We start from the raw sequence: 144,179 nt of genomic DNA on the forward strand, positions 1-144,179 counted from the left end.
AGACCACCCCGCCCCTTTTCTTTCCAAACAACATCTGATGTACATGCATTTTAAAATTAAACATATACTAGAAGATTGCTTAGTCATTTTTATTTACCCTTGATATGAATCTTAATGATTTATACAATAAAACACTTCACCATACTTTTTGGGAATCAATTTAACCTTATAAACAATAACAAATAGTCAGGTTAAATATACAACTATAATTAGTGGAAAAGTAGTGTGTGTGTTGTATTGTAGGGGGATGATGGGGGGGGGGGGGGTGGAGAGGGGCAATTCCGGTCGGCACCCCAAAGCCATTTTTAATTAATTGTCCGAGTTAACTTTTAATGTCAATATTGCTATGAAGGCATGACAAATGACAACATAACTCAAGCATTATCTTTATTCATGCCTTAAGGTTGCTCTCAGTATTATCTCTGAACAATATTGAAAAAATCGATTTAAGTTAAGTTGACAGCTGCAACTTACATTCAAGAACACGCTATGAATATAAACAAATTGTTTGATATAAGGTTACAAATCACTATAAAAACAACTTTCGTTTGACTGTACTTGTCAGATTTTCACTCGGAAAAAAAATGCAGAAAATAAAATAATAACTATCATGTGATGAATAAGCATTTTACTTATAGGCAGTGGAATATTCTGTTCAAATAGACATTAAAAGCATTATCATTTTTAATTGTTACGATGAACTCTGGTATAGAACTTATCTCCTCATATAAAACATTCACTGAAAGAGAGTCCTATCGACCAAGGCCCATCCTACAGCAGATTTATTATATGAGAAGAGTAGTACATAAATCTTAAGCAATACTTATTGATGACGAAGCTTAAATCCACGTCAAAAACAGTCCTTTAAATTACTTTATTTCCTGGATAATATCTTTCTCGACGTTATATTAGCAGTCAATGGCGTCACCCGAATTTTTTGTACACTAACTTTTTTTGTAATCGATGCAAAGGTTTCTTTCATGCTTTTCGGTGAAATATTAAGTTTAATCATTAAAAAAAGTGCAAATATATTATCAAAGTAAGAAATGAACGCAATAACATAACGAACCTCATTAAAAATTAATGGTAGTTACTTCCCGTTGAATAAAACTGAATGTCTCAAAGATTATAAATATGATTAGGGAAACATCCAAAGTCATAAAATATGAAAGGTATTTTGCGTTGGCATTCGAGATCTGGATCAGTACAAAACTTGTTCATTTATAGGTCATATAATAAATATGTTTCAATGCAATTCTTTATATAATATTGGTAGTCGATTTATTGTTTGCTTTTTTTCCATTACTCATCATTGCTAGTTTAGAAAACGAATGTGTCTTCTGATTTAAACTTTAAACGAAAACCAATCAAACTGGTTGTTTCATTGAGATAAAAAATTGTCAACGAAAATATTATAAGATCATGCAAACGCATGCTCTGCCCCAATTTTCCTTTAAAACGGCTTTAAGGTTTAAACTGCTTTAAGGTTAAAACGGATTTTATTTCATACAAAAGTACAAGTGAGGACGTATATTTAAATGTAAATGAATAAGAGATATACAGAAAATAAATATTATATGAAGTTCATTTTCTTAAAAATTGCATTGTCTAAGTGGTTAATGAAACCAATTCCAATAGAGTATCATTTTTCTGTTTAAAATATAATTTTCATTTTAATAAACGTCTTTAGTTGAAACTGAGTATAAAAAGAAGGCAAATCTCAATCAGCAATTAGACTTTCATGTCCTTGATTGCATAAACAATTCAAATTCACTTGCATTCAAAACAGGCAATACAGACATCGCGATTATTGGTGACTTTAATTTGGATATTAACAAACCGCTAGCGTATCACATGATCGAAGACATATTACAAAATCTTTCGAAACTTTCAGCTTCTTCTCAGTCTCTTATTAACATATGTTTTGTCTCATCTCCTGAGTCCGTTATTGAAGTGGGGTTGGTTGACCTTTCCTAGACCAGCAAATTCGTTTCCATTGTTCGATCTACTGTGTTGTAAAATTCAATAATTCCACTAGTTGTTCTTTCAAACGTAAACTCTGGAATTTCTCGCAAGGTGACTTTGACAAATTAAAACGGCTCATTGCAGATTTTAAGTGAAAAACATGCTGTACAAATGATATACATATTTTTACACAGATCAGTTAACGAATCCATTCACGTCATCTTTGTCAAATATCTATTTCTACCACATTTGTAACTACATAGAAAACGGGTAAACGGGCAGGTGAAAAGAGTTAATGGTGATGTTCTCTGGTGCATGTACAATCAGCAAGAAAAATACATGAATTTTCATGATATAAATGAATATACGCATAAATCGATAAGTTACTACTAAAAGAATATACTTTAAACTAGTTATTACACATTTTATAGCATGAGTGACGTCGCCAGAATGATAAACGGCATATAGGATTGTTTATGGCGTGACGTTATGAAGGAAGAGCATTTAGAATATTAACTCTTTGTTGTAACTATTTTGTCAATTTTGCTATGTAAATAATCAAATTACTATGAATAACACACATTAAATATCACATTCGTCGTTCGAAGAACAGTTCACAGTTGCAAAGTTTTATGCTAGTCTGTTTACTTGAAGCAAGAAACATGAATCATAAGAGGCCATTTTTAGACACAGTTACAGAACCGATATGAAAAATATAATTTTAATAAATTATATAATAATAATAATAATCATACATTATACTTATTTGATTTAATACTTCGCTACTTCTCTTAATATACCATACGTAGAGCGACATAGGAATGGTCAATATTAGCGTTTCCCGTGTCAACTTTTATTGTACGGAATATTATTGGAAACAAGACCTTGATCATTCAGAAAGAGTGAAACCTTTAACTAGCATGCTTATACATTTATCTTACAATCTTCCCGGGCTAGCACTGGTATATAAGAAACACAACAATATTGCAAATCAACTACAGGGACATGAAACCTCGTAAAAATAAAAGCAATTTTATGTGTGTGATCAATGATTCTTTAGATTTTTATATGAGGACATTTGTATTTGGTTTAAAAACTTAAAATTTCGTTATGTTTACTCTGCTCTTTCAGGTAAAGAATGCGATCAAAAAAGATATACCGCAATGTAAACAGGGATGGGAACTTGCTGAAAAGGTAATCATGAAGGGAGATCAACGCGGAAGAAACCATAAATCCTTTCCCTGATCGTTTCTGTCTTCTTTTTAAACGATATTTATCTTTGAGGAAAATGCTGCTGTATAAATAATTGTCTAGCTAAGTGTCTCCATCTATAGACCTGTCTTTCATTTATTCAAAACGGATTTCTTTGAGAACATTAGCGAATAGTGTTTATGTTTAAATAATGCTTGTTGTTTGAGGTGTGTATGTTTTCTGAGAAAATGCTATTGTTTTATTGAGACAATCTTCCTCTGGATCTGAGTTGAGTTGAGAAGCTATCATTCAAAGTTCTGTAGTCGGAAATTCCATCGAGCGCCTCTATGTTTAGTTGTTTTGATTGAACATTGTCAAAGAAGACGAACAATGAGTCTGCATATGGGAAACGTTGGTATATATTCTGGTTATTTTGTGAGTTGGAGATTGTTCTAATTTTTCCGGAATTCTAGTTAATCATATGAAAACAGGTAAAGTGTGAGATTGACAGTCTTTAAATTTCATGTTTTCTTTCAGTGAAATGTTAGAACACTTTTAATAGGTCCATATTTGACCCATTTCAAGCTAATACACGTTTGTATAAGTTGCTGTTTTCGTGTAAAGCCTATCCTCCTGGGAAGAGCAATCGTTGTTTTATCCCATCCACCACTCTTACGAGGCATATCTTCCAGTGAAGAATGCGGATGTCACCTGGGTTTTTTTTCGTCATGGTGTATAATTCTGGGTGTTCAGCAAACTTGATTTAAAAGCACAACTGTAGAGTCTTTTTTTATTAAAATTGTTCATATAACTAGATAAAACACAGAGAAAATCAGAGCGTTGAAAAAAAACGCCATTTCTTTACGGAGAACTCAGTATAAATTGTCGAAAGTACGCATACTGCGTTCCTTGAAGTATAATTACACTCGTTGTTACAAGATAATTAAATACAAACAATCAGGCACGGTTATGTTTTAAAACAAATGTTTAAGACCGACTCAATACTTATACTATACAAGAGTGGTAAAAGATCATAACAGTTTGGTAAATATACGGTATATTAACAACTGTCAATAACGCACACGCGCACGCACGCATACACCCACACAAGTACACTAGCGTAAACGTACATACACGTACACACAAGCACACACACAGGCACACACGCACGCTCGCATGCGCATTTACGAACGCACGCACGCATTCACGCACACGCACGCACGCACGCACGCACGCAGTCACACACACACACACTTGGAATTTGGACACGTTTTATTACAAAAAGCACAATCAAATCAAAGCAGCCGACAGGAAAGCACTCTTTGTCTTATATATTAAATATTGATAGCATTATCCAACTTAATTGGCAAATTTACAGACTAACATTTTCTTCAAACTCATTAAAATCAATTATGACTAACTCGAGATAGAATATAATATATGTTAATATTTCTCATCGCATTTTGAAACGTTTTCAATACACTGTTGTATGGGTACATGTTTTTAAATAACTTAAAGAAGAACTTACAGTTCAAGTGATCTTTGAAGTATGCTTGGGGGATTGCCGTTTCCTTTTAACATACAATACATCAATGGCAATAAATATTCGTGATGGGTATATGAAATGAATTTAATGAATAGATACACAAGATAATATACGGAGTATATAAATAGTGTATAGACGGTGCACTTACCGCTGTTTCTTTTATATGGACTTGAGTCAAACCAGTCAAATACCGTTATGTTTTGCTAGTGCAATGGTTTGAGTATGAAGCACAGCCATTTCACCTAACCTTTTGATACAGATCCAGTCCTTTTTTCGTTCGTTCTAGTTCGTCCTTGACATTTTTTAATATACAGTTATTGGTGTGTGCGCAAGCATGCGTTCGGGTGTATGTTGTCAAATTTGATAGTTATAATTGATATATCAGTCAGTTTGTTTTAAGGGACAAAACCAACTGGAGGATTAGAGGAAACGATCAGCTATGATACCTCCGTTCCTATTATCAAATTTGATTACACATTCCAGGATGGCCTTCAGACGGTAATGGGGTTTGTGTAAATGTATTTTTTGTCAATGACGAATTCTAAGCTAACTGACCTTGCAAATTACCTTTATATTTAAAATTCCTAAGGCGTTCAAAATATGTGCGTTTCGGGTCACGACCTAACCCGAATTCTGCCCCATTTTTGCATGACTCGTGTAATTTCTTTTTGGTAGAGTTGTTTGCACTTTTTTATTTTATTACCATTTAAATTTACGAATTTTACCATACAACCATTAATCTTTTAATATATATATATATACAATGCTAGACAAAATCACTCAAACGCTCGGTCGATATCTCAGGGACCGGCCAAAATACTTCGAGTCTTGCGAATATCGAGCCAAGCGGAAAAGTAAATATAAATCGGTTGTTTACATCAAGTTCGCACCAACGAGTAAATCGAGCCAAGCGATATAGAGCCAACGACTGTAACTATACAATGGAAACTACAGTGACATACCAAGTATCCAAACAAGTCTTGATGATCCTGTTTAGAAGCACAACATGCACTAAAAAAGAGACACATAACGTACAAAACAACACAAACATACGAGACTAATTTAACTTAATTTTATTTAATAAATACAAGTTTGACGATCTAACGCTAAGAGAAATGTACAAATATGGCACATTTCCTTTGGAGTAAATCTTACTTCAGTTTGAAAGCTATTAATTGAAAAATAAAAATAAATTTAAAACAATAATAAACTCGTTATTGAGGTTTCGGCCTTAAGGCCTATTTTCAAAAGACTTACAAAGAAACTCTTTTTAACCTGAAACAAACACATTTTCTTCGCATAATACCATGTTGTATAGTTCCGAGATAATTTAATAGCTGCATTTTATACATCATGTAGCCACCTCATACATGAAAACACTAGCAGTTGTCATGAATCTTTCAGTTTTGGTGTGTTTTTTGCCATTTCTTTTGTTGCGCCAATTGTCCCGGAAGCAACCAATTTGGCATAAAGTGGTGTTTAGAATGTCTATAAACACATTATCCTTTTTTTGTTAAACTGAACATTTCTGTTACCTTTGTATAATTGGACCAGCAAAGCATAAATTTGACAAGTTGAGGGATTTCAGATTTCATGAGGAAAACAATGGCTCTTAAAAAAATTGCGGCTAACCATTTGATAGAAATGGCTATTTCTGCCCTTAAGAAAACACCACAGGTGCTAATACTCATTCTTTAAGTATTAAAGATATATCATTGCCAAACCTTCAGTATGTGTTCAGTAAATTGAACTATAGTGATTTTGAAGTCTGTTTAAATTGCAAAAACATTATATGCAACGACTGTTTTGAAAAGAAAAGCCAGGTTAGTGTTTATATGAAACATATACTAAAAACAATTGTGGTCTTGGGCCATATTTACATACTTTTAACAAAGGTGACTTCATTTGTTAGTGTGATAGCCTCTTCATCTGTGTCAATGTGAACAAATTGAACCTTGTGTATTACTTCAAATTGGTGTTAATCTGTTTCAGATCGGGATCCATCGCTTCAGTACCGTATTCACCAGTAACGCAGGATACCAGATATGCATCTGGGATTGATCTCTTCAGAACTGTATCCAATAGTAACATTTTATCCAGGATACCAGAGTCGCATCAGGGATTAATCACTTCAGTACTGTATTCAGCAGTAACGTTTTATCCAGGATACCAGAGTGGTATCAGGGATGGATCTCTTCAGTACCGTATTCACAAGTAACGTTTTATCCAGGATACCAGAGTCGCATCAGGGATTGATCACTTCAGTACTGTATTCAGCAGTTACGTTTTATCCAGGATACCAGAGTTGGCATATGGGACCGATCACTTCAGTACCCTAGTATAACAGAGTGTATATTGGATCTGGGATTGATGACTTCAGTCATCAAAAACATTTAAACTAAGAGACAAGAGTTGCATATGCATATCAAAGTGTTCTCAAAAGAGCATCATAAACTCTAATAAATATCTTTTTAATTTTTATTTACAAGTGAAAGTGGTTAAATTTTATGAAAATCTTCATTTAAACACTAGTGTTGTTTTTTCGAAAGTGTTTGTAGAACATCTTTATTTCCTTTACAAATCTTTCTTATCATATTATAAATTATTGAAACTGTTTTAAACATCTTGCAGAAATGTTATTTGTCAGTATTGTAGAATTACCTTTCATGTTTTTATACCATATGATGGCATATTTACTTTAGCTAAAAACCAGGTCCTGATTCCATTATATTTCCAATTTTCATAGATGTATGTTAAATGTGTATATTAGCACGATTACATAAGTTATTGGATGTTCATTATTGAGTTGTATAAAGTAATATGAAAGCGCTCCATATGATGCTGGAACTAACTTTGTTAACCCAGGCACAGATTCAGCCCTGGGCTTTAGGGCTGAAGCCCCCCCCCCCCCAGCTGGGCTCAAAGATATGCTTAGGGGGGAGGGCTGTTTTATTTCTCTTTATTTGTTGACAAATGCAGGGCTGATTTGTCCATTTACTTGCAGAGTATTCCCTTATCACTAGATCAATACATCATGGTTTATTTCAGTCATCTGGTCAGTAGGCCACTAATCCCTTGCCAGGGGAGGGGGCAATTAACTTTGTATAGAATACCGTGCGTTGTTAAAATTAAATGTGCTTGGTTTTTTTTAATGTTATAGATGTTTTGTTGTTGAATGTTTATTATTCAGTTTAAAGTCTCATACTTTAAACAATTAAATATGTTCATACTTTCTGCATACATTGTTATATTCAATGATGAAATGGTGCTAACAACGTCATTTCAAACTGCTGAGGGAGTCAAACCATTTTTTGGGTTATTTGCAGAACCTAAAACATCTAAAATATACACAATGCTGTTTTACATATTAAAATAGTAAAGTACAGGTTGATTGTCAGATAACTGTGATCATTAATTTTTAAGTTAAGGTTTGTTTACCTTGTTATGTTTAAAGTAGGAATCATTATTTTGTTATGTAACTGCTTGTATGATATTCAGTATTATGTAAATAAGAATATTTATTGTGTTTATGTAATTATGTGTTTTCTCAAACATTAAACTATTAAATTTGCTTTGCATTGCCTTAACCTTACTTGTGATGCACCTAAATGATCTAAATGGTCGTAGTCATAGCCATAGTATGTCATATAAAATCATTTTTGCAAGTAGTTGATAACATACCTAGAGCCCGTCTAAGGCAGTGCCTTATTTCATATTAAATTTTACTACTAACCATCAAAGATTATTTGTTTGAATTAGCTTAATAAATACTTGTATACAAGTCTCTCATTGTAAGCCAAATTTCTGCAAACAAATTGGAATTGTGTGAGAAAATTGCCAAAGCCTTGGCGTTTAAGATCTTCAATATCTATCGCGTGCTTAAGTGGAAAAGGCCCATTCATTCAACCTTTCAGATCATATCTCCCAAATCAACAAGCTATTCAAATTCAACCCGCACTTGAATACAGTGCATACAAATCTTCAGGTATAATTTGACAATTGGATATATCATGCTATACATTGAATATTATTATATTGATTTAGCTGCTTTGCTTTAACGCTCTTTCATTTAATATTGATTCAAACATGTGGTTCAAAGTTTACTTAATAGGGTTGTTTAATAAATTATATTAAGGAATAATCGAAATTCCGAGTTATGACACTAAACAAAAACATAATATTTTTGACAAATTTATGAATGTATGCCTAAGTTTTGATTCATACTATTGGAAATAGTATTTTTGGTAAAACAAATACACTTATTATGAATAAATTTATATGTATGCAAATAATTTGGAGGCGTCAAAATATCAACACTAAATCAACAAAATGGACGATATTGCCAGAAACAATGCACTATTACTAACATAGTTCACAGATATTTCATCCTGGTATTACCTAGGTTAAATGAGTATTGTTATAGACTTGTGTTGGATGAGGGTTGTTCTGTTCTGTTATTACCAGTCATGTGCAAAGAGAATGAAAACTCTTTATAACTTCTAATTATCCTGCTGGTTGTACATACACTTCATTTCCGATGATATTCACGAGAATCCAGGTCCAGTATCTTCTTTCTCGTCATCCATCTCTTTCGTTGCATTCAAAGTCCGTGGTACTAACTTGAATATAGTCTATTACAATGTTCTCTTAGTTTTCTTGGATTTTTTTATTTTGTATGCAGACCTTCATAATTTTGATATTCTAGCCTTTACCAAAACATGGCTCAATCACTATGAAATCGATTCAGCAGCCTTAACTTCTCCTTATTCCATATCCCGTATAGAACAAAACAGGCCTGTTGATCTGCATGGCGGCGTAATTGTTTATGTTGAATCAAACCTGTTTGTCTCGGAACGAAGCGACCTTGAACCTCATGATGTTGAATGTCTTTAGTTGAAAGTGCGTATAAAAAGAAGGCAATTTTTAATCGGCAATCAGACCTCCAAATTCTAGCTCTCATGTCCTTGATTGCATAAACAATTCAATTTCACTTGCATTCAAAAAAGACAATAAAGATATCGCGATTATTGGTGACTTGAATTTGGACATCCACACACCACTAGCGTATCACATGATCAAATTCATATTACAAATTCGTTTGTAACTGATAACTGATTCAACTCTTTTTACTGAATCTTCTAAGTCTCTCATTAACATATGCTTTGTCTCATCTCCTGAGTCCGTTATTGAAGTGGTGTTGGTGAACCGTCTTAGACCAGCAAATCCTTTTCCATTGTCCGATCTACTGTGTTGTAAAATTCAATAATTCCACTAGATGTTCTTTCAAACGTAAAATCTGGAAATTCTCGCAAAATGACTTCGACAAACTAAAACGGCTCGTTGCAGATTTTGATTGAAATACATGCTTTAAAAATGATAAACATTTTTTTACACAGATCAGTTAACGAATCCATTCACGTCATGTTTGTCAAATATATATTCCTACCACATTGGTAACGATTCCAACACAAGATCCCCCTTGGTTTCATAACGAAATAAGAAAGGCATTACGACAAGACGGGAAAAAGGCAGGCGAAAAAGGTTAATTGCGATGTTCACTGGTGCAAATAAAGTACATGAAAGTATCATGATATAAATGAATAAACGCATGAATCTATTATTAACTACTAAAAGAATATATATTAAACTAATTATAACACATTTTATAGCATAAATGACGTCCCAAGAATGACAATACGGCATATAGCACTGTTTTTGACTTGACGTCATTAAGAAAAAAAAACATTTAAACTATACACCCTGTTTAGCAACTATTTTTTCAATTTTGCGATGTCAATAATCAAATTAATTTTAATTAAACAAATAAACACATTCGTTGTTCGAAGAACAGTTCACAGCTGCAAAGAGTTATATTATTCTGTTTACTTTGTAGAGGTTTTTATAGGTAGCAAGACAAATGAATCATACGAGACCATTTTAGACACAGTTAAAGAACTTATATAAACCGCTTCGCATGCAAATGTGCACTTTCTATCGTCTCTTATCAAAACTGTTGACTGCTCTCTTAGCAACTTACGTCAGTTGTTTATATTGAAAACATTTCGTGCGCTTTCCAAAAGTAATAATTGTCGAGTTTTGATTCTGTGAATTGAATTAAGCATTATTTTTGAGTGTTTATTTTATGGGTAAATGTGTTTTCGAACGATGATGAATAAAGTGTTTGGGTCAAGACTATGGTTATGTATGATTCTACCTTTCAAAAAATCTTATTTAAACAAGGAAGTTATTTGCTTCTCAATGCAATGCAGGTTGATTGTTCCCGGTGTTAAATGATTAAATTTAAATACAGATTTATTTTGAATTTCATACTATGTATTTCATGGTAGTGAATTGAAATATACATTTTGAATTCGGATTATAAACATAACATTTAAAATGGCAAACAACCATGCTCAGTGTGAAATGTGTTGTGAGGAAGAGGCAGTTGGATGCTGCAATATATGTGGAAACATTTGTGAATCGTGTTGCGTAATTCACAAGAAAGGAAGGGCATTCCAAAACCACATTCTGAAGATGTACGGAAAAGATGGATACAATTCAAGGAGTATTATATATGATATCACAGAGGAGATATGTAAACACCATCCGACTGAAGTGGCGTTATTATTTTGTAAAATTCATGAATTAATGATCTGTGGTCGATGTTTTCGTTCGGATCATATATCATGTGGACATGAAGTTGTTGATTTGTGTCAAGAGGCAGAGCATATTGATTACGACCAAACTAATGATATGTCCGCAGCTTTAAATGAGATTAAGGATGACAGTATGCGCATGAAAGAAGAAATTGATAGACAAAAAGAAAGAAGTTATACCCATGCGGTTAAATGCAATAAAGAATTGGATGATTTGAAAAACAGACTGAAACGGAAAGTAGAACATTCGATCAGTACTTTCAAAGAGGAAGCGCAAAAACTTCACGATGAAAACATAGCCGCCTTTTCATTCATTTCATCCGTTTGTGATGATAAAGTGTCTTGGGCTATTAAAGAGGAAAGTCAACTCAATGAGTTTGTGAACAACTCGTTGACGGGTCGCCTTTATCTATTGAACCGGAATTTTGACAAAGGAATTTCAGAGGTCAAAAGGCAGATGAAAGAAGCTAAATTTCAGCATACATTTAAACAGTTTTGCTTAAAGGAAAGTACGGTGGTCTTTAAATGCTTGACTGAAGACTTGAGGGATGTTTGTGAACTTCAGGAGGAAGTGGATGGAAGCGACGAAGGAACCACATTCTCAATCAAGAGTGCAACTCAAGAAACGCAAAAGGTATTCCTTTATATTTTTCTTATATTTTACATACGCACAATGCATCGTACAATAACGTCCGGTATGACGTCAAACACTCATTGTTAACAAAAAACACATCGTTTCATTGGTCCGTTTATAATTTTCTATATTGATAATATATACATCACATAAAACAACTACTAATGAATCAACAACATCATTAACGCAATAGCCGAAGTGTAGTTAGCAAACTTTCGTCTACTGAGCTGGTTTCTCTAGTTTTTTATATAAATAGTTTGTACATGCTCTAGAGATAAACACAAACACATATCGTAAATATTGACAAATATACTCAATGTAAATAAATAGTTATCGTATTGTACTCATAATTTGTTGCGCACTGTCTATCCTTATCGACATAGCCTTAATACTAGATGGAAAATATATATCATTAACAACCTGTTAGCTGTTGGACATAGGCTTTAATTAAATAGTAGGAATTAAGAAGTTCCTTACCAAGATCAATTCGGTTATCGTATTTCTGGCCGATTGATTGTACTCGTAAATAAACTTATTTGACTCGTTCATGCTTTTTAACATGTTATTATCTTGTCCGTTGTTCATTTACGTTTTTCATTTTAACGAGTCATTGGCGATATTGTAAATTATTTAGGCCTAGTAACCTTACATAGCATTTGTATTTCGTGAAATGGTATTGCTTAATTATGAATAACTGCAAAATAAATGACTGAAAAACAATATTGATAAAAACAAAGTTGTCCTCTATTTTTTGAGATATTTTGGTATAATTTTGGCATATTCTTTCGTTAACCATAAAATACTTTCAAAAGACACCAAACTAATTTACTGTCACGAGTCATCAAAAAATCACATAATTTGACAACGAATACCTTAATAAGTTAAGTTGATATATAATTTAAAGCGTGACACATTGATAAGGATTTGTCAGCCTTTAGGCTTATTGATTCGTATTATCTGGTATACTTAATACATTACCAGGTCTTGTTTCAATCACAAATGGATGTTAGTAATATTATTTGTGTACTGCATGTTTCATTTATATGTTATCATGTTTGAAACTATGAATTTTTAATGACATATTATTATGTTTTCAGACACGGAAGGAACTCATCGAAGCATTGATTCAAGCAAAACGGGACGTAGATAAAGCAGAAACGGTAGGTCTATTTTTGGACTAGAACACTTGTTGCCTATTTCATAGCCATAACCGCGATGTCTGCATTTCCAAGCCGCATCTGGGGATTCACTGACGTAATGTATTCATACGCTGTACTTTGATTGGATTGCCGTTAGCGAATTTGAATAATCAAAGTAGTACCGGAACTGATTACAATGAAAAAATCCAATAAATACAGTTCTCCTAACAATTTAATTTTTTAAAGTCATACATAGCGAGTGAGTTAATCGGGTTAACTACATGAATGTTCTTGCATACGGTCAGATTACATGCAATAAGAGTATGAACATATTGGAAAAGTACGCATCGAAATTTTCCCGTTCAATGCTCTGTATTGATAGACTGGTACTCTCTTTCTCTTTTATCCGAAAAGAAACCAGTATCAGATAACCGCAGTGCCCATCGCCCATTCGAAATGTCTTGTGAATTCATACGTAAAGCGACTAAAGAGTGCGGTCTAAGTAGAAAAACAACCAGGAAAGTTTGTTTAAAAAGTGTTGTTAATATCCTTTGTATAGAATGTTGGTATTTATTTATAAAAACGATATCCATTGTTAATAAAAAAATCCGACGTCGGTCCCTGTTCTTTTATTTGGACATAATTTGCATGTTTCCGTGATATTTTCTTTTCGATACAAAGTTTATTTTTAACTAATCATTGCATGGCACTAAGCACTTTTTCAAACAAAACATGATTTTTGGTATTTATGTTTCAAATATACTATTAATGTTAACTAAAACCCATATGCCGCGTACCTGTATAACTTTTTATTTTTTAAGGGAAAAGTAAACCAGGGTACCAGTCTACTGTATTGACCTCATTTACTCTGATCAGAGCGGCCGAATGATTCAGACATGTATGTTATCACTACTTCCGGATGTTGATGATGTGAATTTCATACGTGTTTTATTGAAGAAATTTATCAATAAAGCCGCCATTGAATGATTACCACCATCAAACGGATTTATTTTCATCTTACCGTGGGTTGCAATTTTAATTTGATACGTACATTTTCAAGCAACACAAGTTAGTTTGATAAAATCAAGTGATTTCAATTTTGCAAAATGGAGATAAAAATATCAAATATGCGCATACTTAGTTATGAAGTTTCATTCTAAATGAAGCCAAATGTATTAATATGTGCACAGCATCAGGCTTATGAATAAGATGATTGTTTACCTATGTGCATAGAAAAGTCTTGGAGCTTCTCTCAGTGTAAGTACATTTTGTTCAATGACATTGTGATAAACCATCGCTGTAGATAAAACAATCTTGCCTGCTCAATTTTGATTTCCTCTCGTATAATGCACCAGTCAATTGTTACCACGGCCCCTTGGGGATAAACCGGGTGATGGGGAAGTGCTGTGTTTAAACCTTACAGGTGTCCTCGTAGCTAAAGAACTTCAGCAAACACATTATATATTACTTTTTTGGACTTGTTCAATGTGTTGTAAACATAAAAAAAAAATATCTAAATTAAAGTTATGGAAGCGTCCTCGCAATGCCGGGAGATTGCGGTGGTTTTGTCTTCCCACAAATTATATCAGAGAATTGTTACCTTAGATCCCCGGGGTGCGGGGTTATTCACGGGATTTTACCACCAGTTCGTTCCCGCGGGGCAGGGATTTTACCGGGGACTGGCTGGACCGAAAGTTAAAGTACCTGCAGTTCACTGTGGGGGGGGGGGGGTACAATTGACTGATGCATACTTTACATGTTCTTTTTCTGAAGACGCTTTGTGCTCACTTTTTGTTTTCTAGCCAAGAATGTAAATCAACAATCAGTCAGAGATACAGTATGGTGATATATCAATATAAATTTGTGAAATATTTGAGGGAAAGGTATTTGGTTAATATATAATTTACAATTGTAACTTTTGAGTTTTATTTAACTATGCCATGCCGAATATTGTGGAGATAAAATTGAATTAATTTGTATTAATAAGTTGACTTGTGGCGTTTAGGGAACAAAATTAAAATCAAAATATTCAATAAAGTTCCATTATCACCCAATTATGTTGTGGAATAGTGAAGTAATGAAGATTAAACCTCACAACAGTCTTTCTCAAATACTGTCCAGGCTTGTTTATGCTTAAGAATAACTAACCTGGCAATGTTAGAACAGAAGTCGTCTTGGCATGAGATTGGATCACAAGGATCATTTTGCACCAGTCAATTGAAACCACGGCTCCAACATCCGGGGGTTTACCGGGGATAGCCATGTTCTTACCTTTCAGGTGGCCCCGCAGTGCCGGGTCTTCCCGGAAAATACAGTGTGGATGGGGCTTAACCTATTAACCTAATGTCCCTTGGGTGCGGGTGCATTTGGTGGTGACTTAACCACCAGATTATCTCCGCAGGGCCGGGAATTCCCCGCTATTCCCAGACCGGGGGGGGGGGGGGGTGCATGGTTACAATTGACTGATGCATTAGATTGTGTATTCAGATTCAGGGTTTTGGTGCGCGGTTGAAAAATTAACGAATTGTCTAATTACATTGAAAGTTAAGAATATATATTTATTTATATAAGTTATACTTCATAATCCAAATCAAAGGTACATTGTACTATCCAACGCAAGAAATGTTTGTAAATAAAGCAATCCCCATACCAAGGAACTGCAGTATTGCTTAACCAGCTTAATTGACATTATGAGTTCAAATTACTGCAATTAAAGGCACATCTAGTTTTCAGAATTATTAAAACTCTGATTTAGCAACCTAAAAAAGTGGTGAAAGTATTTGCCAAATGTACTGCAACACCTGATACATGTTGCCTACGAATCCAACAAATTGTTTGCATTCCAAATGTCCAGTACTATTCAATTAAAGTGCCTGAAAAGAAAGCTTCTTGATTCTACATTCAACATCTTCTTTCTGTATGACATATTGGGCCAGGGAATCATGAACCTACAACCTTTTGCAACTATTGAGATAGGGAGCTATCAGGACATTGACAGAGGACAATATATGAATGGTCAACTGCTGCATTTATTGAGTTATCTAATGCATACAAATTAAGACGGAGAAAATAATTCTCATTTTTCCAAACTACTTCCTTACCATATTGTATGTAGTCTGACATGTAGTTGTCTTTTACAATGATTGTTTAAAGTTACAATGGCCCTGTTGGTTAAAGATGCTCTGCCCATGGGGTAACATGTTTTGTACATAATAGTGTTATAAGTACTGCTTACAAGGATTGTTCAAAGTTACAATGGCCCTGTGGGTTAAAGATGCTCTGTCCATGGGGTAACAGGTTTTGTACATAATAGGGTTATAAGTACTGCATACAATGATTGTTCAAAGTTACAATGGCCCTGTGGATTAAAGATGCTCTGTCCATGGGGTGACAGGTTTTGTACATAATAGGGTTATAAGTACTGCATACAATGATTGTTCAAAGTTACAATGGCCCTGTGGGTTAAAGATGCTCTGTCCATGGGGTAACAGGTTTTGTACATAATAGGGTTATAAGTACTGCGTTTTGATCCAGGAGGTTGTATTCGACTCAAGTAGATTTTTGCAGATTCGGTTGTCACAAGGCACAGCCGAGAAAAATCCAAATCTACAAAAAAAAAACTACCAGAATCGAATATGACATTCCGCCATATCCGGATCAAAACGCAGTACTAATAATTATACTTAATAATTCTGACCGTACTTGTGTCAAAACAATGCATGGCAAAACGCAAAAGAATGTAGGTGTGTATTCATAACTTACAATTGTGTTAATTTAGCGTTTTTGCCATTGACCTATACTTTTAAACTGCAAGAAGCAGGTCATGGAAAAATATGACATTACCATGAAATAAGACCACAATGTAGATGATTTGGAATGTAAATGATATTTTTAACTTATGAATCATTTCGAATAAACTACATCTAAATGTTTAATCTTAATCATATTCATGTATAAAATACGTTCATTTACCTTAGCTAGCGAAAACTAATTTCAAATAATGTAAAAGCAATCGTCATTCAAAAACAAGTTATGTATTTAACTATACATTAACCAATCATTCCTCGTTTTCAGGCAATGATTCCTATCGTACCGATCTACAGAGATCTTATAGAGAACTACAGAAGTCTTTGCTGAATTCAATACAATATATACTTATGTATATTTATATCATAAATGGCATCGCCATCATGAAATCAGGTCGATTTATAATTTGATGTATTACTGGTATTATATCTCTAGATGTGATGTATTGCATCAATATATTTGTAAGTTATGTGTCCACGTTTTAGAAATTTTGCGCTAGAAATCATCCGTTGGTATGTGTACTATAAATATAATGTCACATTCGAAGGTGATTATAATTAAATATAATAAACTTGTATTAGGACCTTAAACCTCTTAAATGTTTGTTTTTATTAATTTTAGAAAACACATTAAATTCCATGTATGATTACATAATTATGTGTTATCATCTTAAGTAAAATGTATTATGATCATAAGTAAATGCGTTTAAGCCTTACCCGAAATAGTTACTATAAATAAGGGAAGTAAACTTCTAGTGTGATGCGAATTTTACAAAGCAAGACATTGTCAGCAACTTGAAAAAACACCAGCGTACATTTTAAGAACGAACATTTTTTTAAAATCTCTGCCTTCTCAACTCTTTAAATGATGTTGTAAGCTGTATGGTTTTTATCAGTGTAAGTTTTGATGAATGTTCTTACGCATAGGAAGCTTTGCAGAGAATGTTTGGCATGTCATAGTGTTGTCTTCCTTGCATTGCATTGTATATCAATGATCATTGTATCACCTGCGCATACAGATCATGCGATCATATTTTGTCAATAATATTGCGGCGCCATTCTACCCCAAATAAGCTTTGTAATATGTAATTCTTGTATGTTTTCACGTGATTTTATCAAGTTATGCCCCATGAATTCAACAAATAAATGGCATTATTATTTCATTCCATGATTTATCATGTTTTTTTCCTTTTCAAAACAAATAAACTACACATTTTATAAAAGAGTATATATGCATATATATGCAACTGACAATTACGAAAGTAGTTTAAATAGTTATATTTCAAGTGATATGACGTAGTACTTAAATGGACAATTTTACCAAAACAAATCTAATCCAAAGTTAATTGTTAACTATCCCGTTGTAAGGAACAGTTATTAAACGTTGAGGTAATGTATCGCATATACACTGGCCAATATCTTGACTGTACTGCAATCATAAATTTAGAATTGGAATTGTATTGTTAATTAAAAAACGTCTATGAATAATTGACTGATATAAATAGAGCTCATGTATGATATTTATCAACAATAATAGAAACATTTATCACGTTCTTAAGATAGCCACCATAACGTTATGCACGACACAAAGAGGGGAGAGGAAAGACATTTCTTGACAAAAAACTTGAATCGTGCTTGAACATATTGTTTATCTTCAAAACGTGGGTCCTTGTTATACTTGATATTTCATAGTCTTAAATATCACAACAAATGCTTTCAAGAACTTATCTTGGACGCTTTTTTCTGTAAAAGGGGCGTGCATTTTGGGGTACAACAAAGCATTTGTGTGTGTCTTTTTTTAAACCACATTTTATCACTATTTTAATTATGAGTTATTGTCGGGATAAAAGTCAGGTTATGCACACAAACTGGTTTGAACCCTCAGTAAATTTACATTTTACTAACCGTTTCAAGGCGGTGCCTAACAATCCTTGATAAACATACCTAGTGTTTTATATAGTATATAATATGCACTGTGCTGTTTGTGGAGTTTTGTGCTGTTACTTTGTTTTTGTGTTCTGTGTCTTTGGCGTTTACCAAGTGCCATTAAACGGGGCTTATGTTTAAACCTTTGGATACTGAGCTGGTTTCTGTAATTTTGCACATAAGTATTCATTATATTCAAGTAAATGTCCACACAATTGTTCCATACTGTGACATAACGTAGGAAACGATCAAAAACCATTCTTTTTTATGAGTGTTCACGACGAATTTGGATATTAAACTATCCCTCAACAGTACGAATGCCATTTGAAATACAAAAAACATTGAAACCACTAAAACAAAACTCTTGTTTAAACTTGTGGTTCAATAATTAGCAAGCATAATACTTTTTATCCGTTGCAAAAAGGGTAGGTGTTATAAAGAGTTGAACGAATTTTACGATGGAATTGAATTATAAAAATGTTGTGTGGGTTCGTGCTGATTGCAGCTATTTCAAGAAGGATGTTTTATATAACACGGAAATAAATATATCACCAAGAAGCCACAAGACATAAATGACTGGAAAGTCTGTTGAATTTAAACCCAAAAACATATTTATACTGTCGACAGACAATATCAAAACAAATGCAAATGCTTTTTTGTCCTAAATCTGATAAAAGATTCTTTTATAAAATTTGGTCAACTCCTTATTACCACAAAACGTATCGTTTATGATCCGTGTTTTACTCCTGAAAAAGATTTTCCTCAAGCGTAATAAAACATAATTTTTCTTAACATTTTAATTTGGAACGTTCTCACCCACAGTGTAAGGCACTTTATAATTCACTTGTTGTTACTTCCCATTGAACTAACTAGTAGGGACACATGAATTATGAAATGTATTTGATATTGGCGTTCGAGCCCTAGATCATAAACAACTGTCTATGTAAAGGTCATATCATAAATATGTTAAAAATCAATAAAATCCAATAGAAAACGATTGTGGCAACGTATTATGAATTTAAATGTAAATAGAGCAAACTGGTTGTGTTTTATTTAACATAAATTTGTTACTGACATATTTAACCTGAGAAATTGAAAATAAAACGCCAACAAATCAAAATATGAGAGCATGCAAATGCTCTTTCGCAATAACAGTTAAAAAAAATAAGAATTGTTCCAAGTTTTAATATTGACGGAATATTATAAAAAACGTTTCTTGTACTGATCACATAAACAATTTATACAATGGTCTGACATTGACAACACCGGATAGCATTATTTGAGAAACACATCAATAATGCAATAAGACACCTTAAGTAGTTGCATATGTGTAATCCACAATTTTGATTGGTGTTACACTCGTATGTACGTGACTTTTAATCTGCTCTTTCAGAAAAAGAATGAGATCGAAAAAGAGCTACTGCAAGCGAAACAGGGATGGGCAAATTCTGAAAAGGTAAGGGTTAAAACATTTACACTTCCATATAGCACGGAAAATATATAGAAGGGAATAAAAAAACATTGTTGTGAAAATTTGAAATACCTAAAATTCAAAAGCAATTATTATCTGTTCTGATACGTGTAAATTTAAAAATAATGTTGAATCATATATCGTCGTTGAGAAACGGTTATAACAAAAAAATTTTTAAACTTATTCATCGTATTAGATAATATTGATGTTTTGTCAATGGTTCTTTATATTTAAAAACGAAAAAATAATTGTAAACACAAATGTGTCAAAATAATAATATTGCTTCCGAGATGATGAATAATATGTGACATTTGAATTATTCACTTTTCATCGTCGTTATACAGATTTTTTTTAGCATTCGGTTAGTTCCTGTTTTTAAATATTTAACAAAAACTTTGTAAAATGATACTAAGTCTAACCTATTAAGATGTAAAGTAGTTATGTGTTGCACAATATGTACTTTTTATTCGACAAGGAAGTAGCAATGTGAAGAGCTTATCAATGAGCAAAGTGATAATAAGTCTCATCTTAAATATAAACAGGGATATAACTTGATAAAACATGCTCAAGTCTATGCTGTATCACAAAGTTTAATATGTTTGCAATCATTGGAAGTAATCGATTTTACGCATCATCACGTTTGATTTATCATTATTTTTTCATTGTTAAAAGTTGTCGATAAACAACAAACTCCTCATTGCCAATGAACATTATTTTATATACTCCTCATTGTCAGTGGTATATTTTTACTGAAGTAAATATAATTGCCATCGGTTTATGTTAACTCAATTTATCTTTGCCATTGACCTGTTTACTTACCCTTTAATTGTCATGTGTGCGTTTACTTTTCTAGCATTGTCATTTGGCTACGTTTGATTTATTCATCATTGTTATTGGCCTATTGATACTAAACTCAGCTTAGCCCTTGATATATGTTTTCTTAACTCATTATTTCCATTGTTTGTTAAATTTATCATCACCATTGGCCTATGCTTACCAAATGCATCATTGCCATAAGTCTATGTTAACTTAACTCAGTATCATCATTGGTCTATATATACGACACTCATCATTTCCATTGATCTGTTTTCTCATTTGCCATTGCCAGCGCCAATGTTTTCTAAACTCAGCATTGCCATTGATTTATGTTCATTTAACGTCATCACCATTGGCCTATGCTTACCAAATACATTATTGCCATTAGTCTATGTTTACTTAACTCAGTTTCATCATTGGTCTATATGTACGACCCTCATCATTGCGATTGATCTGTTTTGTCATTTACCATTATCAGTGACCAATGTTTACTAAACTCAGCATTGCCATTGATAAATATTTATTTAACGTTATTATAAGTTTACTAAACACATCTTAGCCCTTGGTAACCTAGTCAACTCTTTGCTATTTGTTTATGTTAACTCCATACATAATTGGTATATGTTTACTAATACTGCTATTTGTATGCTTCTCCCCTATGCTTTCAGACGAAAGATGGATATCAGCATGAGTTACTGAATGTCATAATGGACCTAGACAAATCTGAACAGGTAAGATAATCTCTTTATGTCTAATGATGAAAATTATAAAATTATATTCTGCTATATGTTTTTCATAAAATTATCAATAATTATCAACATGTTGGGGTTGGGGTTATCCAATAATAAAAAAAATCAATATCATAATAGAATATGCTTCGCTTTATCTTCAAATTGTACAATATTCCATATCAAATAAGATATTGCATATTATGTACATGTTACATGTGGCCTTTTACAATTAACAGAGTAGAACATATCAACGTTTAAATATTTCATAGTTAAGCACTTACATATAATATTTATTGATATATGCCTGAAAGGGAAGCCCAATGATGAAACAATGAAACTAGACAGAGGAATATTGTGCATTATATGTTCGATTTAAATGATTTATGCTTTTTCCAGGTGAGAGCAAGCCGTTTTCTTTCAAAAACCTTTCCCGTTGTGATTTATTTAAAAACTGAAGGTCAGAGTGAATAGAGTCGACAGTTTAATAGAAAGACACTTTAATTTAAATTCTTCACGTGTGAATCCATTGAAATAAATAGCATTACAATTGTTATAATTATTTATTCTAACTATATATCCTTTAACTACAATGTATTTTAGGACATATACCATTACATCCTATTAATCTAAGAAATGGCACTCACTCAATCGACTTTTATAATCCACAGGATTATATAACGCAGTTTTTTTTTTTTTTTTATTATTAATATTGTTCTTTGTAAAAGGCATGACAAATGAAAACATAACTCAAGCATGATCTTTATTCATATCGTATTCTGTAAACTCTACGATGATGTCTCATGCCTTAAGGTTGCTCTCAGTATTATCTCTGAACAATATTTAAACAATCGATTTAAGTTAAGTTGACAGCTGAAACTTTCATTCAAGAACCCACTATGAACCTAAACAAATTGTTTGATATAAGGTTACAAATCAAACTAAAAACAACTTTGGTTTGACTGTACTTGTCAGATTTTCACTCCGAAAAAATGCCGAAAATAAAATAATAACTATCATGTGATGAATAAGCATTTTACTTATAGGCAGTGGAATATTCTGTTCAAATAAACATTAAAAGCATTATCATTTTTAATTGTTATGATGAACTCTGGTATAGAACTTATCTTCTCATATAAAACGTAAGTTGTCGACTAAGCAGATAATAAGTGGATACTTTTATCAATATTCACTGAAAGAGAGTCCTATCGACCAAGGCCCATCATACAGCATATTTATTATATGAGAAGAGTAGTACATAAATCTTAAGCATTACTTATTGATGACGAAGCTTAAATCCACGTCAAAAATAGTCCTTTTAAATAACTTTATTTCCTGGATAATGTCTTTCTCGACGTTATATTAGAAGTCAATGGCGTCACCCGAATTTTTTGTACACTAACATTTTTTATAACCGATGCAAAGGTTTCTTTCATGCTTTTCGGTGAAATATCAAGTTTAATCATTAAAAAAGACTGCAATTATATATTATCAAAGTAAGAAATGAACGCAATAACATAACGAACCTCATTAAAAATTAATGGTAGTTACTTCCCGTTGAATAAAACTGAATGTCTCACAGATTGTAAATATGATTAGGGAAACATCCAAAGTCATAAAATATGAAAGGTATTTTGCGTTGGCATTCGAGATCTGGATCAGTACAAAACTTGTTCATTTATAGGTCATATAATAAATATGTTTCAATGCAATTCTTTATATAATATTCGTATTGAAGTCTCGATTTATTGTTTGCTCTTTTTTGCATAACTAATCATTGCTAGTTTAGAAAACGATTGTGTCATCTGATTTAAACTTTAAACGAAAACCAATCAAACTGGTTGTTTCATTGAGATAAAAAATTGTCAACGAAAATATTATAAGATCATGCAAACGCATGCCCTGCCCCAACTTTCGTTTAAAACGGCTTTAAGGTTTAAACGGCTTTAAGGTTTAAACGACTTTAAGGTTTAAACGGCTTTAAGGTTTAAACGGCTTTAAGGTTAAAACGGCTTTAAGGTTAAACGGATTTTATTTCATACAAAAGTACAAGTGAGGACGTATATTTAAACTTAAATGAATAAGAGATATACAGGAAATTATTATCATATGAAGTTCTTTTTCTTAAAAATTGCATTGTCTAAGTAGTTAATGAAACCAATTCCAATAGAGTATCATTTTTCTGCTTAAAATACAGTCGAACCCCGTTGGCTCGAACTTCCAGGGACCGGCGAAAATACTTCGAGCGTCGGAAAATTCGAGCCAAGCGGGATCGCAAACCTTCAGTTTAAAGAAATCGGTCGTCTAAATCAAGTTCGAGCCAACGAGGAATTCGAGCCAAGCGATTTCGAGCCAACGGGTTTTGACTGTATAATTTTAATTTCAATAAATTATATAATAATAATGATACATAATACTTTTTTGATTTAATATTTCGTTACTTCTCTTAATAAACCATACGTAGAGCGACATAGAATGGTCAATATCAGCGTTTCCCGTGTCAAGTTTTATTGTACGTAATATTATTGGAAACGTGAAACAAGACATGCTTATACATTTATCTTACAGGCTTCCCGGGCTAGCACTGGTATATAAGAAACACAACAATATTGCAAATCAACTACAGGGACATGAAACCTCGTAAAAATAAAAGCAATTTTATGTGTGTGATCAATGACTCTTAAGTTTTTTCATATGAGGACATTTGTGTTTGGTTTAAAAACTTCAAATTTCATTATGTTTTATCTGCTCTTTCAGGGAAAGAATGCGATCACAAAAGATATACCGCAATGTAAACAGGGATGGGAACTTGCTGAAAAGGTAATCATCAAGGGAGATCAACGCGGAAGAAACCATATATCCTTTCTCTGATCGTTCCTTTCTTCGTTTTAAACGATATTTATCTTTGTGGAAAAAGCTGCTGTATAAATAATTTTCTAGCTAAGTGTCACCATCTATAGACTTGTCTTTCATTTAATCAAAACGGATATCTTTGAGAACATTAGCGAATAGTGTTTATGTTTAAATACTGCTTGTTGTTTGAGGTGTGTATGTTTTCTGAGAAAATGCTATTGTTTTATTGAGACAATCTTCCTCTGGATCTGGGTTGAGTTGGGAAGCTATCATTCAAAGTTCTGTAGTCGGAAATTCCATCGAGCGCCTCTATGTCTAGTTGTTTTGACTGAACATCGTCAAAGAAGACGAACAATGAGTCTGCATATGGGAAAAGTTGGTATACATTCTGGTTATTTTGTGAGTTGGAGATTGTTCTAATTTTTCCGGAATTCTAGTTAATCATATGAAAACAGGTAAAGTGTGAGATTGACAGTCTTTAAATGTCAAGTTTTCTTTCAGTGAAATGTAAGAACACTTTTAATAATTCCAAATTTGACCCATTTCGTTTTTGAGTAAACACTGAAATGTCACCACTTACCAATAAAAAGCTAATACACGTTTGTATAAGTTGCTGTTTTCGTGTAAAGCCTATCCTCCTGGGAAGAGCAATCGTTGTTTTATCCCATCCATCACTCTTACGAGGCTCATCTTCCAGTGAAGTATGCGGATGTCGCCTGTTTTTTTCGTCATGGTGTATAATTCTGGGTGTTCAGCAAACTGGATTTAAAAGCACAACTGTAGAGTCTTTTTTATTAAAAGTGTTCATATAACTAGATAAAACACAGAGAAAATCAGAGCGTTGAAAAAAACGTCATTTCTTTTCGGAGCACTCAGCATAAATTGTCGAAAATACGCATACTGCGTTCCTTGGAGTATAATTACACTTGTTGTTACAAGATAATTAAATACAAACAATCAGGCACGGTTACGTTTTAAAACAAATGTTTAAGACCGACTCAATACTTATACTATACAAGAGTGGTAAAAGATCATAACACTTTGGTAAATACACCGTATATTAAAAACTGTCGTTCTGTTTGTAGGCACGACAAAATGTCAAGGACGAACTAGAACGAACGAAAAAAGAACTGGATCTGTATCAAAAGGTACGGTGAAATGCTTGTGTTTCATACTCAAACCATTGCACTAGCAAAACATAACGGTATTTAACTGGTTTGACTAAAGTCCATATAAAAGAAGCAGCGGTAAGTGCACCGTCTATACACTATTTATATACTCCGTATATTATCTTGTGTATCTATTCATTACATTCATTTCATATACCAATCACGAATATTTATTGTCATTGATGTATTGTATGTTTAAAGGAAAGGGCAATCCTCCAAGCACACTTCAAAGATCACTTGAACTGTAAGTTTTTCTTTAAGTTATTTAAAAACATGTACCCATACAACAGTGTATTGCAAACGTTTCAAAATGCGATGAGAAATATTAACATTTATTATTTTCTTTCTCGAGTTGGTCGTAATTGATTTAAATGAATTTTAAGAAAATGTTAGTGTGTAAATTTGCCAATTAAGTTGAATAATGCTATCAATAATTAAAATATAAGACAAAGAGTGCTTTTTAATCTTTCTTGTCGGCTGCTTTGATTTGATTGTGCTTTTTGCAATAGAACGTGTCCAAATTACAAGTGTGTGTGTGTGTGTGTGCGTGCGTGCGTGCGTGCGTGCGTGTGTGTGCGTGAATGCATGCGTGCGTTCGTAAATGCGCATGCGAGCGTCCGTGTGTGCCTGTGTGTGTACTTGTGTGTACGTGTATGTACGTTTACGCTAGTGTACTTGTGTGGGTGTATGCGTGCGTGCGCGTGTGCGTTAATGGGGTGTGCGCAAGCGTACTTTCGGGTGTATGTTGTCAAACTTGATAGTTGTAATTGATTTATCAGTCAGTTTGTTTTTAGGGACACAACCAACTGGACGATTAGAGGTAACGATCAACTATGATACCTCCGTTCCTTTTATCAAATTGGATTACACATTCCAAGATGGCCTTCAGACGGTAATGGGGTTTGTGTAAATGTATTTTTTGTCAATGACGAATTCTAAGCTAACTGACCTTGCAAATTACCTTTATATTTAAAATTCCTAAGGCGTTCAAAATATGTGTGTTTCGGGTCACGACCGAATTCTGCCCCATTTTTGCATGTCTCGTGTAATTTCTTTTCGGTAAAGTTGTTGCGCTTTTCCTTTTATTTTCATTTAAATTTACGCATTTTATCAAACAACCATTAATCTTTTAATATATACATACATTGCTAGACAAAATCACTCAAACGCTCGGTCGATATCTCAGGGACGGGCCAAAATACTTCGAGTCTTGCGAATATTGAGCCAAGCGAAAAAGAGTAAATATATATCGGTTCTTTACATCAAGTTCGCGCCAACGAGGTAATCGAGCCAAGCGATATAGAGCCAACGACTGTAATTATACAATTGAAACTACAGTGACATACCAAGTAACCGAACAAGTCTCGATGAACCTGTTAAGAAGCACAACATACACTAAAAAAGAATAGTAATAGATAAAAGTTTGACGATCTAACGCAATTACGAATATGACACATTTCCTTTAGAGTAAATCTTACTTTAGTTTGAAAGCTATTAATTGAAAAATAAAAATAAATTTAAAACAATAATAAACTCGTTATTGAGGTTTCGGCCTTAAGGCCTATTTTCAAAATACTTACAAAGAAACTCTTTTTAACCTGAAACAAACACATTTTCTTCGCATAATACCATGTGGTATAGTTCCGAGACAATTTAAAGGCACTTTCATAGCTTATCATTAAATCGTTCAGTTGAACTTACGCTGAAATAAACTTACTTCCTTTTACAGACAGATTCCCCTGAAAAAATACTCTTCAAAATATTAGTGTTTATTCACAAGTTTATCAAGAAACCTTTGTTGAATAAAAGATCGAATGTATTTGTCACAAACACAACAAACAAAATATACACAAGACGATCTCAAATATGAGTGAAAAGGGCTCAGTCAAATGGATTCAGTATATGTTTTGGAAGGTCAGGCGTAAAAACATGTTTAAAGTCAATTGTTCGCTTGCAACTGGTTACTCGGGGTTAAGTTGTAGTAATCTATTGATCGGGTTGCACATTTGTTTGCTGCACGTACTTAACCTACCCAGCTAGCAACCGATGAAGATGAAGGTCGGCATATCGGTTCAACTTGCCGATGTTGTTTTGAACAAAACATATTTAGTATTCAAACATTGCAATTTTGTGTGTTTTAATTATCAGGAAAGGAAACTCAATCATATTGATAACATGTCCTCAGAAGCATGCAAGAAAGGAGTTGTTACTACTATATCTATTCGACGGCCGACCGATAACGTTCCGATATCACTCATGGGAGGGTACTGTTGAACCGCTCTTGCGGTCTACGACTTTTGTGAATTGTCGTTTGTTTTAAAACAATTACCTCTCTTATGTGAAAAGTTGTCATTGATATATATAAAATATATTTCGTAGATTTAGTTGCAAAACTTTTTCGTCTCGAGGTAAGCTGTTCATTTGCGAACGTTGTGTATATTTTATTCCATTATATACCTTTAAGTTACCATTACACAATCTTTCAAATTTCCAGAAATTTATACCTCGTATGTGTAACACATATAACATTTAAAATGTATTGATAGTATGACCTTAAATGTGCAAACACCTTGTGCCTATTTAAGTGTTTGTTTCAATGTAGAAACATCAAAGTTATTTCAACTTTTAAACATTGAAATTATTAAAATGTTTGTATTAACGTTTAAATCACAATGTCCACATAATGATATAATGAAAATAATACTATCTTATACGAAAACACGATCAGTCGGTTATGCTGCGGTCTAAAGGCGGCAAGAGGACGTACGTCGAAGGAAGTGGGCCGACACAAAAAGGTGTTGAAAATTTGGGGCGGCCCGTTGTCGGCCCGCATTAAATTCCAGGTGTCGGACCGAAATAGGTTGTAGCGGGGTAGTAACTAAAACATCCCCGGAAAGAACCTGTTTGGCTTGCATGTTCAATTATGTTTATTATGGGAATTTTGAAACCTTCTGTAGGTGTGGTTTATCCCAATTTCAACAGGATGGGAACCAATATGTATGTATACAATTTCATTCTGTAAGTTGTTCACATTTAACTATTGGATACAAAAAGTGAATTTTCTGACATAACGTTTGTCTCTCTTTTTACAAGCATTCATTAGACAAAAAAGAACAAGGCCGGTCTGCGCCAAATATCTCATCGCATCATGTTTCAGTAGTCAAAATTAACTGACGGTCTAATAAAACATAAATATTATCATATATAATACAATTATTGCACTTCAGTGAGGTCGATATGGTGATTTATCGACCTGATAAAGGGATATCGACAGAGGGCGTAGCCCGAGGTTGAAATCCCTTTATCAGATCGATAAATCACCATATCGACCGAAACTGTAGTACAACAATTGTTTTATTATTAAATATATAGTGTAGGATAAATAACATAAACCCAGATTATTATTTTTTAATTTGTCATAGATTACAAATTTTCAGTATAAACGTAGAACTTAAACATATATATCAAGATCAATTTTGCCTGATCAAAACAGTATACAATTATCACAAATGAGCAAATTCTTAAAAAATCTCGCATATCTACAATCAAACATATAATGTACATGTCACTATGTATAACTATCAGGCAAGCAAAACGCTCGCCAGACACCATGTTTGTTTATATCGGAAGTTGAGTTTCTGACGTAATAGTTTCGTACCCAGGCGATTCGCACGCGAAATGATTCGCTCAGATCAATACGTGTTTTAGGCTCCGCTTACGAGTCAACACAGCAATTTATCGTCGGTCATGTGACCACGCTTAATCCAAAACAAATCGCCAAAGTAATACGATTTAATAATAAATATTTATATATGCAGTTTAATTCTCATTTCTGTATGTTCCTTGGTCTAGTGGTTACACATTTAGCTGTCAATCCAGGGGTTGCAGGTTCGATCCCCAGCCGCACCGCTAACAAATACTAATCGTCTTCCGGGAGTGACGCTAAATGGGGGTCCAGTGTGACAATGCTATACACTCGTGCACGTTAAAGAACCAGGGAAGCTCTAACCACGGTTACATTCTGTGCACTGTGCTCCAATAACCTAAAATGACGCCGAATGGACAAAGCCCGATTGCGAGTATAAAATAAGCTTACACACCACCTTACACGCTTGAAGTATTATTGCCGGAAACGTTATCGTGAACGTTTAGTAATTACTTAGTCTTCGTCTTATATCAATGCCACTTGGAAGTTTTTCACCTATCTAAGATCACAAGGAGTTCCACTGTAGTAGACAATTTATTTAAATATACACAATATGTACACAATAATATTGTATACATGCTTATATATACATATATATGATGCTCCAAAATGCAATAGTAGAGGTGTACATGTTTTAACCTATATTAACTCCTAAGCGACATGGAATTCGTGCTAAAACTATAGTCGAAACAGATGTACGAAAGTTTTTTAAAATTCCGTCTTGAAAGATATTTACATTACCGTTACGGAGACGCTAAACTACGTATAGCCATACAATGCAATCGATTTAAGATTTACAAAGCGTGCATGTGGGTTTTTCTACGCGATAAACGGCTGTTTTTATTATAGTTTCGTTTCGACATGTAAAACTGAAGGTAAAAGCAGGCACCAAATAACGAGGTTAGTTGAACAGTATTAACATTTATGGCCACGTGTACAACTGATCTGAGCTTAGATCAGATGCTATCTGAAACTGATCCTGATGTGCAGCCGACGTGTTTGTATTCACATTTGTTTTAAGTGTGTTGTGCTTATACGTTTATGCATCTAGGTAATGGTGTTTTGGGCTCTTTCTCTTGTGCCTCTTTTAATTTTCGACTACTAGGCTAATCCCTTAAATGTACTTTTGTCGTAATAACCGTTAGAAAGAGAAATTCCGCAGGGCGGATAGAAATATCGGACACAAGAGCATCTGCGGGTACGGTAGAAAAAAGAATATATACCTACACATCGTGTTTACTGGCAATTAAAAAAACAATTATTTTTTGTGATATATGATAAACGGAGTTGCTGTATTCGTTTTTCACATATGATACAACGTTTATCTTCTCCTAACCTACTCACAGAGAAACCACCCGCGCCCTGGATATCCTTATAAAGGCGACACGTTCACTGTCCGTTTGAGAGACGACAATGAGAGTAGGCTGGCGTGTATGATGTTAAAGGCGGCGTTTAGAAAAGGATGGATGTTCATTATAGGGACTGACGGGATGGTCGTCATGGATGGACACTTCCAGTATAATGGTCCAATAGAGAACATTAATTATTTTGGGTAAAATTATTTCAGTTACTGGTTTATAAAAAGTACTGTAGTATTTTAGTCAAAACAATGTATACAGATGGTGTTTATGGTTACATTTCCAAAGATAATGGATGCGGGAAAGGAACATTGATATCATATGGTATTGAAATGTTTAAGGCCCAATCATTATGCAATAATTTCGAAGAGATATGCAAGGTGCACGTCATTAAAACTACAGAAATATTTTAAAATGTATTTATTTGGCTCATTTGATAGTGATAGAGAATACATATTTTATTCTGATAATATGAGCCGTGCATGCAAGAAGATAATCGTTGACATCCAAAGTGCTGATAGAAACATCTTTACAATAGACTACATATATGTATGCAGTAAACAGTGTCAACATTAGTAAAAGAAGAACAAGAACATTCAATTTAAAGGAGAATAACCGCTATAAAGGGTCTTTTATAGCTAATGTTGCCAAGTAACAGGTCTCATGTTATGTTAACTGCATTGATGGTGTGTGTTATTGCAGATATGTTAGTCTTTCGTATCGTAGCCAAACATTATAAGCGGAAGATGCGCTTTAGAACCTGCTGTTGTTTTACCCTCGGCGCCGGATACAGACAAAAATGCCATATTTTTATGTAAAATACATACTCATTTAGAACCAACGATTGGTGGTGGTTTCGAAAATATGAATTGCCTGAGCAATGCTGGGTTAAAAGACAATTTTGAAGTATGGGTTAAGATACGATTCTCGCTCTCATTGCATAATATAACTATACCCGAGTAGACCCTGACTTCCTCAAGCGCTTATAGAATTTCAGATGGGCTTTTTCCTGATAAAGTTTCAACCTTAATGTACGCAATTGTGCTTAGCGCGTCAGCGTGAACGTTACCTCCGCCATGACATTACCAAAAATTACGTTACATATTAATGATCATCTTACATTTGTTTTGTTCGCCCAAAAGATGTATATATATTGTCAACCATCGTGACGAATATTTTTAACGTATGGAAAAATCATGAAGAAGGGTTCAGCTATTTTTATAAACCCTCGTAGGACTGGGCTGATTTATCTTCTTTATGTATGACTTTTTAGATAATCCTGACTTAAAAGTAGTATCGTGTCGGATGTACGATTCAAAAGTCATGGATAGCATGAGTAGACAACATAATAATGTTCGGAAATTATCTGTATTCAGTAAACACGCATTGAACGTAAAAAACTCGTAAAATTTGTTTTGACAAGAACAATCAATTATAAGCATATGAATAATAATCCATTTCATAAAAAAAAGATCGGAGTAATCGTGTACAGTTGGCGATTATATAAAATGGCTAAAAGGTATAAAACGTACACGATCGCAACAAAATGTAAACAAAACAAAACATCATATCAACATTGATCTTACAGATTTGATTAATGGAATGCTCTTTAAACCCCAATCGTCAACTAACTATGTGTTGATTATCAACTTTTTACAACCCCCACATGTGCTAGTTCCGGAAATACACTTCCAAAAGACCACCACATAATGCCATACACGTTTCAATACAAAGTGTGCACTTGTCACGGAAATACATAACAACAAAACCCAAATAAATATAATTAATTAATTTATGATAATTCCGACACGTTGCAAAATGATAACAAATAAAACAGACAATATATACAATTATTGATTGACCCTCTGAATGAATTATAAAAGTTGAATCATGACAGACTGATTGCACACAATGGAACCGATGATCAAATGTCTATTTCCCACCAATTCATTGCTGGATAATGGTAGTAATCAAAGACAATTTCAGCCTAATCATCCAACTGGTTCTTCAAATCGAAGTTGTCTTTTTCACACGTAAACTGTACCTGGCTACAAATAAATTTAAAAGTTCATCCGATTTGAATTGTATGTCGTTGAATAATAGAGGTCGTCCGGATAGACCGAGCTCATCTTTAGCGTCTTAGAAAGGTACACTCGAAAGGTAGAATCGCTCAAAATTATGTTAGTGACAAAACATGCACTTATTTACACACATTGACTGCACTTGATCTCGTTGAGCAAACGAGTATCTCAGTGTATTGCTCACTTCTTCGGTTTTCACAGTTTAACGTTTAAAAATACTGTTTATCAAAAATAATGTATCTGAATAATGAGCAAGATGAAAGCTTGGCCACCAAATCCTCGATTAAGCTGACACATTGTTACTGAAGCTGATTGAATTGCATCTTATTGTTTATTATGGTGTGTCTTTAGTAAAACTGTTATTTTAGGGGAGTTCATCATTTTAGGGCGTTCAAACTTGGCCACCAAGCGAGTTAGCGGACACATTGCAACTTCAGATGATTTAATAGCATCTTATTATTCATGAATTAAAACTTCTTGAAATTCTTTTAATATAGGGGTGATCTTAATTCGGTCTACGTTAGATACATAAAGATGTTAACAGGGGAGCTGGCAGACAAAGGCATCACGGATGCTGACATTGATGAGGCGGATAACTTGGAAGAGACGTTCACTGTCGAAAGTCCGTGACTTTCATCGGTCTACTGTTATCCATACTGCTTTTACGATTTATTCAACTCTCTCTCTCTCTCTCTCTCTCTCTCTCTCTCTCTCTCTCTCTCTCTCTCTCTCTCTCTCTGTCTGTCTGTATCTCTCTCTCTCTCTCTCTCTCTCTCTCTCTCTCTCTCTCAGGTTGAATTAAATAGATGCACAGTAGTGAAAATCACCGTACGCCAGTGGGTATAATTGTTGTATAGACTATATTATACTCTCTATATATAGAGCCTAAAAATACATCTCGCCAACCCCGAGTACGATCATTTTCGTTACTGTGCATCTATTTATTTCAAATTTGAACGGCATGTCTTCTAGGGTATAATATAAAAACACTTGTTTCATACATACAGGATAAACCATTTTGTAAATTGAAACTTGTTTCCATAACTGTTCTAGCAAGTTGGAAATCATCTTTGTTCAAATCCTACAGTTGTAAAATGTTTATAAACCGCTTATAAGTCATATTTTTATATAAAATGTACTGCATAGTTTTTAAATTATAGGTTCTTCTGCATTATGAAACTCATTAAAGGGATCGTGTTTTGCTATGTCCACTTATTCTATATATATCAATATTGTAGATTGATGGTTGCACATATGACATAATTATTGTTTCTAGGTTTGTCGTTGCTCGAAGCTGCACTGAGTACAGTGGAGATTGCAGACAAATGCATCGGAGAGGCGAATTAGATTCTTAAGGAATCTTGAAAGCAAACCTTCACCATCGATGGCCGATAAAAAACTGTGTGATTGCCTTGTAACGCGTTGAACAGGGATTTGAATGATCCACCGAATAGCATGTTGTACGGTAGAGCGGATAACAAATCCCCGACTTTTGTATTAAAAATGTGCTACACCCTTCAGTTACATAAAGCTTAAATGTACGTAATAAAACAAGCCATATTTCTCCTAGTTTTCCCCCCTATAATTGGAATGCATGGACTGTGTTGACTACTTGTGTTGAGGACTTGGGTAGATTTTGTTAATGTGGTATGCGGTTTATGTCGACCGAAAAAGGTCTTTGAAAGATCGATATGGATAACCGAACGTTTCATTTACGAAAACACTGACATTTGTTTTACTAAACAAATGGTGTTTTTAATGTTTCAATCAAAACGTTTTATAATGATACAAATAATAAGGCAAACCGTGTATTGTAATTATGAATGATATATTTCCGACGATCTTTGAAAATATTTTAACATTATGACAAGGCAAGACGACAATGGTAACTTCCTGTTGGTACCATTTTTGGTATTCCGATTACCATGTGTTGGATCATATTTTATTTCTACGAAGAACACAGAATGGTTAGCATTGTTGATTACTATATTTGTTGAAGGGTTATGTCTCGACAAACAAACTCCTTGGCTGTGTGTTATCCGAAAACAACGTTCAATAGAATCGAGATGTCGGAGTGATATGTTAATGAAAAACAAGAAACATCACTTTGCATAAAATGTTAATATTGTCTCTCCGGGAAGTTTACAAAATACTATTTTTGTGCCCCCATATTGTCTTTTTGACGTTAGGGACTCTTAAGGGAGTGTTATAAAAGAATTCGGAAAATCACTTTTTGTATTAAAATGAAAATTAAAGTTATTTGTTTATAAATAATTTAATCATAAGTAAAGCACTTAGGCAATACACAATACTGTAGATACAATTAAAAATTAAGTTAAGTCCATTTCCGGAATAAATCGATACTATTGTTAGTAACGCATAAACATAATCTCTCTTAAATACGCTTCCTCGTTTTGGTATTATGTCATCACCATTATGTAAAACACTCAATTGCTCAAATACAATTGTTCGAGTTATTAACTATGTCCACTGTAGAATCCCGCTCTCAGTGACATGATCTTGGTGTTTGTAAATATCTATCAGAGATGTTAAAATTCCTCATGTCCATAACATTTTTATGAGAAATTCCAAGTTTAATACAAGATAAATTCAACAAAAGGTAGTGAAATTCGGTCAAATTGAAATATATACTTTTAATGTTTATGTTCCGCATATGTATGACTTTCTAACGTCTTCCTTTGATTGTAATTGTTTATGTTTCCAAAATGTATAAAAAAAAAAAAGCTAAATCAACATAGGTTTACTGGGGAAATCTCACCGTTTAAAAGGAGAAGTCTGAAAAATCTGTGTTAGTATATTCTTATTTATAATTGTTACAGAAAAATCATTAATATAAGTGTTTTTAGAGAAAATGTTCAGTTATAACATATAAGTAACAAGTATGTTTTTAAGAAGCCCATATTACTCATAAACTTGTATTATCACTGTATCATTAATTAATCACGTGTTGTAGATATTATATATTGATGTGAAACCGGAAACAATATGTGTTTAAATTCACAGGCCTTTGTGGAAATAAGCATACGCATTTTGTATTAGCTTAATCGGTTAATCAGGGCCAATGTTATTAAGACCTTTTATAGTTTTATAATTATCATAAATATCAGATGTAATATATTTTCAAACAGTTTTATTTGGCAAGCTGTACGTGATATATCATATATAGTGTGAAGATGGTAACTATTATATTTGATTATTGAATATGGAACATGATCTGAATGTATTGATGATATATTACATTATACGAATACTAAAAACATCCTGTTCTAACAAAATTCTTGTGTTTGTTCCCATATCAAGTTGAAAGTGGTATCCACTACTGTAGCAAATACACGATTTTAATAAAAAAAATGTGTACAGTTAAACAAATACATTGAGATGTGCATTGTAGCCAGATGTATAATAAATAAACTTATTATGTAATTATTTGTATGTTTTATTCTGACTACAAGTTTATGTAGCTGTGTTGTAGCTGAACACAGATAGTTTCCCGGCTATTGATTTCATAATAATATAGCTTGACACTTACTTTATTATGTTTCATCTTAATCTTCCTCAGAACATAGTTAAAGTACCTTATCCTGAATGTCGGCAGCGAAAATTTGCTCGGATAAACGAATTTAACTATTGTTCAAATTGGCTTGATAAGGATAAATAGAGCAAATGGTAAAACCAAGTAATATGTCAGGAACACTTAATAACAGGATAACAAAACAAAGATGGAAAACGAGTCAATTTAAATTACGGGCGTAGAAGCGGACAAATAACAGGATAAGCATGATGTGGGAGGGGTAAGCGAACAGTTACACAACACCTCACCCAACGTTGAAAAACCCTACAAACCTATGATAAACTATTTAGCAAATGTTGGAAAGGGACTCCAACATGTATTCACACCGGGTATGGGTATTTTTCGACTCAGGGATCACAGGTACCCAATACCATAGCCCCTCCGTACACATGCCCAACGCCAATATCGCCAATAATCTAAATAGGCATTTAATGAATTATCCATACGGAACTAGTTTAGGATCGATGTTTTACAAAGGAACCAAAAACTTGGCGTAAAGCACTCCAACTTCAGGGCCAAATGTGTTCAATCGCCCGAGCTACCACCAACATCTAAATAACGATCTTATACCGATTTAAAATCTTCAGTTTTGGCTGTAAAGTTGAACAACCGTCTACAATACATGTATCCAAAATAGATCGTCTTCAAAACGAGATATTGCCCTCAAAGTCGAATTTGCTAAGGTTTGTGAATAAATATCCAACATAACTTCCAAAGATACTGAGATGGAGTCGTTTCGTCAGTTGATATGTGACTTTATCGACGATTGAAATCAAAAACACATATAAGTGTTCAAAATCAGTTAACGATCTTCATCTTCATTGTGCAGGTATGTCTGAATCGAAATCCAAACCAAAAATGAGGCAAACAAAGAAACGCTTCTTATTGATCTCAAACGTCTGTATATCTATTAAAGAAAGCCTTTATAAATATTTGTTGGTATCCTCGAGCACTATTACACTGACACAAATAACTCACAGAACAAAAACGACAGACATGAACATAAATTCGAATGTTTATATGTTATTGATTTTGACACAATCGGTTTAAAGCAAACAATGATAGACTCTTTAGATACCACATACATATCGAGTTATACTTTATGTTATAGGTATAGGTAAAATATGTTTAAAAGAAAATCATGACGACTATATGAAATAATTAAACAGTATCTAGCACCTTATATAATTATATATTAATCGATTCAGGTCTTGCGCTGTGATTTATTTTATTTAACAAAATAAATGGAAGCGATGATATTTTGCATGGTGTCGTATACTTGCAACTTAAATTTCGGATTATGCAAACGCTGACCCTTTTGTGATATTATAAAAAGCATTTAAAAGTTTACAGTTAAGTCTGATAAAATATGTATCTTTAGAGATTTTAATGCCAGAACTAAAAATATGCACTTTTACTGATGCAGTATTTATACATATTTTTTTTTTAAAATGCAGTTTGATAAAATTTAAGAGGATTTACAGATACAGTTTCTTATCAAATGTGGGTAGGGAAAAACAAAACAGTGTGCAAATAGAAAATATGTATATGTTAAACGGTCGTTTGACCGGTGATTTTGAAGGAAGTAAAACATGTAAAGGTTGCAATTACTTTTTGTACACCAAATTTTAAAGTTTACCTGAAAACAGTTAACCAAAAAAACGTTCTTATATTGGCTAAGTATATGTTAGAGTTCAAGTTTTCCGATCTGCAGAAAGAAGAGCAGGCGTACTTAGGCAGAGGAAGCCCGCTCTATTTTCTGTAGATCGTCGATATTAAATACTTGACGTTTGTTGGTGTATTTACCAGAATAAATAAACTTAAAATAAATCAGCAAAAAATGTGAACATTTACCCTCACAGAAATGCAAATACCCAAGCATATGCTACCTTATTGACTGACAATAGTTGAACAGATAAGCCTTGGTGAATATATATTCATTTTATCGATCTATTTTGTACAAATCGTCCGAATCTATCAAATCTATATTAATGAACAAACGCATGAAATATTCTCGATTCTCATAACCCCACACAAAAAAATGCAAACTCAATGTCTAACTCGATTTTTTTCACAAGTAAAGATACTATATATACGAATTCGAAGTTGCCGTACCTAAAATAGTCATTATCAGGAAAGGGATCAAATTGTAGCTTAGATTTCGTGATGGATCCTCAAAAACAGATACCTTACTTCTGTCCCACTTTACAAGCAATTGACTGTAAATTGTGTTTATTACAAACTGAAGAAAACAGGGGGAAACTCAATTTCATCGGCGCATGTGCGATCTAAGAGCACATAGATTTAAGGAACATTTTAGACATAACAACCATTTCTTGCCTTTTCCTTTGCACACAACACAGCGGTTGTGGCAATGTTCTGCATAGTTCATACGAACATTGCTTACCGTGCTTTATAATGAAGATTTGTTTTTGCTAACACTGCGATCATGTGAATCATTGTAAAAAAATCGGCAGAATCTGTTATCTGAATGATCCAAATGTCATTTAGGTACATTAAATGTGCGTGAAGAAGTTATATTTTAAAGTAGGTGCGACAGAGCAAGGCGTTACCTCAAGTTACCAGGATAAAAATTTCATACAATTTAAAAGGGAATTAAATGGCGACAAAAGTATTCATGAATATGTTTAAAAATTTAAATTTAATATTTTCAAATAAGGCAACAAAAATGCCCAAGTTTTGTAACGAGGCAACTGCAATTCTAATAGTTGTGGCCTTGTGCAAACTATAAACAGCAAAATTCTTATTCTTATTCAGAGTGAATTCTATTTTTTGCCATCCCATTATGGCAATACCTGCAACATTGGGAATTAATGCACATTGTAGAGATTATAAATTGGGAACATGAGTCAAAGTGACAATAGATTAATAACTAAAAAGTTGAGAAATGTAATAGTAAGAAATGTCAATAAATCAAATTGTTCGATGACTTGTTAGAGAAAAAAGCAAGTTGTTTAACACACTGGACCAGTTAATTTAAATTCCTAAAAATGTATTGATAACTTTTCCCAGTCGTATTAAAAAATATATTAAATATATTAACTATTTCAGCATTTGGAAGAGCCGATTATTAGAGAACAGCTAAGAAAAATAGACCCGAAGTTTTAATACCTATTAACAAAATATCAAATGTGTTCTAGACAATACTTTGAATGTCATGAACCTGTCTCTTCTATCAAAGTCAAGCATGGTATGTATCACCAACTCCCCAAAAAATATAATTAAATCATTTTAATAGGTAACCTTGAAAAACACATGATTTGTTTCAATTACTGCCGTTTTGCTACCTGCTTTGAGGAAAAATTAATTGGTTTGAGGGACCTTACCAAAATCACTTTCTTTTCGTTGTTGACAAATTCTGCTTAAGCCAAAAATGTTGTTTTCTTCAAGCCCTTTCGCGGCTATTTCCCTTTAAAGGAGTAATGTTTAAATAATTATTATCTTAAAATGATTTTAAGAATTGGAAATGAAGAAAAAGGGGAGATTACATTCCAGTATGATATGCTTAATTTATTAAACTATTTTCAGTAGATTGATATTTAAAGGGACTAATGTTTTATGAACTGCACTCTTTTTATGACAAAATAAAGTGTGGCAAATCATTAGGTATGCTAAAACTAAGATATAGACAGCCAGAACCATTTCAGCAAAAGTTGATATTTGCTCAAATATCATCTATGAAGACCACAGTTTTGATTATCGTTACTAACATTATGACATTATGCACCAGTCAATTGTATCCACGCCGCCCGCCCCCCCCCCCCAAGGTCTAGGGGTATACCGGGGTATTGTATTCTCAGTAAAATGTTAACACTCTTACTTCACAAAACCCTTTTACACTATATAACAAAAAATGATAAGAATATAGAATCACCAGGCATCAGAAATTAAAACAGTTGTGGGTCGGATTCCTTAAGAATGTCTGTTTGAGAAAATATGAAGTACAAGAGGAGTGACCACTATGGGCCAATGGATTTAAAGGTTATAGTGGCCATCTTATCAATGAGCCTTAACTAAATTATCGTCATATCAAGACATCGGGGTGAATAATAAGCAAGTGTCAGAAATCCAATGAAAGTATAAAATGCTATGTAATTCTAGTAGCTGTATGCCGGGTACTTTAGTATTTGTATATATCGACTGAAAAATGATAGTGACAACCAATTAAAAGACATTCAATGTGAAAAAGGCTATAACTCTGCAACAATCTGGTCTAAAGTTTGAGTTTAAAAAAAAACTCGTGCTGTTTTTCGAAATAAAATCCGGCGTATGAATCGGGCTACTTAATCCTTGTTTTTATACTTTTAATAAAAATGTCCATACAGATCAAGCCTAAATGATATAATGTATTTTCGAAAAATGTTTTATACATAAGATATTCTCAAATGGTGGCCCATGGGACTTACATAATTGTTTTGCATTTCCGATTCAAAATGCATGGCAAAGACAAATCGACTGAGAGAAAAAAATGCATTGGTTAGGCATTGAATATTGGACCATATCTGAAAGGCGTTTCTTTGTTTTTGTCTATTCATTAATCATAACAGTTTCCAGTAGGCACAGCTTTTACTGTGCAATAAGTTGCATGCAGATAAATAACAACAATGTTTATGAGTAGGATATGAAGGACTTAATTGGCGATATTTTCCACTATTTTAAGTGTTAACTAGTACATTTTGCTGCAATATTGACATTAAAAGTTAACTCGGACAATTAATTAAAAATGGCTTTGGGGTGCCGACCGGAATTGCATCTCCCCCCCCCCCCCATCATCCCCCTACAGTACAACACACACACACTACTTATCCACTAATTATAGTTGATTATTTAACCTGACTATTTGTTATTGTTTATAAGGTTAAATTGATTCCCAAAAAGTGTGGTGAAGTGTTTTATTGTATAAATCATTAAGATTCATATCAAGGGTAAATAAAAATGACTAAGCAATCTTCTAGCATATGTTTAATTTTAAAATGCATGTACATCAGATGTTGTTTGGAAAGAAAAGGGGCGGGGTGGTCTGATTGACTACTAAGAGAGTGTAAAAATTGACAATACTGGGCGAGTATCTGAATTGGAACACTTTCGGCACTATTTTTTAAATATTTTTAGTTAGACTTGCACCACAACTACAAAATTTTCCATCAGGATACAAGACCAATTGGTTGATATAAATGGTATTTTTAAAGATACAACTGTACCGTGCGAACCAAACAAACACCAGCAGATCCCTTCAGTGAAAAGCATGCTCGACCCTGATGGGGTCCACTGGTCTTCATATACACTAACTTCTCTATTTTACAGATCCCGGGCTTTGCTAATTTGCATATTACCCAAGTTAACATACGTACTACAAACGTACTTCCGTTTTATACGGAATATTATTATGAAAGCACATCCGCTTCAGCGGACCGTTACAGTACTTTCCCCTCCGAGAAGACTCGTCCCGAGACTTGGACTGGGAATCTTATGGGTAAGGCAACTCCGTTCCGGCGGTTGTCATTATCCCATCGCTACCACCATTAGTACGTGCGACCTCATCAAACAAACACCAGACAGCCGAGCTTTCTGGCTTAATGAAACAAACACCAACAGATCCCTTCAGGAAAAAGCATGCTCGACCCTAAAGGGGTCCACTGGTCTTTATATACACTAACTTCTCTATTCTTACAGATCCCGGGCTTTGCTAATTTGCATATTACCAAATTAACATACGTACTACAAACGTACTTCCGTTTTATACGGAATATTATTATGAACGCACATCCGCTTCAGCGGATCGCGTTACACTACCAATCTGCATGAAAAGTACTTTATTAACCGCAAAGTCGAGGACTGCCATTTTCGTCCCCGGAGTACCTAAATATGGAACAGTTTTAATTCGTTATTTATTTTTATGTATTCTTTCAAAATTATTGCTCTATGTTTTGTTAAAGCGAATTAATAATTTTATCTCCATTTTGCAAAATTAAAATCACATGATTTTTCATAGAACTTGTATTGCTTGAAAATTGACGTGTCAAATTAAAAATGCTACCCACAGTAAGATGAAAATAAATCCGTTTGATGGTGGTAATCATTCAATGGCGGCTTTATTGATAAATTTCCTCAATAAAACACTATGAAATTCACATCATCAGCATCCGGAAGTAGTGATGTCTGAATCATTCGGCCGCTCTGATCAGAGTAAATTTTGAGGTCAATAAGTAGACTGGTACCTTGATTTACTTTTCCTCAAAAATATAAAGTAATACAGGTACGCGGCATATGGTTTTTAGTTATCATTAATAGTATTTGAACAATAAATACCAAACATCATTGTGTATTTAAAAAAGTGCTAAGTGCCATGCGATGATTAGTTAAAAAAACTTTGTATCGAAAAGAAAATATCACGGAAACATGCAAATTATGTGGAAAAAACGAACAGGGACCGACTTCGGAATACCAACATTGTATATAAAGGATAACAATACTTTTTTAAACCAACTTTCCTGGTTGTTTTCTACTTAGATCGCACGCTTTAATCGCTTTATGTATGAATTCACAAGACATTTCGAATGCGCGACGGGCACCGCGGTTAGCTGATACTGGTTTCTTTTCGGATAAAAGAGAAAGAGGGTACCAGTCTATCAATACAGAGCATTTTACGGAAAAATTTCGATGCGTACTTTTTCAATATATTCATATTCTTATTGCATATAATCTGACCGTATGCAAGAACATTCACGAAGTTAACCCGATTAACTCACTCGCTACGTATGAATTTCTTGTGCTTCATTAAAAGAACATACAGTTAGCTTGAATTGTTAGGAGAACTATTTGTATTGGATGTTTTCATTGTAATCAGTTCTGGTACTACTTTGATTATTCAAATTCGCTAACGGCAATCCAATCAACTTACAGCGTATGAATACATTACGTCAGTGAAACCCCAGATGCGGCTTGAGAATGCAGATAGCGTGTTTATGGCTATGAACTAGGCCACAAGTGCCCTAGTCCAAAAACCGACTTTCTAATAAAGGTTAGTTGCCTTTGGGTATTTAGTGCCATTCCATAGCTGAGCATTTAATGAGAAGAACAAATATAGATTTTGCATGTAATATATTACATGTTACATTTTCGTAACAAAAATTAGCTTTAATGAATAATAAAAGGAAATATTTAACCTAAAAGAAAAAGTAAAAAAAGAGATAATTGGCTTACCTTAGGCCCGGTTGTTGGGTGTGGGCCGGCTATGGAGATAACTAACAATATAGTGACGATCCCAATGACAAACGACACAAAATTATTAAAAAAATAGTAACGGATTTTGGTACCAAGTTGTTGTTTTGTCGGTACTCTTAAGGTCGTATTCATGGTTAAATCTGAGATAAAAACGTCCGAGTTAGAACATGTCGATATAATAAACGTACATTGAATATTTAATCAAAGCATACCCGTATACCTAACTGCAGTATACATGTTCATATTTAAGAAAATAAATGTATACCTTTCAACGTAAGTCATATAATGCATCAGCAATGTTTATTATTTTACATATTGTGTGTTTACTGCAGTCCACCTTTTTCAAATAAGTACATGTTTGAGTATATAATATTTGACGTACATATATATAAACATATGCAATGATCTTGGTCTGATTGTATTGTAATCGTTGTTTTATAATCAATCATGTTATCGATAATAAACCAAATCAGCCGAATTTGATAACAATATAACTATTATATATTTTTATCAACATCCCAGCAATGCAATGCATGTTTTTATGTTTGACACAAAGAGTTTTTGATTTATTTTGGATACTTGGATATTAAGCTATTAGCTGTATTATAATTTACATATTTGTTTGGTTACATTAAAATGGCGTCAGGACATGCGAAGTGTGAACTTTGTTGTGAGGAAACTGCTGTGAGACATTGCGATACATGTGGACCTGTCGGTGAAGCTTGTTTACGTATTCACAAAGCAGGAAAGATTTTTCAGAATCACGTTATAACCGTGTTTAAAGACGACGGAAACATTCCAAAGACGACACGGTTTGACATAACAGAAGATAGATGTAAACAGCATCCGACAGAAAAAAGCTATATATATTTGTAAAATTAATGATATAATGGTTTGTTGCAGATGTTTTTATTCGGAACATCTTCCATTTGTAAAAGAAAGCGTTACTTTATTGACTGTTACTATTGACTGTGACAAAGTCAACACGATGACTTCAGCTTTGATGGAGGTAAAAGATGAAATCCTTCTTATTGAAAATGAAGCTGAGCACAGTAAGGAACGTAAAAAGACCAATACTGATAAATGTGTGCAAGATTGTATGGAATTAGGAAAGAACATCAAACAACATGTAGATGAATTTACGAGTGGAATAAGAAACGAAATCAAAAGGTCATATGACGAAAACGTAAGGACGCATTTACGTATTACTGAGACGTGTAATGAGATTACCCTTGGTGTGACAATGAAGAAAGGAAGACGGATGAGTATGTTGACAATAAATTGGCAGGGTACCTTTACCTAATGAGCAGACATTTTGAGAACGAGATTTCGGGTGTTAAATCCCTCCTGAAGGAAATCAGACATAAACATACGTTTAAATAGTTTGACTTGAAACAAAATAAAGCTATTATGAAATGTGTGTTTGAGGACTTGAAAGTATTATGGGAGCTACACGAACAAGTTACTGAGAGCGAAGACGAAAGTGCAATCGATGCTGTTGCTTCCACTGCTGAAATTCACAAGGTTTGTTATGGCTTCATCACTACATTTAATACCCTATTTTGTTTTTGTTGAATGAAAATTTGATATCTCCTCATGTGGGTTGTTCATGCATAAAACGAAATTTTCCTTTTTATTGTTTAGCACAATACTTTTCGAGCATATTGCACAGTTAAACGTTTCTATTGATAACCTGCCTATCACATAAAATAATACTAATAGCATGTTTATCGAAAGATAAAAAGATTTATCAGTTAAATGAAAATTAGATTTCGCTGTAACAAACACTGGATATATTTCATTATGTTAACATTTCAAGCTTTTTAGCTAACAGCTCATCTTCTCATAGACAGTCAGTGCGTACAGGGTTGGGATTCAATTCCAAGACACCATTTCCGAAATATTGGATCGCGGACAAACACTTTAACGCTCTGTTAGTATTATAACTGTCCTTCTACATCTGGTTTAGGCATTAATATGCAAAAACATACCTTCTATGCAATGTTCTGAGCTTTTATATTTGACTTCAGATGCGGAAGGAGCTCATTGCAATGTTGAAGGGGACCAAACAAAACGAGGATGAATCGGAAAAGTCAGTTAAGGTATGTATACCTGCCTAAAATTCTATATTATATTACTCGATTAGCAATTATCAATTCAAATAATATAGTTTATTAAACAATGAAACACTAAAGAATACCAAAATTACGAGAATTATGATAACCTGGCTAGAAATATGTGCTTGCCTTTTGGCATTGTGATTGGTATTTTTTTCTTTCTTTTCATAAATCGATTTATACTGCAACTAGCATACACTGGATGCACGACACAGTCTACGAAAGTCATATTGTCAGGATAGATTCATGCTATTAATGGCTCATTTGTACCAGTCAGACCATTATAGACACAAGTATGCAGTTTATAATATTTACGCAACATCACATCTATCGAACGTATCTGTTATATGAAATAAAAAAATGAAATTTCATGCATGTACCTTAGCTTCATTTGTGGAATACACAAGCAAAACCAAAGCATATTGATCGAAGCTTTGACATTTTTTAAACATACACAGGTTTCTTTGACCAGAGTCGTACTCCGGAATAATGATGCTATGCGTACCACACTCTGGTTCAATCGCCCCGGTTCAGAGTGCAAACAGCTAATATTTCAGCTATTCAGAAACATTTCGCTGTTTTCTTTCGATAGATTCTCTTGGAGTCGACAAAGCGTGGCGTTTAACTACTGCCAATGACAAGGGGCCTTACATGCACACGACGACGACGAATTATTGCCGTATATCCAACAATACGGCTCATACAGAATCCATAAAGAAGAAAAATACTCAATGATAGTACATGATTTTTAAGGTTTATAGTATATATCTGTCGTTCGATATTAATTTAGATCCTGGGGAAATGAAAGTTCGTAATACGTATTTTCAAATGTACATTTCCGTTTAATAAGTAGCAAGAATTGAACAGGTGTATTGGAATACGCTATATTAGTTTTTGGCCCCTCCATATTTGTGTCATCTCTGCGGGGCAAATATGTAAAATTAGTCCGTTTGTTGTTACATGCGAAAGGACATTGAGAGGAATATATTTATGATTACCACATTTATTACTTTGAGAAATTACAATTTATTGTGTCAACGTCAGAAAATCACCATCTACAGATAACTCGCATAATATTGTCCCCCCACTACAGTCCGATAAAAATAAAATCATATTGACCTTAAAACTACTTTCGTTATAAAACATATACTTGTGAAAGATATGCAACTTATATTGATTGTTTAAGATTAATATTATGGTTCGTAGCTTTATTTTAATATTTTATGATTGACTTTTCGCATTTGAACTTGACTTCATTAAGTACCTGAATGCTCTGTGTTTTAAATGTATATCGCTGAAAAAAAAAATTTGCTAAATAAACTCAGTCGTATCTTAACAGAGCGCTTAATTAACTTTACAAATTGAGTAAAAAAATGAATAAGCGGCAAAACAGCGTATCGATGGTCAGTGATCTGTAGTGAAGTATGCTTAATGTACAGAAGGTGTTGAATGATTGACGATGATATCAGCAAAATGATATATTAATAGCTTTGCACTCGATATTGCAGCGATGGAATCAGAGGTCATGAATGAGAGTGGTTTTTACACGTGTAGTATAAAATATATAAAAAACAAGCTTCGAGAACACAGACATTAGTACTATAACAGCAAACAAAAGAAAACAATGTCACTTTTACCAAGAACACATTTTGAAAATGCTTGACAAACAATGCTATTCTAAAAACAACATTATGAAATGTTCGGACAGATCTAGAACCAAGAGACTATTAGTTTTGATACCAAAATAAAAAAATAAAATCATATTCACATCAAAAGACGTTGTGTTTTTTTCGATAATTGTTTGTCATTTCGGTGTTGACCGAGTGTCACTGCGGAATATTTTTTTTAAATATTTACAAAATATCCTTAGAAAGAATAATAAAAAAGGAACAATTATGGTTGAATGTACTAGTATCCTGATCTTATCACAGTATATGATATGATAATTGTTATAAAAAAAATACCCAGTTAACAGTTCGGTGATGCTCTTTCATTATAATGACTAGAAAACCGCCAAATGATGTTTAACATTGAATCAATTTTGCATGGCCTAATGTCAATTCTGTTTTAGCTGCTTTCTCTGTTCTTTGTAAGTTGCTGATTCCCCTTTCGGAAAAAAAAACTGGAGTTAGAGAAAGAGTTACTGCAAGCGAAAAAGGCCATAGAAAAAGCTGACAAGGTAAGATAAATGATAAACATAACAAGGCAATATGATGAAAAAGTATATAAATTTGAACAAAGGTGATGAATATCAAACATTTCAAATATTCTAAATTCAATCCTTGATATCTATTCTCAATGGCACTAATATGAATTGAACTATTCATTAATGTTCAGTTAAAATAATAACACACCGTTTAACTAAAATTGTATAGACAAAAAAGTGAATTGTTCATTTAAATTTAGATAAAACAGTATCCGGTATAGGTTTGCAAATCCGGTTTACTTGCAAACTTAGTTTTTTTTATTATCTTAGATATCAACTTCAAAAGCGACACATAGAAAGTTTGCGCATTCAATAAGAAATATTTTAAGTAAAATTCAAAAAAAAGTATTAAGAAGTATGAAAATTTTAATTCCAAAATTGATTTCTCCCGTTGGCCACCAATTGGATTTTAGGTCTCCCGCGGGGTTTTGGCGAGCTCCAATTGGATAATTTTCCATATGGACTGAAACGGGGTAAAAATCAGCAATTGGAAAAAAATCAAATATTACAATTTGGAACAGAAAATTACATTTCAATTTATGTTTGTAGTACTAGAATAATAAACATTATTAAAACCTAATAAAACATAAAAAAGTTTGATCTTGTAAAAACGTCTCTCCAATTGGGGAAAATACCAATTGGAGAATTCCACAGTCAATTTCTATTGATAAAATCCACCATTTGGAGATTACAGAAGTTTGTGATCACAGAAGTTGGAGGAAATACCAGATTTCCACAGTATAACATTTGCTGGGGAGAAATAAAGTTGGGATATATACATGTCATGATATTTTTGCTAATTAATTCAATATTGTATATTATTCAAGAAAATAAAAATGCAAGATGTTACCTGATTTCGAGTATTTCAGCGGTGTTTCCACTTGTGACGTTGTGTACAATCTAAAACAGTGATATTATATACAACGTCACAAGATTTACGAATTATTTATCCTTTTCTGAAGCCTTATGGTCCTAGATGCACGAAAATATTACATACTTTTAAAAAGAATAACTTACGAATTTTCATTTCTTGGTGGGCTCACTTCTTCAAGTATTTCAGTTAATCGAATAGGTTAGAGAACACCATGTTATATTGTCAGTAGGTACAACAAACTATGTTGATTTAATGACAAACTTCATTCGATCATTCCAAATTAAAGAAAATAGATATTTCGATTTGTATCTTTAATCCTAGGCAAAAGTGGCTTTTTTTATCATTTCATTTTCATCACTCACGGTATGTTATTTTTTTTTTGCCATATGCAATTGGTACATATATATATATTATATGGGGTCAAACTTGGCCACCAAATCTTCGATTCAGCTGACACATTGCCACTGGTACATTGCCATTGAATTGCATAATATTGTTTATAATGGTATCCCTTTAATAACACTGTTATTTTATGTGATATCATCATTTAAGGGAGCTCAAACTTGGCCACCAAGTCATTAAGCGGACACACTGCTACTTTAGATGATTAAAATGCATCTTTTAATTATTATGAATGAATGCTTTTAATATAGGGGTGATCTTCATTATGACTACGTTGGAAACCATAAGAGGTTGAAAGGAGAGCTGGCAGCCAAAGGTATAACGGATGCTGACATAGATCAGAAGGATAATCTGGAAGACGCGTTCACTGTCGAAAGTCCGTGAATTTCATCGGTCTACTGTTATTGATATACTTTTCAAGATTTATATAACTAATAATATAATAGATCATGCCAACCCGTGGCGTACGATCATTTTCACTACTTAGCATCTATTTTATTCAAGTTTGTACAGCATGTCTTCTAGGGTACAATACAAAACACTTGTTTCATAAATATACGATAAACTCTTTTATAAATTGAAAGTCGTTTCCATACCTGTTCTAGCTATGGAGTTAGAATACATCTTTGTTCGATTCCGACCAATGTAAAATGCTTATAAACTGCTTAAAGGTAACATTTTAATAATATGTACAGCACAGTTTTTAAATCATTTTTTTTTTTGCATTATGAAAATAATTTAAGGGATAGTGTAATGCGTATCATATATTTAAATATTGTAGATTTATGGTTGAACGTATGACATTATTAATCATTTTAGGCTTATCGTTGGTCGAAGCTGCACTAAGTACAGTTAACACTGCAGACAGGTGCATCGGAGGGGCGAATTAGATCCTTACGGAATCTTGAAAGCAACATTCACCATCGATGGCCGATGACCGCTGTCAGCTGCTTGCCTTGTAACGCGTTAAATAGGGTTTTGAATCATCCACTGTATGGCATGTTGTACGGTAGAGCGGATTAAAAATCACACTAGTTTTTGTATTAAAATTGTGCTACACCCTTCAGTAACATATCGATTAAATGTACCTAGTAATACAAACCAACATTTCTCCTATTTCCCCCCCCCCCCCTCTAATTGGATTGAATGGCCTGCTTTACTAGTGTTACGTATATGCGTTAAATTTTGTTAATCTGGTATGCGGTTTGTGTCGACCTTGTAAAAGGTATTTGAAAGATCGATATGGAAGTGCTGTACGTTTTATTCCCGAAAGCACTAACATTTGTTTTACTAAACAAATGTTGTTTTTAATGTTTCGATCAATACGTATGAAAATGATAAAAAAAAGATAATGCAAAAAGGGTATTGTAATACGATATTTCTCCGACGAAAATATGTTAATCGTATGACAAGGCAAGACGACAATGGTAACTTAATATTGTCTCCCAGGAAGTTTAAAAATACTATTGTTGTGCTCCTATTCTGTCTATTTGACTTATTGGACTCTTGAGGGAGAGTAATCAAAATTTGGGAAAATCCCTTTTTGTATTTGATTAAATTTTAATGTATATGTTTATAAATATTTTTATTATACGTAAAACACTAAGTGTAATACTCAATACTATAGATACAATTATGTTTATCGATATGTGTGTAGATCTGTTAATGTTTTCGTGAATTTGTATGTTTCTCGGTTATTGTATAAGGTTCTTAACCTGTATCACTTAAACAGGAATTGGTTACATAATGTGTTTGTTTATTTTTCTTTTATGGCAATGCATTATGTAAGATAAAACTATTCTATTTACGGAGCATGTTATATACCAGCGTTTGATACAGGAACGGACGAATATGTTCAATAGAAAAGAGGATAATTATTAAAAGCATTAAAAATACAATTATAATTTCTTCCTTACCGTTTTCAGAAACAGAACTTGCTTTGATATCAAAATATTCAGCAAAACAATTTTGATAAATAATTTCTCATTACAAACAAAAATTCATTTATCTAAAAATAGATTAAATGATATTCTCCTTGATAAGATTCTTTAATTAAAATTAATATAATAATAGGTACACTACTTAACTTTGTATGTAGACAAAGACACTTTTAAACAAACTTCAACTTTTGCAACATTTCAACTTTTATTTCACAAAAGCATAAGGTCCCCACATAGGGACAGCATTAGCATACATACTATATCAAGCACAATGGGTACGGCTATATCAAAAGCATAAGGTCCCCACATAGGGACAGCATTAGCATACATACTATATCAAGCACAATGGGTACGGCTATATCAAAAGCATAAGGTCCCCACATAGGGACAGCATTAGCATACATAATATATAAAGCACAATGGGTACGGCTATATCAAAAGCATAAGGTCCCCACATAGGGACAGCATTAGCATACATAATATATAAAGCACAATGGGTACGGCTATATCAGATATTAAGTATAAAATATTTTAACAAGGAGGTTTTTCATATGTTTTATTTTCTACTGTTACTAATAACGTTTTAAAATGAATAACTCACTTTGGGTTATATTTTTATGTGTTTGATCATATTGTTAGGTATAATGCCTAGTTTCGGCAGACGCTTTAATTAGTCGAGTGTTACCGGCTATGGTACGGTTGTTTTTCGTTGTAACTAATACCGGAATAACTCAATAATATTGTAAGTAACGCATAAACACAATCTCTCTTGAATACGCTTCCTTGTTGTGGTACTCTGTCATCACCATCAAAAAAAACACAAAGTTGGCACAAATGAAATTGTTCGACTTTTTAACAATGTCAACTGTAGAACATCGTTTTCAGTGACATGATTAACTGATCTTGGTCTTTGTAAATATCATTCAGAGATGTAGACATGCACATTTTTTTTAAGTTTAATACAAGATTCAACAAAAAAATAAAAAAGTAGTGAAATTCGGTCAGATGGCAGTAGCTTTTTTTAATGTTTATGTTCCACATATGTATGATTTTCCAACGTCTTCCTTTTATTGCAATTTTATATGTTTCCAAAATGTATAAAAGAAGCTAAATTTAAATAGGTAAACTAGTGAAAACCCACCATTTAAAAGGAGAGAGAGAAATTTGAGAAATCTGTGTTTGTATACTCTTATTTATAATTGTTACAGAAAAATCATCAATATATGTGTGTTTTTAGAGAAAATGTTCAGATATAACATATAAGTAAAAAGTATATTTTAAAGAAGCCCATAATATACAAAAACTTATATTATCACTGTAGCATTAATTAATCACCTGTTGTAGATATTTTTTAATGGTGTGAAACCGGAAACAATCCGTGTTTAAATTCACGGGTCATTGTGGAAATAAGCATACGCATTCTGTGAAAGCTTAATGGGTTAACTAGGGCCAATGTTGTGAAGACCTTTAATAGTTTAATAATTATCATCAATATCAGAAGTATTATATTTTCAATTAGTATCATTTAACTTTAATATAGCAAGCTGTGCGTGATAAAGCATTGGTTATATATAGTATAAAGATGGTAACGGTGTTATTTAATTATTGGAAATGGTACATAATCTAACTGTATTGATGATATATTACATTGAACGAGTACTAATATCACTCTATTAAAAAAATGTGTTTGTTCCCATGTTAAGAGTCGTTTAAACTATTGAAGCAAATTCACTATTTCAATCAAAAAAGTGTACAGTAAAATGTATAATTTGTAAAATATACTTCATCTGTATAAAAAAAACATTCTTTATAAAACAATGGGTCGGCTACACTTTTTGTAAATATAAACAACATATTATTAACAGAGTCTTTGCAAGAAAATTTGCAATAATCCCGGAGCGAAACTGATTTCGAAAAGAAACTGTTCCCGAAAAAGATGCATTCCATTTATATGAAATACTTTGAGTAGTTGGTAGTATCAGGTACAATACTAAAACATAGCAATGAATTATCAAGCGGAGCGGAATCTCTCCATTCATTGAATGATTTGATAGTAGGAATTAAATTCGTAATCGTGACTTCAGTGTAACAATTATATTAATCATGAATAACATAGTTATTTTAGTCTCACCTCACCCTTACCAAAACATACACCTTTTGTGCTGACGAGATTAGATTATTTGTGGCAACAACAGATACAAGGGGGTGGCAACAACAATAACAAGCATCCAAACAAAAGAGCGTATGATAAATATTAAATTATTTGCGTTTATATAACCATACTTCATTGTTTACGTATTGTTATGCATAACATTACCTTCTCATTACCTTTACATAAGTATAAATATATCACCCCCACACTGAGAATGTCACAATCATATCGAAAAACATATGTTTCTGAAACAGTAACACATGTTAGACGGTAAGTTCGATTATTACTCTCTGGGATAAAGTCCAGGAAAAACTTCGCTTATCTTTTTATAAATGTCTAAGGAAACCTGTATTCGTAACAATATCCGAAACACTTTTTAGTGTTCCTCAGACTAACTCTCCAAATATGAGACAACGAATATATCTCAACGTGCTCCATTGTAAAAATTCAAATATGATTTAAATGTATATACAATATTATTGTGGTAAAATTGTAAGACATATATTTCCATAAATTACATAGTCATCACGAAAATATAATTAAAGTTCGATGTTGCCGGAATAGCAGTCTCTGTAAAAATAACAAAAACCCACTTTACCCGCCAAACTATGTTCCGCAATTTATAGCGCCACCTACAAAGCTGACCAAACCAGTTTTTTTCTCAGGCTAATTTGAAACAATTGTGCTCCTCTTTACGGTGTAACGCTACGAACTATATTTTCCAACCCAACTTTATAAATCATCGCATACACAAACACAACCAAGACTCGTATAATACAGATTACTTTCTAATATGTCAAATAATTGCACATTAAAAGTATTGTATATAGGCGAGTCCTCACGCCAAATGTAGGTATCACATAAATAAATACTTTAGAGGATGTTAAAAAGGGTGCGATCCAGTTTAAGCCAAATAATTTAATCAAAATATTTATAAATATTTATAAATATTAATACTTCAATACTATCACTTATTTTTTTATTATATAAAACTACTCCAACATTATTTCGCTTAGCGTCCCAATGATGAAATTAACGAACAGAAGTGTGATTAATTACCGTTTATATAAATATTACTAGTAAAATCAAACCATGACTTGTATTGAAAACAAATATCGTGTTTTTGTAAATATTTGTAAACTCAAGGCTCTCCTTTTTCTCCCTCGTGAATCCATGCATCTTCAACGAGAGGACGGATAGTTCACCCAAAACGTGCACCTACATCAGCACATGCTTGCCGTCCACGTACAGGGTGTCATACGCAATCCATGCCCGCTTGCCTTCTTTCCTGCCACCCTTCATCAAGAGAATCAGCCTGCGACATTTATCCAGCACTTCCGCTGGGATAAGTTTGTACATTTGACAAAACTGTTTCCTATTCTACCAAACTACCTCCCTGTCCTTGAAAAACGTAACTTTGCAAAGATATTTTGTACACTGACTTGTCTTGGTAGCCCCGGGGAGTGACCCGCTCAAAGCGAATAGATTCAGCCGTCTCTTTCGCGATCTTGGGGGTCTCCTACATGTGCATACGAATTTTATTTCGGTGACGTCGGCTGGCTCGGTTTCTCGGGAACTTTTGAGAACACAAAATTATTTCTCATTGACTGCGACTTTAAGTACGCAACGTCGTCCCGAGGCTCCCGTTGTTTTTCTTACTCGATCACCCGATTCCGCCTTAAACTTCGCCTCTACGTCAACCGACTCAACCTTGTCTTCAAACGTCTTAACGTGTTTGCCCGTACGCTTTACATGGTCATTAAGTTTAAGGGTTCCAATTGAGTTAAATTTCTTTTCCATGACTTAATTTTTGGCCCACTGCCTTCATACGGTTAAGCAACAATTTGTTTGTGGTTCGCTGCCGCCATCCACGATTTTTGAGCTGCCTTTGCCTGAATCAGACACATGAGCTATGTTGAATAATTTGTAAGCAGTCCCCTTATACACAGAATCGTTTGCATCCAGCATGGCACTGACAAGAAAGCTTGTGTCAGATTCTCTGTTATGTCAGTTTGCTTTTGTTTATTTTATCCAAGTACTTCCATTAACATTTATGTCTTTGCATTTGTTAGTCATAATTACAGAGTGACGCATTCCGTACGAAAATTCAAACTAATCCGCATGTTTAAGAATGAATCCAGACTCTTATTTAAACTAAAGAAACATAAATGAATCCCCGATTTGAAACGCGTCCACTTCACGCCATATCACGTTACTAATATCCAAAGACACAATTTTGATTCATGTTAATAGATAGTTAAGTTATTTTAGGAAATATTGGATAAATCAATTTGTTAGATCTAGTGAATTAGTGTTTATTCTGAATATTTTTTTACCTGCAATATGGTCAATATGTAAATCCTTGACTACAAACCTACATTAGTTGACCTAAAATTCTGATATCGACCTTAATGTTTCTGTAGTTAATGGCAATACATTAAACATTTCTGGGTATATGAAAGTTATCATGGCCATACTAGAGTTGAATATAAAACTACCCTTACCGTTGTTCCTGGCACAGAGCTGAACAAGTTTTGTCCTGTCATTATTGGAACTGACTTGATCTGATGTTGCATATCTGCTGTATTTGACTTAGGTACAGTATTTGATGTTTGGTAGATGATTTTTAGCTCCTTTGTTTGTAACCGAGTTTCAGTCAAGTCGTCTAATGACCATGATGTTGAGAACGGTCCTTATGAGTTTATTACCTTGCACGGGATAGCTTTGGGACATAGCCACAGCGTCAAGAAAGTAGTTCCGAAAGCTCTAGTAAAACAACGTACTGAAAATATGTAGCTAAGCGAGTATTTTGAATAAATATTTGAAGTTATCAATTGTTTTATCATTGTTTGCAATTTAATGTCATGTCAAGCAAGTACGGCCGTTTTTTATTGCGTAGTTAACAATCAATTACATGTATTTCACATTCATTGTTTATGATTTAAATTACTTATTTATAGCAATTGCTTATCATTTTAAAGGTGCTCTCAGCACTTCGTCGCAGCAAAAGTTACCTGGAACCTTATAGGCATAACTGCCAAATTGTATATCTCGCTGTATGCTGAGAAACTGCATGTGTTTGACTACAATACAGCAACATGCATCTGTGGCTAAATTAAGAACTGCGTCTATATCACCTAAATAGGTATTGATACATGATTACAACGCACAGCTCAATATATGCGTATAAATGTTCTTACATTTTGTTTGTTTTCTGTTTTCGCTTTATTAGCCTTAACCAGTCTCAACCACTGAACAACACCATAAGATCCAAATTTCTGTCGGTAGTAAAAATTTATTCGTTCAATGTCAAACCTTATAAAAACATACAGTTTATGGTACATAATCAATACAACAGTTGAATATTACGTATAACCAATAATAATATTTTTATAAGTTTCCAATTTAATCAATCACACTGTTTGAATTTATATATTATTTCTGTTACAGAGGGTTATTGTTTCATTAATAAGGTTCATTCGTCACTTGCACAGGATAACCTCTAAACAAGTTTCGATGCTAATTCCAATGCAGTCCAGGCATAGTTATCACTATTTAGGTATTATCAGATAGCATTAATCTCAAACAAAATCTTTTAGAATCACACAATTATTTAATAGTAACAACATGCACGAATAATAAAAAAATAGCTGTTTAAAAACGTGTTTTTTTTATAAACTACAAAACATGTACTTAAAAATACAAATGTCACTTACATAAACTAATGCAAACTACAGAGAAAATCCAAGTAGTCAAGCAATCAAATATAAACACTGTTTACATGTTCTCTAAAAGCACACTAATATAGAACAGAACAGAACATTTATTTATCAGAAGATCAAAGATCCATGTGGCCGAATATCATACAAAAATGGTGATAAGTATAAAGCATGTGTAAATATAACTTCATATATATATATATATATATATATATATATATATATATATGCACTTTCGTGCACTACAAACAACATATAACATACCAAAACTTACAATAATCAAAATTATAACATTACAATGAATGGTATATAGGTGATTATATATTTTATACGGATATACATATACATAAACATAAACACAAACATATACACCGTATGGATCCTTTTAATATTCATAATATGTCTTAGTTGTAAATATCTACTTTAATTAGACAATATTATAAGGGAATAAAGAAAATAATGAAATTGCAAGTTGATTTTTATAAAAAAAGCACTCGCAAAATTTTGCGAGTGCTCCTCAAAGTTAAATTCAAACCCTGACACGTATCAATATATAACTGTTAATCTCTACATGTGGTAATCTTTGCCTTCATATAACTTGGACATTTGATTGACACGATTGTCTGACCTGTCTAGATCAATGACATTCGTGAATAGATCGAAAACATGTTTTTGCTTAAACTTATTCGTGATACCAAATTACAAAAGTATGAGGAAACGTAATCAAGATGGTATTTCGTTAATGCGTTATAAAGAATTTTTAAGAGGTTTGTTTAAAACATAACTTTATAACAAATTGTAAAGCGTAATTGTTTCGATTAAAACGGTAAAATGCAATAACTTTTAAGAGGATTCTTTTCAACAGATAAGTTGCTTTTTTAATTTTGATTTACAAAAAAGACAACTTCACAATTTGATATTGAATTATATGTTGATATGTTGATATGAGATAACTGAGACTGTTTCACCGGTTTTCTGTTTTAGTATTTCAGGTTTATTTTTAGTAAAAAAAAAGTTGAAAAGTATGTAATCCATAATGAAATTTAATCCATAACGGATGAATCCCTAAATCTGTTAATAAAACTATGTTGAAATTGTGTGTAATCCATAATGGAATTCAATCCATAACGGATGAATCCCTAAATCTGTTAATAAAACTATATTGAAATTGTGTGTAATCCATAATGGAATTCAATCCATTACGGATGAATCCCTATATCTGGTAGTAAAACTATATTGAAATCGAGTGTAATTTGTAAATGTTAATTAATCCATGACGGATAAAACCCTAAATTGGCATTTGCAAACTTTATTACCGTTTACCTGCCAAGGTACATTTGTATGATGTCCGCCTTTATTTCAATACTACGAATTACTTTATATTATCAATATATTGCTTTGAAAGGAAAGATCAATGTAAACATGCTTTAACATAATGGAGACCCACAGTAACATGCTCATTTGTTTGCCCTATAAAAACAAATTTACATGTTTATTGGATGACAATACAAAACATGTGATAAACCTTTTAACATGTTCAATGGCTGACACTACAATACATTAGAGAAATCTAGTATCATGTTCAATGTGGCTGACCCTAAAACATGTAAGAAACCTATTAACATGTTCATTGACTGACCCTACAAATTATGTGAGAGATATATTAACATGTTCAATGGCTGATCCTACAAAACATGAGGGAAACCTATAAACATGTTCAATGGCTGCCCTTACAAAATATGAGAGGAACCGGTTAATATGTACAATGGCTGACTCTACAAAATGCAAGATACATCTATAGACATGTTCAAAGCCTAAACTTACAATATATTAGAGAAACTTATTTACAAGTTTAATGGCTGACCCTACAAAACATGAGGAAAAGCTTTTAACATATTCAATAGCTGACCCTACAAAACATGATAGAAAACCTTTAAACATGTTCAATGGCTGACACCACAAAACATGAAAGAAAACCTTTAAACATGTTCAATGGCTGACACCACAAAACATGATAGAAAACCTTTAAACATGTTCAATAGCTGACACCACAAAACATGATAGATAACCTTAAACATGTTCAATGGCTGACACCACAAAACATGAAAGAAAACCTTTAAACATGTTCAATGGCTGACACCACAAAACATGATAGAAAACCTTTAAACATGTTCAATGGCTGACACCACAAAACATGAAAGAAAACCTTTAAACATGTTCAATAGCTGACCTTACAAAACATGAGAGAAACTTATTAACATGTTCAATGGCTGACCCTACAAAACATGAGAGAGACTCATTGACATATGCAATGGCTGGCTTTACAACACATGGGAGACACTTATGAACATATTCAATGAGTGATCCTAACAAAAATGACAGAGACCAATTAATTTGTTTAATTGCCGACCCTAGAGCACATGAGAGAAACTATATGCATGTCTTTCCATTTTAACAATAACCTTGTTATTGCTGTTATATATATATCCCCATGTATTGAATCTATCAATGGATTGTTCCTCATTTGTGGTGTTTCCCTAAAAAATCATTAATATTCTCAACAGAATATGAAAATGAGGGGGTAAATATGTTTTTATTGCCATATTTAAACTTTTATTCCTACATAAACATTTGCACAATTCACATCAATTTTGCAAACTAAATATGTAATATTAACTTCATTCATGAAATAGAATGTGACCCACTTTAAGTACAATGATTAATAAATTCCTCGCGCTTTCATACATGTCGTTCTGAAGTTAGACAAATTCATTAACATTGACGGCATTGTGTACAAAAAAAAACACACGAAACCTCACTAATGTTATAAAAGAACAAAGATTTTCCAGACAAGATAAGATACAAAGTATAAAGTATTTTCTAGAAAAAAATTTTTTTGTGTGTTGACAAGTTGTCAATTTATCTGTCTTCAGGAAAATTGATCCCAATGTTATATAACTATATTGCCGTTCGTTATTTGTAACGTTGCTTTCTTACCCCATATATTAACGTTTACCATATCTAAGCATCAAATAACGTTATCGTTTAACGCAATTATTTTACATGATTCTAGAAATCTTTAGCTATTAAAACAAGTATTGCCTGGACAGAAAGACTAATAATAACAGAAGTCCGATGACAGTCACGGACCTTCGACAGTGAATGTCTCTTCCAGCTTCTCGGTTAAATCTATGTTCGTCTCTGTGATGCTCTTGGCTGCAAGCTCCGCTTTAATCTTCTTTATGTATTCATCATAACTCGCATATCTCGACAAGATCCTAAAACAATAATATAACTATAGTTACAATGCAATTTACATGTTATGGTATATAACTTGATTGCCATATAAACAGTTAAAAATAAAACAGTTTGACTTTAAAAATGGAATTATTTCTGTGATCATTGTACTCCTATTTCAAAAAATTTATAATTAAAATAATATATACAGTTCGTACAAAGTATGGAGTGATTACAGTTATTTACAATAAACACGATTGAGTGTATCTTCTATTCATTTAATTTTATTTTATCTGAGTCATTATAAATATAAAAATTAAATAATATTATGTAAGCGATAGGAAAATGCGGTATTAAAACTGGAAATGTTTAAGTTATGAGTAACAGCAAATTAAGACTTTAAAACATTATGTTTTACATAGAAGTTATTTCATAAAATCAGAAAGGTTATTGAAGGTGTTGCCATATCTGTCATATTGTCATACTCCAACTGATTTCAGATAAACAGCACAACACTCCCGTCTCCCAAATAGTAAAAATGCGTCCATTATTAATAGCTGATATAAATTACACCAAAAACATTCCTTGCTTTAGATATTGATACATCTTGTAAATAATCTTATAAATGTTGACCACTGGGCGTGCACACGAAAGTGCCGCTAGCCATAAAGGCTTTTTCTGAGTAGCACCTTTATCAGGCAACATATTCCTATTCTAACTTCAATCTAAATATGCTTAAGTATTCTTACGTAACTATAGACCGAATTAGTGAAAAGCCATCCAGCACGACACACTCGTATTCATTAACAGTAAACATCAGTCCTTTCCTAAACGCGGCCTTCAACATCCTACAAACCAGCTGACCCTCATTGTCGTCCTTCAACAATCCTGTAATTGTACTGCCTTTGTACGGTTTCCCCGGGCTTCGATTGTATTTCTACAAGTAGATTAATGGCATATAAACGCTTGTATAATAAGAGATATTATGAATAAAATAATAATGTAAACACTATATATTTTATTGTTTAGCCTAAATGTCGTTTGGCTTATTGCAACAGTTTATGAATGCATAATGTACGACCGTTTTCAAAACCGACGATGGTGTTGTCTTGTGTTTTGTCTTGTGTTGTTTTCTTAACACAATGCAGGCTTTCGTAACATACATGTATAATAAACTTGATTTGACTGTGATTATATGAAATTAAAGCAGATCAATTGTCTCAAAAACAAAGGTTTGTTTTTGCGGCTCATCTATTTTAAAACTCAAAGTTATATTAAAATAAGAAAATGAATAAGCAGACGGCACATACGGTCACTAACACTTATATAGTCATATTTTATTAAACAGACTGCATTTCCCATTGATAGCAAGGGCAAATTTTGAAAACATTTAAAATACATGGCATACAGATGATGCTTTTTTCTATGAAGTAATTATCACAAGTTCGTATTTGGATCTGCATATTATACATGTAAATTCATGGCATACAGATGATGCTTTTTCTACGAAGTATTTATCACAAAATTGAATTTGGATCTGGATATGAAACCTGTAAATTCAGGTCATACTGATGATGCTTTTTTCTATGAAGTTATTTTCACAAGTTCGTATTTGGATCTGGATATTAAACCTGTAAATTCAGGGCATACTGATGATGCTTTTTTCTATGAAGAAATTTTCACAAGTTCGTATTTGGATCTGGATATTAAACCTGTAAATTCAGGGCATTCTGATGATGCTTTTTTCTATGAAGAAATTTTAACAAGTTCGTGTTTGGTTCTGGATATTAAACCTGTAAATTCATGGCATACTGGTAATGCACCGTGTTTGGTTTGAATATTGTAATATTGGAAAAAACATACAAAGCATGCAAGGTCATATATACAGTATCAAAATATAGGATTGGGCTGAAAATGGTTGACATTATATAAAAGACGCTTCCAACAGATTCGTTGTGTACTGTTTTGTTAATATAAACTTTTAAATGAACGAAACAGAAATATATGCCTACTATCGATTTAGAAGAATGATTGCGAATGCATTTTCTTATTAAATTTAGTAACAAATAATGACCAAATAACGAATATATGTACCGAAAATACGATAAGCGATAAGAGGGAAGGAAAACAAATGTATGGTAGAGTGGATTAAGAGGGCGAACAAGCACCTTTTTGTTCTCCGTAGGTTTAAACGTACTTGTAAATGGACCTGTTTGAGTATGGACTGAATGTCTAGTCACAAAAGAACACGGTATTCAACGTGGGGATGCACATTTCATTTTTTCAAATAGCTGTAATCGGGAAGGTGAGAAACGAGTACATTTAACTGAGAAGTGATAACAGTGTTCTACCTCGCTATATATAAAACAGTACGGACTTTTAACAATGTTCTAGCATAGAAATCAACAGCTAGGACGCAACAATTAGTGCGAAGTCGCATTTGAAGCACTTGGAGGGTTATCTTTCCATGATGGTTATAAGCAAGCACATGCATACATGAGTATACGTATTTAGCTGCTTCCTGAATTATGAAATCGAGTCTGCTATTTAGAAACATAGAGCGGATATTAAAACAACGGATTACAGACCGAAAAAATGAGTTCAAGTGATAAGACGTTCGAGCAGGAACACGCTTGTGATGACCTGCGTTTTATAACCAGTAGGTTTTCGAGTTTCGACTGTTTGTGGTACTAAATCAAAAAGATGTTCTGGAATGATTTTTTATTTTGCAAACTTAATAAATCGATGTTTATAACGACGAATTTTCAGTGCCTCTCATCCGACTCCTTTCTTGAGTTAAGTGATTGATACAAGTTTAGTGGCGCCTGTCATATTTCTTAAATGTTCTTGTTGGATCATTTCAAGCACTGGTTTTTCTTGCTTAGTCAGTTATCGTAAATGGATCTTAAGGTATTCCAGAATTGGCTATATAAACGAAATAAAAGGTGTGGCAGGTGACTTTCAATCCAAAACGTATTTTCATTAAAGCATAATATCATTTACTTCCAAGCAAATTGGATGCCCAAAATCCGCATTCGTCTTTGTATCGTCTATGACATATGTTCCGGATCGAAACGGGTGTATCGCCGGAACAAAAGTAGACTTGACCACACTCTAAAGACAGGACCACCAGCTTTTTGAATAACTATTTTGAGTTTTTAGGTTATCTGCTTAGGATAGATGTTACATGTGTTTTGCAGATTTTATTAGATTAATTGTCTCATTCCGTAGCGTTCTGAACTTGTTCAATCGTTGTTCTGAGTTGAATCCTCGTGCCTTGCGGTAAGCCCGATGACGTCGGCTAATGGTGATGTCTAGCCAGGGAGGTTCGTAATCCAGAACTTGTCTGTTCGGTATACAGCTTTTCGAGATATCTGGTGAAGCTGATCCGATATTAGTAGATAATGTCAAAATCATTATCACAACAATCTCGTACTCGTGAAGAAAAATAAAGTAAAATCTAGCCGCTTGTTCGCATGAGACACACCTCATGCGGTACAGAAATGGCCTAGAAGTTACGGCTATAATCTACGTTTGAAAAAATTAAATGAGATTACGGCTTACAAATCGTTTTAGGCAGGATTTTGTTAAATTTCCGATAGCAATTCAAAAAGGAGATTCTTTCCTTTTTTGTTATCGGCTATTTCATTGGTCGAAAAATGTTTATGAATATACCTGATTTACGAAGTTTCCCTAGCCAATTCTCCCAGTTTATCAAATAGGTTATGATATGCTGGGGTGCCGAGAATGGGTTTCTGTCGTATTTGGTTGTCAACAAAATAAACTAGATAGTATATGTTTGTTGGATATAAGTAGGGACCCATATACACTCCAAATCAATCATTTCCAGGTCGAGATTTCTTTGCTGAAAAATCTTGTTCTTAACACATACAAGTTCTCCGCTGTGATTATCAAGAATCAAGAATCAAGGATTATCTCAGAAATATCAAGCATATCGAAATATTTTATATGCTCTGAATAGAGTGGAAATACGATCAAAACATTTTTGTGACAAATAAGATTTTACTAGGTACATGAGGCATTGTACAATTTGAGAAAGTGGATGATATTGACATTGTTCTTGATTTTGAGGCAGGATTTGGATGCATGCTATTAAATTCAATATATCCATAACCTATGACATAATTATACATAAACATTATTTACACAAGTAACATGTGAATCTATAATTTTTAAGATGGACAATGCTCGATTGATAGTTGCGAGGATTTCAGCTTTAACTCAATATTTGAATCCATTAGTAAGAAAACTAAAAGGTACAAAACATAAAATGTAGGGTAATATAAAACAAACAACGTCAGTAAGAACCTTAATGTAATTTAATAAATTTCTGCCATGCTGAATTGAGAAGAAATACCATCAGTAGGATTGTCAGCATGATAAGGTTACGCATGGATACAAGAATGAAAGCGTTCATAACGTTGAAGGGCTGTAGTCTCGCCAAGCATGATTTCACTTTCTTTTACAATTCTGTTCACAAGCAATAACAATTCAATCCACTTTTTTAGTGTCCTCAAACTGTAACCGATAAGTTCCTATGATGAATTTGTAATCCAATAAGCTAGTTTCATATCAAAAACTGATATATCTAAATGTACTAGAATGTATCAACATATCTCTCATCTCGCGTGTTAATTGCTAGGCTAGTGTATAGTTGATTAAATTGAACCTGATGGACGTTTTGACTATTTGTAGTAGGTAATGTAAGGCAGTGTCAACATGTGTTCCATTGTCTGCGGAATTATCTATAATAAGCTCTTCCCCTAGGTTCCTTAAAAAAATAATTCATGATTCGTTGGCTTTTTTGAAATTTACATCAACGTTGCAATCTAGGAAAGCATTACAATAAAGTGGTCTTCAATCTGCACTATTTCTAACAGCAAAACACATTTAATTTCATTTTTTTCAGTTAAGATTTTACATTTCATGTCAAAAAATAGATTTCACGATACCTGATTTCGATTTGCGTTACTAAAGCCTAAAAACAACTAAAACGTCTAACTTTAAAGGGTAAGTCGATTGTTAAATATTTTGCAGGAGTCGACCCACATGTGCAATACAGTTGTAACATACATCGAATAACGAAGCCCCAAAACGATTAACCTCAGAGACCATCCTTCTTAATAGCAAATCAAATTTAGTTTGACCGTAATCAACCTCTCTTTCGTATTGATAACTTAATTTATCAGTGATGTGATATAATCATTCAAATGTTTTGTATTTAAGGCATTCACATTTTTCTGCGAAGTACAGGAATCAGTCTTAGAATACATATTTCAATATAGTGATAGCCATACTATCAGACTTTCTCGTAAAAAAACTCACACCTTAAATACTACGAATTTAGTTAGGGGACCAACCATGATGAGCATTCTTATGCTGAATCCATAGTTAGATAAGTTGAGTTGCGTATATATCTTAAGTTGGGTATATATTATGTTATATATTATGCTGTTTAAAAGTTCATGTTTTTTTCTTTTTATTGTCAACGGTACTGATACTCGATCAAATCATAATGATTTTTAAAGATACCATAATATATTGGCAGAAATGTAATATCACGTTGAGGGCATTCTGTCTGTATAAGTTGGACAACTAAATCACAAATATTGCAACAATTGAATGTAGTTTTGGAGAACGATTAAGTGGTGCAATTTATCTTTGCCTTTTTATTGTTACAATCAACAGTATGGTGTTAGGAATATCAAGAAATTACTTGCGAGAATTCGTCAGCTGGACACTCGACATTGACAAACAGAAATGATTACCGTCTGAATACCATCCGGGAATGTAAATACACACTTAATTGGCAAGCGTTGTTCCAGGTTAATCTTGACCTCCACTTCTCCAGTGGGCTGCGTCCCTTTAACAAACATACTAATTATGATTATTGTAAATGGATTTGTTAAAACACAAATTTTATTTGTTTTTCAGCTAGATTTTGTTAACGAAGCTAGCTACACAACCAATTTAAAACAGCCAAAACGATCGATACTATGGATCACTTCGCCGTTGTTAAAGATTTGGGGTTGTAACTCAAGTAAAAACAACTTTATTAACCAACACTTACTTAAACAATAATAATTACTTACTATCAACTGAAGCACAAGTATATATTAAAATAAACATAATATAATTCGTCCCCAAATTATACATCTATTTACGTGTATACTACCTAATTGTGTAATGGGAACTTACATTTAATGTAATCCTTCAAGTGAGTACACCTTGCCTGGAGTGTTGTACATTCCTTTAAAAATAATAGTTATAACATATAAATGAGAAAGAGGAGATGGTTGGTATACAGAACTTATTTCGAAAAACGACTCACGCTACATATCAATCAGAACATACATTTTCCATTTCACTGGTTTGTCTTTGTTAAGGCATGAGCCAATCTTTAACAAAAACTGATATTTTTCACACAATGGGTTTTAGTAAAAGACAACCAAGTCATTCTACCATTTTAAAGTGACGAAAGTCGACTTTCGTACTTCTTAACTCCTAACGTTGTATCGAGCCTACTAAAATACTAAGAAGTTTCGATATGCAATGACTTTTGTAAAATGACCTTAAAATGTGATATTTACCTTTAACAAGGAATACGCTAAAACATTCTGCCAAATAATTAAAACACAACAATAACACTACAGACTTTACATGAATTTTAGACGCCCTCCCGCCCAAAATGCCGAATGCTCTTTGATGTACCTAAATCCAATAATCATACTGAACAATGCATATCTGTAAACTTAAATCTTGATAATATAACTATAGTAGTGTAATATAATAACGATCTGTTCTATAAAAATCATATCTTATAATAATATTAATTAAATGCATGATAAAAAATGAATAAAAAAAATAAATATATGTTTTCCATTAATGTTTAACCACGATCAGTGTATAAGACAGGGACTTGTTCGGACCTTTTGAACATGTACGATAGATTACTATAATATGGTATACAATTGAAACTAGGATTGCAGAATGGCTTGGATTCAGTGAATACTACCAATTTTACCTAAGTATGTTAAGCATCATAAACGACGGAAAATAACGGAACTATTAAGGAACGAAATTTACCATTATGTGCATTCTGGATGCATCGATACACACTCATATTTACGTATAGTGTTTTACAGACAAGCAGACAAGTACGTAAATATTGTACCGGAATAAGTTCTTAATGTTAGTAATGTTATACCGTGAAAGTCATTGGGTACTTGAAATTATTTATCAGTTTATGAGTTCGATCTACTGTATTTGTTTATTGTTTATAGGTCGATACTGGCTATGGCGAGGCTTCAAGGTGATGTACTATTGTTTTTACTGATACATGTTTGAATATGTGTGAGATTATTCGCATATAGACTATTTTATCTCACAGTACATTCGTGTTTCAGTGAACCCGTGTTTCACATTATTCATTATAGAAACATGTTGATGCTTGTCTGGTATGTTTGTGTTGTTTATGTATCTTATTCAGATTCATTTAGACCAATACTTCGTTTTGTAAACAAGGTCTTATATTTGATTTGTTTTTATAATGGGCCGGTCTCTTTAGTTCCGTTGCGCAAATGTGTTTTAGGTCATCAGTAGGCAACACCCTTTCAAACTATACCAAGATTGTATGGGATCAGAAGGCATTAAAATGTAACATTATCGCCAAAATATGAAAGGAATGACAATTGTATTTCTACATCCGATACATAAAATGAAGTATGTACTAACAGTACATGTTTATAGAACTTAATTACTATTCTTATCAAATCAAATGTTTGTCAACTTCTGCATTCTTTATTGAAGTTATTCTTTCTTAAAAGAACATGTTTACAGGTATTGTACAACATTGTTTACTTTTTCAGATTTCTGTATATCCTGTTTCGCTTTCTGTAAATCTTGTTCGAGTCCTTTCTTTGTCTGAAAGCAAAGAGGCGAAAGATCAAGTCAGAACTGGAAATTATATTACAATTTCAAATGAACAAATGGAAATGCGTATATTGAAAAGCCATATTAATTGTCTCAATACTATGTTGCCCTTTACTTTTGTTGCATAGTAATGACTGCTTTTAGTTTTTTACTACATATATATCTGTACTCTAAAATTCAGAAACATGTTTGTTAAAGGTGTCACCTTTTCTGAATTGGAAACAGTTTATCATTCTACGTCACAATAACACAGAAAACATCACAAAGACTTGTTACATTTAACAATTCATAAATGAACACTTTTCAGCATGTCGATTAAAGATTTCCTTGGCCTTCTGACAAAAACAATAAACAGATAGAAAATTTTCAATTTATATTAAAACGCTGTGTTTAGCGATCTGAACATATCCGATGATGTTGCGTTCATCGGAAAAATATTCGCAAATGGAAAGAATGGAAGTTGAGGTGTAAATAAAGGCGTGTGGTAAAAATGCTTCAATCGACCATTCAGCTTATTGATAATCATGCATTAATATCAATGTTATACACATACCAAAATATCTTTTCACAAGGACTTTTGTTTTCTTTTCTTACTTCTTGCCACTCAGTCTGTTCCAATCTTAAGAGTTCATCAAGTAACACACGAACACACACACACGCATGGCTGTGTGTGTTGTGTGGGTATGTGTGCGCGTGTGTTTGTGCGTGTATGTGTGTGTGTATGTGTGTGTGTGGGTGCGTGTGTTGTGTGTGGGTGTGGGTGTTGTATGGGTGTGTGTGCGTTGTGTGGGTGTGTGTGTGTGTTGTGTGTGTGTGTTTGTTTGTGTGTGTGCGTGTGCGTGTGTGTGTGGGGGGGGGTGTGAGGGTGTGTGGGTGTGGGTGTTGTGTGGGTGTGGGTGTTGTGGGTGTGCGTGTGCGTGTTGTGTCTTATTGTGTAAGTTGTGTGGGTGTGTGTGTTGTGTGGTGTGTGTGTTTAGGCTCAGTTTATAAAACAGATAGTTTCTTGTCTTGTTCGAATCTTCTAAATATTTGTGATTTAAAAAAAGTTAGCGCAATAGCCTGAAAAATTAAAACTAGACTCTTAGCGTGGCTTGGAGTTAGTTTATTCTACTTGTTCTACTTAAGTACCTTAAGCGTCATAATCAACAGTGTGTGTATACCACGTTATAAACTACGTCATGTATGCTAGGTCGGCTATCAAGACTATCAAGAAATGAAATTCATAATTATGTGCATTCTGAATTCATCGAGACAAATATTGAATGAATATAATGAACTTTGCTAAGTCATATGTAAATATTGAACCGAAATATTGAATAAGAATGTTGTACCGTGAAAGATTGCACGTTATGTCAGTATTCAGTCGTTGAACTTTTGAAATTAGTTTATCTGTATATAGTTTAGTATCACTTTGATCTTTTTCTGTTTAAAACTGAATACGACGAGACTTAGAATTGTGGTTTCATTGTACTTATTGATACTTGTTGGAATATGTTTGTGGTTTTTCGAATATAGACTAGTTTCAACCCCGAGTACATACGTGTTTAAGAGACTCCGTGTTTCACTGACCGTTTCAAGGCAGTCAAATTAACACTTATTGAAAATTCTATGTTGATGATAAACAAAATCAAAATAACTAGTTGTTTTCTTTCTATAACAGTCTTTACAATCAAAACTAGACTTTCCCAACGGCTTGAATTAAGTTCTACCCGTTCTACTTTAGTATCTTTAGCGTCATAATCAAAGGAAATACCAAACATATTAAGAATTTCACAATAATGTGCATTCTGGGTGCATTGTGACACAATTTTATAGAAGTGTAATGTAAATAGGGAAATCATATGTAAATATTGTACCAGAATAATTTACAGTAAGATTATTGTACCGTGAAAGATTGCATGTGATGTCAATATCGAGTCGGTGAGTACAGTTGTTGTTTGATTGTGCTTATTGTAATTGTTGGGTTATGTGTAAGGTGATTCGCATATAGACTAGCATCAAACCCCAGTACATACGTGTTTCTTATATCTGATATTTCTTATACTTAAATTTGGTATAATTGACCTTTTCCTGAAGTTTTCATATTGTAAATGTGTTTTAGGTCACTTTGTAAGTAATAAGCCCTTTCAAAATTGTATGGGATCAGAAGGCAGCAAAATGTTACATTATCGCAAATATTTGAAAAGTATTGATCACATACAATTATACTATCATGGAAGTCAAATAGACTAATCTTATTTGCATGTAGAATATAAGCTTTTTATTTATACTTAGATATGAAGCTATATCCTGCAATGTTTGTATAAATATTTTGACACCAATACGCAATAATTTTCAACTGTACTATTATTATACATATATTATATACTTTCTATGTCTATAAATGTTTGTATATACCATGAATATCTCCAGCCATGGGGGAAATAAAGATGTTGAGTTGAGTTGAGTTGAGCACATCCGAACAATAAATAAAGTATGTAATACATGTACATGCTTTCATAAGTTAAGTTACTAGTGATGATCAGTTCAAATGGTTGTCACATTCTTTTTAATTAAAGTTATTCTTTTTTCAAATTACACTTACACAAGTATTGTACAACATTTTATACCTTACCTTTTCAGACTTCTCTATGTCCTGTTTTGCTTTCTGTAAATCTTGTTCGAATCCTTTCCGTGTCTGAAAGCAAAGAGGCAAAAGATCAAGTCAGAAACTAAAATTTTTATATATTTTTTTAATAAACAAACGGCAATGTGAATCTTGAAAATCCATATTAAGAATGGACTCCATTCTATGTTTCCCTACACATTTGTTGTATAATTATGACTACTGTTAGTGTTTAACTACAAGTGTTATCCATGTTAATCTGTACTATAAAAATCAGAAGCATGTTTGTGAATGGTGTCATCTTGTTTAACTTCTTTCAACTCATCACACAGTCCATGCATGGTCTGAAAACGTAAAATGATTGGTTTTGTGTTATATATGTTAATTGTAATATTGTAAAAAATAAAGACTATACACCAAATGGCCTAAACTAGCTGAGTGAGATCGGACAAAACCTGCATACAATGATGTTGCTAGTTTTCCCTGTATAATTAAACGCGTTAATGGTAACCCATATGTGATGGAAGTTACCGATGAAAAACGTACTGTAAGTATGTGAAAATGGATCACATTCGTTCTTACTTTTGTACCACGTTTTTCTCTAAGTCAACAGGTCAATATAAACATGATCGTTTTGTTGATCAGATCATTATTCGCGTATTGTAAACACAAATGCAGATTTTTTTACTTATTTCACTGAATCATCTGAGTCCATTACTGTTCTTATCTGTACTTTTAAGGAAACATTGATTCATTATAGAGGAGTTGCAGATCCACAACGTGACCAAAATGTAAGACATCATTTTCCCGTCTATGGAGCTATCAGTGTCCCAAAACCAAAACATTCCTCTTTGTATCGTCATATCTGGATATCGAAAAGACAGGAGTGACCTCAAACAAGATCGCCGTATATAATTTGGACTCTTTCTGTGATAGCAATGTTGAAATTAATCCTCTTGTTATAACAGATTCCCCGAAAAGTTCTATACCGATCGGACAAGTTTTCATTTAAGATTAGGAGATCCCTGAATTGAAAACAACATTCGCTGACGTAAACGAACTTATTGCAAAGCATGAGGATCCAACTCAAAACAACGTAGGTGAAAGTTTAAAACGCTCCGAAAGAAGAAAACTAATCTAATATAATCAGCAAGCTGTCCAAAGCCGATACAAGAACTCAAAATACTTATTCCAAATGCCGGTGGTTCTGTCTTAGGAGCTTTATCAAGTCTACTTCCGCTCAAGCGATGCCCCCGTTATGATCCAGCAATTATGTCGAATAGGATACAATATCTAAGCGGATGTTCTGAACATTCGTTTCGAGATCAAACATCAATTGTCGATTCGTTCGTACCCGCTCTGACTAACTCGCAGTCCTCTAATGTCTCAGGTATCAGTTCCTATGTTATTTCACATTTGAAAGTATCGCCTGTTCTAAAGGGCTTACCAATAGGCAAAGCATATGGTCCGGATGGTATAAATAATAGGAATCCTCGCTAACTCTCACAAAAAAATATCGAGAAAAACACACCAGCTACATTATCCACCTATCTTTATGCAGGATGAAAAAATTCTACAAGTTGACAGCTATAAACAAAAGATCTTCGGTACGAGGATAAGATCAATTATATTGAAACAAAATGTAGGAAGGTAATAAATATAATGCGTAAATAAAATTATTTTCGGATCGAAAATCACTTGAAACAATTTTAATGTCGTTCATACCGCCAATTTCGGAATACGATGACATATGTTTTGATAACTGCACTCAGCAAGAAAACTAGACCCAACAAGAAGCTGAAATAATCAGAACAGGCGCCAGTAAACTTGAATCAATCTTTTAACTAATGAAAAACAATGGATGGGAAAATCGTAACAAACATTAGTTAATTTAAGTCTTCAAAATGAAGAAAAATCATCTAGCTCAAGAATATCTTTGTGATTTAGTACCACAAACTGTCGGAAACTTGAATACCTACTGGTTATGCAATAATTTTAAAATGATTTTGGAAAATAGCTCATTGAGCGAATCATTTTTGTTATCATTTACCCGACTTTAAATCAAGATTAATCTTTATCATGAATATATATATACTAATACGTATTGACTTTACATTATGAACCCTTAAACGTATGAAATTCGTACATTTGTTTTATTCAAAGGCTTAATGATAGCGTTTCATCCCTGATATGTAAAATAAGATTTATTAACACAATTTTTAAATGTCTCACCTTTTCTGAATGAACAAGTTTCTGTTTCACTTGTTGCAGCTCATCACAGAGTTTCTCCCTTGTCTGAAAACGTGAACATTATTATGCATAATTATCTGTATGAAAGACGATGACTGACAATTAAAACTAGACAACAGAATGTTTGTTCTCATTATTTAAATAAGGCCAGTAGTGTTTGACACAGGTAGTCTCAACAATGTTTATTAAGATTAAGTGCATTCATTATTGACCTTAACCTTACCTTCACATAGTCAAAATGAAGAAATGATTGTTTGTGTTCTTGTAAAGACTAAACTTGAAGGCAACGATGGAGAACAAACTGTTTCAAGCATTGAAGATGACAGAAAGGAATTTGGTCTGACATGCAATATTGCGAATATTAACAGAATTTCGAAATATGCACTATGTTGTTTGTTTACTCTGTGTCAGTAAACGGGGTTTATATTTAAACCTTTTGCTACTGAGTTTGTATCGATAGTTTTTCATATAAATATTGTAAGATTTGTATAAGGCTGTTTTAAGGGATTAAACATCCTGTAGAATATGGTGTGTTTTTGTAGTCGTGTTGCTCCGGACATTATTCAATATGCCTCGTGTTGAGCTTTCTCTTGGTCCTTTTGTTATTTGTTTCTAAAGAGGTCGAATGAATGATGCAAGCTATTTACGATCTAGGACGTATTAAATGATCGAATGACGTAGATACGTTGCAGGCATTTGTTTAAACTGATTGGATATGTTCATGCAATGAGCAGGTACTGGATATTGTGAAGTACGCATGTTTGCGGGTTTTGACTCCCGCTATGTAAACAGCATCCACTAAAATAGGCGGATGTGCCTGGTAATTTTAGTGATGTAATGTATTTTTGGTGGGAAGAATATTTTTCTTTGGGATTAGAAGACATCAAAATGAAGCATAATCGCCAATATTTGAAAGGAATGACAATTGTTTTTCCACATCCGATACATAAAATGAAGTATGTACTCCTTGTATGTACTCCAAAACTTAAATTACTATAATGATCAGTTTAAATGGTTGACAACGGTTATTCTTCATTTAAGTTTATCTTTGTTAAGAAACATGTTTGTGAAAGGTGTCACCTTTTCTGAAGCATCACGGTCTTCTTTAACTTTTTTCAGCTCATCACCCAGTTCTTGCATGGACTGAAATGGTAAAAGGGTTGGTTGGTTATTTTGCTACATATGTTAACTGTAATATTCTATAAAATTAAAACTATACACCAAACCTAACCAATCTGAGCAAGATCAGACAAATTTGGTGGAGTTGCAGATACACATCGTGACCAAAATGTAAGATATCATTTTCCCGTCATTTTCCAAAACCGAAAACATTCCTCATTTTATCGTCATATCTGGCTTATCGACAAGTGTCACCTTAAGCAACATCGCTATATGGCAGCCACTTATATAACACGATAATGATGTTGACATTTACTTTTTGGTAATAACAGAAACCTCGAAAAAGTTGTTTACCAAACAGACTAGTTTTCATAGGAGACCATCTTTTGCCATAGTCCGTGGTAATGTTTACTATTGCTTTTACCTTTTCAGAATTGTCCAATCCTTTTTTCACGCGCAGTAACTCTTCCTCGATCCCTTTCTTAATCTGAAGGTGAATAGAAAACAGGTGAAATGTTAAGATATAGTGCAAAGGCAATGACAATTAAGTTCTAATGTATGCTATAAATCAATAAAAACAAAATAGGCGAGGCTTAAAGTTGTTGTTTGATTGTGCTTATTGATAATTGTTGGGATATGACTGAGGTAATTCGCATATAGACTAGTCTCAAACCCCAGTACATTCGTGTTTCAGTGAAATCGTTTTTCTTATATCTGATATTTTTAATACTTGAATTTCGTGGAAATGGCCATTTCCTGAAATTTTCATTTTGTAAATGTGTTTTAGGTTAGTAAAAAGCCCTTTCAAAATTGTATGAGATTAGAAGGCAACAAAATGTTATATTATCGCCAATATTTGAAAAGTATGACATATGTATTTGCACATCCGATACATTAAATGAAGTTTGTACTACATGTACATGTTTATATAACTTGAATTACTAGAAATGATCAGTTCAATGGTTGACAACTTTTTTTCTTACTTAAAGTTATTCTTTTTCAAAGTACACTTACACAGGTACTGTACAACGTTTTATACCTTACCTTTTCAGACTTCTCTATGCCCTGTTTCGCTTTCTGTAAATCTTGTTCGAATCCTTTCCGTGTCTGAAAGCAAAGAGGCAAAAGATCAAGTCAGAATCTAAAAAAAAATATATTATGATTTAAAATAAACAAACGGCAATGTGAATATTGAAAATCTATAAGTATGGAATCAATTTTATGTTGCCCTGTACATTTGTTGTATAATTATGACTATTGTTAGTGTTTTAATACTTAAGTGCTATCCATGTATATCTGTACTATAAATTTTAGAAGCATGTTTGTTAAATGTGTCACCTTGTCTGAATTATCACGGTCTTGTTTTACTTCTTTTAACTCATTACACAGTTTCTGCCTGGTCTGAAAATATAAAATGATTGGTTGTTGTGTTATATATGTTAACTGTAATATTGTAAAAACTACAAACATACACCAAATGGCCTAAACAAGCTGAGCGAGATCAAACATAATCTGCATACAATGATGTCGCTAGTTTTCCCTGTGTAATTAAACGCGTTAATGGTACCCCTAATGTATTGGAAGTTACCGGTGAAAAACGTACTGTAAGTATGTGAAATTGGATCACAGTCGTTCTTACTTTTGTACCACTTATTCAACAAGTCAACCGGTTAAGACAAACATGATCGTTTTGATGATCAGGTCATTATTCGCGTATTGTAAATACAAATGCAGAATTTTCTACTTGTTTCACTGACTCATCTGAGTCCATTATTGCTCTTATCTTTACTTTTAAGGAAACATTGATTCATTATAGAGGAGTTGCAGATCCACATCGTGACCAAAATGTAATATATCATTTTCCCGTCTATGGAGCTATCAGTGTCCCAAAACCAAAACAGTCCGCATTTTAAAGTCATATCTGGCTTTTTGAAAAGGGTGACCTTAAACAACATCGCCGTATGGCTGCCAATTATGATCGGGACTCTCTCTTCGATAATAATGTTCAAATCAATCTTCTTGTAATAACAGATTCCTTGAAAAGTTCAATACCGAACAGACAAGTTCTCATTTGAGATTAGGATATCTCTGGATTGAAAAGAACATTCGCTGATATATACGAGCTTTTTGCAAAGCACGATGATCCAACTCAGCAGTGGTGAAAATTTAGAACGCTCCGATAGACGAAAACTAATCTAATATAATTAGCAAAACACAAAAACAAACTGTCCGAAGGCGATACAAGAACTCAAAATACTTATTCCAAATGCTGGTGGCCCTGCTTTAAGAGCTTTATCAAGTCTACTTCTACTCAAGCGATACCTCTGTTATGATCCGGCAATTATGTCGAAGACGATACAATATCTAAAGCGGATGTTTCGAGTTCAAATATTTATTGTCGATTCGTTCGTACTTGCTCTGACTAACTCGCAGTCCTCTAATTTCTTAGGTATCAGCTCGTTTGTTATTTTACCTTTGAAAGTATCGCCTGTTCTAAAGGGCTTACCAATAGGCAATTAAAATGGTCCGGATGGTATAAACAATAGGATTCTTCGCAAACTCTCGCATGGAATCTCGAGAAAGACAAACCAAGTACAACATCTACATAGCTTTATGCAGGATGAACATATTCCACAGGTTGACAGTCATAAACAAAAGGTCTTCGATACGGTGCTCAGATTAATTATATTGAAACAAAATGTTGGAAGAGAATAGATATAATGCGTAAATGAAAACTCGTTTCGGATCGAAAAGATCCTGAAACAATTTTAATATTAATTATACCGCCAATTTTGATATACGGTGACATACTTTTCGATAACTGCACTCAGCAAGAAAACAAGATCCAACAAGAAGCTGAAAGAATCAGAACAGGCGCCAGTAAACTTGTATCAATCTCTAAACTAATGAAAAACGACAGATGGGACGCATTGAAAACCGTCAAAAAACAATAATTAATTTAACTCTTCAAAATGGAAAAAAAAAATATCCAGCTCAAGAATATTTTTGTGATCAAGATCCACAAACTGTCGGAAACTCGAATACCTACCGGTTATGCAATCATTTTAAAATGATTTAGGAAAATAGCTTATTGAGCGAATCTTTTTTGTAATCATATACCCGACTTTAATCAAGATTAATCTTTATCATGAATCATAGGCTTAATGATAGTGTTTCATAGATATGTAAAGTAAGATTTATTAACACAATTTTTAAATGTCTCACCTTTTCTGAAAGATCAAGTTTCTGTTTCACTTGTTGCAGCTCATCACAGAGTTTCCCCCTTGTCTGAAAACGTGAACATTATTATGCATACTTATCTGTATGAATGACGATGACTGACAATTAAAACTAGACAACAGAATGTTTGTTCTCATTTATTTAAGTAAGGCCAGTAGTGTTTGACACAGGAAGTCTCAACAATGTTCATTAATATTAAGTGCATTCATTATTGACCTTAACCTTACCTTCACATAGTCAAAATGAGAAAATGTTTTTTTTGCGTTATTGTAAAGACTATACTTGAAGGCAACGATGGAGAACAAACTGTTTCCATGAGTGCATTCCATGAGGATATTGAAGATGACAGAAAGGAATTTGGTTTGACAAGCAATATTCTGAATATTAAAAGAATTTCGAAATATGTATTGTGTTGTTTGTTTATTATGTGTCATTTAACGGGGTTTATGTTAATGCTGTGTTTATGTTATGTAAATGTTTTTGCTCCTGAGTTTGTATCGATAGTTTTTCATATAAATATTGTGAGATTTGTGTAAGGCTGTTGTTAGGGATTAAAACAACTTGTAGAATATGGTGTGTTTTTGTAGTCGTGTTGAATGATGCAAGATATTTACGATCTAGGACGTATTGATCGAATGACGTAAATACGTTGCAGGCATTTGTTTCGACTGATTGGATATGTTCAAGTTTTGACTTTCACTATTTAAACATTATCCACTGAAATAGGCGGATATGCCAGACTTTTTGTATTTTGCGAGATGTAACGTATTTTTTGGTGGGAAAAATGATACAAACCACTTTTAAGCATATTGGTATTATCTATGTCAAGATTAAGATGCTGATCAGCATATAGGCTCATCGATAATGATATATAAGTTCAAGTCATCTGCAAAATGATGAATGGGTGCTTTGTTAATTATCAGATATAGAACCAGTAAAGACATTGCATTGCTTTCTTTCACTGAAAGTATCAATAAGCCCTGATAATCATAGGGAACCAAAACTTCCACTATCCTAAAGCTTTAACAGAACAGATTACGGAAACGTGATCAAAGGTTTTTGAGATATCGCAATACTGTTCTAACATTTAAACCTTCATCTAACGGAAGGGAAAACGAAGGTAGTTATATATGAGCTGATTGATAGTGGAGTCCTTGGGTAAACATGCCGATAACGAAAAATAACATTATTTATATGTATGCATTGATATCTAAGTTTACAAACCTGCATACAATTTATTTTTGCCAGGACTGTTGTAAATGTTGTAAAGGTTTCACTTCAAGGGTGTTTAATGTCGATATGAACGATAAGAAATATACGTATGTTTGTATAAGGTCGCAACTTTTGTAGATAAATAAATCCTTGTTGTACTTGTATAAAATTGTCACACGTTAAGCAAAAGAAGTGATCAGTACGAATGATAATCCTTGCATAAAATATATCATTAAAATTGATACAAATGTAACTTCGCATGTGAATTATTTCTTTTTCTCATTCAGTTCTTCTAGCTTCTTAAATATGGAAATAAAAATCAAATCACCTGTTGCTTTTTTTAAATTTGATAAACGGATAGGTCCTGTGTATTTTCTCATTCCACACAATAAGATAGCAGAAGATAATTAAATAATAATTAAATCACATCTCCATAATGACAATGTTAAAAGTAACGGTTTAGTGTCTGCTTACACTTTCATTTTCCAATTTCATTTACATTTTTTATATACTAGACACGGTACGGCGCACTTGAATTGTACCAAAATATCGTGCAGTTCACATATTATGCCTCCTTACGAAGTGTGTACGCAGTGGCCTTACTATATATGAATCTTAATGTTTTTCTTTCTTAATTTTTTAACTTATAATATTTATCCACACTAATATGAAAATAAGTAAGAAAAAACTTCCAAGTACTAACAACATAGGTAACCAGGTGTGTGTTATGAACTTATGTCATATCATATGTATATAAATAAATGATTTTTACAAGTTTTCTTAAATGAAATTAATTATGAATTTTTTAACAATTCTTGAATGCAATACTGAACTTTTGATGCTAATATAAATAATGACTTCATGTTCTGTTTCGTATTCTGTAACTATTGTTCAAGCCCTTTCAGTGTCTGAAAGCACACATGCAAAGGATAAAGCTCGCAGTTGCAAAAATATCATCATAACACATAAAATGCCACGAGCAAATGTCATTGTATATATCGCAAAGTCAATTAATTTATAATGTTCCCTTGCGCATTTCATTTATAGTAAGATATACTGTAAGTGTTTTACTTACTTTTTCTAAGTCCCGTTTCGCTTGCAATAACTGTTCTTTGAACTCATTTCTTGCCTGAAAAAGAAGAGGAATTATTTGAAGTTTGAAAACAAACGTCAATGGCAAAGACGCTTTAATAACAATATTGCAAATGGAAATATCGAAACCAATATTTATACACCTACATACGTTTGGGTTGTACTAGGAATTTATCATAGATATACACATATGTAAAGAGTCTCATCGCAACTAGGTCTTGTTTAATTTGTTTCGTCAAAAACATGAATTTTTTTTTATAATAATCCTGATTAATTGGGTACCAGTCGAAAATCGGCCTCGGTCATCAGTTCAAAACGTCATTCCATACACAGTGGACGCACTTTTAACTGTTAAAAAACTAACCATGATAAAACTGTTTCATAACTTGATTATATTAAAATATTATCCAATGTCGATTAACCCTTTTAACAGGCGCAAAACATAAAATGTGTACAACATTAAGTTTTCGATTATGCGATTAATATTTATTGTTTAGTATGTTTATGAAGGAAGTGTCTTCATTTTGGTATGTGCAAGAAGGTAAATGTACTGTTTATTCTCAATGATCGAACTAGATTTAACAATTTAGTAATAACAGGCGTGCAATTAAAATAAGGCCTTAGTATGCTATTATTTACAAACTAATATGATTACCGTTTCTGCTTTATCTTTGTCCAGTTTCACTTGAATAAAGTCTTCAATAAGCTCCATACGCGTCTGGAAATAAATCATTTTGTGATAACAAATGCAAAAGTTCCAATAGTACTGAAAAGCATTAACATGCAATCTGGTCCTTATTTCTGGCCAGTAGTTTGTCCTCTTTTTGGATACACTTTTTGATTTAATAGGAGCCTATTTTTTTATAGAAGGTATTGCTTGTGTTAATCAAGACTATGTGTCTTTGTTTTGTGGTGTGACAATGATATTTCGCTTCAAAATTACCTTTGAAACACAACAAGTATAACAAAATCCAGGGCATCTTATCCTATGAAATCAGACACTAACATATATTTGTTTTGGCCTAAAGAAACAATTGCCGAAAGGCCGTCAACTCTATTTGAAGCGGCATGTCTTGCACACGTTAGCCCATTAACGTAGGTATCCTCTGCTCATTGATGTGATTTCGTTATGACTCCTACCCCCATAGAATTTAGGTATCCTTTGAAAATGTCAGAAAAAATAGACTAATTTCGAAGCAAAATATTAGAAACATATTTCTGTGGGCTTAAAATATTGCGAAATAAACCAGCAAACGTTCAGTTTTTATTGGGATAAATAAAATTTGTATAAACGTTAGCTTTTATGTTTTCCGTTGTTTTTTCTGCACCTTTTAACCTTTTATCGATACAGAAATTGTATTTGGTAAAACAAACACATACACAAAATAGAAATGGCGGCATGAAATTACACGCTTAATTTTTGATCGGACACCTGAATTTGATTCTAACAAATAAGTCTAGTTTTCAAATAAATCTTTATACGAGTACATTTAATCGAGTAAATATTACATGTACATTTCTTAGCCATGTTGTGAGCTATATTTGTGTGTTTCTTCCATTCAAAATAAAGCTATGTAAACTGTGATAGACAGTGCGCAACGGATGACTGGTTGTGAATGTAAGAGGATATCTGTAATTGACCTTTAGCACATTTACTAACCATTTATTTCATAGAGTATCTCTTATACGGTTATAACCTTTATTATTTTATTGAAACACTTCTAAAGTAATTCTACTCTATATTATTGAGAACGGACAAGTAGAATTATGCGTTTGCTTGTTGGCATTCAATGTTAAGCCTAATACATATCATCATAGTCGGATGCATTGGGTTAACGTAAAACAGATAAAACAGATAAAAACACATAAAAACATACTTTTTCATTTTCGACAGTCGAATTCCCGATTGAGAAGGTGGTTCCATCGTCACTTCCATCAACTTCCTCAGGAAGTTCGCAAACATGATTCAAGTCTTCAATCAAGCACTTTAAGGCAGCCGTATTCTCTTTTAAATAAACACTTTTAAAGGTATTATTATGTGCAGCTTCTTTTATCTGCCTTTTGGCCTTCGAAATTCCCTTTTCAAAATTCCGATTCATAAGGTAAAGGCGACCTGTAAACGAGTTGTTCACAAACTCATTGATTTTTCTTTCCTCGTTGATAGCCCAAGACACTTTCTCTTCACAAACGGAAGAAATGCATGAAAAGGCTTTTTTGTTTTCCTCTTTTAATTTACACGCTTCCTGTTTGACACTATTGATCGCATCTTCAACTATCCGTTTCAGTTTTATTCCCAAATGCTCCAATTCTGTATTGCATTTAGCCGCATGCGTATCACTTCTTTCATTTTGCTTTTCAACCTCTTCTTTCATGCGCTTACTTTCATCCTTTATCTCATTTAAAGCTGCGTTCATAGCATTGGTTTGTTCGTAATCAAACTGCCTTAATTCTTGACACAAATCAACAACCTCATTACCACATGAAAGATGATCAGAATGAAGACATCGACCACAGATCATAGAATCATCCTTTTTGCAAAACAATAACGCTCTTTCAGTCGGATGGTGTATACACATCTCTTCTGTGATATCAAACATAATACACTTTGGATCGTATCCATCCTTTCCATACATCTGTAGAATGTGAGTTTGGAATCTCTTTCCTGTCTTGTGAATTCCTAAACACGATTCACCAATGTTCCCACACGTATTGCAGCATCCAACTGCCTGTTCCTTACAGCACATTTCACATTCTGGTAGCTTTGATGCCATTTTAATTGTTGATATGATATTAATTATTTACATTTCAAAACTTGAAATATTAGAAAATTTTATTGCGCGGATTTCAAAATCATTAATTCAATATGATCACTTTTCACCGGGTTCAGACAACCTATATTGTAAATAGAAAAAAGAAATCATTCAACGGTTAAGGCGCAGACATTAACAGATATATATCTCGGGTATAATATTTGCATGCTTTTGTATAATAGTTTTAAAGTCTTGACTCTGCTCTGTGGAGTGTACTTCAAAATCACAAAGCAGGTATCGATAGGACAGTATTCAAAACAAAAGAATGATCATATCAAACAAATACCTGTTTGTGATACTATTGTCTTTGCTTCTTTCAAACATTGTTATTTGATATGCATATTGTACACATCTAGTACTCCAGGGATTTGAATATATGACAAACCGTATCGATTTTTTAACCAGTGATTTACCTCTCAAATAAATAGAAATTAACAAAAAAAATATAAAAGAAATTATCTTGCTGTTTGTATTTCAATATACATGTACAGTCAAACCTCGTTGGCTCGAAATTGCTTCGCTGGATTTCCTCGTTGGCTCGAACTGGATGTAAAGGACCGATTTCGAAGTATCGAAAGTAACCATTCCCGCTTGGCTCGAATTTCCCGAGGCTCGAGGTATATTTGCTGGTCCCTTGTACTTCGAGCCAACGGGGTTTGACTGTATGTGTACATTTAAGCGTAAGAAATCCGTTTTTAACTCTTTAAGAGGTAGGCGAAAGCCGGGCAATTTCGATAGAAAGTGTTTTACTTTTAATGCACGTAATGAAGTATTATTAAAGTTTGACCGACGCACATTCTTGCAAACAATATATGGATGGGGTGATTTCAAGGAATGGTTCCCTTTTAACAACCGGTTCAAGACGTGAACAAGACTTATTTAGATACAAAGCATCTCACATTGAAGACGCCGCGAATTTTTTTTAAACACGGCTTTAAAGAAGCAGATGCAGTTCACAAGCATACCACGGTTGAAGTACCTGGATGCAACCATTCTTCGGTTTTTGAACGATTTCGGACTTTCATCTCAAGGTCACCAGGACCTTGACTCTTGACCAACTGACGTCGACATAGTAAGGGTACTGGTCATGTTCAGGGTACCTATACCAAGTTCGATGTCTCTAGGACTAAGCGTTTTCAAGTATTGATTGGAAACTGACCCACTGCCCTTTAAGGCAATAGTGTTTATTTGCTGGTCACCAGGACCTTGACTCTTGACCAACTGACGTCGACAAAGTAAGGGTACTGGTCATGTTTAGGGTAACTATACCAAGTTCGATGTCTCTAGGACTAAGCATTGTCAAGAATTGATAGGAAACTGACTCACTGCCCTTCAAGGCAATAGTGTTTATTTGCTGGTAATGACCTACCGGCCTACGAAGTTTGAGGATCTTTGGGTTATAGGGTTCTTCATTTAGTGATCGGAACCCGATTTTCAGATGACGGTCACAACGAAATTTACCTTTGACCAACTGACATCAAAATCAAAAGGTCTTATCTGCTGGTCATCAGCCTGCCGACAAATCTTTAGAACACTGGGTCTAAGCGTTCGTCAGATACTTAACAGAAATCGTGAGGACGGACGGATTGACAGACTGACGATCAGATAACTTATTCGAAACTCTTCGGCCATTTTTTTATCGAAATCAACCTCGGTAATATATGGACGATTTACGATGTAAGAAATCTGAACACTCTTACAACGCTGCAAGTAGATCGTGAAGTGATTTCGATTTGGCAGTTCAATGACTAACCGAGTTTCGAATGTGAGAAAATCATATACCACCCTTTGGGACATAAAAATCCAAGGTGTTGTAATACTAACAATAATGAACTTAAGGCTATGAGTTAAGTGTGACACAATCTTTTGGTGAATAAGGGAAATTCCAAACTCTTACAGTTTATAAGGGGTATGATAATAAAAACTTACTCGCACTCCAACAGTCGTATATGTTTCCTTCATTAACTTCCTTCCGGGGTTGACAAACATCACTCAAGTCTTCAATGCGTCTAGATTTCTTTTCACATGCTCCATAACTTTCCAGAATGTGGCTTTGGGATGCCTTTTCAGTTTTGTGAATTCTGAAACACGATTCACTTATGCTGCCACATGTATTGCAGCATCCGCCTGCCTGTTCCTTGCAGTTTATTTCACACTGAACATACTTTGATGCCATTCTAGATATTTAAATGAAGTTTACATTAATTAATATTCAAAACAATATCAGCATATCTTACGTCAGTAAGCCATATGTCTAATAAATGCTATTTCAATTTCAAACGCATGCAGTGTAACCACTTGCTCACTGATAACATATAACCTTGTGATAAAAAAACGATCTTGTTTGAATAAACCTAAAATACTCCAAAGTTGAGTGAATGACATATAAAGGATATTGCAGTATTCGTTATCTTCCAAAACTTAATGAAATTGTTCAAATATTGATCGACTTCAATGGCACAATTGTCTGCTGTGAGTCATCCATGAAACAAAATTTCCCTTTAACCATTTCAGATAACTTCTCTCTAACGTCGTAAACTGAGTAACAACACGTTAAACACAAGAACCAAATATCCGCAAAAAATGAACGATACCAAGTTTATATTAGATATTTTGTACATCAAAAATACAAGATTACGTGTTTTCTTGTTTCTATATAACCAGGCAGGGTAATCTCCATACACGTAAATAATGTTTAAAACGGAAACGATTTAGCTTCTGTCGATTCACGATTAGCAGTTGCTTCCTTAGACAGGTTATACATGAACTGTTCACATTTCTATGAAACCTTACCAAATATATGTTAGTGTTCATTACAGAAAATGGAGCGAGCGCAGCGAGGACGAATGCCGAGAAATATCGCACCATTTTCTGTAGATCGCTAAAATGAAATCTAACTAATCTGGTGTTCGCACGTATTTGATCCACTTGCTACATCTTTTGTGTAGTCACTTGATATTTTTGCACAAAAGTAAACATGCCCAGGCGTTTATTTTATATTGATGAGTTTCGGGCGATGGTAAATTGTCGCCGCTTTATGTATTTGTTACATTTAATTGATGTTAAACAAATAATGGCAAAGCACCAAAACATGAACGTTTAAGGTAAATTTGTTTTAAAAGTAAAAGATTGTTGACGTTTATGTTGATAAAATTACCGGCATGGTGCAAGACATTTTCTGGGATGACCTTGTTATTTTTTTTAGTCTACAAAAGATTGCACATTTTGGTACTGAATTTCCTTGATTGGTTGTATATTATAAAGATCATATTAAATGAAAAACGTGAATGCTTAATTTGAATCTGAATATTGTCACATCAATAATTTAATTGTGTACGATTTGATAGCTGTTAACTCATCTATACTCATTTCTTTTTGTTTTTTTTGTTAATAACGTAAGCTTAAATATCCTTCATAAAAACACAGCCATTTATGTCAATCACGTTCCAACCTAATAATTACTTCGCGCATGCTCATAGAGCAGGATGATCTATAAAATATGGACGCATTTACGAATAACGTAGACCGACAAAATATGCTCTGTAAAAAGGTTTAGCATTCACCGTCAACTTCGCTCTATATAAAATGGAGTTAAAGTAATAGGGATAAAACCTCGATTGCCATTGGCCCATAAATGGGTGCGAACACCAAGAGTACATTCCAGATAAAATATTCGAATTTACTCATGATGTCTGAATGAGGTCAAAAGTGTTCTGGGTATATCACATACATCTTTCTGATCTTTGCTTCATGAAATCTTAACACACAATAACGTTTTGTAGGTGTTGCTGTCCGTGGGATTATCGGAACATTCTTTAGAATAAATACATGTACACAACAGAAATTTCAATATTCCGCAAATTATTGCTTTTGTCACGTAAGCCATATTTAAGTTTCACGGAACTGGTAGTCATTGCAATTTCAACATCGACTGAATAATAATATGGAAAGTGACGTTTATTTTTTAATGAGTGAATCCAGTTTGAAAATGGTTCATTTTGGCCTGCAGGGGAGTGTTTTTCGGTCAGTCTCGTATACATGATATTTGTTGAAATTAACATTCCCGATTTACATGGCGCTATTCTTAAAAGCTACGAAATTTAAAAAATAAAATCAGCTAAATAACCTTATGAATAATTTTGAACAAAGTTCATAATTATGTTGCTTCGATGGTGCATGAACAATATTTCTAAAAATAAAAAGCTCTGGTTTAAATATTATCTTATTTTACAAATATGTATGACATTCACTACCTTTTTCGACTGAAGTAAGTGTAAGTATCACCATATGGGCTCGTATTCTCCCACCTTAAATGAAATAATTTTTTAAGCTCGTCAGATTTTTATGCTCTTCTGTTTTCGAAGACAGCTTCATTGATTTGTTATTTTCAACCTACCTATGCACTCGCTTCTGACAATGGAGCCCAAGGGTCGATTCCCAGCAAACTATGTTAACAATTCCAACTAAGGCATCTAGGGTTTGATTCCCAGAAAGTTATAACAACAATCGGCGCACTCGCTCCACACCACGGTGTCACGGGTTTGATTTCAAGCGAGTAATCACAAACTATCTACGTACTCGCTCAACACCAAGGTGCCACGGGTTTCATTTCCAGCGAGTAATCGCAATTTATCTACGCACTCGCTCCACACCAATGTGTCACGGGTTTGATTTCCAGCGAGTAATTGCAAACTATCTACGCACTCGCTACACACCAAGGTGTCACGAGGTTTATTCCCAAAGAGTAATCGCAAACAATCTACGCACTCGCTCCACACCAAGGTGTCACAGGCTGATTCTCAGCGAGTGAACACAAACAATCTACGCACTCGCTCAACACCAAGGTGTCACGGGGTTTATTCCCAGCGAGAAATCGCAAACTATCTACGCACTCGCTTCACACCAAGGTGTCACGGGTTTGATTTCAAGCCAGTAATCGCAAACAATCTACGCACTTGCTCCATAACACGGTGTCACTGGTTTGATTTCCAGCGAGTAATCGCAAACTATCTACGCACTCGCTCCACACCAAGGTGTCACGGGTTTGCTTCCCAGCGAGTAATCACAAACTATCTACGCACTCCTCGCTCCATACCAAGGTGTCACGGGTTTGATTCCCAGCGAGTAATCACAAACTATCTACGCTGTCGCTCCACACTAAGGTGTCACGGTTATCATGATTTTTACAAAGATATATAGCTTTTTCTGTCGGATGCTGCTTACATCTATCGTTTGTTATGTCAAACCGTTTCGTCTTTGGATTGTTTTCGTCGTCTTTAAACACGGTTATAACGTTAGTTTGAAAAATCTTTCCTGCTTTGTGAATACGTAAACAAGCTTCACCGACAGGTCCACATGTATCCCAATGTCTCAAAGCAGTTTCCTCACAACAAAGTTCACACTTAACATGTCCTGACGCCATTTTAATGTAACCAAACAAATATGTAAATTATAATACAGCTTATAGCTTAATATCCAAGTATCCAAAATAAATCAAACACTCATTAAGTGGTATACATAAAAGCATGCATTGCCTTGCAGGGATGTCGATAAAAACATATAATAGTTACATTCTTATCAAAATTAGCTGATTTGCTTTATTATCGATAACATGAATGATTACAAAACAACGATTACAAAACAATCAGACCAATATCATTGCATATGTTTATATATATGTACGTCAAATATTCTTTACTCAAACATGTACTTTTTTGAAAAAGGTGGAACTGCAGTAAACAAACAATATGCAAAATAATAAACATTGCTGATGCATTACATGACTTACGTTGAAAGGCAAACATTTATTTTCTTAAATATGAACATGCATACTGCTGTTAGGTATACGAGTATGTTTTGATTAATATTCAATGTACGTTTATTATACCGACATGTTCTAATTCGGACGTTTTTACCTAAAATTTAACCATGAATATGACCTTAAAATAACCGACAAAACAACAACTTGTTACCAAAATCCGTTACTATTTTTTAATATTTTTTGTGTCGTTTGTCATTGGGGATAATAACTATATTGTTAGTTATCTCCATAGCGGGCCCACACCCAACAACCGGGCCTAAGGTAAGCCAATTTTCTCAAACGTTTTTTTTATATTTTCTTTCAGGTAGAATATATTTTATAAATCATTAATGTTTATTTCAGTTACGAAAATGCAACATGTAATATATACACATGCAAAATCTATATGTGTCCTCAATAAATGCTCAGCTATGAAATAGCACTAAATGCCCAAAGGCAACTTACCTTTATGAGAGTGTCGGTTTTATCATATATTAATTGGATTTATTGTTCCGTGTGTCTTGTTGCACACTGATATCGACCCAATGAAGGCTGAATGTCGGCAAATCGGCTCATGCCGATGTTGTTTTGAACAAAACATATTTAGTATTCAAACATAGCAGTTTTGTGTGTTTTAATAACCAGCAAAGAAAACTCAGTTATGTTAATAACATGTCATTAAAAGCACGCAATAGAAGAGTTGTTACTACTATATCTATTCGACAGCGAGCCGATAACGTGCCGATATCACTTATGTAATATATTCTCGATTAAGCTGACACCTTGCCACTGGAGCTGATTGACCTGCATCCTATTGTATATAGTAGTATGCTTTTAGTAACACTGTTATTTCAGGTAATATATATTTCATAGGGGGTTCAAACTTGGCCACAAATCCTCGATTTAGCTGACACATTGACACTTGAGCTGATTGAATTGCATATTATTGTTTATAATGGCATGCCTTTAGTAACACTGTTATTTCAGGGGATATCACCATTTAAGGGAGTTCGAACATATCCGACGAGTCATTAAGCGGACACATCGCCACTTTAGATGATTGAATTGCATCTTATTATTCATTAATTAGTATGTCTAAAAACCTTTTAATATAGGGGTGTTCTTCATTCGGGTTACGTTGGTTACATTAAGAGGTTGAAAGGGGAGCTGGCAGCCAAAGGTTTAACGGATGCTTACATAGATCAGACGGATAATCTGGAAGACACGTTCATTGTCGAAAGTCCGTGAATTTCTCGCTGGAAATCAACCTACTGTTATTGATAACCTTTTTAAGATTTACACAATTTATAATATAATAAATCATTACAACCCGTGGCGTAGAATTATTTTCACTGCTGAGCATCTATTCTATTCAATTTTGTACGGCATATCTTCTGGGGAAAATAAAAAAACACTAGTTTCATAAACATACGATAAACTCTTTTGTAAATTGAAACTTGTTTCAATAACTGTTCTAGCAATCGAGTTTGAATACATCTTCGTTCAAATCCGACCGATGTGAAATGCTTATAAACTGCTTAAAAGTAAAATTTTAATAAAATGTTCTGAACAGTTCTGTAGATTGATTATTGTACATATGACATTATTATTTTAGGTTTAACGTTGCTCGAAGCTGCACTAAGTACAGTGAATATTGCAGAAAGGTGCATCGGAGAGGCGAATGAGATTGTAAAGGAATCTTGAAAGCAACATTCATCGATGGCCGATGACCACTGTCAGCTGCTTGCCTTGTTACGCGTTGAACAGGGTTTTGAATGATCCGCCGTATGGAATGTTGTACGGTATAGCAGATTAAAAAAAACGGCGGCCTTTGTATTACAATTGTGCTACACACTTCAGTAACATAACGATTAAACGTACCTAGTAATACAAGCCAAATTTCTCCTAGTTTTCCTCCTCTAATCGGATTGCATGGCCTCCTTTACTAGTGTCACGGATATGCGTTAGATTTTGTTAATCTGGTATGAGGTTTGTGTCGACCTTGTAAAAGGTCTTTGAAATATCGATACGGAAGTACTGAACGTTTTATTCACGAAAGCATAAACATTTGTTTATTTAACAAATATTGTTTTTAATGTTTCGATCAAAACGTATGAAAATGATACAAACAATAAGGCAAAAAGTGAATTGCAATACCTCGATATTTCTCCGACGAAAATATTTTAATCGTATGACAAGGCAAGACGACAATGGTAACTTAAAATTGTCTCCTCCGGAAGTTTTAAAAATACTATTGTTGTGCTCCTATCATGTCTATTTGACTTTATGGACTCTTGAAGGAGTGTAATTAAAATTTGGGAAAATCCCTATTTGCATTAGATTGAAATTTAATGTATATGTTTATAAATATTTGATTCAGACGTAAAACACTAAGTGTAATACTCAATACTATAGATATAATTAGGTTTGTCGATACATGTGTAGATCTTTGAATGTTTTCGTAAAATTGTACATTATGTATCTCGGTTACTGTATAAGGTTCTTAACCTGTATCACTTAAACAGGAATTGGTTACATAATGTGTTTGTTTATTTTTCTATTATGGCAAAGATAACACTATTCTTTTTACGGAGCATGTTATATACCAGCGATTGACACAGGAACGGACGAATATGCTCAGTGGAAAAGAGGATAATTATTAAAACCATTAAAAATAAAATTATAATTTCACCCTTAGCGTTTTCAGAAACAGAACTTGCTTTGATATTAAAATGTTCAGCAAAATAATTTTTATAAAAGAATGTCTCATTACAACCACAAATTTGTTTTTATTTAAATTACAAAATTTATTTTTCAAAAAATCGATTAAATGATATGCTCCTTGATAAGATTCTTTAATGAAAATAAATATAATAATAGGAACACTTCTTAACTTTGTATGTGGAAAAGAAACATTTAAACAAACTTCAACTTTTGCAACTTTACAACTTTTATTTCACAAAAGCATAAGGTCCCCACCTAGGGACAGCATTAGCATTCATAATATATAAAGCACAATGGGTAAGGCTATATCAGATAAAATATTTTAACAAGGAGGTTTTTCATATGTCTTATTTTCTACTGTTACTAATAACTTTTTAAAATGAATTAAACAATTTGTTAGGAACTATGGAACGGTTGCTTTTCGTTGTCACTAACGGAGTTCATTACCACAATAAATTAATAATATTGTAAGTAACGCATTAACACAATCTCTCTTGAGTACACTTCCTCGTGTAATATGTCATCACCATTAATTAAATACACTCTCAAAGTTGAGTAGCTAAAATTGGGGGGGGGGGCAGAAACCAAGAGCCGTAAACCAGAGCCGTAAACCAGGAGCCATAAACCAGGAGCCATAAACCAGGATTTTTTTAAAGCAAATTTCCATCATGATACAAGTATGACGTAGTCGAGCTAACCCTTACTCGAGTCCTTAACCTCGACCTTAACCCTAGAGGTGGGGGTTGCATATTGTCATACGTGACGAGCGCTATACCAGGAGAGGCAACTGCGTACTCCGATTTCGCTTTACGCGTGATAGAGTCGCTTATCTTAGATACATACCTTACGAGCTCTGCTGGTCATTGACTCGGTATATAACTGGGATATAAGTCAGCAATATCATCATTATACCGTTGAACATGGCTGACACAGAAAGGGGTGATATTTTACGATGGTATTATTTTAACAGTAGAAACCCTGTCGCATTTGCTGGACCTCAGAAGCTGTTTGACGCGGTTGAGCAAAAGCATCCTGGAATGTTTACGAAGAAGTACGTTAAACAATGGTTAAATGATCAGGACGCATATTCTCTCTAGAGGCCGAGACGTCATCAATTTAAGACAGCAAATGTACGTGTGTCAGCCATCGGTGAGCAGTTAGATATAGATCTTTTGTCGGTGTTTAACCTAGCCGAGAAGAATGATGACGTTCGATATCTGCTGTGTGCAATTGACATACTATCGAGAAGGCTTTGGGTGTAACTGCTAAAAAGGAAGACTGCAAAAGAGGTTTTAAGCGCTATTAAGAAACTATTTTAAGGGGCAACGAGGGCGATGATGCGATAATGTTTTCGTACGAAGTCATACACTAGCAAAGGGTTAAAGAATATGAGATAGTATTTTGAGTATTAGTCATACTTTGTAAAATGTGTATTGACGCAGTTGTCATGTTATCTATTCATACTACTTTCTACGGTTACGTTTACCTTGGTTTTAAACACTAAACAGTGTTAAGTTTCTTTACTCATTGATAAAACAGATTCGGTTGAAAGGTATTGAACGAGTTATTATAAATTAATGTTTATGTTAAAATATAAGCGATTGTTTCCCGTTTAACGAAGGGAAAATGCGATGTATAATAGTGGAATCTAAACAGCCGTTTTAAACTAACCTAATGGTATCATTTCCGGGTTTATGTATAATAAAGGAACATAATCATACGTCTGTTTCAAACGTATCTTAGGATAAAGTTAATACTAATAATACATTAACCAAATCAGACGTCTCATTTCGAATCGAGTATTTGGTATTTCAGAATGATATTCGCGTGATAAGCTTTCATGACTCAACGATACTTATGATTTCGTTTTCGCGCGTATACTCATTTGTATTCAATTATACTTATTTAATAATTTCGTAATGATATTCTCGGTTTCCTTTTTTTGAATGTAATAACACGATGGAATGACGCAACTTACGTTGATTTCGCGATATTAATCGTGTCACAAAGGGCATACAAAGATGAATTAGTTTTATAACAGTAACGATATCTGATGTCATGTCTCCCGCTATGGAGATAACTAACAATATAGTTATTATCCCCAATGACAAACGACACAAAAAATATTAAAAAATAGTAACGGATTTTGGTAACAAGTTGTTGTTTTGTCGGTTATTTTAAGCAATGTGTTGACAACCAACAGCCATGACAAGTCATTGCACAAGGAATTTCTACCAATTAACATTTGTTTGTGACCTTGACCTTTGACCTTTTAACATGGGTCTTTCACAAGAAACGCCGTTTCTCATGGTTAATATTTGAGTCAAAAATGTCTAGACACCTTTATGGTCAACCATACCAGGACAATTGACAAATGGCCCTTTGATACGTATTTGACCTTTCACTATGGTCTTCAGATATGTCCTGCCACCGACACGCCAGCTGATCATGGTGAAAACATATGCAAAGTTGGTTTTAAATCTCCCGATCAATGGCTATTTACACCATGACAGCATAAATATAAATAATTTTGAGCAAGGACCTTAACTTTGACCTGTACTATTCTGGTGCTGTAAGTGAATATAGACCAATGACGTTTAGTGATTATATCTTACATTTTTATAATTAAACTACTTAGACATAGGAGTCAACGAGTTAAAGGCCTAGTTTAAAGAATAATAATCCCATGCTGTGCATCTCCTGCTAATTCCACTTATGTCACAGTAGGGGCCAATTTACTGTGTATTTGTTTATTGCCTCAGGGCCATTTAGGGTCCATTTCTATAATAAAACTTTCAAAACAGAGGTTGTGTACTGTACATAGTTGGGGGGGGGGGGGGGGTGCACTTATAGAAGGCTTAAACTATGCCTTTAAGAGGCGAGCGTTTGAAGAATTACTTACATACTTTTTTCTTGGATGAGTTACCTTTTTTACACATTTAATTGAACGGTTTTCTTATGCCTCAAATGAACAAACATTTTAAACGTGTGACTAAGAAACAATCTCTTTCAAAATCAACCAATATTAGTGAAAACATGCTTAATTCAAAAGATAAGTTTAAATTTATTTGGAAATTGTTACATTGTACATTAACACTTATTGATATTTTGTCTTGAATATTCCAAATTTTTGAATACAATCAGTATTGCTGGAAAATAAGTCCTTGCTTTATAACGTAAAATGTTAACCGTTGATCTTACGTCTTCATTGTGGCGGCCCCAGCCCTGTTTCGCTTGCAGTGACTCTTGTTTGGACCTCATAAGTTCCTGAAAACGTCGAGGCAAAGCATGAAGTCAGGATACTAAGACCTAACACTGGCGAGACTGACGATTCAAACAAACACATTATACAATTGTAAAAGATGCATTACATGTGTACACACATAATTTCGCTTTTTTCCAGAACTTAAAGAAGAGTTTACTACAAGTGTTTCACTGTATCCACTGTATGTATGTAAGAGATATCAACAAACATGTCTTAACTTTTCTAAAAAAAGTAGCTCGTCATATAGTTTCTTGTTTGTAACATTTTGAGCAACGTTTTTTATTATATTTAATACATGATGACAAGTAAATCTTGGCATCGAAATGGTCTGGATTAAAGTTTCTTTAACGTCATAAATAACAGGTAATCACGTAATATAAAGTTATTTAATGTTCAAGTATTTGAGTTTCGGATGTCTGGCAACACAATAAAATGTTGTTATCATTTGGTCGGTTTAAATAAGTAGATAACTGCTTTGTAAAAACGAACGGACTTGAATTTTCTGTTTATGTTTAAAGGCATATCTGCAACTTTGTTTATGACCATATGCACATATTTAATGATTAAAATATAAAATATATTTCTAAAAGGTCTCTTATATTATGTCGATCAAATAGTGTGTATCTTGACTGAAAACTCGTATACATTGACTTACATACCTGGTCTGAATGAGGAATGATTATTATAGTCATGTTCTATACAGCTGAAACTAGTAATCGAATTCGTTTGGATTGAATTTATGTTCTACTTAGGTTGCTTATGCTTCATTTATAACTGGCAATAACGCAGCGTTTAATGAACAACGTAATGCGATGATAAATATAAAAGGTTGGTGATGTCAAATTATTTGTTCAATAAATGAACTTTCCATTTCGACTAGTTCTTGATTATCCTTTTCTTGTTTTGTTTTTTTTTGTTCTAGATCTTCTTGTTTTTGTTCCTGTTCTTATCAGTGAAACCTTTTTCTTACTATTCCGCCGTTATCTCTTTAATCTGGGACCAAGGCACCTGTTTGCATTGTGTTCTTTTAATTCATATATTGTTCTGTTTACTTACCTAATTATCAATTTCATTTCAAAACCCAATGTTTCAGTGACATTTTGTTTTAAGTCAATTCGACACATTCGTGTGTAGGGCTCTTGCCATTAAATAAAAAAAACCCCATATCGATCGATAAAAAATGTTGCTCGTACCTTTTCCTTTTCTTCTATGTCCTGTTTTGCTTGCAGGAACTCAGTTTGGAACCATTTTAAATCATGCAACATAGAGGCGAACCATGACGTAAGCAGTTTCAATCATATGATAAGAATGCGCTATATAATTGTTTGATTTGATGGGCAAGTTTAATTGTATAAAAAAAAACAGCTGACTTGATAACAACGTCGCCAGGCCTTGTTTTTTTCCCAGTTCAACTGTTACACGTTCAGTGAAATGCAAACATGGAGTTCAAAACATAAGAGCCAGTAGATAAATTTAATCTCGACATTATTGTTTTGTATAACTTTCATTTAAACCAAACAATTTTTTTTTCTATACAAAAATACAACAATTAATTAGCTCTTTTTTAAATATGGAAAAGTTTATTTTGCTTCATCATTGTAAATAGAGTGGTCACCTTTTCCGAATTGTCTAGGTGCTGTTGTACTTGTTTAAGCTTATCACTAAGTTCCGTCTTTATCTGAAAACGTTAAAGGATTGGTTAAAACGTGTTCTGTATGTTGAAATTTAAGATTTACTGAATAAAGAGAATCAATATGAAAATATTGTGCAACTATCAAAGTTAAAAAGCGACGTATATTTATATGAATAACTACAAAAACAAACAGAGTAGTCGAAAGCTTAAACATAGAACCCGTTAAATGGCACAGAATCATCGCCACATTTATTAGATATTTACCAATTTCTGAATACTGTTTATTTAAATTTTGATCTTCTTATGTTTGTTCCTGTTCTTAGCAGTGTATCCGTTTACTTACTTTTCCGCTGTTATTTTTCTGTTTACGTACCTAATTATCAATTTCATTTTAATACATAATGTTTCAGTGACAGATTGTATTATGTCAAATCGACACATTCGTGTGTAGGGTATTCAATGCAACTGTATCAAATTCAGTGTGATGCAAAATGGAGACTAAATATAAGAATAATAAATAATTGTTATATTTGTAATAATCAGATGACATGAGGTAAATTCTTAATGAATAATAATGGACGGAGTGAGCGCCACTAACTGACTTACAATACAACCTTATTGGCTAATACATTGATAACGCAAAATCTGACGCAGGGAATGTGTATTTGACAAGTGGCAGTAGGCGGACCTTTTAACAGCCGCGAAAGGTGACCTTTTTCTTAATGATTAAGTATTTAAGTAATTAATGGTTGCCTATCTGCAATTTCATTGGCTTAAAATGTAGGTTATATTCTAAATAATATTATGTTGTGTACCTATCTTTTAAACCATAAAATTATTTTTCTATGCGACAATTACCAAAAAAGACAATTAACAAGACTTATGTGAAAAGCTATCCCTATTATTATTTAAAAAAGTTTCTTTTGCTTCGTTATTGTAAATAGGGTCACCATTTCCGAACTGATATGGTCCTGTTGTACTTGTTTCAGCTGATCGCTTAGTTCCGTCCTTATCTGAAAACGTTCAAGGATTGGTTAAAACGTTTTCTGTATGTTGAAAATCAAGATTTACTGAATATAGACGTTTAGTATGATTATAGTCTGTATATATCAATAGTTAAAATTGAATGTTACAACCAATATCTGCATACTAATTATTTAAAATCAACTTTCGAATCGTATTCTGCCCAGACTTGTTATCGAGAAATTACGTACGAAGAAGCCTTAACAGAACGAAATGATATGAAAAGAAATATATCGGCATATTACTGCTCACGTACTTGTGCCAACATTAAATAAAAGCTATAGAAAAGGCGCACTATATTTTACACAAACCTAAAATGTGTTCCCTTTGATATATAAAACGGCGATCCATTACAAATAGAATACCGAATATAAATTTACAGCGGCAAGTTTAGCAATACGACTGCACTAAGGTTTACATTACATACCTATTTAAGGTTGCTCTAAAACCCAATAAAAACTACTACTACTACTACTACTTTAAATATTCCCCGTAAAACCATAGGTTAAAGTCTCAGTTAGAGCTAGTGAAGATCAAAATACTGTTTGCATGATCGAACGCATATATATTTTATCGTTCATAATCCGAAATGCTTGATAAAACGGTAAACAACAAAACGTGGATTTCTCGCAAACAATGAAAAAAACGTTACAACTTTTTAAGACACGGTTACCGCAAAGATGTTTGTGCATCCAAGTTATTTAAGGCAAATTCATCAAAATTGATTGATTACTTGAAAATTCATGTTTGGGCAATAGGTGAATACAGTATTTGATACCATCTAATAATATATGTAACACATCATTTTCACAATCTCTGACTGATACTGCCAACTATCGTACGGCTTCATTGCAAAGAAATTCTAGAGCAATTCAGCCGGGCAAACCCAGCAGCGTTGGATGATGGACATATCAACCAATCAGCATGTTCGCGCAATAAATCACTGTCTACACACATATATATGTATTTGCTTCTTGCGTTTGGCCAATTTGGGTGTATGTTATTGTTTTAATATAAGTGTGGTCCATGTTTATATAGAATAGGATATCATACCATACGAATCTTAAACATGCTTAAAAACCTCACCATTTCTGAATTATATTTTTCTTTCTTCAGTTCATTATAAAGTCCATACCTTGTCTGAAAATGCATAAAGCTTGCATTACATGTTTGCTCTATAAGAGTGAAGAATATTATCATATTCTTAATAATTAAATCTGGACCAGATAGCTTGCATCCTTCACTAGTTCTACTCAGGTTTCTCAAGCATCATTTTTAACAGAAAATAACGAAACATGCAATCAAATACGGAATACGATGATTATATATGTAACAATGTTATGTTTTATGAGTAATCCCTTTTTAATTTAAGATGTGTAACTAGCCGAATGACGTTCATTAACCGATGATTGCAGACATGTTTGTTTACATTAATTGCAGGATACATCCGTTTGCATGCTGTCATCTTAAAAGTTTCTTCCGGCATATTTATTCATTTACTATGTATAGTCGTCTTCAGGTTGACAAGTTATACTAATTTATATTCATACGTTTGTATGGTAGTCTTGATGATAGTCTTGAGAACGGTGTTATTACTTGTTGTTTATGTTTAAGTCATGTGACTTTGCCACAATATTGTTCAAATTACCAATATCTAGTTATATACGTTACACAAATGGAATCCATAATCCACTATCAATTAGATGTAGACATGTAACGTATAATTGTAATGAGTATTTAATAATGTTTGAGATAAGTAAATTTATTCAGATTTAATGAAACTGATAGAAATTATGTCTATCATTTGACCTGTTTAAGAGCCTTTGCTTTACCTTAACCCATCTACGTGGTACTCAAAAAGTATGTTATGTGGTTAATAGCTTAAAAAAAAATGAAAAAAAAATGATTTAGTGTACATCAAAATGCACGCTCATTTTACAGAAAAAGCGTCCAAGGTAAGTTCTAGTATCAGCCTCGAAAGCATTTGTTGTGATGTTTAAGACTATAAAATATAAAAAAAATAACAAGGACCCACGTTTTGAAGATAAAAAATATGTGTGGATTTCAATATATATTCCTTATATTCAATAAACGCCGTAGGAATGCAATGAATACAATCTATTGTATTCAGAAGCAAATTACTTCCTTGTTTAAATGAAATCTTCTTACAGGTAGAATGCTACATTTAACTACCCTAAGACTTTATTTATCATTGTTTAAATCGCGTTTATCCAAATAGTGGGCACACTAACTCATATTCTTATTCTATAGTATCATTCATTGTATTGTTGTAATTCTGACTATTGTAAGTTTTGGTATAATATATGTTGTCTGTTGTGCACGAAAGTGCATATATATATGTATGAATATGTACCCCTGTTTAGTACTTGTCGCCATTTTGTGTGAAATTCGGCCACATGGGTCTCTGATCTTCTGGTAAATAAATGTTCTGTTCTGTTCAGATATTATTATCTGCCATAAACTATGGAATCAGATATCTTGTGCAGTGTGATGGGCCCTAACCCTGTGCCTCAAAACAAGGCATATATTTGGATTGTAAAAGTTTGTTCCTTTACTATTTATTGTATGATCTTAACAATATTCACTAACGTTTTGGTAATAGCAAGGAATCTGGTTGCAATGTACTTTCAAAATAAAGTTCAAAACTAAATGCAACTACCTTTTTGATTGGCTAAATGCTTATGGGTTAAATGCTGAGTTATTTTTATCTACGTTACACTTTGCACTGTACAGCTCCGAATATAGAGTTGAATAAGGAAAGGTTAGGTGGTTGGTTTTGGTAATACACTTCAAGTGTCAAGCAATCTACTTAGCTTAGAACTATGAATGACATTACAAATTTAGTCTGAATTCGATACAAATGTTGGATAACTAGTCAAATCGTTTGGACAATTGAATAAACAGATGAACAGCATCAAACACTATCTTATTTTGATCTTCTGAAAGAGTTTCATCACCATAAAGTAGGTTATGAAGAGTTACTTCAGTCAGCTCTTCTACAGAAGACAGCATTATTCGCCTTTGATCTGTATAAAGAGGACAAATTAGGAGAAAATGATAAGATGTTTCCTGAATTCCACACGAGCAGAGGGGAGACGGCACGATATTTCTAACAAACAGGTGATGATTCAGTGAGCTGCATTCATTGCGAAGATGTGTGTGCAAGACTTGTAATCGGCGCTTACCATAATAAAAAAGATCATTCGTTTTTGGGACATCCGACTTCAGATAAGTTTTAAATCCAGAAACACTGTCAATCAATTTTACTTCGCCTTGGAGATTATTCCATGCAGATATAGTAGAAGGTAAGAAAGAATTCATATAAAGTGAAGTATTTGTACGAATGCTAGATATGTGTGATGAGTTTCTTAACAATCTTGACGAGGTTTGGCCTACTGTTTGTGGAACGAGGTCAGAAAGGTGATCTGGTGCAAGACCATTTTTCATTTTGAAAAAAAGAAGAAGCTTGTGTTTTTCTCGCCGAGAACTTAAATCCTCCCAACTAGATTCGATCTTAAGAAGTCGCAGGGAAACAAGTCAAGTGCAACCAGTAACAATACGTGCACACTCAGTTTGAATTTTATCAAGTTCATCCTTGTCATATTGAGTACAATTACTCCAAAAACATCAGCGCATTCCAAGATTGGCCGTATGAATGATAGATAAGTGACCTCAAGATACCTCCTATCAAGTTGATAACGGAGTCGTTTCATGATATTGACTCTAGACCAAGCCTTTCCAATAATATAGATAATATGAGAATGCCATTTTCCCCCATCAGAAAAGAAAATACCAAGGTGCTTGTGTGATTCCACTTTAGGGATAGCGATATCAAACATGTACAGAGAGGGATGTATTGGTTTGTTCCTCTTTCGAGAAATAACCATTGATTCTGATTTGTTTGGATTAAACTTGACCAGCCACTTTTCAGCCCAAAGACTTATTTTATCAATATGTCTCTGTAATTGAACATTCCCCGTCTGTGGGGAATCCACTATAACAAATAGACTAGTATCGTCAGCAAAAGGTTAATAGACGAATCAATTTTGCTAACTATATCATTAATATAAACAAGGAATAAAAGAGGGCCCAGAATTAATCCTTGTGGAACACCTGCTTTAATTGATTTTAAGTCAGTTGATGCTCCAGGAATAACAACGCGTTGTCGTCTGTTTTCTAAGTAGTTGGCCAACAAAGATAATAAACTACCACACACGCCAGCTCTTTAGAGTTTAAAGAGAAGACCACGATGCCAAACTTTATCAAATGCTTTACTTATATCAAAGAAAACAACTTTTATTTCGAGACCAGAGTCCAGAGCTTGACAAAAGCTATTATATAAGTAGGTAAGTTGGTTTACGGTAGAATCCCCTGGCAGAAAATCAGATTGATATCGGGTAAAGAAATGTGTGTCTGGAAGGAAGTTAAATACATGTTTAAATGCAACTCTTTCGAAAACCTTCTCCATTGTATTTAAAAGAGATATTGGTCGATAATTAGAAGGGTCCGAAGGATCTCCCTTTTTGAACACAGCACAAACATTTGAACATTTCCAATTTGTAGGAACAACACAAGAACAGAGCGAAGCGTTAAATAAATCATATAAAGGTTGACTAAGTGCTGTACAAGCTTCTCGCAAAACACGATTATCAATGCCATCGGGTCCAGATGCTTTTCCAATTGATAGACTACGCAGAACAGCTTTTACCTCTGAAGGCATGATAACAATTAAATCAAGTTTTCTATCATTGAAAGCTAAATCAACCGGAGGTAATACATGTGATGAGTCGTCAACATAAGTCTGAAGAACGAAATAATCATTTAGAATGTCAGCCTTGCCTTTATTGTGTGCAACACACTCATCATTAAGCGGGTTAATAAGCGGGGGGATTTCCCGTGATGTCTGCGGAGAGATAAATGATTGAAGGGTCTTCCACCAATCTTTCGAAGTGAGTTGATCAGATTTAAGTTTCGAGGCAAGTGAATCAAAATATTTCAATTTTGAGCTCCGGATTAGAGAGACGACTTCATTTCTCGTTGAAAATGTAGACTGTATAATTGTTAATGCAGTAGCTATACCAAGAAAGATATTTTAAACATGTAATTATTTGTTCATCTAAGAAAAATTATAGCACAACTAAGTTTATCGAAACTATTTAACGTAGGTGGGTAGTTTCTTCATTGGACCATGGTTAAGAAATGAACATATATTGCATACATTGTATAAGAACAGGTAATACATAGTTTGGTCAAAATGTAAAATGTATTAGTTGTATAAGTGATTTAATTTCAAACCATATGCATATTTTGCAGTAGTTAACAATCAAAATCTTAAAATTTTAGTATTAGCACTCCAGTCATAATGCTTATCTTAACGAATGAATATCTAGTTTGAGCTTTTTAGAACTAAGGGAAGGATAATAGATTATCTATCTTAAATAGCTATTGTGTCCGTATGCTGAAACACCTTAACAAAACGAAAGGGAAGGTATATCAATTGGAAAACACGTATTAGGTAGCACTGGTAGATTTAGTAAGATGAATAATATGTATTTAAGCAAATAAATCTAAATAGTGGTAGAAATAAAATATCGATGTGAGTATATACAAAACACATTGTATTACGGTAATACTATTAGCTATTACTAATTATTAGTCAATGTTAGAAATACCTTTACTAAACTAAATATTAAAGGTATATTGATTGACCACAGTATTGGAATAACAAGCTAAACTAGTCTCCATGATTAAAACTGCTACGGTAATGCTAATGTATTTTAATAAAGGATAAGACAATGTCCAAGTAATTATGAAGGTTTAACAGCAGTTAATTGGTTAAACATTCAAAGTATAACATATATGATTAAAATAAATCAAACAATTGAATTCCATCTATATAGTCATAATATATAATTGCCAAATAGTTATTAGATTTTACCCGAAATGCGAAATACCTTTTTATAATCAAAACAAAATTTAAAAGTAAGGGACATAATAAGGCAATTTATGTGATCAATGCTGGTAGTACAATTTTAAAGATAATCACTGTTCGATACATTAACACATGTTTATACTTATAACGATAGGTTAATGTGTTGTCGTTTAAACTTTAAAACAATCTCCTTTTAATATAGTGAATTGGTTTTGACCACTTACATATAAACGTTATTATTTACAGGGCTTGTTCCGTCACGTTTACATTCTTTTTCAATCTTACATTATAATTGTTTTCGCTAACTGCCTAATAATCTCATGACCTAATTAGCAAGCAGATTTTAAAACTGATTTCGACTGACAGAGAGAATATCGACAACAAAAATCCGATGAAAGCTACGGACCAGCGACACAGAAAGTTTCTTCCAACTTCTCTATCTCATCTATGTTCGCCTCTGTGATGCCTTTGGCTTTCATCTCTGCTTTCACCTTCTCTATGTATTTATCGTAGCGCGAACGACTTACTTTCGCCAACCTAAAAATAATTGTATACTTACATATTTATAGACAGAGTGTATATACGTACAGTGAGATGCCAATCAAATTTCTTAAGCGCCCGCGTTATTGAGGACTAGACTACTCTACTACATTTTGGGTCTTTACTGTCGTTCGCTATGTACTTGTTGAACAAGTTACAAATAATCATAATGCGTGTTGTATGAATTATGAATTTAGACTTGGTTTCAAATGCAATATCATAAAATCTGAGAAAAAAATTAAACGGATTCTTATGTTCAAATTACTTGTTGGACCCTCTTTAATTTACACTCCAGTGGTAAACAACTGTGATGTTTAACATATAAAGCTATGAACCATTATTGAAATATCAACAGTTTAATATAACGTTAAACTTATAAAATATTATGCCATAATGGTCAATGGAATGAATGAGTTGGTGCATTGTTTATTACTGTCCAATACATCGTTCAAATATTAATATATATAAGTCAAATATCAGTCAAAACAATCACGAATGAAATCCTCTTATATTAACTTAATCAAATTCCATCATGATTAACTAGTTTACCTAAACCGTTTAACTTAAGTGCAAATATGATGTATTATTATTTTATTTATCTCTAATATTGAGCACTTAACGATTGATTGACTTGGTAATACGACTTCTGAACGTTGTGTTTTACTTAAGTGCTATATTATATTACTGAAAAGCTAATTTAACTTTTCGCAAAATTAATCATCTTCCCATAAATCACAGTTAAACAGTGCTTAATGTCATCAAACAACGACAAACAAATCAGCACTACAGTCCTGTCTCACAGATAATAAACATGCGTCCATTTCAACATCTGGTACATGCCACATTATACAATTTCAGTCATACTTTTATTTGGATATTGATACATCCGGTAAATATTCTTACCAATTCTGAACTCAACCACTAGGTCATCAAACATTGAGCCGCTTACCAGATTGGCATCTTCTTACTATATTTATAAAGGCTAGATATAGCAATACCGACTAAAACGAATGGTTCACTTCCAGTAATACTACCCCCCTTCAACATTTAAACCGGGGATCATCATATACTAAGACGTCATCTAATGCAACCCTCTAACAGTGAACATTATTCCGCCTTTAACATGCTTCAGACCTTTTGCCCATTTCTACAAATGATCAACTATTCTTCCTACGTAGTACGGGTAGTACCATCAGTGAGACATCACTATCTACCAGTAAGACGCCACTATCAATCGGTATGACCCCACCTAGGATATCTCTCTAGTCTTTACCAACAGTAAAATTAAAACCTCTCTTGAACGTTGAAATTTACATCCTACATACAAGCTAGCCCTTATTATACTTACAATGGACTATCAAACACTGAGATGCCATCCAGCCCAACACTCCCATCCTTCCCAATAGTAAACATCTGCCCTCTTTTGAACGCCGTCTTCAACATCCCACATACTGTCACACCCTCACTGTCGTTTTTCAAACGTCCTTCGAACGTGCTGCCTTTATACGTTTGCCCAGGGAGCGGCTGGTATCGCTGAAAGTAATTAAAGGGGATATAAGAGTTTAGAATATAAGTGCCGTCGGTGAAGGTTTTAAAAGCAAAAGATATAACATATCATACTATATTTGTGGTATTTTAATATATAAAGTTTATGCATTCCGGTGATTTATAGAAAATGATCAGTGACATCAAAATCATATTGCAATCTTCAAAACCAATTGGTACCAACAGTACTTTCTTAGAACAGAAATTATACATTCAAGACAAATTTGTTATGGTCATGATTTTTAAACGTCATATGCTGATCTACACATTGAACATTTGGCGTCAAAGATTTATAATTCACTGCTAAAACGTAACAAAAATAAATTCAAATGATGACATTGTAAGATTGTTAAAAAATGCGTTTCTATGTGATTTTCAGGATTATTTTTTATTGCATATTGTAATGAGGCATAAGTGTTACAAACATTTCTGCTAACTGCTGTCGTGGTCAGGATGTAACTCTTAAACATGTTGCCGCTAGGATTTAAAACTAGCAAGTCGTACTTTGCTGTTGGCTATGTTTACACATAAGGGAAGTTACACATCGGATAAATATAGCTTAAGGTGTATGATAGTTGGTATCCATGTGACTTTCATTCGGATTAAGAAGAAAACCAAGCTTTTGTTTGAAAAATAGTTTAGAAACTTTTTATAGCGTCTATATATTAGATAACAGTTTGAACAACATGTTGGAATAATTATGTTTGCGAGCATTGTGATGTTCCTCTCACTGGTCAACACTACAATACGATGACCAAGAAACATGTCGCCTTATCAATTTCAAATTTTGGACTGTTTTGCTGGCTTATATAGCACTTAAGTTAGATAACAACATTTAAATGTCTTATTACATCAGTAGGCTTAACTGGGTTTGTACCAAATAATAATTCAAATTAATTGTACAAGACATATTGTATATATATAACTAAACCTTTACTAAACATCGCATTATGTATGCGATGTTTTTGTAGTATGGCTGGAGACCTTGTATAACAATAAATCTTGTTTCGTTATGTTTTGTTATTGATGACCAATATTCTAAGGTTTACAATATTATATGATTTAACATCGGTGACTTATTTCAAACGTTCAATTGTCTGACTTCCCGATACCTATACTGAGTGCATTTATATACACATGATACTGTGTAAGTGTTCGTCGTGTGTTTAAGAATCACGCCTCGTTCGCAGTTTTCTGTGTTTTAAACATTCGTCGTGGGGAAAAAAAAACTTAAAATATATTGCCAGAAACATACTTGCAAGAGTTTTTCGTCTGTAATAGGTTGATATTTTAATCACACGATAACAATCACTGAATCTAACTTGAGTTAAATGATGTTGTGTTGTATATTATATATCAGAGCTTTTGTATTGTAACAGTCAAGGTCAATGTATACAGAATGTCAAAATACTTTTTGACATAGCAAATATATTTAAACAAAGTGATTACCGTCTGAAGGCCATCCATGAATGTGAATGAAATACCGATAGGAAACCGTTGTTCCTGGCTGACCTCGACCTTCAATGATCCAGTGGGCTGTTTCCCTAAAATATATGATATTTAACTGATAACATAATTAGGTGCGTTAGCATTCTTTTGCTAATAGAGCAACACCATCAAATCAAAGCAGCCATATCGATCGATAACCTGTACCACTACTTTTTTAAACATTGGTTTCTTTACTAAAAACATCGTATTAAGTAACTTTTTTTAGACTAAAACAATCATTTATTATTAGTTCAAAGTTAATAATATAATAATGATAACATGATTATTTGTCAATTAATTGGTATAAATATACATGTTTAGTTGGTCATTGTGTAAACATACAGTAAATGCATTTCTGGGCGTGTCGATTCTGCGCTTGGACCATGTCGCATTCCTTTAAAACAAAGAAAACAATATCAAAGGGAAGATTTTTGTTGTAAAGTATACGTTGTTTCGATAACAATACACACTATCATTCAAAGTTTTCATTTAGTATATCGATATACGTGGTTTTGTCAATTGTCAGCATTAAACAAACCCTGCTTTTTACACAATGAATACGACAAAGATGCCTCCTTTTTCTTCGAAGTATCCAAATATCCTTTCCATAGTTTTAACTCCCCCGCAACGTTTCGTCCTGCATACACAAGACTAGCACATTTAGATATACTTTATAACATCAGAAATAACCATGAGCATATACCTTTTTGTAAGAAAGACTTCATAAGTTTGGTTTATAAAATTCACGGAGCCGGATGTTTGATATAACTCGCATTTGTGCAAAGATTATAAGTATCTTTGTTGGCCGAAAGTGCGAGATAGGTTCATTCCAACCCGAGCGTACGGTGTTTTGCAGAAACGAGTTTCCGCAGAATACCCTGCGCGAAGGTTTGGATGAACCTTTCTTAAACCAGCGACGATTGTTACTGCCTTTTCTCCCACCTCAGGAATACAAAAAAAAGTTAAAATGTATTTTTTGCTGGAACACTTTTGTGCGTAGTGAAAATAGTTTGCGTATAGATAGTTGATAATTTGTTGTTGTCATGGATATGCGCGCAGAGATTCCAATTATATAAATAGTCAAATCGTTCTTTAAATAGTTCTGAGGGAGTGCAGAAATATTTCTTGGAAGCAGCGTGAAATTTGAAGCGAAATATAATTAATTTTGGATTTACAAAAATTGCCACAAAACAGGGTTTTCATTATGCTACAGACGACGGTCTTCAACAAGGGAGGTAATTGTTTGATGACAATACAAAGGGAGTTCCATACGGGAATTTGTTTTATCTTACCCGTGGGCAAGATAAGAGTTTCCAGCATGGCCAACATTTTGGATCTACTAATCTGAGGTGGGAGAAATGTACTTCTGTTTTTTTAGACCTCATGCTTAAATTTAGAAATAATTCTAAGAAAACAAAATGATACCGATTGCTAGTATTGGGAATTCATTATGAAAAATTACACTCTAATTGGCACGATATAAAACAAAAAGAGCATATAAATGTTTTCATAAATTTTATCAATAGACTTAGTTTTCTTTATTCATAAATTAGTATATCTTTAACAAACGCTGCTTTTTTCAAATAGTGGTCATTACTTAAAGACTGCCAATTCATCCTACCTGTATAAAGTAAGCCAAGTCTTTTTCCGTGCGTTTTAACTCCTCCTCTGCTTTCAGCCGTGCCTAAACAAAGACCGTTTATTTTGAATATATTCTATATTTAGAGGATAGACATGATCATATACCATTTTGTTTCAAACTTTTTGTTCTAGTCCTTCTGCAATTAATATTAACAAATAAAAAACTCATCAGTTTGCCTGCCCTCACTATTGACATATGTTTTTGTGTTTTTTTAAAGAAAATATCTCGTTGAAAAGTTATATTAAATACTTGTATTTTTTATACTCTTTCATTACGAATATATAAAATGTATCGATAATTCACTTACACTTATAAATAAAAATAACTTCATTTTAAGCAATGACATATTAAAGTTATGACATGTCATGGTTAGAAAGGTTTATTTGTCCATGCTTTTAAAACAAAGATAACCTATCGAAAATATATAGCAAACAATGTGATAATGCAACATCGGAATCTTTTTTTATAAAAAACCGATGAAGTAACATTTTTTTTAAAACTTAAACAATCATTTATTACTATTTCAAAATTAATAAGGTATTAACGATAATATAATTATTTGTCAATGGATTGGTATAAATGTACATCTATGGTAGATATTTGTGTAAACATACAGTAAATGCAATTCTGGGCTTGTCGATACTGTGCGTAGACGATTTTACATTCCTTGAAAACAAAGAGAACAAAATCAAAGGACAGAAGAGTTCAGTTGGTAAGTATAATTTAAGCGAAAAAAATACACACTATAATTAAAACAGGGCATACCAAAGTTTTATTTAGTATATCGATATAAGTGTGTTGTCAATTGTCAAGATTTAAGAAATCCTGCTATTTTTACACAATAATTACGACAAAGATTGCTTCTTTTTATGTCGAAGTATCCAAGTATCATTTCAAAAATTCGTCCTGCATACACTTGGATATACTAAATAACATCAGAAATAACCATGAGCATATACCTTTTTGTGAAAACTACTCATTGTTGGTATTGGAGACTTATTTCGAAAATGTTTACTATATAATCGGCACAATATAAAACAAAAAGAGCATATAGATGTTTTCATCAATTGCATCAATAGACTTAGTTTTCTTTATTCAAAAATTAGTCAATCTTTAACAAACGCTGTTTTTTTCAAATAATGGTCATTACTTAACGACAGCCAATTCATCCTACCCGTTTAAAGTAAGCCAAGTCTTCTTCCGTCAGTTTTAACTTCTCCTCTGCTTTCAGCCGTGCCTAAACAAAGACCGTTTAGTTTGAATATATTCTATATTTAGAGGATAAACATTATCATATTCAATTTTGTTTCAAACGTCTTTTTGTTCTAGTCCTTCTGCAATTAATATTAACAAATGAAAAACTCATCAGTTTGCCTGCCCCCACTATTGACGTAAGTTTTTTGGGTTTGTTTAAAAAAAAATATCTCGTTGAAAAGTTATATTAAATACTCGTATTTTTTATACTCTATTATTAAAGTTATGACATGTCATGGTTAGAAAGGTTAATTTGTCCATGCTTTTAAAACAAAGATAACCTATCGAAAATATATAGCAAACAATGTGATAATGTACGTAATGCAGTTATTTGTTCAACGCCTGTTAAATATAAAGGACACTTTGGTGGAGCATTTAAGACAATGTGTTTGTAGTGTAATGATCAAGTTATATTAAACCGTAAGTGTAACAATATAATGCGTGGAATTGAAACTCACGCCTTAGTTGGCGCACTATATTTGATATTTATGCGAAAACTACGAAAACAAGCTCAGTTGAATATACTTAAAGTTTCTGCTTTATCTACGTCTAGCGAAAATCTACAGAAACAAGCTCAGTTGAATATACTTACAGCTTCTGCTGTATCTACGTCCAGCTTCGATATGATCAATGCTTCCATCAGATCCTTACGAGTCTAGAAATGTAAAATTGTGTTATAACCAATTCAAAGTGTAAGACATGATAACAGTTAAATGAACGTGCATACTTAATATACACTATAATCAAAATCCCTTCGGCCTTTAAATTAATCGAAATTTATTTACGATACCAGTGAAGCGTTACAAAACTCAATATTTGTTTTCGGTTTGTCGACCTACACTATTTTTTCAACACGATTTTCTTTATTGCCACTTGACATTTTTCCTTATCGTTTTCGTTCTTCCTCATTTTGGGCACATCTTTTAGGTTGTTTTCTTAATACGTCTTACTGTTTTGTCTTGTAGGGGACTCTTGTTGCGTACAATCCAGACTTAATGGTGCTGTTTCGAAGTGAGATATTATGTTAATAAGCAGTCGAGATCTCCCAACCAAATAAATCTAAGGCCGAAATACCCTAGTCAGTTTCATGGTTTGACTTTTTTTTTATTAATTTACGTTCAATTTTAACTTAAGGTACCCGTTGTACGATTATGTGATATCAGATGTTTCTTGAATGTTTATAAAATAGACCAGTAAAAGACCGGTACAATTTAGCTACAAACTGCACTATTGTTATGAATATGGTCACTTCAGAACCATTTCACATTTAATGCGGGGCTTATGAAAACAGACCGGAGGGCACACTGCTTAATCCTAGCTTGTTTTATCCGACCCACATTCATCTGATAAGCCTTCTTCAATATTAAGTATCGACAACATCGTTCGTTTGATTACATGGATGGATAGATACTGTCAGAACGGCAACGTTATCGAAATTTCGAATGTACTCAAATCGAAGTAAACTCATATTTGAAATTACGCTGCATAATAAAGTCAAGGCAAGCTTAGTGACGTCATTTTCCTACTATAAATGGTCATCAAAACTATTCCATAGTTTGTGTGTCAACGCTATCATAAGGCATCTTCGTCATATGTTATTTCCAGTGTTGACCAATTTTGAACTAGTGACGTTAAAACACATTATATGAAAGGAGCGACTCAACAAACGTAGTATCACCAGCTAGATCGGCATGGATAACAACATTAGCCTCACCCTGGATATACCCCGAGTATATGGTAAGAGTGAAAAATAAATACTGTATGTATTGAAACAAAAATAATACCAAAATAAGTACAATGTAAACTTTGATGTTCTTCAAAACTATAATAATTATTGTATTACATTTTAAGACACCAAAACTTTCAAAAATAATTAAAGTCAAATTAGATATGCTTAAAAACTAGAGACTATGGAAATTGAAGATTTTGTGAAAATGAGCAAAGCTTGTTTGACCTTGAATCCGATGCATATTGAGTCCCTCCATACAATTGAGCTAATTATTTGAAACTGTAACAAACATAATATTCACTATAATTACACTTCGCTTTGACAAAAATAATGTAATAATTATTTAGGCAAAATAGTAGAAGAATAGCTTTACCTTTATTATGTGTATGTTCTTAAAGCTAATATCAGGTTTCATTATAATTGCATTTCCTTTTTAGTCAAAAAACAACTGAATTGGTCAAATTGGGTAAGTTATCTGTCACTGCATATCGATGTCTTAAAGACTGCGCATGCGCGTGTGTGTGTCGAACTTCCCGAACATTCCCGTTTTTCTGTTTTAAACATAAAATGGCTTTGTATTAATCCCTACATCAAATACAGTAATTCCAGATTGAAGTCAAGATATTTGATAACGAAATTGAAGTTTTAAAAATTGTCCTACAATAAAAAGTCGATGTTTTTGTACGTAAAGCGATGCAGATTTGATTGTCTCGAATATAAATATATCATCATTTTAAAAAGAAATTTATATAAGTGGCACGCAGTTCTAGTTGGATCAAGTTAAAAATTAATCTTATTTTTTTCTACAAAATATCAGCTACTATAAACACTACCAGTTTGAAACATGATAACAACAATAACTTTCCTTTTTGTTGTTATGCTTCAGAGTCCCTGGAAAAATATTCGCTTTTTCTCTTTTCATGTTACGGTTTCTTTTAAGATTAACTCATCCGTTGTTGTTCCAGTAAGTGTTTCGCCAATTTACAGCATCATCGCTTATTTTTAAAATCAATGACATACTTAGGCCACAACAAATTGATCATTTGTTCGTCGGATTTGCCGCACCTAAAATTCGAAAAAACGAAAAAAAAATATAAAAACTTTTTTTTTGCGCCCGCACTTACTATTTGGCCGCGCATATTATTTTTGTTTGTTTACTTCTGAATTTCCTCTATTTTCTGAAGTTATTTTACTAAGAATTTAATCCTTCAACGTCAACTTCGCCTTTTTTGAAGGTATTTCCATGCTTTACATTCTTCGCGTGCAAAATTTCCTCGTGTCAGGACAAAATCAGGTCCGGGTAACCGCAAAACAGCCGATATTTGTTGACAGTCTTTTTTGTCGGGAATATTTTGCAGGACGCACCGTTGTTATTTATTTCCGGTATTAATTTTCGGGTTACTTTCAGTTTTCGTAATGTAAAATACACGTTTTAAATAAAAATCAGTGTCAAAGTCAATGGATTACAGTCTTCAGTAAACAACAACAGTTTCACAGCGTCGAAGTCAATAATAATCTATGTGTGTTTTAAGTAATTCATTGTTTTGTACTCAAAATTTTGTGTTAAATAATAACTAAATCGGATTTTGAGTGCAAAACTTATATTAAAATACACGGACACACGACTTAACACAATTGAACATGTTTTGGTGAGTTATTTTTTAAATTTTCTAAAATGCATTTCTCAGTTTTCATATAATCATAATCGTTATAAACAGATAAAAATAGTAGGACTTGTAAATGTTTTAGAAACAGCCTGTACATTGAATTTATGAACCAGTCAATCCACGCCCCCTTCCCTCCCCCCAGGTCCTGGGGTATACCAGGGATAGTCGGGGAAATGGGCCAAGTTTTTACCTTCCAGGTGGCCCCACAGTGCCGGGTGAATGCAGTGGATATACCCGGGGTTGGCTGGACTGAAAATCAAAGTCCCCGCTATTCCCCGGACCTTGGGGCGTGGTTACAATTGACTAGTGCATTACATACACATGGACAGTATAAAAAAACATCAGTAAAATCAGAAAATAAAACCTTTTATAAGTAAAATGACTGTTTTAATTTTCTCAATTCTTCGTTTTTATCCACTTGTTTTCTTTGATCCATTTGTATAAAATGGCCTGTAATTAAAGTGGCCTGTTTCTTATGGGCATTGGTTTATACTATATTTTTTTTAGCTCGATTGTGACGAAAGCTGATAGCTTATAGAATCCTCTCGAGTCCGTTTCCTGGGCAGAAACCAGTACTGTGTCCTTTTTTTGAGAAGCTATGAGAAAGTACCCCTGGTGGGGATCGAACCCACAACCTCTTAGGTGAGAGGCGGACACCTATACCACTAGACCACTCTCACCCTCTTATGGGCATTGAAGCTATGGAGGCCGACATGATATTCTTTTTCAATGCACGGACCTATAAACCATAGGTTCGGGGTAAAGGCGGGTTCTTTAAAGGGAAATATCTTTATTCCACCACCTGCTCTAATATAATGACTGGTGCCACATTTGCAGATTTGTTTGATACTGCTTCATTTATGTTGTCCCGCAATTTAATCCACAGTGTCTTTTTTAGATATGTTCTCTGTGTTATTTACATTTTCAATCTTCTGAAATGTCAAAGTCACTAGTAGTTGACACCAATTTAATCATGTGCTTCAAGAGGTTCAAATTTAGACCTGACCCAATATTTAGAAATGCTCAAATCATGAATAACTCTTACAAGTCTAAAATGTTTTTTTTTGTAATAGTAAGTTACGGAATGAATACAATAGTTTTCTTTTTGGTCTTCGAATAATTGTATGTTACTATGAGGAATGTTGTCTTTACAATAATCCACGTTTAAATTGAAGTTAATAGTAAAGCACTGGACCTTATTGCCATTTGTTAAATATTGAGACAGATTTACATGTCACTGTGATACAATCAAAACCTTTTCATTAATAACTGAACATATGTTTGGAATTAAAAAGCATTTCTTGACATAATTGTATGATAAATTTGGTAACAAATATACTTTTTATTTTGTTTTAATTTTTCGCCTTGCGCTCGCCTCTGATTTGCCTTAAATTCAAAAAAAAGTATTTTTATTTTTTTTTCGCTCGCTCGCTCCTACTTTTTTTGGGCAAAATCCGTAGAACAAATGATCAATTTGTTGTGGCCTTAGGTATATATCCGTTCTGGTTGTGTTTCAATTGAATGTTCTCCTTAAGAAGGAAGAATAAAGTGATATACACTTATTGAAAATGATTTACAATTAATAGCTACTGCATCATTTAATTGACCTTAAACACGATTCAAAATGTGTAAATACTTCAATTATTCTGGGAATCATGAGTGTAGTGTACAAATAACAAATACACCATGTCTATATTTCAGTGAGGAACATAAATACATCACGATTCAAAAGTATAGTTTAAGAATATTTGAGTGCTGTACAGAGTATATTAATAAATAGCGTATACTAAATAATCACTTGGCAGGAGTCTTAACCCAAGAAGATTAGAATTAAAATTAACTGAAATTATACTGTCTAAAAAACCACAAACATTTAACAAGTATTGAAACTTTCTTAATACCGCATTTAAGTTGATTGTTGATATAGTGCCCGTTAGTACCTGACGCTCAGTAATTATTAAAATAAAATGCCTTCTTAAGAAGGTGTGATACGTTGGACGCGATACTAACATGTCTGAACGTATTTGTCTTCCAAGGCGATACTAAGATGTCTGAACGTATTTGTCTTCCAAGGCGATACTAACATGTCTGAACGTATTTGTCTTCCAAGGCGATACTAACATGTCTGAATGTATTTGTCTTCCAAGGCGATACTAACATGTCTGAACGTATTTGTCTTCCACGGCGATACTAACATGTCTGAACGTATTTGTTGTCCAATGTGATACTAACATGTCTGAACGTATTTGTCTTCCAAGGCGATACTAACATGTCTGAATGTATTTGTCTTCCAAGGCGATACTAACATGTCTGAACGTATTTGTCTTCCAAGGCGATACTAACATGTCTGAATGTATTTGTCTTCCAACGCGATACTAACATGTCTGAACGTATTTGTCTTCCAAGGCGATACTAACATGTCTGAATGTATTTGTTGTCCAACGCGATACTAACATGTCTGAACGTATTTGTCTTCCAAGGCGATACTAACATGTCTGAACGTATTTGTCTTCCAAGGCGATACTAACATGTCTGAATGTATTTGTCTTCCAAGGCGATACTAACATGTCTGAACGTATTTGTTGTCCAATGTGATACTAACATGTCTGAACGTATTTGTCTTCCAAGGCGATACTAACATGGCTGAATGTATTTGTCTTCCAAGGCGATACTAACATGTCTGAACGTATTTGTCTTCCAAGGCGATACTAACATGTCTGAATGTATTTGTCTTCCAAGGCGATACTAACATGTCTGAATGTATTTGTCTTCCAAGGCGATACTAACATGTCTGAACGTATTTGTCTTCCAAGGCGATACTAACATGTCTGAATGTATTTGTCTTCCAAGGCGATACTAACATGTCTGAACGTATTTGTCTTCCAAGGCGATACTAACATGTCTGAATGTATTTGTTGTCCAATGTGATACTAACATGTCTGAACGTATTTGTCTTCCAAGGCGATACTAACATGTCTGAATGTATTTGTCTTCCAAGGCGATACTAACATGTCTGAATGTATTTGTCTTCCAAGGCGATACTAACATGTCTGAGGCGATACTAACATGTCTGAACGTATTTGTCTTCCAAGGCGATACTAACATGTCTGAATGTATTTGTATTCCAAGGCGATACTAACATGTCTGAACGTATTTGTCTTCCAAGGCGATACTAACATGTCTGAATGTATTTGTCTTCCAACGCGATACTAACATGTCTGAACGTATTTGTCTTCCGAGGCGATACTAACATGTCTGAATGTATTTGTCTTCCGAGGCGATACTAACATGTCTGAACGTATTTGTCTTCCAAGGCGATACTAAGATGTCTGAACGTATTTGTCTTCCAAGGCGATACTAACATGTCTGAACGTATTTGTCTTCCAAGGCGATACTAACATGTCTGAACGTATTTGTCTTCCAAGGCGATACTAACATGTCTGAACGTATTTGTTGTCCAACGCGATACTAACATGTCTGAACGTATTTGTCTTCCGAGGCGATACTAACATGTCTGAACGTATTTGTCTTCCGAGGCGATACTAACATGTCTGAACGTATTTGTTGTCCAAGGCGATACTAAAATGTCTGAACGTATTTGTCTTCCAACGCGATACTAACATGTCTGAACGTATTTGTTGTCCAACGCGATACTAACATGTCTGAACGTATTTGTTGTCCAAGGCGATACTAACATGTCTGAACGTATTTGTTGTCCAACGCGATACTAACATGTCTGAACGTATTTGTCTTCCAAGGCGATACTAACATGTCTGAACGTAATTGTCTTCCAAGGCGATACTTACATGTCTGAACGTATTTGTCTTCCAATGTGATACTAACATGTCTGAACGTATTTGTCTTCCAAGGCGATACTAACATGTCTGAACGTATTTGTTGTCCAACGCGATACTAACATGTCTGAACGTATTTGTCTTCCAAGGCGATACTAACATGTCTGAACGTATTTGTTGTCCAACGCGATACTAACATGTCTGAACGTATTTGTCTTCCAAGGCGATACTAACATGTCTGAACGTATTTGTCTTCCAAGGCGATACTAACATGTCTGAACGTATTTGTTGTCCAACGCGATACTAACATGTCTGAACGTATTTGTCTTCCAAGGCGATACTAACATGTCTGAACGTATTTGTCTGCCAACGCGATACTAACATGTCTGAACGTATTTGTCTTCCAAGGCGATACTAACATGTCTGAACGTATTTGTCTTCCAAGGCGATACTAACATGTCTGAACGCATTTGTTGTCCAATGTGATACTAACATGTCTGAACGTATTTGTCTTCCAAGGCGATACTAACATGTCTGAACGTATTTGTCTTCCAAGGCGATACTAACATATCTGAACGTATTTGTCTTCCAAGGCGATACTAACATGTCTTAACGTATTTGTCTTCCAAGGCGATACTAACATGTCTGAACGTATTTGTTGTCCAATGTGATACTAACATGTCTGAACGTATTTGTCTTCCAAGGCGATACTAACATGTCTGAACGTATTTGTCTGCCAACGCGATACTAACATGTCTGAACGTATTTGTCTTCCAATGTGATACTAACATGTCTGAACGTATTTGTCTTCCAAGGCGATACTAACATGTCTGAACGTATTTGTCTTCCAAGGCGATACTAACATGTCTGAACGTATTTGTCTTCCAAGGCGATACTAACATGTCTGAACGTATTTGTCTTCCAAGGCGATACTTACATGTCTGAACGTATTTGTTGTCCAAGGCGATACTAACATGTCTGAACGTATTTGTCTTCCGAGGCGATACTAACATGTCTGAATGTATTTGTCTTCCGAGGCGATACTAACATGTCTGAACGTATTTGTTGTCCAAGGCGATACTAACATGTCTGAACGTATTTGTCTTCCAAGGCGATACTAACATGTCTGAATGTATTTGTCTTCCGAGGCGATACTAACATGTCTGAACGTATTTGTTGTCCAAGGCGATACTAACATGTCTGAACGTATTTGTCTTCCAAGGCGATACTAACATGTCTGAATGTATTTGTCTTCCGAGGCGATACTAACATGTCTGAATGTATTTGTCTTCCGAGGCGATACTAACATGTCTGAACGTATTTGTTGTCCAAGGCGATACTAACATGTCTGAACGTATTTGTCTTCCAAGGCGATACTAACATGTCTGAATGTATTTGTCTTCCGAGGCGATACTAACATGTCTGAACGTATTTGTCTTCCAAGGCGATACAAACATATCTGAACGTATTTGTTGTCCAATGTGATACTAACATGTCTGAACGTATTTGTCTTCCAAGGCGATACTAACATGTCTGAACGTATTTGTCTTCCGAGGCGATACTAACATGTCTGAACGTATTTGTCTTCCAAGGCGATACTAACATGTCTGAACGTATTTGTCTTCCAACGCGATACTAACATGTCTGAACGTATTTGTTGTCCAATGTGATACTAACATGTCTGAACGTATTTGTTGTCCAAGGCGATACTAACATGTCTGAACGTATTTGTCTTCCGAGGCGATACTAACATGTCTGAACGTATTTGTCTTCCAAGGCGATACTAACATGTCTGAACGTATTTGTTGTCCAATGTGATACTAACATGTCTGAACGTATTTGTCTTCCAAGGCGATACTAACATATCTGAACGTATTTGTTGTCCAATGCGATACTAACATGTCTGAACGTATTTGTCTTCCGAGGCGATACTAACATGTCTGAACGTATTTGTCTTCCAAGGCGATACTAACATATCTGAACGTATTTGTTGTCCAATGTGATACTAACATGTCTGAACGTATTTGTCTTCCAAGGCGATACTAACATGTCTGAACGTATTTGTCTTCCAAGGCGATACTAACATGTCTGAACGTATTTGTCTTCCAATGTGATACTAACATGTCTGAACGTATTTGTCTTCCAAGGCGATACTAACATGTCTGAACGTATTTGTTGTCCAAGGCGATACTAACATGTCTGAACGTATTTGTCTTCCGAGGCGATACTAACATGTCTGAACGTATTTGTTGTCCAAGGCGATACTAAAATGTCTGAACGTATTTGTCTTCCAAGGCGATACTAACATGTCTGAACGTATTTGTTGTCCAATGTGATACTAACATGTCTGAACGTATTTGTCTTCCAAGGCGATACTAACATGTCTGAACGTATTTGTTGTCCAATGTGATACTAACATGTCTGAACGTATTTGTCTTCCAAGGCGATACTAACATGTCTGAACGTATTTGTCTTCCAAGGCGATACTAACATATCTGAACGTATTTGTCTTCCAAGGCGATACTAACATGTCTGAACGTATTTGTCTTCCAAGGCGATACTAACATGTCTGAACGTATTTGTCTTCCAAGGCGATACTAACATGTCTGAACGTATTTGTCTTCCAAGGCGATACTAACATGTCTGAACGTATTTGTTGTCCAACGCGATACTAACATGTCTGAACGTATTTGTCTTCCAAGGCGATACTAACATGTCTGAACGTATTTGTCTTCCAAGGCGATACTAACATGTCTGAACGTATTTGTCTTCCAAGGCGATACTAACATGTCTGAACGTATTTGTCTTCCAAGGCGATACTAACATATCTGAACGTATTTGTGTCCAATGTGATACTAACATGTCTGAACGTATTTGTCTTCCAAGGCGATACTAACATGTCTGAACGTATTTGTCTTCCAAGGCGATACTAACATGTCTGAATGTATTTGTCTTCCAAGGCGATACTAACATGTCTGAACGTATTTGTCTTCCAAGGCGATACTAACATGTCTGAACGTATTTGTCTTCCAAGGCGATACTAACATGTCTGAACGTATTTGTTGTCCAACGCGATACTAACATGTCTGAACGTATTTGTCTTCCAAGGCGATACTAACATGTCTGAACGTATTTGTCTTCCAAGGCGATACTAACATGTCTGAACGTATTTGTTGTCCAAGGCGATACTAACATGTCTGAACGTATTTGTCTTCCAAGGCGATACTAACATGTCTGAACGTATTTGTCTTCCAAGGCGATACTAACATGTCTGAACGTATTTGTCTTCCAAGGCGATACTAACATGTCTGAACGTATTTGTTGTCCAAGGCGATACTAACATGTCTGAACGTATTTGTCTGCCAACGCGATACTAACATGTCTGAACGTATTTGTTGTCCAACGCGATACTAACATGTCTGAACGTATTTGTCTTCCAAGGCGATACTAACATGTCTGAATGTATTTGTCTTCCGAGGCGATACTAACATGTCTGAACGTATTTGTCTTTCAAGGCGATACTAACATATCTGAACGTATTTGTCTTCCAAGGCGATACTAACATGTCTGAACGTAATTGTCTTCCAATGTGATACTAAAATGTCTGAACGTATTTGTCTTCCAAGACGCTACCTAACAATCCTAAATGAACACACCTTGCAATTGTATATATGATATACTAATTTAAACGAGATTGTGCCAATAACTAGAGTGGCAAATGTTTAATAAATACCTAGAAATATGATGACGTTCAACCGTTTAAATTATTGATTTATTCAGTATTGTTGGGATAAGAATGAGGTTGTGCACACAACCGGGTTAAAACTCCCAGTAAATTTACATTATACTGACCGTTCCAAGGTGGTACCTAACAATCCTTGATAAACATACCTAGTTTTTTTAATATGGGATATATGCACTGTGCTGTTTGTGGAGTTCTGTACTGTTGTTCCATGTTTCTGGTTTGTGATATTTTGTTTGTTTTTGTATTAGATGTATTTGGCGTTTACCCCGTGCAATTAAACGGGGATTAAGTTTTATTTTTTGCTACTGAGTTTGTTTCTGTAGCCTTTCACATAAGTATTCATACGAGTACACCCTATCAGTCAGTACGTAACGAAACAGAAATTATTGCATAATCGTAAATCACTATTTGTTTATCATTTAATCAATAACATGTGAATCGAGGAATTCACAGGACGTTTTATTATTAAATTGTACTTACCTACACAAACTATATAAGAATCATATGGCTAAAAACACCCATGTCACACATACTTAGTTATTTGCAACGGAGTTTGCTATTTGTTCATGCATGAAGTTTTGTTTCGTAATCGTAAAGAAGAGCTACATTGATGTTGAACAGTTTTGTTTATGTTACGATAGAGTTTCGAGTTTGTTTCAAGAGCATGCAGACAAATTTTGCTAATGCTTTCCGGGTGTTGTGTACATTTAAATATTTATTAATCTATGAAATGCATTTTTCTTTGATAGTTGAAACGATGTATTTTTTTGCGTTATTATTGCATGTATATCTTTATACATATCGTCAAAATGGGATGCATTGTGTTTACGTAAAAACGATACACAAAAAAGAAAAAGAAAACATAAAGGCATACTTCTTGATTTTCTTGAGTTGCTTTCCCCATTGTGTATGTGTTTCCTTCGTCGCTTCCAACTACTTCCTCCTGAAGTTGACAAACATCCTCTAAGTCTTCTATGAAGCATTTAAAGGCAGTCGTATTTTCCGTTAAGTGAAAGAGTCTAACCGTACGCTTGTATTCAACTTCTTTGATCTGTCTCTTTACCTCCGAAATTTCCTTTTCAAAATTTTGGTTCATTAGGTAAAAGCGACCTGAAAACGAGTTTTTCACAATCTCATTGAGTTGACTTTTCTCTTTGATAGCCCATGAAACTTTCTCCTCACAAATGGATGAAATGCATGAACAGGCTTCTATGATTTCGTCGTTTAAATAACGCACTTCCTGTCTAAAACTGCTTATGGAATCTTCCACTTTCCGTTTAAGTTTATTTTCCAAATCATCCAATTCTTTATTGCATTTAACTGCATGATTATTACTTCTTTCTTTTTTACTATCAACTTCTTCCTTCACGCGCTGAGCTTCATATTGTATCTCATTTAAAGTTGCAGTCATAGCATTAGATTGGTCTTTATCAATACGCCCTGCCTCTTAATACAAATCAACAACCTCATGACCACATGAACAATGATCCAAACGAAAACATTAACCACAGATCATTACTCCATGAACTCTACAGTATAATGACGTATTTTCAGTCAGGTGGTGTTTACATTTCTCTTTTGTGATATCAAACATAATATGCGTGTGATTGTTTTCATCATTTACATACATTTTCAGAATGTGGGTTTGGAATATCTTTCCTGTCTTGTGAATTCCGACACACGTTTCACCAATGTTTCCACATGTGTTGCAATATTCAACTGCCTGTTCCTTACAGCACATGTCGCACTGAACTTTATTTAATGACATTTTAAATGTTAGCATAAAATTTATTCTAAAAACCGAAATATTAATTTCAGTATAAATCCACAAAAGGGGAGGATTCCAAATCGGTACTAAAATTTAATATAGATAGTAGAATCAAACTACATTGTATTCATTATTTCCATGTCTTACTGGTAGAATAATATAATCTCTATTTATCATCTCTTCTTTTTTAAATTCGCAAACGCAAAACTTTCTTCAGTAATTATGATTATATAACACTAGACAGCTCGTTCAATTTAAATAACTGAAGTAGCAGTCAACATGTTTGGTAAGAGATGAAAGTAAGTGTCAGTTTCACATGAAACATGACTAAGAAAACGAAATGAACCACTTTTCATGAAATCTCGGCGTAATTAAATGGTATAACTAAAGTGTATTTATGAAATAACGGAAACATCAAGTTATCATTTTTCACATAGCATGACCATTCTCTAATCAAAGAGAAACTAAAAGGTGGTATGTTTCTAAGCAGCCATTCTATATATGCGTTCTTGTAGCATACGTACTGTCCTGAATAACTTATGTTTTGACTAAAGCAATTTTACGGTACTCCATGTTACTAACGACGTCATATTCCAAACATGGAAATACAGTTTACTGCTTATAATAAAAATTTCAGTTACATACGTAATTGTTGAATGTCCTTTACAGAATATATTACTTGCAAGGTCATTAAATACGGAAATATGAAACGATATTGAAGTTGAGAATGAAGGATCGTTATGTACGGAATTAAATGATGTGAAATGTCAAGTATGTACTCTGAATTAAGTAGGTGTATTTAACAATATTTAACGGCTCCCACATGTTGTCAACAGTCATACTATTGTTGTTTTTTTATCTTTCAAAGTAGCTATATGTGAGAATGATGCTTTGAAGCTGAATACTTTGAGCAAGTGTATCAACATAATATTTCATTTTTTAAAAGCCAACTAAGCAGACCTTGTACTTTTATTTCGTCTTTGGTCCTACTTACATTTATGATGATAAAGAACAACCAACTGTGTCGGTAACCCCTTTTTTATTAATGTGTAAACTGATCTTTAAAGCTTTTAGTAAATAAATATTATCACTTTAATCCATATCTTTTTTTTTTCTTTCGAGGTGTTATGGATTAAACCATAATTGCATTTTTGAGATCTTAAATGAATATATACATTCTGGCTTTGTTGCAACAATTACACATGAAGTGTATTATACCAATTTCAAAATCAATCCATGAACTGAATATTGTTCGCCAAGGAAGTAAAAATTCCTTTGCGTAATTTACGGTTATGAAACGTAAATATGTTACTGACTTTCAGAAAACAATACAAGACTATAATGATTTATACATAATACATAAGGCCACCAGACCAAAATACAATTTTAGTATGTTCAAAGAGTGATGAGTATTTAATGTTATGCATGCACAATAAATGATATGATGTTAATAAATTTACATATAGTTTGCGCTGTAAATGCTGAACGAAAAGAAATATATATATAAACGTTTCTCGACCAAAGACCAATAAGTATTTCTAAGAATGATATATTTTCATTCCTGTTTCGTCGCAGGACGTTTCAATCAAGTTGATATTGTTTTGCAGATAATAAACCGTGTCAGCAAAGCTAAATACACCGTCGGCGAATATCAATGCATTACTTTTCGCCAGTAACTTCGGTAACATATCTTTTCCTGCGCGAATAACATACCATACATGCTATTAGATAGTTTATTTAGAGATTAAAGATAATTGTAGAACTCACAAAGCCATGTTTTGTAACGAGAATTGTTAAATATATTTGGTAAATTAAAACAAATACTCTTTATAGATTTTTACATCAAGTTAGTTCAGACAAAAAAAGGAAACCTGCAGTACGGTTCTTGCTTTGAATTTTCAATACTGTCCTTTTGCTAAGTGGGTTTCACTTCCAAATCATTTCACATACACTTATAATGTTCAATAACAGGAAAATATTTCAAAGGAAATTTTAATATGTAAGCGTTACAACAGCAGTATAATATTGTTATTGTTACCATCATCATCATCATCATCATCATCATCATCATCATCATCATCATCATCATCATCATCATCATCATCAGCAGCAGCAGCAGCAGCAGCAGCAGCAGCATCAGCAGCAGCAGCAGTAGCAGCAGAAGCAGCAGAAGCAGCAGAAGCAGTAGCAGATGCAGTAGCAATAGCAGTAGCAGTAGAAGTAGTAGTAGTAGAAGAGTAGAATACAAGCGTATAATTATTGTATATTTGTTGTCAGATGCATTATCTAAAAATCATACGTTTAGTGTCAAAACATGCGTGAGTCCCTTACAGAAGTACCTGTATTTTATAAGTATTATTATTTTTAAAATGATATATGTAGTTTTACGCCATAAAAGTAAAATCTATTTAGATAAGACTAGTTTTTGAGGTGAGTTGGGTTGGCTGGATAATATCTTACTGCTTTATTTATTAGTGTTTACCTACACAGGTAGCCTTTTATGCGGTGAAAGTAGGAGTCAGCTGGTATGTAGCATGTTTAAGGTGTTGTGTACACATCAGCTCGCATTCTTATTTGACATTAGCAGTTCTCTGACATTTTTATTTTTTAAACAGAAGTACTATTTTTTTTTTCTTGAGTAAATTAACAAATAGTTATTTGATAGTGATTTACAAGCTTTTCATTGCAAATAGGTAATATTGCTATATTTTATTTCTATATTGGACATCAACTTCAAAAGTAGCAGATAGAAAATTTGCACGGTTAATATTAATTATCGACGGACGCCAGTATAAAAGAAACCCGTTATGTCCACAGATTTATTTAATTTAATTTTGAAAGATGGCATTAAACTTGCACGGCTAATGTTAAAGGCGAGAGACGCGGTGGTTGAAAACCTGTCGTCCCTATCAAGTCCAAGGGTCACCATAAAGACGCACCGCATTGTACACTTAAACACCATCAGCAGATAGACCCTGGTAACAGCGGTACTAAACTGCCCAGGCGTATTAAATATTTTACGTATTGACTAAATGTAAATCGCCATCGCGCCTTCCCGGAACAAACGTCCTGATCCTCGGGTTCACGTTGGGTAATATACTCACGCATAATGGAAAGCTGAACTTGGATTCGGTACGTCATGGTCGACAACATGAAGCCGTGCAGAAGATGGGGCAAGGTATGGGCATAATGGTAATGGTTTCTGGTGGCTCGACTGAAATAAACATCACAGACGCGAGCAAACAAAACGCATTTAATTAAAAAGTTACATATGTTATGTTGAAGTTAATATATATATTCTCTTTATTTCCACCATAACAGTGATTAATTATATAAATAATACAAATTATATAAATAGTACAAGTGTTACACATAATAAACAGTCATAGAAATATCATAAATTATATACAATATCACATACATGCCAAGAACAAATTATAACATTATTACACACTCTCAAACACAATCATACTAGTATTTGGTGACAAAAAAGTAAGAACATTTATATAATATTAAACTTTATGCAAAGGGAATATAGGAAAAAGAGTACTCGTTTATCGTAAGAAGGCAACGGCTAGAGTAGAGAAGTTTAGGTTAATAATGGTGTTGTTGATAAGGTAGATTTTCCGAATAACTTAAATTGGTGATGATTTGGCAAGGGATGATAACTGTAGAAATAATATTAGATGAGTTAGGCACTAATACCCGCACTTGTCGAAACGAAATACAAGTGAAGGTTGTGCGGTGTTAAACATCTACGTTGAAACCAATTTAAAAAGAAAATAGTATTTGTGATACGTCTCACTTTAATTAAAGTGGTTTGATGTTGATATGGTTTAAGTTTCCATAATGATTTAATTAGTAATATTAAAATATTTGTAATTACCAAATTAAAAATAGAAACAATAAAAGAGGAAATATGTTCCTGACAAACAAATTGCTTTACATTATTATAGAGCAAACAAAAACAGAGCACAATATTTAGTTGCTAATGAGATCAGCTAAATGTGACTTGTTAAATTGTTAAGCTTATTCAATTTACGAACAAACATGTAAAACATGTAACATATATTTAATGTGAAGAATATTTCATATCAACATAATGCAAAAACAAGCATTTATAAGGTGATACGTCTTTCAGAGTTTTAGACTGTGATCTAGTCAATATACAGTTTGCAATAGTAACATTGTAACATCTTAGTCTATTTCTCCACGGATTACTGATGATACGTATTTGCACACATCATTTATATATGTCTGTTCCATATGGTGGTCAAGTGTATGTAGCGTTCGTTCACTAAATATATGTGATATAATATCAACGTCTGACCCGGCGCACACTATGGGATGTTTGTTTATCAGTTCGTTCCTTGATTGGTTGAAATAGTTGCACGAATTGATCCTGTGATCACAAACATTGTCTGTAACAACTTTGCATCTTCTGCACAACGATCGAGCGTTTGTCCGCGTGTCCGTTAGTAAACGAATCACGACCGTGGCGTTGCGTACTTCAGTCGGGGAGTCGGCGGCGGCCCATATAGACGCCCTTCTAGGAAGTGGATGGACCGTTGTAAACCGAGTAAAGTCAGGGTCTCCGCTGGTACGAATAAGCCACTGTTGCTTGTGATAGTCACTAACACGTGCGCTGACAATGCGTTTCCATGATGTTTTGCTCGGCATCGAGAATGTTTCTTTGTAAGAGGTCAGGTAGTTCAGCATATCATACTTCCTCAGCACATTGTATAAATCCGGTATAACACCGCGTTGACCAGTGGTGTTACGTAACATGAATAAACTCCATCTGTAGTCGAAGATTTTCTTAGCTGTGTAGTTAGCGTTCATGCAGCAAAGCTTGTGAAAGAACATCAGCTTTCGTTTGTCGACATTTGCAATCACTGGGTACCACCCGAGAAGTCCCAAAGCCATGTCAGTGCGTGTTCGTGATGAAACGTTTTGGCACATCTTTGCAGCCAGTCTTAATACACGTTCCAGATTTAAAATGTCGTTTACAGTAAGAGTCGACCATAGCTCGGACCCGTATAGCAGAGATGGGAATGTAATCTTCTGGACCAAATCCGACATGATAAGTGGGTTGACATCATAGTTTGCGTCACGGATGGTCATCAGGGAAAATATGGATGCACGCCCCTTTCGCACTCTTGCGTCAACAGCATAACTGCATTTGTTTGACTTATGTAGAACTATTCCGACGTGGGTGGCGCTATCAGACGAATTGAGAATAGTTTCATTAGTTAGTACAGAATCGATGTAATTCCTGCGTCCGCCAAAGATAATATATGCACATTTTGATTCGTTAAGTTTGTATCCCCATTCATTGGCATACGATGTAACGATGTTTATTTGGGATTGCAGATACGATTTATTTGTAGAAACTAGAGTTAAGTCGTCAGCTAGGGTTGGATTTCCCGTTTTCATGTCACCAATAAAGGATCCATATGGAGATTCTTCCAGATCACATAATAGTTTGTTGATAAACAGGAGGTAGAGCCAGGTTGACAGTACGCCACCCTGGCGGACACCTTGTAGTACCGGAAACGGTGATGACTGGACGCCATTTGCAATAACAACGCTTTCAATGTTAGTGTAGCAGTTAATGAGCGTGCGTAGTGTCTGCCCGCGTATTCCGTACTCGTGTAACTTAACAAATAGTGCGGAGTGAAGGACGTTGTCGAAGGCACCGGAAGTGTCAAGCATGGCCACATGGGACGGGGAGCCGTATTCCTGATTTGATGCAATTGTTTCTTGTAGACTAAAAGACACTGTCAGCGAACCCAGTTCACGTTGATATGCGTTCTGTTGTGGATTGGGAAACTTTTTACCATGTACTTTGGACCAACGCGTGAGTCGATCGTGTATAAGTTACCTTGTAAATGACAGGTAGTAGAGTTATAGGCCTGTAACTTTTGCACTCATTCTTTGGCTTATTTTGCTTATGAATAGGAATAATGATCCCCATTTTGCAGTCTATAGGAACGTAGGATGCAGTCAATATCATTGTAAATAACTTTTGCACATAGACACAAAGTGTGTGACCTCCATAGATGAGATGTTCATTGACAAGTCTGTCATGGCCGCCCGCTTTACGCTTTTTGAGATTTCGAAAAAGAGTATTTATTTCATCATGGGTGACGTCACGATCTAGAATGTTATCAGTGCTACGGTCAGCTGAGTATAAGAAGGTCTTTACTCTATTGTCTAGATCTGCATGGACGTCTGTGTTAAAAGTTTGAGAACTTTTAGGAGTAAACACGTTCTCGAAGTAGCTGTCAAACGCCGTGGAAATGTCTATAGGGTTACGTGCTGTTTTGTTTCCTGATGCTATTTCATTTATCGTTTCTTTTTCCTTGTTTTGCTTAAGGCGTATCATTCGCCAGAAGAGCCGCATGTCGCAAGAAGCCGCGTTATTAAGTTCATTGTAAAACTTTTCGTTGCATGATGCGATTGCGCGTTTCTGTGTTTGTCGAAACATGCGTTTAGAGTCTTTGTAATGTTCAAAATACACGTTGCCTTTTGTGCGTATATTGCCATTCGATATAAGTTCTTTCCTTGCTTTTCGTTGATTGCAATGTGCTTCTTTTACTTCGTTATTCCAATATGGTTTCGCATGTTTATTAAACTTGCTTCGTGGTAATGCATGAGATGCGCGTTCGATCGATTTAACTATATGTTTGTATATTATTTCAATATTATTTTCATCGGCGATAAGATACGTTACATCTAAACATTTTAGGTATGCGTCAAGCAAATCTGAATAGTTTGTTAGCTGACTATCTGAGCATTTGTTCCAAGCAATCAGATTGACATCACTTATTTCGAAATGTGTCACCGGTATTTTTAACACTGTCCGTAATGGGAGGTGGTCGGAGACGCTACAACATTCGTCACAGATGACGTCACACGTTTGAAATAGGTCCAACTGCCATGACCCGGTGAGGAAGTAGTCGAGGGTTCGGAGCGTTGGTCTGAAGGTGTATGCAGAATTGTCTTTGCATAATACTCGTGACATGTTGTTTTTGTTTAGAAACCGTTTAAGTTCCCGTGCACGTGAATTTTCATGAAGAGGTCCTATTGTGACGTCAGCATTCATGTCACCTGCGAAGATGACGACACCTTCAGCTGTGTATCTGTTAAACAGACCTTGCATATGGTCTAGGCAATCTATATATTCTTGAATGTCATAGTTTACAGAGGGCATATACACTGCAAATATAAATATAGGTAATCTGTTTTCTGAGAATAATTTCAATCCAACAATTCAACAATGGGGTGGGCTGGGCAGGGATTAGAGAAAAAAATGTACGGGCTACCTTCTCGAAAGTTGTAGAAGAAAAGGGAAGTAACAAGGTAAACGCTGACGTCATTGGATAGATTCTAAAGTGATAGACTGGTTACGGTAGTATAAACTTGTATGGTAAAAGGAACTGTGCGCCGCGATAACGCTGGTTACATTAAGCTGTAACCAGAAATATATTCGGTAAAATTTCAAAAAAGTAAAAGATATATGAAGTTTGTTTTGCTGGCCACCATCTACATTTAAGTCTCTCGTGTGAGTTTGGTAAGCTACAATTTAAGAATTTTCCATTTCAGCCGAAACTGGGGGGAAATTTAAAATTTGAAAAGTAATCATATATTTGATTTTGGAACAGAAAATAGTTTTTCTATTGATGAATTTAGTACAAGATTATAACACATTATAGAAAAATCTGAAATTTTGATTTTGCAAAAAACGGCTGCATAATGGAGATGACTTCGATCAGTTTCTATAGATAAAAGCCACCAATTGGAGGCATTGGAGATTTCCACAGTCCAACAAGTAGCGGAGGTAAATAAATTGAAATGTATAAATGGCCTTATAGTATTGATAATTAATTGTTTAATGTAGATTAATAGTATTGATAATTAATTGTATAATGTTGATTATAAAAAAAAATAGATGTAGCCTGATTCCGCGTATTCCATCGGGCATTTTCTCTTGCTTGCAATCTAAGGCAGTTTAACGATAAACAATTGCGTCAGAATTATGTTCTAATTATCCGTTCTCTTAGAACTGCTATAACCAAATAAATATTTCACGTACCTGGCCTTTGCAATCTTTCATCAATTTTCTTGTATGCTCATTCCTAAAACTAAATTTAATCAAAATGATTAGAGAATACTGAATGTATATATTTCTTTAGACTTTTGCTGTTAAGGGTATCCCGTGAAAGTGCAAGAACTTGTTTCCAACGGGGTCCTTTGTTTTTGGTGAAGGGAAAACTCGCGGATGAAACAGTGGTAGAAAACAAGGCAGTCCGGTGCGATACCCTAGCTCTTTTCGAGAAATTCCTTGTTTCTTTTACGTGCTCAGTGTAAAGCACAGATACACATGGTACAACTTTCCTGGGTTAAACCATTAATGAGTACACAACTTTTCCAAGTTTTTTAAATGCTGAGCGCCAGGCAAGGGATCTACGTGCACCCCTTTTTGACGTCTTTTGGTGTGACGCGGCCAGGGATCTGACCCACGACCATCCGCTCCGTAGACCACTAGGCCTAGATACGGTATTAGTGCATGTACTCAATAGTGGATTCGGGGAATGGGCACCCAGCAGGCGCCCCGTCTCCCTACCCCTTAAATCGTCTAAATTTACTTCCTATATCAACATCGGAAAAAAATAATATAAGCTTCAAAATGCACCATTTCGGACTAGAAATTGTTACAAAGATTCAAAGGGAGTACCCCCAACACCCCACGGTCATTTAACACCATTAAGTATTCGGTTCTCGGGGAGAGGCGAATTTGAAAAGGGTTTGCCCCTTTTGTTAAACCACCTCTAACGTCAATTGCTTGATCCGCTCCTGGTACTTGTAAATTGATTGTTGAGTCATCATTAGCTTGTACCTTAAAAGTTAAAGAGGTTTTATGACATCGAAATAAACAGTTTTATGTGAAAATGAAACATACTCTGTATACAACGTTTTAAAGTTATAATTTGCATAGTTTTGATCAACTGAGAAGCTGCCAAAACTTTACCGTTTAAAGTGACTCGCATATGTTTTGGCACCTAAAATAATTTCCCCGCAATGCATCTAAAAATAATTATTAAATATTTGTTATTACTTTTTGATAATTGAAAAACCAATACACTTTGAGTATAACAAACACCTGGTGAAAGTAGGGACCGCACTCACGCCGGTCCAGTAAATAGAAACAATAGAAAACCAATTGCTCATCCACTCGCCATTAAAACCTTTATTGGCAATATTGGAAGCATCACATGATAATGCCAATCAAATAATCATTATACAGCCTTTTGTTGAATCGCGTTTGTAGCGCATTTCAAAATTGTGGAATTCAAAGATAATGTTTAAGCAAATATCAGCATTTGATAATGGTTTTCCGCCATTAAAATATAAGCTTTAACACTTCTTATGATTTACCAAACTTTATTTCCTAATTATACAAAACAATCAGTAAAAAGTTCATTTTTACAAACAATGAACGAGTCGCTTAAATGATAACTCATAAACACAAGTTCGAAAGATAAAAGACTAAACTTTTTTTACTTTCTATTTAATGAAAATATAGAAATGTACAAAGATTGATCGCTTCAGTAGAGTAAAAATAACAGCAGTAGAAATGTCCAAGGTATGTATAATACTAAAGCCCTGATTCTGCTTGTTTGTTTTCCTTCTTTTTCACGAGGGCTGAGGTTCAAAGTGCACTCTTGACACACGATATATGGACCTCCCCGAAACGGCATAGATAGCCATAAGGCGTAACAAAAACTGTTTGTTTCAGATTTCCCGAGACACCCTAAGTTTTACTCCTTAAACATATATCAACAATGACCATTTTCATCTAACCGTAACCATTTTCTGAACTTGGTTATATCTCTTTTCAATATTTTCTCGCTTGAACTTAAAGAGCAAACATTCTGATTCTAGTTTGGATGGGATATATATATATGTTTGGATTTTCTCTTAATTTGTCGAATTCCCATGGGAGATCACTGCGTAGGGGATAAGTACTAGTGTTTTTAAGCAACAGTCTGTAGTTTTAAATACGCTGTGCATAAACTGTTTATCCAGTTTAATTAAAACTTCCTTAATGTAACATCACTTAACTGCCTTACTGTTTCACTTGTAGAAACTTCATTGGAACTTATGGGTACAAGAACTAGCCATTTATGTGTGGGTCATTCAATTAAAGAAACAACAACTTCGTATTGAAGTCTTAAAGGAGTTTAATAGAACCATTGTGCACACACGCGCGCGCGCGCGCACCCACGCACGCATACACACACACACACACACGCATGGGCGCACGCACACACGCACACAAGCGCACTCGCACAGCGCACACAAGCACACACACACACACACACACACACACGCACGCGCGCGCGCACACACACACACACACACACACACACACATACACACGCGCGATATATATAAACGATATATGTTATCATGGCACTTTAAAACAATAACTATGGTTGTCAATTCACATTATACTAGCCTTATGATTGAGGCAACTATTTGAATATTTGCAACTGTATTATAAGGTGTATTTAAATGTTTATCCATAACTTCTTTAATAAATTGTTCTATCGAAAATAACTGAAGAAAAAGGTATAATGTCCCGAATTCGATGATAATGTTAATATAATATTTAAAGATAAGTAAAATAAATAAAGTACTTTTATACATATCTTATAATAAGGGCAGTTTATAATCTGACAATACCATTCAATGCCATCATTGCGACTGTTAAGTAATTTTTAACTTTCTACATTTTATAACAAATACAACAAAATATGAAGAAATACTAGCGATGAAAAATGATACTTATGCTAAAAACTACAGACACAAGCTCAGTAGCAAAAGGTTTAAACATAATCCCGGTTTAATGGCACTGGGTAAATGCCAAAGACATAGGACACAAAAACAAAAAATCGCAAACAAGAAACATGCAACTTGTGTTAACTTTAAATCTTCATTAATGCCAGTTTCCTGATTTTTTTTTCAATATTGCAAAACAGTGCTCTGATGAATTAAGAATGACTGTATGAAACACACAAATACGCTGTAATTAATCCCGCAAATAAATACAGTAGTGAAACAAGCAAATTTCAGGATGAATTGTGCTGCCAAATCAAACATCATGTTGGTCGAAACATTTAACTTTTGAATGTAACTCGGTTTGCAGTAATGGATCCTAGTTTGTTCATTGTTTAGGAAATCTCGGTGGGAAATGGAACTGTTTCTTGCTTTTGTTGACACTATTGAGTCAATTGCCGCAGTGTAAACTTATTGTTATGTTGATTTTCGCTATGAAACTGAAATAATGTAAGTACAATTCAAAACCTCTTTAAAAATCAATATTTTCATATAAATATTATGAGCGCATACAAAATAAATTGAATTTCTTGCATGGACAATCAAAATGAATGATGTAGTTTTGAACTGACAAGTTACGACCATTTGACCAAATTTGGTGAGAAGATTTTAATTACAGTGGGGACTTTAATAAGAAATGGATAACACATTAATAAACGAATGCTAAACAGTTATTTAGTTCATGAAATTATCAATTGTGTATATCTATAATATTCCTTTGATTATTACAATGAAACACTTGTTATAAAATGAACAGTTGTTACAGTGTATTTTAAAAGATTTTAATGTTACTTTGTTTGGTTTGTATAATTTATTATTATGTTTGTACTTTCAGTTTGAAAAAAAAACACGTTTAAAACGTGTTTAACGGTTGACCTTCAAAATTATACAAAAGAGACCGACTTAAATGTTCAATGGCTGACCCTTCACTACATAAAAGAAACACATTCACACTTTGAGTGCTGATTCTACATCACTTGAGAGAGACAAATAACATATTCAATTGCTAACCGTAATAAAACATGAGAGAAGTATTAACATATTCAATGGCTAACCATACAACACATGAGAGAAAGCAATTAACATGTTCTATGGCTGGCACTACAACACATTATAGAAACTAATAAACATGTTCAATTGCTGACCCTACAACACATGAAAGAAACCAATAAACATGTTCAATGGCTGACCCTACAACACATGAGAGAAACCGGTTAACATATTAAATGGCTGGCCCTACAACACATTATAGAAACCAATAAACATGTTCAATGACTGGCCCAACAACACATGAGGGAAACCAATTAACATGTTCTATGGCTGACCCTTCAACACATGAGAGAAACCAATTTACATGTTCAATGAATGTCCCTACAACACATGATAGAAACCCATCAACATGTTTAATGGCTGGCACTTAAAAACATGAGAAAAAACGATTAACAAACTTATTGGCTTACCCTACAAAACGCAAGAGAGACCCAATGACATACTCAATGATTAACTTTACAATATAATTGATATGATCATCATTATTTCCAATTGCTTACGCTACAAAACGTTAGAGAGACCCATTTACTTTTGTTTCCAATGGCTGACACTACACATTATGATCAAGTTCCACTTGCATGCTTTCCATGGTTTACCCAACGACACATGAGGGACATTTACATGTTAACAAATGTTGACCATATTCAACATGAACATGTTTTATTTCCAAATTTAGTTTAACAATTTAATTTATATTTCTGACAAATATGCTTTAATTATATAAATTTTGAACGTAGAATGGATTGTTTTTTGTGTAGGGTGATCGAATCAATCATACATATATTGAAAGCAATGGGAACACAAAATAAGAAAAACATTTATGTATCCAAACTGCGGCCTAATAAGTATACAGCTGCATCAACTGAACTACTTGTGTTCACTCTAGTGTTTCAATAACGAGGATAATGGATGAAGTTACATTGTTGTACTATGCAAGGCAAACTATTCAACAACTAGCCTGTGTATTCGCACATTCACATTGAACATCTTCCTGAGTTTCTTTCTATGATCTACGTTCAGCGCTGTAACCGATGGAATTTACGGCACAGCGACAGTGAAAGTCCCTTCCAGCTTCTCTGTCTTGTCTATGGTCCACTCTGTGATGCCTTTGGTTGCCAGTTCCGCTTTCACTGTCTGTGTGTAACTAATGTAGCTTGGAAAGAGTGTGATCGCAAACCTAAAAATAATTGTAAAGAAACAGCTATATTGACAGAAACAGTAAAATGTCCATCAATATTTTATTTAGGTTTTGAACTTAATAACTCTTGTCCATTATATATATGTGGAACAAGATACAAATAATTACATTGTATATTAACCGAGTGAAAACTTGGTTTCAAAATCAATATCATTAAGTTTGACTATAGAACGTTATATCTCTAACGATTATGAATTAAATAATTCAGTTAATTTAATTCTGTTTCAAATACATTTCCCCTTATGATATAATATTTAATCATTCGTGAACTGTATTACAGTAATATTACAAAATTAAGAATTGGTGCCTTTTATCTTCACTTATTAATTAAATTTCATCGTATTCATTATCAAGATAAACTATGAAGTATTATTTAAACGCAAATACAATAAGTCTATTGCTAATAAATGGACAACTTCATTGGAGAGCGTGGAGCTTTGTGTTGTTAGCAGTTTTCGGGATACCTGTGCTGGTTTGGTTTTCGCATGTTGTAAGGTAACTTTACATTGTTCACCATCTTGCGAAGGTAAGAAACTTTTGTAATAGAAAATCTCTCAATTGCATTATCATGGACGAGTTAACATCATCGTTAGGGATCGCTAAAGTAAGAATGGTGTGGAGGCGAGGCCAGCTCTGCCATTATATGATGCGTCTAATGTCCAAAGCCAGTAATTCCCGAAACAAAATCAGCCCGAGGTCCACATGTTAGCAGGTCTGAAAAACGCAGTTACTGCATCAGTGAATGTTGATCATTGGCGGATTTCCCGACAAGTACCTTGTTTACCTTCCAACAGCAGTTGCATAGTTTGCAATCAGCTTTAGGTGATCGTGTCTATAATGCACTTTAAGAAAACCAACTCATTTCGGGCATGTTTGTCGAGTTAAAAGCATTGTTAGAGGCCCTCTTGCTGACAGAAAAGTCTTGTAAACAATAATTTCAGAAAAAAACACAGGAGTTGATGCAATTTTTGCATATAATCAGGCTAGGTAGAATCACTAAAGTAGTGTATCATTAAAAGAATAAAGGCTACAATTATCGTGGGTTCGTACAAATGGAGTGTTGGCTAATATACATATGGCCCCCAAGACAATCACTTGATGCAGGAAAGCCAAATCATTTAAAAACCAAACCAAATAATATGATTTCAACTACACTAGGTGTTTAAGGCATGTTTGCAATTACCAGCATGCTTGTCTTAAATGCGGACATGACCATTTTTCCAGGACGTGAAAACTCAGGCCACACCACTTTAAATCCTGGTAACCAGGCCACATTCAGGTCAAGATCTCAAACATCCATGCCTTAAGCCGCTTTAATTGGTCTCAGAGGCTCATCAACAAAATTCAATCAATTTGAGAAAGTCCTGAATAATTATTGACAAGGTTACACAATATTTCAATGTATTTCCAAATAAAGAGGCAGCAATTTCTAAAAGTTTCAGCACGGGTAAAGTTAAGATTCGTACATAGTTTCTTCTGATTTTAACTTTGTATCAGCAAAATGCATTATGTAAAAGTTCAAAGTAAGTTGGACAAATAAAGTGCTTTAGGGCCAGATAGGGGCTGGCGTTTTATTTCATATTTGTCACACCTGAAATGATACAGGGTTAATGATGGTTTTGATGAATGAAAGGCTTCTGTAAATGACACATCGTTTGACAAAGATGCTGACATGATCATTAGTTTGGAGTATCTGCCCTCAAAAGACATCAAATCTGCCGTTACGTTGCTTAGATTCTATCCTGGCGACTTCCGCTTTTGTGGTCGTAATTCCTTTGCTACATTCATTCATTCATAGAATTGGTAGTAAGAAACTGGGATTCAAACTCTGGACAAGTTTTAGTTGACTTCATTTTTAGAAGGGCTGCCAATTCTAGCCAGTTCTTAGAACTAGTCACCGCATTTAAACGAACCTGTTCTGAAATTCGGATTCCGGTTGCTAAATAAAGTATGACTGTCCAACGAAAGTAATAACGTTTCAAGGTTGATAATCGGATTCAAATTGAATGACTATTAGTATCCCTTCAAAAATTGAGAACAATTCTTGAGGTTGCTATTTGGTTGCCTAGAACAAAAAAAGAAACTAATCTTAAAAGAGCTTCAGTCGTTCTTTTGGAAGCTATGTTTCTGTAGTCAAGCATTGTGGTCTAGTAGGACTTTTTGAGACGCAATGAGTGGGCTTAAAATGGCTTATTACAAAGATAAAAGGATAAATGTAGAAATAAGAGAGGACATTTTGATGTGGATTCAATGTTATGAAAAAAGTGGTCCATATTCCAGACAAGGTTTGGCAGGTCAATGTGGTGCGTGATTTGTAGACTGTTAGTTAAAATTTATTCAACGCAGTCGGGATTCATCTGTTAAACTTGACTACAGGTCTGCTTTAAATTGAAAAAAACACCAGTCATAATTATTATGTATATCGTTTACTAATTGGTATCGATTTGCAGAAAACGTTAAAACTGAAATTAGAATTGTTAGCCCTTTGTTATCGTTTCAATGTAAGGTGCAGTTAATTCTTGTAAAACTGTTTCAGCAGTTTGAGGTGATGCTGCAAACAGTTAGTGTTGTACGGCTCCATTTGTGCGTCTAAACGCCTTGCTGCAAAAGCTTCCTATTGGCAGTGCCCCCCCCCCCCCCGCCAATATCGATCTCTTGCGGGTCATGAGTACGAGGCAAATTGGTACCGGCTAGGGATAGGGATGGCGGATGGCCTTGTGGCAAATAGACGTGCTATATCAGGCAATGTTGCAATGAAAAGTGTGATGGACCTGCTGGCTACCGTCTCCCGGAGTCAGAAGCAGTGGGGAAAAAAAGTGAACTAGTAATTTAATAAGTATTAAGTTAGTTGGACTTGCCATGATCGCATGCGGACCCTGGTTATTGGAACCTTGCAATTGAATGTCAGAAGGTCACGATCAGTTGTTGAAAAGATTGAAGGTCACGGTCTTACAATTCTATCTTCAACATCAAGGTTTTGGTGGTTTTTGGTGATTTGTTTTGTTTCCCATTGGTCTCCAATGAAACGGTTATATTCCATCTAAATCTAATGTTGAATACTTAAGTAATACGTATTATTGAAACAAGACATCTGAACGCTGTTGTGTTTAATTAAAGATCCTAATTTCATTTCAGAGTTTGTTATGTTACTTTTCGTCAGAATTATCATAATCCCATTACGCACAGTCAAACAGTACGTAATGTCATCAAATAATGACTCACCAACAAACACAACAAACAAACAGAACGTATGCGTCCATACAACCACAAATTGCTTTTGATATTGATACACACAGTAAATTTACATATCCATGCTGAACTCCACCACTTGGCCTTTAAACAGTAAGAAGTCAAACAGAATGTCGTCTCCTTCTAACCGTCTTACACAGGCTACATATGATGATATTAGACTCTTACTTACCAGTAATACTGATTCTCAAACATAACGTTTAGAACATGGACCATTATATATTAAAACATCTTTGACAACAGTCTACTACAGTGCAACAATTCTAACAAGGAAGTACATGTTGTATCATTCAGCATTTTGACGCAACTAATCAACAGTGATAAACCACTTTCAAACAGTGAGACACCATCCAGGACAACCCTCCAGTCTTTTTCAACAGTAAACATCAGTCCTCACCTAACCGTTTGCCTCAACATTCTGCATATATGATGGCCGCCATTACTATATTTAAAATGAACCATCAAACATTGTAACGCAATCCGGAATAATTTACCGGTCTTTCCCACCAGTAGACATCAGCCATAAACATTGACCTCAACAGCCAACATACTAGCTGGCCCTTTCTATATTTACCAATTACCGCCATACAGTGAGACGCCATCCATGATAACTCTCTCGTCTTTGCCAATAGTAAACATCTGCCCTCTCCTGAACGTCGTCTTCAACATCCTACATATCGCCAGACCCTCAACGTCGTTTGACAAACGTCCTACGAAAGTGCCACCTTTATATGGTTTCCCCGGGAATGGATGGTATCTCTTCAAGTAGGATACGGGATTATTAAAATCATAATACATAATAAAATGTGTTAGGTATTTCAATTCATAATATGAATTCTAGTGATTAAGAAAGATTCATCTGTGAAATAAAAATGATATTTCACTGTTTCAAACCAATTGGCAACAACAGAACAAACAACAATGTACAATTCTATCATATCTGTAATGCTCCTTAATTGTACTAATAATATCAAAGTATGAGGATGTATATGATAATCATATTGTGTTAAACTTGAATAGTTCACTGGTAAAACTGCTAAATCCAATATTCTCATTGAAAGATTGTCAAAATATGCGTGTTTTAAGTCGATGTAAGGAGAATAATTTATTCCATATTGTAAAGATAAATAAGTGCAACATCGCTGGTAAGTACTACGATGTTTTGTTCAGGTTATAACTCTCAAACATGTTGTAGCTAAATTTGATATCGGTTCAGTCATTAGAAAGTTGTATTAGTATGTTTGCATATAAAGGAAGTAAAACCTTGTTGTTCAACTCTTGGCTGAATATAGTCTAAGGTGTCTGACAGCTGCGAACCATGTTACCTTTATTTAGACTAAGTAGATGTAAATAAGCATTTGTTTAATAATAGTTAACGACAAATTTAAGCGTAATTATAGTAGAGCACATTTGATCAAACATGTAAGTATCATTAATTTGGTCATTCCTCTCACATGTCAACACTACAGCATTGTTGTTTCCTGCAAATTCAAAGTTACATGTCGCGTTGTAATCCAACAATTGTTTTGCGTGCCTATTCCAGACAGCCTCCAGACCCATAAAAAGGCGAATACAAACAAACATATAATGCTGTTGTGTTTTGTTGTTTTATTTTATGCTTCTAGGTGATTTGTAGATTCATATCAGTGCGATTTAATTGTTATTTCACTGTTCTGAACAGTGCAGTATCAATAATAAACACTATTCTGAATCTTTGGCCCGGTCTGCTGTCTAAAACCAAACTAAAACTTGACATCATATCAATGACGTCGTTTCTGGAATGCCTTTGATTTCATCAATTGAATACTAATTGACCTTATTTTGAGTATGCTGTAAGCTACAAAAACAAATAACTGTGCATTTCAGTGAAATATCAATTGTATTTCGTCTCGTGAAATTGCACATTTGAAATATATTTTCAATAACATTTTTTAAGGGTAATAAACATTTTCGGTACTATATAATTATACTGTTTTATTCGTAGATTCGGTCCTTCTGAGGCTCGGCATTGAAGAAGCAAAACAATTTACTCAAAAGAGTACCGTCTGAATACCATCCTGGAATGTAAAAGCCAACTCGATAAGCCCAGTGTATTGTTCCAGTTTGGCTGTTCCAGTGGGCTGTCTCCCTTAAACAGAATGACCGACTTATGAATACTTGTAATAAAATAACTAAACACATTTTGGTGTTGTTTTTTTTTTGGTCAAAAGAGCAACAAACTCATATCAATACATCGAACTCGAACATATACCTATTTTAATTATTTACAAAAAGGGTATTCTCACCCGAAAAATGGACAAAGGTACCGATTTATTTTTACTTTACAATAACATGATCATTTACCACTTATTCAAGTATAAATAAATAATATTATAGTTACAATTTACCGTTAATTTATTAAAATTGTGTGTACATGTATAAAACGTAATTGAGTAAGAAAAACTTACAGACAAAGTATTCATTGGAGTGTGGACACTTAATCTGTGCTATTGCCCGTTCCTTCAAAAACACGATTTATAAATAAGGACACAATATATGGTAGGTATACTCACTAAAATAGATGCACTAGAAGCCAACAAACATAAATATTTGCTTTTATATGTTACAAACACTTTTATTTATTGCACAATATTATCGCCTCCATTTCAATTCCTAAACTTTACGGCTCTTCTCCAATTGCTATTTTTCAGATAAACGCAATTTCTTCGGATTTGTTCGGATTGCGAATCACCACGTATTAATATAAAATATGTTTAACCTCACTAAACCTCACTTAACTTTTTATTAACTAAGTAAAAGGCTGATGCAACTTTGTAGTTATATACATGAAGGTGACCATTTTTTTATAAAAAGTACCGACTTTTGTCTTTGATATAATACACGTATGAACACTTTAATTTCTTTATGTACGGGAGCGAATGATGTCGAATTTGATGGGAAAATGAATATAAATCTTACATATATTTAGAAAGTATTTTAAAGTAAACATTTTTCTAACATTTTAAGATTTTGAAATATTGGATGCAGAAAACTTAAATTTTTTGAACTGATGAATCTAACGAAATTGATCATTTAAATTCATTATTCATTATTATGAAAGCCAAATTCTATATATAAATTGTCCGAAGACCTTTGGCTTTTGAATAATAAACGCACAAATTGTTCTAAAAACACTCTATTAATGCAAATATTTGATATTTGTTTCTATATGAATTGATAATCAGTTCTTAATGTATGTTAAATAATTTGATAAATTTTCATTTTAATAAGTAAATTTATCTAATGGTGAATTATATAATATCAAACATCCTACAAACATTATGATTACGGTTTGTAATCACCATAATAATACAAATTCATATATTTACCATATTACACCATAAGTTACTGCTCTGATCTTACAGGGAATACTATGACCTGTCTCACTTTGAAGAACTTTTGATCCAACCACAATCGTGTTAAAAATCATCAATATATTGTCATATAAATTACATCAAAAGAATCCCGAAATCACTACTAATTTGATATTAAATTATCACATTAAAAATGGATATAACATCATGTTGGAGTAGGTAATATGTTAACACTCATAGAAATGAAAATAATAATAATAATACTAATAATAATACTAATAATAATAATAATAATAATAATAATAATAATAATAATAATAATAATAATAATAATAGTAATAATTATAATAAAACAATGTCAGTCCCTTCAAATGTTTGCTGACCTTCTTGTTCTTTATGTAATTGACCAAATTACATGTACATATATATAAGTATTGTACATGTACACCAATGTATAGCTCACCTTTTCATATTTCTTTTTGCCCTGTTTCGCTGTCAGTAGATCTAGCTTTAACACCTTCCTTGTCTGAATCGAGTCGAAACATAAAGTTGGATGTTGTAATTATACTTTTATTTCACATACACAAATGGCATTGTGATTAATGAAAATTCGTAAAATATGACAAAATCATGTGTAACCTTATATTTTTTTGTTTTATATGGCACACGCATTTTAATGAAATATCTTACCTTTTGAGAATGAGCTAGGTTCTTGTTTACTTGTTTCAGCTCCTCACATAGTGTCTTCCTCGTCTTAAATCGAAGAAGGTTGGTTATTGTGTTATAAATGGTTTCTGTATAAGAAGGACGATTACTATAATGGTCGATACAACAAGAACAAGACACCATCAAAGCTTAGAAGATGTGTTTCTTAACCAGTTCTAATCAGTGTGTGCAGCCATGATGAATAACAGACAATAGCTTAAAGTTAAATCTTATCGTTTCAAAGAGACATTTACTTCTGGAAACGTTTTATCGTCAATTACTGAAAATGCATTTATAATTCACTTTCATTTTAATATACAAATCAAATTAAATCTCGACATGCAGTGTAATAATAAACTATTATTTGTCACTTAAGATATCTATGTTTAAATATAAAATCATCTAGATTTTTTGAAATGGTAAATATTTTAGATAATTTAAGATGTGATAATAGTATATATATATATATATATATATATATATATATATATATATATATATATATATATATATATATATATATATATATATATATAAATATATATATATATATATATATATACAAATTCTTCTCCACATCTGTCACTTTGGATAGAAACTAACTACGACATGATTTGCGTAAAATATAAACACCGATATGTATAACGACCGATGATCTATAATTGTCGTTCTAATCTGGTTCTAAAAGCGTCTTAAATGTAAAGGAAATAAAAAATATTAAATCACATTTTTACAATGATGATATTAATATTACAGTCTAGTTACTGCTTTCTGTTTCGCAACAGATGAATAGAAATCAGCAACAATCAATTATGTATATATATATATATATATATATATAAGTGGCATCTATACCAGAATGGGAAAATCCGGTCCTTTTATATATTATTTTCGAGATAAGCAGCCCAATAAGTTGTAATTTATGAACCGACGACTTTGGAAGATATACAAGACAAATACCTAACTGGTTAGAACACCTGAAATTTTGAAGGTTAAGATGAATAACAAAGGCTAATACAATGAATAGTTCTACGATATAAAACGCGATAATAATTAAATTCTGAAATGACAAGTCATTGAACCGCAAAGTCGAATTCATGGTTCAATGTCTCAGATGACGAATAAAACGGATATTAAGTCATAACACGGGAATTGTGGATATTTCCACTGTACTAATGCAGTTTTATTGTATCTTAAAATTTCAAAGGGTTTGTAAGCAATCTACTTTGAATGCAAGCCATACATCACGTGTATATGATATACGAATACGAATCACGTGTATATGAAATACGAATACGAATACAAGTTAAATATCATAAAACTTTTGTGGGGTTTATTT

The 144,179-nt window shown here is 33.7% G+C and overlaps 3 protein-coding genes across 5 annotated transcripts in view; 1 reads left to right on the forward strand and 2 right to left on the reverse strand.

Annotated features, from left to right (window-relative positions):
• Nucleotides 1-10,762: 10,762 nt before the first annotated feature.
• On the forward strand, nucleotides 10,763-36,455 carry LOC128240108 (uncharacterized). Its single transcript, XM_052956613.1, has 11 exons — nucleotides 10,763-11,992; nucleotides 13,090-13,152; nucleotides 20,257-20,319; nucleotides 21,819-21,881; nucleotides 24,636-24,698; nucleotides 25,817-25,879; nucleotides 26,102-26,144; nucleotides 26,695-26,792; nucleotides 30,953-31,158; nucleotides 33,543-33,667; nucleotides 34,322-36,455. The coding sequence occupies exons 1-11, from the start codon at nucleotides 11,099-11,101 to the stop codon at nucleotides 34,390-34,392; spliced, it is 1,752 nt and encodes a 583-aa protein (XP_052812573.1). The 5' UTR covers nucleotides 10,763-11,098; the 3' UTR covers nucleotides 34,393-36,455.
• Nucleotides 36,456-57,611: 21,156 nt separating this feature from the next.
• LOC128241468 (myosin-13-like) lies at nucleotides 57,612-82,844 on the reverse strand. 3 transcript variants are annotated; one of them, XM_052958406.1, is made up of 15 exons: nucleotides 81,878-82,844; nucleotides 80,656-80,718; nucleotides 79,984-80,037; nucleotides 77,682-77,744; nucleotides 75,795-75,857; nucleotides 75,501-75,563; nucleotides 74,881-74,943; nucleotides 74,418-74,480; nucleotides 73,320-73,382; nucleotides 71,097-71,159; nucleotides 68,411-68,473; nucleotides 66,749-66,800; nucleotides 66,319-66,413; nucleotides 61,394-61,466; nucleotides 57,612-60,570 (listed from the first exon to the last, which is right to left on the reverse strand). In XM_052958406.1, the coding sequence occupies exons 1-15, from the start codon at nucleotides 82,769-82,771 to the stop codon at nucleotides 60,533-60,535; spliced, it is 1,773 nt and encodes a 590-aa protein (XP_052814366.1). In that variant the 5' UTR covers nucleotides 82,772-82,844; the 3' UTR covers nucleotides 57,612-60,532. The 3 variants fall into 3 exon arrangements, with proteins under 3 accessions (XP_052814366.1, XP_052814365.1, XP_052814364.1); XM_052958405.1 differs by having other exon boundaries at nucleotides 61,284-61,466; XM_052958404.1 differs by having other exon boundaries at nucleotides 61,279-61,466.
• A 52,529-nt stretch (nucleotides 82,845-135,373) lies between these two features.
• LOC128241311 (uncharacterized) overlaps nucleotides 135,374-144,179 on the reverse strand; it is a 13,655-nt gene continuing 4,849 nt past the window's right edge. Inside the window, exons 3-6 of the mRNA XM_052958245.1 lie at nucleotides 142,826-142,888; nucleotides 142,599-142,661; nucleotides 139,357-139,541; nucleotides 135,374-135,512 (exon numbers count right to left, since the gene is read on the reverse strand). Coding sequence (XP_052814205.1) covers nucleotides 135,374-135,512; nucleotides 139,357-139,541; nucleotides 142,599-142,661; nucleotides 142,826-142,888 — 450 coding nt within the window. The remainder of the gene's footprint in view (nucleotides 135,513-139,356; nucleotides 139,542-142,598; nucleotides 142,662-142,825; nucleotides 142,889-144,179) is intronic.

Source organism: Mya arenaria, chromosome 7 (assembly GCF_026914265.1).
Source record: "Mya arenaria isolate MELC-2E11 chromosome 7, ASM2691426v1".
NCBI classification, from domain to species: domain Eukaryota; kingdom Metazoa; phylum Mollusca; class Bivalvia; order Myida; family Myidae; genus Mya; species Mya arenaria.

Excerpts from the sequence above, each read along its gene's own strand:
- LOC128241468 (XM_052958404.1), bottom strand. The coding sequence starts at position 82,771 with ATGGCATCAAAGCTACCAGAATGTGAAATGTGCTGTAAGGAACAGGCA. Across the intron at positions 80,038-80,655 it reads ACAAAGATAAAGCAGAAACG|GCAAGAAATGAGTTCAAAGA; the intron begins GTAATCATATTA and ends CTTCTTTTTCAG. Across the intron at positions 73,383-74,417 it reads ACCGTGATGCTTCAGAAAAG|ACAAGGGAGAAACTCTGTGA; the intron begins GTGACACCTTTC and ends TCACGTTTTCAG.
- LOC128240108 (XM_052956613.1), top strand. The coding sequence starts at position 11,099 with ATGGCAAACAACCATGCTCAGTGTGAAATGTGTTGTGAGGAAGAGGCA. Across the intron at positions 20,320-21,818 it reads GATGGGCAAATTCTGAAAAG|ACGAAAGATGGATATCAGCA; the intron begins GTAAGGGTTAAA and ends CTATGCTTTCAG. Across the intron at positions 21,882-24,635 it reads ACCTAGACAAATCTGAACAG|GGAAAGAATGCGATCACAAA; the intron begins GTAAGATAATCT and ends CTGCTCTTTCAG.